Below are 108,005 nucleotides of genomic sequence, written 5' to 3' on the forward strand. Positions count from 1 at the left end.
GAAAATGTAGTCAGTAATTTTAATTGACTATCAAATCCCTTCACAGGGGAATTCTCTTTCCTGAGTTAATAATTAAATCACATGACCAGCAGGGGGAGAGAAAGGGCTGCTGGGAGCTCCGTGGCCCAGGTACAGTTCTCAAGCAGGCTGGCTACGCTTCCCACTGCCTTGAGGGCCTGTGAGAAAACAACAATGGAAATGATTCACCTACTAAGTGCCCTGCCAACACCCTACAAAGGGGTCTTTCTTGGATCACCATTTTCTCCTGGAGCCTTTTTTTATTGTCTCTTAAATAGAGATCCTATTCCAGGATCTAAACCTCTGCCCTAAGTTGCTGACCCCAAAACCTACATCTCCAGTGGCTCCTCTCTCCTGAATGGCTGCCATCTCTCCAAACAACTGTCTCTGGCCCATCACATTGGGAAATGTCAAGCCAGAAAGGCTGGCCTGCCCCACACCCAAACCAGCCCTGCCTCAGGAGGCCACAGTGGCTGACCCTTGCCCATGCCCTGCTATTTCACCCTTAGAAGGGACAAGGGGTGTTGAACAGGACCTTTGTAGGCAATTGGAGAGATGCTGACATGCATCCCCTCAGAAATTCAGGCAGAGCCCCAGCCTTCGTGGCAGGAAAAGGCTGCAGGGGTTTTGCCCCCACCCCATGCAGGCCAGTTCTTGGAGGTCTCTCCTCCAGATAAGTCCTGCACACGGCAGTGATCTGAACCACCAGTGCTGATGGGAACCCTAGAAGGGGAGATAACTCCCCTGGGGCTGTCTTCCTGGTGTTGGATGTGAAGGGAGTGTGGGAGGGAGCTGGCCAGGTTGCCAGGGCTCAGGAAAACCAGACAGGGACAGGTGAGCTAAGTGCAAAAGTGAGTGGAAATTTAAGAACTTGAGTTTGACTTTGAAGAGGGGGGAAAACTGAGGAAGGAGGAGAGGACAGATAGTGTTCTAGGTGGAGACCCAGCCCTGAGAAGGGGTAGGGCTAAGGTAAGGCAGAGGGTCAGACTGTAAAGCCTGGGTTAGGAGAAAAAGGTGGAACCATCTAGAATTGAAATCTGGACTAAGTGGCCAGCTGAATGGCCCCTTTCCTTCCTCTTGTCTCCCCACACCCTGTGGCATGGCAAATCCCAGCTGTCCCAGGACTCTAGGGGACTCTTGAGGTGGGGTGTGGAAGTGGTAAGACACTTTCTGCAGGCTGAGATTGACACAGCCCAGACAGAAGTCAACACAATGGACAACCTAGCAGGTCTCTCAGTCTGCCAGCCCCCTGTGTCCAGGACACCCCCCACCATGTAAATACTTGTGTAAGTCCTCTCTCTAGGGGCCGGATTGCTTGGTAGGTGGGGAGGCTGGGACAACAGGACGAGAGAAGCAGAGTGAAATAGAGGTGATGGAGGAATTTGGGAAGAAAACTCTACTTTGATCATCAAAGAATTAAAAAAAAAAGAGCAATATCTTTTTCTACCCAAAGTAGTACCAAAAAGAAAAGTAATGGGGCAAAAGAGGTGAAATTCCAACATAGGGGATACTGTCAAATCCCAGTTAAGGTAAATATCAGAATAGCCCGTTTTTGTTGATACAGTTGACAAGCAGTAGAACACATTTTTTTTTGTAAATGACAACATACCCATCAAGACCCACGTTCTCAATATTTAACTCAGTTTCCTCTTTGTCTGCTAATTTAGAAATATTCCAATGAGAAATCGCTCCTTATTCACTGACCACAGGCTACACAAAGGCAGGAAGATGACTTTCACCCCAGTGCTTTGCTGGAACATGGCCATGAGAGTGGGGCATTTGGGGACAATTTGGGAAATATGAGTATCAACTGGCAGTACACAATATTAAGGAATTTTTATTAATTTACTTAAGTATGATGATGGTTTTGTGATTACGTAGGATATGGCCTTTTTGGGGAAATGTATGCTAAAGTATTAAGGGACAAAATGACATGATGTCTACAAGTTATTTTGAAAAATCTTGGTGGAAAAAACAGCATGTAGCAAAAATATTAATTGTTAAGTCTAGGCAATGGAAATAAGAGTCTCCATTATAGATTTGATTTCCATTTTTCTCTCTGTTTACAAATATTTACAATACCCTGCAACGTGACATTAGAAGAAAAAAAGTAATAGCTTTTAAAACTAATAAATAAAAAAGCAAAATAGTATAAAAAGAGTATAACATAGATATAGAAAAACTGAAAATTATTGCTAGTTAGATGTTGAAATCATGGAAACTATCTTTTACTTAACTTCCTATTATGTTTTCTTATCTTTGAAAAGCATTTTTTTTTTATAAAACAATTTTATTTTATGTTACTCTGCTGTTACACAGGGCATAACACTTTCACAAGTCTTTTTGGGACTACAGTCAATGATGAGCAACACACAGTAGTGGTCCAACTCTCTAAGTAACAATCACGAGACAAAATGGACACCCTCTCACACGTGCACAAATCTGCATGGAAAAGTACTAAAGTTTTAGACTTGAACTGTGTACTTTATCTTCCCTTTCGAGTGTATTAAGAAATGACATGCACTTTACTTTGCCAAAAGCAATGCTTGTATTTTGGCAACAACATGCTACTTCTGTTACACAGTAAAGTGAATACCAGAACTACAAAGGCAGGAAGTGTAAGTGAATTTTTATTGGGAAGTGAAGTTATCAACTTCAACAGCAGCAAATGAAGAGTGAATAAGGAAATTCCCTGTTGTCACAGACACACAAGCCTCCATCACACAGGACACAGGAGGCACTTGAAATTGTGACCCCTGGCCCAGAAATGTCAATGCTTTCCCATTCAATCTGATACTTCTGGATTCCTATGAACAAGGAATACATGAAGGGCGTGGAGAAGTTGCTTGCTGAAAGGAAACCCAAAGAAGAGAGAGAGAGAGAATGCAGAAATGAGGAAGTGACGCAGAACACGCTTTAATGTAATGAGCTACATCTTCATGTCTTCACAGTAATACAAAACACGGTCACCTGCAGAACTGGTTCAGATTACCTAAATACCAGGTGCACTTTTAGTCCTCTACATAAGTGTCTGGAAGTTACTCATGTTTCTATGAAATGAAGCTATTAATACTTTTCTACAGCAGTAACTGCACACCAGGAAGGCCAGGTCAAACACAAATCAAGGAATGGAGTTTTTCCAAAGCTGCAGTGTGAAAAGACTATAAACAGTTGATTCCATACACATGAATGGGTTTCTTTAGGAAACCCTATAGGAAATCCAAATGAAATAAGGAATGGAGATGTGTAAAAAGGTTTCTCTTGAGGGGAAGAACTCTGACACCCTGTATGCATTTAGTTTTCTGCCCCTTCTGCCGCATCAGATTCTTCTCCTGCACTGTCTGATGTCCATAATGTTAGGTTGTCGCTAAGCAACTGCATGATGAGGGTGCTGTCTTTCTACGAATCTTCATTCAGTGTATCAAGTTCTGCAATGGCCTCGTTCAAAGCCGTTTTAGCCAGCGTGCAGGCAAGCTCTGGGTTATTAAAGATCTCATAGCAAAATACAGAAAAGTTAAGAGCCAGCCCCAGGCGGATGGGATGTGTGGGTTGCATCTCTTTCTTGCTTGTATCAAAAGTCTCTTGGTAAGCTCCCTGGGAATTATCTATCATTTGTTTTCGATCATCACCACATGCAACTTCGGCAAGGTACTGGAAGTAATCTCCCTTCATTTTCAGATAGAAAACCTTGCTCTCTGGATTAGTTGCATTGGCTGTTAAATACTTATCCAACAATTCCAGGACGGTGGTGCAAATGGACCTCAGCTCGGACTCCACTTTCTCCCGATAGTCCTTAATCAACTGCAACTTCTTGTCCGAGGCGTTGGTCTTCTGCTGGATGGTCGAGATGACGTGCCAGGCGGAGCGGCTGCCGCCCACCACGTTCTTGAAGGCCACGGACAGCAGGTTGTGCTCCAACCCAAATGCCCAAAAATAGATGACTGGATCAAGAAGATGTGGTACGTATACACCATGGAATATTACTCAGCATTCAAAAAAGATGAACACATGCAATTTGCAGTAACATGGATGGCGCTGGAAGGGATCATGCTCAGCGAAATAAGCCAGAAAGAAAAAGAAAAATACCAGATGGTATCACTCATAGCAGGAATCTAGAAAACTTAAATAAGGGACCAGGAAAAAGAATAACTATAAGAAAGAAAATATCAAAATCAACAAACAACCACGAACCAGAGACACTCTCTGGGGGGTGGTGGGGGGCGGGGAAAGGAGGGCTTGGGGTCAAAATAAGGGGGTTGTAATTGTATGGGGAATATAAAAATAAAATTTAAATAAAATTAAAAAAATAAAAATAAAACACAATGATCACCAAAGTTAAAAAAAATAAATAAATAAAAATAAAATAAAAGCTATTTATAATCAACAATTCACTCCCTAACTTTCTAGTCAATATATATTGTTACATATACATTTACATGTATATTTTTACATTACTAGTCTTTTATGTAAGTTGCAACTTTGTGTTTCTACTTAGTTACATTACATCAATACCATATGGGATGCAATCACACAATTAAATACCTTAGGGGAAAAAATCTATGCAAAATGTGTTACTTTAGTGATATTTTACTACTGAAGGAAAAGAACTAGCAAAACATTTTCCTTCCTTTCTTCTTTCTAAATGAACTAATTTAATGTATTGCACACCTCTTGTGCCTCTCTTCTCCTGTACCCATCAAAGGGTATCTATTTTTAAAATCTGGAAAATATAGGGGCCTCCCTGGTGGCGCAGGGAGTTAAGACGCAACACTATGAAGTTGCCCACAGTCACTGCAGCATGAGTTTGATCCCTGGCCAGAGAGCTACCCACATGGCGAAGCAGACCTCTCCTGACTCACCCACTGCTCCCCTCAGCAGTGTATTTCAGTCAGTCTGCCTGTTCTGCTCCCCACTCTGTGTCTGGTGAATCCTCTCACCCCCCACACCTCTGGCCTGTACCCCAGATGTTGTATGCATAAATAAATAAATCTTCAAGAAAAAAATCTGGAAAATATAAAAATACACAGAAAAGTTTAATAACACCACCTAAAAATAAGTACTATTTATAAAAATTTACATTTTGTGATACTTCCCCCATCTTTTTGTGTATTAATTTTTCTGTATTGATATCAGGCTATGTGTATATGCACAAAGGGTAGTGTGGAGGGGGAGAGAAGAGAAGGAGAGGGAGAGAGAGGGGGAAAATGTCACACAGTTCCATCCTATGGCTATACCATCCTTTATTTAAATCTCCTCTTTTAGGGTACTTACTGCTATAGACTGAATAACCGTGTCCCCCCAATTCTTCCACTGGAAGCTAATCCCCAATGTCAGAGTAATTAGGCGAGGTCTTTAGGTCTTGAGGGTGCAGCCCTTGTGAATGGAATGAGTGTCCTTATAAAAGAGGCCACAGAGAGCGCCTTGCTCTCTTTCTGCATGTGAGCTTGAACCAGTAAACGGGCTTTCTTTCACCAGATGCCAAATCTCCTGGAATCTTGACCTTGGACTTACCAGCTTCTGGAACTATGAGAAATGTTTTCTTTTCTGCAGTTTGTAACTCACCCAATTTGCGGTATTCTGTTATGGCAGCTGTATAGGCTATGACATTGAATTTATTTTTTTCTTCTTCTTACCCCACTGTAACTGGTATTATGAATAGCCTGTGTGAATTTTTTAGGATTTTCTTGGACCAAAGTCTGTTATTTTACTTAAGGCTTTATGTGTGTGTGTGTGTGTGTGTGTGTGTGTGGTTTTGAATCCTCACTTATATGGTGAGGATATATCCTCAAAGTGAGGATTTATATATGTGAAATAAGGAAATAAAATTTCTACTCTCTTAGGTTTATTGATTGAAGGCTTTGGAATTAAAAGACAATTAATGGGGGCCTCCCCGGTGGCGCAGCGGTTGAGCGCTGGGTTGCGAAGCTGCCCGCGGCCTCTGCGGCGCCGGTTCGATCCCTGGCTGCTCCCCGGCCACCGGAGGAGGGTCCCACATGGCGTGCAGACCTCTCCTGCCGCCCGCTGCTCCCCTCAGCAGTGTACTTCAGTCCTTCTGCCTGCTCTGCTCCCTGCTCTGGCTCTGGTGAATTCTCTCACCCTCCCGCGCTTCTGACTGTACCCAGTGCATGTATAAACAAAACAAACAAACAAACCAGCAAACAAATAAATAAAGCATGCCTCTATAAAAAAAAAAAAAAAAGACAATTAATGGGGCAGGGTAGGCTTACTTGTATGTGCTTGAGATTCAACAAAAGAAGTAACTGGCCAGTGAAATAATGAAGGGTAAAGGCATAAGTGTCTAACTTAGTAGGGGAAAGAGAGGAAAAAGCTTCTATGGAAAATACGTAGGTTTTTTTTAGGAAATACAAATTGGTTTTCAGAACAAACATGAGGATAAGAAAATTTGTGATAATGTTGTACATACAGATGTGAGTTGCCGTTGTGTCTTTTTCAGGGTCATGCTGCTCTCTCAGAGAAGGGATTTGGAGTAGGTTTTATTTGAATTCTGCCTTCCGGGAATCCATCCTGAAGAAAGAATTTATGGCAAATTTATTTCCAGGAAATTGCTGTGAGTCAGATCAAGGAAGCTGTAAGAAGGCTTCTTTCCGCATCTCTTGAAATTAAAAATGTCTTCAGCTTAAAACAATCTTATATTGATGGAGTATAGGGCAGGTCACCCCAAGATGCATCACTTCAGCAGGTGGGCTATATTTGAGCTGACATCAATCAAAGACCTAATAACCTAGGAAAATTTCAAGATGTACACATACTGTAAAGTGTTTTAGGAAATGTCCCCTACCTACCCTTGTAGATTAGTTAGTAAGACTATCTGTATAGACTTGAAGTTTGAAACAGTTATGTATAACCTGGTTCTTGTGGGTAAAATCAGTCTTTCACCCCCACGGGTGACCAAGGAACTGGATAAAGAAGATTTAACCAATGGGATCCAGCCTTGCATCCTTGCAGTTCATTCTTTAGAAAGGAAGAGATTAAATCCAGCATTGGCTTCCTCTAGCATCAGCATAGCTTCAGGCCAAGGCTACTTAGTCCACCCAGTCAAGTATTTACATTCTTGATGTCAATGATTCACTATTCCTGCTGATATAAATTAAACTCAAACTAGTGTTTGTTGGAACTGTTCTTGCAGAATAAAGACTGTGGTATTGCTTTGTACTGCTTCCTGAGTTTGAATTCTCACTTTGACTATTTAATAAACTCTTTGTCTAACTATCATTAAGAATTTTATTTCCAAGGGCCTCCCCGGTGGCGCAGCGGTTGAGCGCTGGGTTGCGAAGCTGCCCGCAGCCTCTGCGGCGCCGGTTCGATTCCCGGCTGCTCCCCGGCCACCGGAGGAGGGTCCCACATGGTGCGCAGACCTCTCCTGCCGCCCGCTGCTCCCCTCAGCAGTGTACTTCGGTCCTTCTGCCTGCTCTGCTCCCTGCTCTGGCTCTGGTGAATTCTCTCACCCTCCCGCGCTTCTGACTGTGCCCAGTGCATGTATAAACGAAACAAACGAACAAATAAATAAATAAATAAAAACATGGAAAAAAAAAAAAAAAAAAAAAAAGAATTTTATTTCCAGGCCTATCGCCATTCACTGCGGCTTGATTTCGATCCCTGGCCAGGGAGCTGGCACAGCAGACCTCTCCTGTCTCACCGTTGCTCCCCTCAGCAGTGTATTTTAGTACATCTACCTGTTCTTCTCCCCTCTCTGTCTCTGGTGAATCCTCTCACCCCCCCAGCACCTCTGGCCTACAGCCCAGTTCTTGTATGCATAAATAAATAAAAATAAATCTATTAAGAAAAGACTTTATTTCCAGTTAGCAAATAGAAGACTTTATCCAGAAAGGCAAATGTCATCCTAGATAACTACAACACAACAGGAACTAGTTGCGGTAGAATTTTTCTTTACATAAGTTGCCTTTCCACTATTCAAAGTGCTAAACCCTTACCGTCTTCTTAGTTCAGAATGACATATACCCTTATTTTGTCCAATTCACTTGGGATTTTTTTTATTCCTATGTAGCCAAACTGTAGAAAGCTGATAATTTAAAAACAAATTGACCCTGTGGATCTGCCTAATGTTAATTTGATTATTTGCTAGCCTAGAATAAACGAGAGGGGGAGGAGAAATCTCCCTCCCTTCCTCCTAGCCCAATACCAATCCTGGGAATCTAAGTGGGTCACTACATATACCATCTGATTATTTTCCAGAAAAGTCTTACTAAGTTATACCTCCACAATTTGAGCATTATTTTTTTAATCCTTAATGTTTTGTTAGCTTAAGTTGATTTAATTTTCACTTAAAAATTAAAAATAAATAAGGTTAAACCTTTTACAAGTATTAACTTTTAAAATAGATTATACTTGTATATTGTCTATTGCTACTTACTAAAAAATTTTTACTAGTGAATTAAAACCCTTCAGATTTTAAATGCTCAATTGTTGCTTTAGAATATTTATTTATTTTTGTTTTTTTGCTTTAGAATATTTAAAATGACAAATAGTGAAAAAATGTGTATTTACTTTACCAGTGTGAAGAGAAATAAGAATTCATTTAATTGTCAAATTCCTTAATAATTTTGAAAAACAGAAGGGTCAGTTCATTTCATCAGGACAATTTTGATTGTTATCCTAGCTATCTTCAAAGTGAAAGCTTGGACTAATGTCCAATACCAAGTTTTTTTTAAAAACAAAGTCTGGATATTTAAAATCAGAGGTCTAAACTCCAAGGAATGTAATCTTCTGACAGCTGTGTGTGAAGTCCCAAGTACTTTAGAAACTCTAAATTCTAAATTTTTTCCAACTTGATTATATTAAGTGCACTTTACCCCACAGCTATGACCCAAAAACAATGTTTATAAATTCCCTCAACCTCCTATATTTAACTTTCATTTTAGCATAGCCAATCAAAAGGAAATACTAAATTACTTTATGCTGCTTTCAAGTGTCATACATTAAATGTTTGTAGAGATTAAAGCCAAAGAATTTGTTCACAACTTTTCTAATTTTAAACCATCTCCTGATTTTCCCCTGAGATTTATAAATGTATTTTCCAGAATTCTACTGCAGTGTGTCTGAAAAGTCTGCTTGTCAGATTGTATTTTGCCCTTACAATCTCATGTCCTATGGTAAAAGCAAGCTGTCAGTGCCTGGCACAGTGCCTGCTGTTAACTAGTTAATAAATGTTTGTTGACTGGAGAGCGTTCAACCACCTGTAAAAGTGAAACCTCTCCTCAAGCCTGGTTGTGGTGACAATTATTTTTTTTATTTAAATATTTTTATTTTATGTAATTCTTACATCTTTTTTCATCTTTGCACAATGCATGCATTTTCATTTTGGTTATATTCCCCATACAATTGCCCCCCCCCCCTTATTTTGACACTAGTCCTTCCTTTTCCCGCCCCTCCCTCCCCACCCCACCCCCATAGTGTGTCTCTGGTTTATAGTTGCTTGTTGATTTTGATTTTTACTTTGTATTGATTAGTCTTTTTCCTGGTCTCTTATTTAGGTTTTCTAAATTCCTGCTATGAGTGAGACCATCCAGTATTTTTCTTTTTCTTTCTGACTATGGAAGCAACCCAAATGCCCAAAAATAGATGACTGGATCAAGAAGATGTGGTACATATACACCATGGAATATTACTCAGCAATCAAAAAAGATAAACACATGCAGTTTGCAGCAACATGGATGGAGCTAGAAGGGATCATGCTCAGCGAAATAAGTGACAATTATTTTAAACCTATGCTGACAGTTAGCATTGTCTGAAAGAGAGCTCCAGCAATTGGGCCTTGAGGGGAGGTTGCCTTCAGCTCCTTCTGGGTGTGGGAGCCCTCTGGGCCAAATGGCCTCCTGCAGGGTAAGTGGGTTAGTTGGGCTTTTTACACCACTGGCCTCTGCGGCTATCACCTTTGGCCTTGATCTTGTTAATGCAGAAGGCATGTGGGTGTTGGCACGCGTGCCTGATGGACACCTGAGCATGGGTTTGTGCGTGAATGTGCAAGTGTGCACACCTGAGCCTAGGAGGGAGGGGATAAAAGGTGGCGTCACCCTGGGGGAAGGGGCTCAAATTGCTGTCTCCTTGCTGCTTGTTTCCCTTGCTTACCATTAAAACCTGTGAAAACAATGCCCAGGGCTCCAAAATCCTTTTTCAAATCCCTAGAACTGACTGTGAACCTACCCTGCCTGGATGGTTGCAAAACCCCTCCCCACTCCCGCCCCTCACTGTTCTTCCTCCAGGCAGCCTTGAGAGATTCTCTTCACCAGGGCGGCCTCTGGAGACTATTCCAAGTTGGCTGGTGTGGGGAGCTGACTCCTTTGCCAACCAGATTCATTTAATCAGCCACCAAGTTCCTGCCAGGAATTTACAGCTGCAGCTGGTGCAGGCTCCTCCTATTGGGTGGCAGGATGGGGGCAAGGGTGAAGGGGACTGAAAATACAGTCTGCAGCTCCTTCCTCCCCACTACCTGCTCCTGGAGAAATTTTGTCTGCTCTCCAGGGGTGGTAGCATGAGCAGTGGGCCCGCTCCTGCTGGCATGCTCTTTTTTTTTTTTTTAATTTTTTTTTTTAATAGAGGCATGTTTTATTTATTTATTTGTTTGTTTGTTTGTTTTGTTTATACATGCACTGGGTACAGTCAGAAGCATGGGAGGGTGAGAGAATTCACCAGAGCCAGAGCGGGGAGCAGAGCAGGCAGAAGGACCGAAGTACACTGCTGAGGGGAGCAGCGGGCGGCAGGAGAGGTCTGTGCGCCATGTGGGACCCTCCTCTGGTGGCCGGGGAGCAGCCGGGGATCGAACTGGCGCCAGAGGCCGCGGGCAGTTTCGCAACCCAGCGCTCAACCGCTGTGCCACCGGGGAGGCCCCTGCTGGCATGCTCTTCAGTGCCAGCCTCTCCACAGAAATTTGGGGCCTAAGCTTGACTATGAGCCCAGTCAGCTGGGCTCCACAGGTAGAGGCTTCTTGCTGCTTGGCCTGGCTGCCCAGTATCTGGACCATGTTACACTCGGGTGCAGCTGGCCCCTCTGCTCACTCCCCCAGCCTCATACTTCCCCACTGGATCTCCAAGACCCAGTCTATAAATGGTGGTGCCTATTGCTGGTGAGGCTGAGCACTGGGGCCTGCACAGGCATTTCTGCAAGCAGAACTAGAAGACAGAAGCTGTCCATTGCACCCCATGATCCCCAGCTCTGTCCTTGCCCTTTCCACCCAACCCAGGTTCAGAGACTCGGGGCCATCACCTCTGTTTCAATCATGCAGGCCGAGGGAGGATCTGGACATGATGACAATGTTGTTTTGGAGCCATTCTCCGAGACTCCTGACCTCCCCACCTTCTCCACGCTCTCCTTCCCAGCCATCCATGGCCCCCTTCGCCACCTCTCATTCTCAACTTTTCTTGTGTACTGTAGCGCCAGGAAGGCACAGAGCAGGTTCTCTGTGGATCTGGGTACACAGGTAAAGGAAGAGTCCTGGAGCCCTCAGAGGCTTTTTCAGGCTTTAATGATCTTTCTACACCATTTACGGTGTGGCTACCAGGAGCAGGGCAGGCAGGGAGGTCTGGGGTCCAGGAAGCTTCCCAACCCCCAGTGAATCTTCACTCTCTGGTGTTTTCTCGTGGCCCCTTCGCTGATCTCTATTGCACTCCACTGCAGTCTTCTGCTCTGCCTCATCCTCTGCTGCCTCTCTTATATGCTCAGTCTCTTGGCGCATGTGTGCCCACTTACGCACGCATACCCACCCAAAAGTCGCCATCAGGCATGCATGTAAGACCATAGATGCCCATGGCGGGAGGGCAGGAAAAAACCCCGATAATTTCCATTTACCCTACATGTACCAGGGTGTAACTGCCTAACAAGTGAGATCTTAGATTTTTCTGAAAACTCCAATCCATGGGTACAGGGATTGTTTTTCCATACAGGATTGTATGACTTGTAAGCGGCTTCCAATCTCAATTGAAAAATAGTAGGTATCAGGGCTGGCCATTGGAGTGATATTGGGCTGTTAAGGGCCCCTATTCCAGGTGAACATGGGGCCTCCTAACCAAAGATATGGCTATATAGTTACAATATACCCAACAGGTTTGCTCAAACAAAAACAAGCTTCACCAACAAAATGGGTCTATTCGGAAACAACAAAAGTGTACTGGAGAGAGCAGGTTCCAGACAAGAGCTTGCACTTCCCCTATACAGCCTCCTCTTGTCTGCTCTGGTGGAGAAGCAACATTACTTCCATCAGAGATGCAAGGCAGAGTGGGCCTGTAACTTGCTGTTTGCTCTTTTCTTCTAGCCCCCAACCTCATTTAAATAGGCTTCTGTATAGTAAATTTCACATCACCAATCCAGTGAAATAGAATTCAACTATTGATAGTTTCATTAGAAAGAGGTGAAGTTCTCCTCTTACACTGTTGGTAGGGGTGTAGACTGGTTCAGCCTTTAGAGAAAACAGGATGGAGCTTCCTCAACAGATTCAGAATGGATCCACTGTATGACCCAGGAATCCCACTCCTGGGTATCAACCAAAAAGGCACAAAAATACTAATTTGAAAGGAAACATGCACTCTCATGTTCATAGTAGCACTATTTATAATAGTTAAAATATGGAAACAAACTAAATGCCCAAAAATGAATGAGTGGATCAAGAAGATGTATGTATACATAATGGAATTCTACTCTGAGATCAAAAAAGACAAACTGTGGCAAAATGGGTGGAATTGGAAGGGATTATGCTAAGCAAAATAAGTCAGAAGGAGAAAGACAAATACCGGATAGTATCACTTATAGGTGGAATATACAGAAACCAAACAAAGGAACAGATAAAGCCAAACTAAAAAACTAACCCTAGACCCTTGACTATAGAACTGAGGAATCCAGAGGAGAGAAGGGTGAGGACGAAGTGGTGAGGGAGCATAACAGACTAAAGTGGTGGGTCACGGGTGCGTTGGTCATCGGTGCACTATGGCAATAACACCTGGAAGGCGGCAGTGGTGTGTGTGTGGGGGGAGGGTGTCTTATATTTTTTAGACTATAAACAGTGATGTAAACCAACATTACTTCAATTGAAATTTTTTTTTAAAAATAGACAATTTCAAGTAATAGACAATGCACTATTGCCATTCTACCTGGACTCTCTCCAGGATGAAAGTCATACAATAAGATTTTCCCATATTTAATAGATGTGGCCTTGATGAATAATAAATGATAATGATTTTTAAAAAAGAAAAAGAAAGCTGAAATTCTGAGTTTGATAGTTTTGCCATGGTAAAACTCGAACAAGAAACTGTGGGGTAAAATGCTTGTTTTTGATGATGATGATCATGATCTGTTTTTATTTTACACTTAAAGGAAAAAGAAGACTTCTTCCAGAGGCATAACTTATTTATCATTTAAATGATTGACTTTATGTACTTTAAATGGTTTTGTTGAATATTCAACAGTAAAATATTTTCCTGATATTTGAGTTACAACTGGCCATTGGAGTGATATTGGGCTGTTAAGGGCCCCTATTCCAGGAGGTGAACATGGGGCCTCCTAACCAAAGATATGGCTATAAAGTCTTGGCACGGGAGGGGATAATGGTGCTAATTTGGAATCTTCTTACCAGTGTAGCACGCTGTTCCTGAACAGCCAGTTAGAATATTGGGGGCACATTGAACACTCTCAGAGGGTGTGAAACACACAATTTTTCTTCTTTTCTACCTTCTAAATGTTCTATGAACCTTTATCAGAAAAATTAGGACATAAAAGGGAACATAATATTATGCATGTAGCATTCTACCAATTACATATTTTAGATATCTTTAGGAGGTGACATTTTTATGGTTTTTAGTGTTTCATCTTTTCCAAGTTTTCTGTAATTATTAATAATATTTATTAATGAACATTCATTAATTATAGAATCAGAAACATTTTGAAAAAGTATGATTTTTCTTAAAAATAAAAAACACTTCAACTAATAAAAATAAATGATGGAGATTGAAAAGGAAAGATAAAATTAATACATTTGAGGAAAAATATAGAAAATGATATTTATCACTTTGTGATAGGGAAGCATTTCTAAACAAGACACAAGACATTCCTTCACATGGTATTCAAAGCAGGGAGGTAATAGAATTCAAATCATTTGGAGTAATATGGAAGCCCTGGAGAAAGACAGTCACCCCAACATTCAATCCAGCATTCAATTCAAACCTTTAAGACTCGCACAGGGGTAAACCAATGTCCAGAAATCCTAGAAACACAGTGGCCAGTTTAAGCTTTATACTCAGTAGCTGTGTTCTTGAGTTACAACTGGCCAGTCAGGTATGTCTGACTGCTACAAGCCAATAGCTTTCTTGTTGTTTGTTTTCTACCTGAGTGCAGGTGAGCAGAAGGAGGAAGAAATCCTTCTGTCCAGCAGCACCCCCACCCCCTCTCTTTTCCAGCCTGCCTTCCCTTTCCACAACCTCTCAGTTGTCTCTAACTAAAGGAGCCCTTAATCACAGGTGGGGTTCAAGTGAAGGGACTGTTCCTGGACCCAAGTGAGTGAGTGAAATTCCAAAGCAGTGTGAGTGAGTCACCCAGGAGGTAGAGAGGCAGAGGCCAGGACCAAGTCAGAATAAGAGCCGGAGGGCAGACCGCAGCAGGGGCCATGGGCTGGGCCAAGACACCAAGAACGCTCACCTGTCCAATGGAAAAGCAAGGCCTCCAGCCCCAGGTGCCTTATTTCTGGGCCCTGCACAGCCCTGGATGGGGAGGGAACTGATCAGGAGGTAGGCCTGCTGGTCCCACCCCTGGATACCATAACCATGTCCCTCACCTGGCTTCCCATAGGCTGTGCTCTGGGCCCCAGCCCTTAAAATCTGAGTTGTTTCCCCAGGCATTCCCTCCCACCCCGCCTGGCCCAGGACACAGCTTCTGGAGAAGGAACTGCGTTAGGCCAGTCAGGCCCCAGAGGAAAGGCAGCAGTTAAGTCTATGGCCCTTGCCCCACTGATCCTGAGACCAGCCCTGGGCCCTTTCTTTATGCCCAGGGAGAGAGAGGAAGCTCCAGTGAGCCCTGTTGCTCACCTGTCTTCACCTGGTCACGGCTTGCACTCTATCCAAGGTGCACTTCTCAGAATCCCATCTCTTCCAGAGGGTTAAGGAATCAGGCTAAGGAATCAGTCCCATCAAGGTGTAGCAGCCTCTCAATGGGGTGTAGCAACCTGAGGTACCAGACCCAGGATAGGAAGTGGGGGATCCCACCTGCAATGGCAGACACCCCACCAGGGCAGGCTTGGCTTCTACTGCTTTGTGAACCTGGCCAGGAAGGAAGGGGAAACTGGGGGAGCAAGTGGATGACCACCTCTCTCAACCCAGCAGCCCTTTTCATTCTTGTCAATCAGAGTGGCCACCGGCCAGGATGAAGCTCAGTGACAGCTTGGGATTCCGGGACCACCTTCTATCCCTCTCCCATCTGAAAAGCCACTGCCAATACCAGAATGCTTGCACTACCAATTCTGCCCTGCTCATTCCTGGACACTGGGCCACCCCTCCTAACCACCCCCTAACTCTGGGAGCTCCCCAATATTTTAGGCAGTTAGGATCCATTTCTCCAAAAAGAAACAGCAGCATTCTTAGCCCTAATTTTCTCCCTGACTTGCCCTGCACCAGCCCAATGTTGTTCCTCTTTCTAACTGCACTCCATAGTCTCAGCCTTGCTCTAGGAATTCCTACCAGCAGATTCCCCTGTCAGCCTGCTCTCACTTCCTTGCGAAGCAGTAGCTCAGAGACAGTGTACCTTTTGTTTTGGGAAGAGCCAAAGTTGAAATGGAGACTTCTTGGGCCTAATGGGGCTCTTGCAGAGCTGCAGAAACTAGAGGGGCCAAGGCTGAGAGGAAGACAGCCAAAGGCCTTGGGGGAGAGAGAGTACAGGCTCCCAGTATTGTCATCCTGGCTGAGATGGGGCTGTGTGACATGGCCATTTAAGGATCTGGATGTCCACACTTATAGATGACCTTTCTTCCAGTTCTAAGTTACAGTGATTCTGTCTTCCTCCTGTTGGGTATATATATAAATGTGTGTGTGTATGTGTGTGTGTGTGTGTGTGTCCCATCTACTGAGTTAAAAATCCATGCTTTGAGGCATGAAAACATTTCCACATTCTTGAGTCCCTCTGGGGGAGGATCTTGGGAGACCACTTTGAGGCTATCTCCGCTGGCCCATTCCTTCTTCAATGCTTTCTGTCTCCCTAAAGCCTTTGGGCTCCAATTGACCCTCCCTGGAGGCAGAAAACACCCTCACCTGATAACATCATACAATCAGAAGTTAAAAATGGAGGGTGATGATTCAATGGAGCTGCCTAGTTTCATGCATGTGCAAATAAACGGAAGCCCAGAGATAAAGTCTAGCAGAGGTGCCACAGCACAGGAACTGACAAGGCCACAAGCTCGCCATGTGACCTTGCACAGACTGTTTTCTGTTCTGCGCCTCAGTTTTTTCATCTGTTAGTTTTTTTTTTTTTTTTAATGAATTAAGAACAGCTTGTTAATTCTCGAAAATCAGGGCATGAGGTTGGAAGGGCCCAGGGGCTGTGCTGCCTCCTCTGGGAGGCTGTGAGCCAGCTGCTGGAGTGGAATCCTTTCTCTGTGCCTGTTTTTCAATTCTGGCAAGTCACATCCCTTCTTGAAGCTTCTTCAATTTCCTCATCTATCAAATGGTGGATAATAATAGCACCGTCTTATAAGATTGTTTCAAAGTTTAAATGAGGTACTACATGTAGTACTGGGCACATAATAAATTCGCAATACATTATTCTTTTTAAACTCAACCTCCCTGATAACAAGGATAAATGGTAAAATGGCATCATTGCCATTTTAATCCTTACAATCTCTAGCATAGTGTCTGGTAGGAGCATCACATGCATTTCATAGATGAAAGAAAGGTTAAACGGACTAATGAGCAAACAAGCCTCATTTTGTTCCAGGGGCCCAGGAGAGGCTATATGACTGGGTTGCATGGGGAGGTCATGTGCCTTCAGCTTGGCAGGGCTGTGAATGACCCTCCCCCATCCCGCCCCCGCCATCTGCCACGTCCCCCCCTCCACTGCTCAGGCCCAGGGAGGCTGCAGTCTGCACCTGGACTGACACACCCCAGCACCTTGACTCTCCAGGCCTCAGCTCTGCATGTGTGAATAGTGGGAGTCCTCGCCCCACGGTTGCATCTTCCCTTTTGCAGTGGAGGTAGAGGTAAGTACCCGAGTCTCCTCTTGTCACTGCCTCCAACCCTAGGACTCTACCCACAGCTCAGCTCAAGCTCTGACAGCTCTGGGGGATGGGGGGACATCTCCCAGAAGGAGGAGGGTAGAGAATTTTCCCAAGCACATGCCCAGACCAAGTTGAGGCATGGGGAGAGGCCCCTGAACTATGTTTCCAAGGGGCTGTGTAGATCATCCTGCCAGTCCTGCTGTTCCACCCAGGGCCCTGGCCCAAGGGTTGTCTGGTGGACTGACCTGATATTGGGGAAGTGCCCCACTTCAAGTACCTGCTGCTTCCCCCCCCCCCATGTCTTACATCAGCCCCCTGTGGTCTGGCCCACTTCCCTTTTCTGCATGCCATTCATGCCTTCCTGGGGGCAGTAAGCTGAGACTGCCCACCCGCTGCAGAGCAACACCTTGGCTGAGATACACTGAACTCCCCACACAGGCCTTTCCCTCTTCTCAGCCACTTAAAAACCATGACCCTGGGAGGGGGCTGCAATTTCTAATTTCTGGAACAGTTGAATATTCCCTTGGACAGCCCAGAGGCTGAGAAAGAGTTGTGGGGTCCAGAGGAGGCAAGAGAAAATGCAGCTGTCCTACTGGTCCCTCGCCACTGTCACCAGCTTGGGAAACTGCAGCATTCCCTGACCCCCAGGCTTCTTGGCCCCAGAGCCATCTGGGCTTGCATTGTACCATGGGGGCCCTCATGTCCTGGCTGCTCAACTCGCAGGCTGTCCTCTCTCTGACTCAGCCAGAGCCACGTGCATCTATTTTTACAGAAATCTCTGTCCAGTAGGTGGAAACAGTAGAAGAAAATCTAAGGGAGATGAAAGGGAGAGGTAAGGAGGAGAGGGGTCTGGAAGGAGTAAAGATGATGGAGTAGGTCCTTGACTTTGTGGGGAGCAGAGTGCTCTGGGGAGCTGGGGAACCCTATTCCCTGATATAAAAAGTCAGGCCCAGAGATTCCCCAGATGTCATCTAGATCAAACAGTTCCTTTTTCTGAGGACCCCGAGAGCAGAGGGACTCCATTCTAAACTCAGGCACGTTTTACTCCATTCTCTTTCTTGCGTTGTTCGAGTGCAAGTACCAGGAAAGTTCTGACCTGGCAGAGGGTGCAGGGTGACTCTAGAGCTGGCCTAGAGCCCTACAAGGGGGGCTCCAGGAGTAGCGGAGGGCCAGGCCCTTTCCTGGATAGCTGTGTGATGATCCTTTAACCTGGTCAAAATCAGCTACAGTCCCAACTTACTGGCAGGCAGCAATGGCCCTGGGGGTGTGAGTGCAGGCTGAGCTGTTCTTCACAAGAACACTGAGCCCTCCAAGTATTTACTAAAGAAATCTTGCCCCCTGCCCCAACACCACGTGGGCAGTCTAATTGAGCCAGCCTCCTTGCTATGTGATTATGTTTTAAAGACACACCGTTCTGTGCCTTACATTCTTTTATCTGGAGGCACTAAACAATAACGCACTCCTGAGGGTCAGCAAAAATCTTTCCCATCCAGGACATGGATTATTATCCCTGTGAGCTCTAGCAGAATCAGCTATCTGGGAGAAAAGTGGGTCAGAGGAGAGGTTGGGGGATCCTGGACACACACCTCCCCTGCTCTCTATTCCAGCCCTCTTCCTCCCCCAGCCTCCACCCCCCAAGAACACCATAGCCACATGGAAACCCATGGGGAACAGTTGGGGCTTTTTATAATCTTTATTTGTTAACAGTTCAGGTTATTTTTTTTCCTTGCTGCAAGAGATGCCAATGCCTCATGAAAAAGTTGTGAAAAAAAACAAGTCTATTTTGGGGTGATCAGCCTCCTCAGAGCTTCTCACTTGCAGCTCTGCGGGGCTCCAGGAACAGGCTGCCCTCTCTCCGGAGGGCTGCAGAGTGGTTAAAGTGAAGGATCCTGGGTCTGGCTGTGCTGACTGGGCTGCTTTTTCTGCCCGCCCTCTTGTATGCTTTCCTGCCTATAAAGCAGGGCAGAGATAACAACACCTAACTTCTCTCTGCCATGGGCCTGCCCGGTAGTAGCTTCCAGGCACAGCATCTCAGGGGATGTGGGGTGGACCACACATTTCCCCAAGGAGTTAGTGATGGTACCTGTAACTGATGACCTAAAGCAGCAAGCACCCAAGTTTCTCTGCTTCAGAGCTGCCGTGAATGTTTCATGGAGGCCTCAATCTTGGCTGTGGCTTCCTATAGGGAGAGCCAGGATGTAAGTGGGCCAAGGGGGCTGCTTGCTGCCTGGCCAGAACAGACTGAGGTGGAGTTCCCAGTTCTTGCTTTGAGCAGCCCCCCTGCCAGCTCCAAGGTGTGGCTGAGGGAAGGCTGCTGAGGGAAGGCCCCCGTGAGTTTTGAGGGTCCTGAACAGAAGTTTCACTCGTGTCTCTTTTACGGCCTCACCTGGTTTCTTCCTTTTCCCAGAAGACCCACAGGGCACCAGGGCCAAAGTGGGCATGCCCTCCAACACTGGCGGGTTAGGCGGTCAGAGCTCTACTCCTTCCCCCATGCCTCTCAGCTGTCTGCTCACCATAGGTAGCCCATGGGGCTTAGGCACAAATGGGAGCTGAAACCTTCCCACCCCCTTCCATAGAGGTACAGAGCATAGGTCTGTGAGAGGGGCAGGCAGAAGTGCAGGAAGAGTTAGAAGGAGCACATGATCCCTGGCCTCAGCCCTTGAAGGATTGTAAGATCAGGTAGTCATCGTGTTATCCTCAGCGGAGGACCAGAGAGACTAAGTTCCACGCCAACAGCCCACGGCCAGTTCCTGGTAGAAAGGAGACTAGAACTGAGATTGTAGAAAAAACTTCAGTTTCTGTGTTCACACTGGTGCCACACCCCCACCCACACCAAACTTGGGGGGCTGCTTCTTCTCTGGCTTTCTTCTGCTTAGTCACAACCCTGTCCTGGGAACCCTGTCCTACCTACCCTTTATTTTTTTATTTTTTTATTTAAATATTTTATTTTATATAATTCTTACCTACCCTTTAATGATGACAAAATGCCAGCTGCTTCCAGGGGTGTCCTACTGGCTTCTCTAAGCCCTTTCTTGATCATCCCTTAAATCCTGAAATTTTATTTTATTTTATTTAAAGATTTATTTCTGTGTACAAGAGCTGGGTATAGGCCAGCGATGCTGGGGGTGAGAGGATTCACCAGAGACAAAGTGGGGAGCAGAACAGGCAGACTGACTGAAATACACTGCTGAGGGGAGCAGCGGGCGAGACAGGAGAGGTCTGCTGCACCATGTGGGTTGCTCCCTGGCTGGCTGGGGATTGAACTCATGTTGCAGAGGCTGCAAATTGCTTCATAGTGTGGTGCTTAACCCCTTGCGCCACCAGGGAGGCCCAAATCCTGAAATTTTAGAACATTCTTTGGTTCAACAGATCCCAAGATTGTGATTGACCTTTGAAGGAAGTTGAAAGTGGGGATGATTCCAGAATTAGAGTCTCTCTCTATGGCTTACCCTTCCTCCTTCCCCCTCTCCCCAAAGACTTCCTTCTTCCATCCTCAGTCTTGGAGGCCATCAGCTGATCTATTGCTGAATCTCAATATGTGTCAGTTGCTGTTCCAATGGAAAGGGTGGCCAATAAAATACAGAACTTCATGTTAGGAAACTGTATCAGTTATCAGTGCTGGAATGAACCTTGGGTCACTTAACCCAGCCCCTGTACACAAGAAAGCTGACATCTACACTGGAGAACCCTCTCTTTGTCCAAGGTTACATAGCTGCATGAGGATGGAAACCAGGCTTCCTGGTGGACCACAGGCTGCTCTTCCAGATGCCAAGCTAGTTTAATGTGCAAATGCCCACAGCATGAAAAGGACCATGACCCCAGTTCTTGTGTCTCCATTAGCTTTCTGACTCTCTAGGATGGCCTCTGTCTTGGCCCCTAGACTGGGTGTCACAGCCCTCTGGGCCTGGGCCACAGAAGCCATGATTTTGCCCTGAATAGGACCCTCCCTTTGGGCTGACCGACCTCATAGTGGTGCTTTGGGTAACTCACAGTGCCTCATTATTTCTCCCACTTTCTTCTTTGCCTGCCCCATCCACTTCCATGCAGCCCAGCCAGGAGCCTGGAGAGAGCACAGAATGATAGCAGCCAGAAGGACAGGCAGGTACAGCCTATGGAAGCCCTCACTGGCCAGCATGTGAGTAGCCACTGTGTGGGATCAACTCCCCCCCCCTCCCAAGCTCTCCTCTTCATACATTCATTCATCCACCAGACACTTACTAAGCACCTACTGAGTACTTGTTGCCCGGCACTGGACAGCAGGAAGGACACTCTTGAATAAGCATAATTCCTTCCTGCAAATGTTCTCAGTAGTGAGGGAGAGAGAGCAGTAGCATTGGAATTATTAAGGGAATGCAGGGAAGAGGAGAAATCATGGAAGGCTCCCTGGAGAAAGTGGAATCAAAGCTGAGGCTTGCATTAGCCAGGATGAGGAGAGGAAGACTGTTCAGTGCTTGAGCAAAGGCTCAGAAGGGGCCTGTCTCCTTGTGGGGAACTAGTGGTGCCCCATGAACCCTGGACAAGGAGGCTGAGAGACTCTAGGATTTCTAGATTTGACTCCTGCCAGGTTTCTGCATATTGAAGTAGTCCTGCTTTTGCTCTCAGCTGGCTCTGAACTTTGCCCTAAGTTCAGGAAGGCAATGCTATGTGCCCCAGATTCTGCACTGCTGGGGAGCAGAGGGTGGAGCTCATGTCACAAGACCTGTGGGGGGAAGGGTCTGTGTAGGTTGGGTTGGTACTGGGGAGGAGCTTGCAAGCCACAGGGAGAGGAGGGCTTGCTGGCACTGGCTGTGAGCCTGCTGCGCAGGCAGCTTCCTAGAACCAGGATGGAGAGTTCTGTCCCCAGACCAGGCCTCCTGACTGTAGGCTTCAGGAAAACAACAGCATGTAGTATCCTTGGGAGGGTGTTTATGGGGCTAGATGGAGGGGACACCATTGCAGACAAGTTTAAGGATGTTATGTCACTGGGAAGGAGGAGTTACCAGGGGACTGTGGAGAGGGAAGGGGTGTTGGAAGGGGTGGGAGACTGGAGTGGAACCTGCCTCTAAACTGCTAGGAGCCCCTCAGGCTGTAGTCAGGCATTGCCCACCCCTCACCAGGGCTAGTCAGAAGTTCTGAGGCTCTCCAAAGAAGTGGGCAGAGGGTGTGTGTGTAACAGAAGAAAGGAGGGGGCATGGAAAGAAAGAGGTCAGGAACTCTTCTGAAACAAACTAGTGTGATGTAGGTGGGAGACATGCTGTGCTTTAAAAATCATCCAGAGGTAATTGACAAATGTGCAAAACCAGACTGAACTATGACTGTTGTGATGACTAGCAGTCAAGAGCATCAAAATCAAACTGGGCTTGAACATGGAGACTTCATTTGAGGACTGCTCACCTCGCAGAAGTGACCCCCTTTTGCCCTCTCTATTTTACAGAGCAGTAGAGCCCGCAGGTGCCGCCTCAGGGGCTTGTATCTTCATTTCTTCCATAGCACAGAAGATACTGGAGAACCCCAGCCAACAATAGCAGAGGGGTGGAAGGGAAGTGGGGGCCGCTGGAGAAGGGGAGGGGAGCGTCTGCATGAGAAACAGGTACAGGTGGTAGACAGTCAAGAGGCAAAGCTGTGGCTGCAGCCGGGAGGGCGGGAGGGAGGCCCTCCAGTGCCATGGAAACTCGCAGCCCGGCAGAGGGCATGCACAGAAATGCTGTCTCCCTCCCCGTGGGCGAGTGGTGGAGGCTTGGGTTGAAGCGACAAGGTAAAAATGTCGCGTTCCCTTTCACAACTGGCATTCCTTCCTTCCAGGGCGTATTATGATGCCTCTCATAGTTTCTTCTCAGCCTCTTGGAGGACAGGGGGCGACCCCGTGGGAGTCCAGCGAGGCTGTGCGCCCCGCCAGGTAGAAGGACACTCCCGGCACCGGGCGGCAGGTCGCGACCCTTTGCGCCGCGTCCCCACGGGCGGGGGAGGGGAGGGAGGTGAGGCCAGAGCGGGCGGGGCGGGGCGAGGAGGGGCGGGGCCTCCAGGGCGCCCAATCCCCTCATCTCCCCGCCCTTTCTCCGCCCCCCAGGCCCCTTTCCACCAACCGCGCGCCGCGGTGGGCGGGGCCTCCCACGGCCGCCGTCCGGAGCGCAATTTCCACCCCCTTTTTCCTCCCTTTCTTTCTTTTTTTTCCCCTTTCCTTTTTTTGTGAATGAAAAAAGGAGGTCGCGAGCGGTCCCCGGGACTGCAGCGCTCAGCGTCGTCGCGGCCGCGCCTCTGGAGCGGGCCGGGCGCGTCGCGGCGGCGGCCTCGCCCCTCTCCGGCGCCCTGCGCGCCGCCCGCAGCTCCGCAGCCGAGGCCCCGCGGCGCGCCCGCCGCCCAGGCCGGCGCCCCATGACATTGGGCGCCCGCGGCGCGGGGAGATGCTGATCCGGAAGAGGCCGTGGCTGCAGTGGCGCGCGCGCGGCCGCTCCCGGCCCGCCGTCCGGCCTGGGCTGCGCGGCCGGAGTTTCTGATCGCGCGCGCCCCGGGCCCGGAGCCTGCAGCGGCGGCCCCAGCAGCGCGGCGCCGCCGGCCGCGTCCCAACTTGCACGCGTGGAGTGACCCCCGACATTGCACTAAAATGAGCGTGCTTGGCAGGACGAGATGTGCTCCTCACACTAGAAATTACCCCGTCACATGTAGTGGTGTAAGTACATGATTGATTTCTGTGATGTCCGGATTGCAAGCAGCCTTGCAAACGCTTGGCTTTGCCCTCCTGGCCCCTGTCGGTGCGGCCCCCGGCGGCTCCCCCGGCTCCCCCGGCTCCGGCTCTTGCTGTGGCTGCAGCTTTGGCTGCTGGGGGGCTCAGGGGTCGGAGGGAATAACTCTTTTTCAGGGTTTTTCTAGGGAACGGAGGATGACTTGGTTGCCTTAGTGGGTCGCGGCCTTGCCCATTATTATTATTGTTAAATTGTGTGTGTGCAGAGCAGCGTGTCCGGGGGAAAGGTGCAGAGTGGTGCGAGTGTTTCCCTTCAAAACCAGTGGAATTTGAGTGTTTTGCTTGCCGTTCTGTGAATGTTTCTATCCACCCAACTCTAGTGCAGTCTGTACATCTGACTTTGGCGAACTGCTGGAGCAATCCTTAGCGTTGTTTGTTGATATTTGGGCATCCTAGGTCTGAGAAGGTTTATTGTGTGTTTAGGTGTGCATTGTTTGGTAATGTGGCCGTTCAAGAATCCTTTGGGCCTTGCTGTCCATTGGATCTGCGCGGGAGGATTCACCTCTCAGCCTTCTGCCATATTCCAATGTCAGTGACCCCAGTGGGAGCCTCCTTTAATTTGGAGACCAACCCCCCCCCTTCTCTTCCCTGTTCTCCCTTCTCGTCCATCCTCCTTGATTTTTACCGTCATTTTCAGGATATTCCTCCCTTTCACATTTTGTAAGATGCAGAATGTGGGATATTGGTTGCTAGGAGACAAGCCAGGCTCCCAGGGAGATTCTGTGGTTTCCTTGACAACCAGACTAGGGCAGCCACAGAAGAACAAGCCTCCTATTAGCTGTGGGAGGGAAAGGGGGGGGGCTTTTCTGGGCTCACGAAGAGTGTGTGTAGGGGTGTGGAGGTGGGACGGGGAGATGGTAAGGGCTGTAGCCAATCTGAGTACACCTGGGACTTGGCCTGGCCTGAGTACAAAATGCTGGGAGAAAAGTGGGTAGGAGGCTGGTTTGGGGGAGGGGAGCAGGGATCCTAGGTGATTATGGGATCCTGGAGGGAAAGGGGTGAATTGGGGGATTATGATACACAGGGCAGGGTGGCAAAGCAGCCTCAGTTTATGGAGGTTACTCAGGACACTCAGAAGGCATGGAGATGAGGCAATTGTACAGAAAAGTCTAGTCATTGAAAAAGAGAGTGCCAGAAGGAAAGGGGAAGTTGAGAAGCTCATTGAATGGGTTGTATCATCATGTACCAGCAATGATACAGTTATAGTGGCAATATTCTTGAGCAAAAATGACATTACTGTTGGCATTGGTACACTATCTCCTCCAGTACAGGATCCTTGTTTAAGATAGGCCTGGTTAGACTAAAAAGGAGTTCTGCTGGCTTAAATGGGCCAGTCTGTATCTTAAAGAGAGCTATAATTACATATAGATATGTAATCTAGCATTATATAATGCCATATTACATAAGAAGGCAAATACCTCTTTCTGCCCAGGCTGTCTTGGCATGAATTCATCAAGATTCAGGAGACTTTTTCCAAAGTACTCATACCCATTTTCCAGAAGGCAGACTGATGCCCAGAGAGGTGAAGTGATTATTTGCCCTTGCCTGGAGATAACAATGAAGTTTGTCAGTCAGGCAATTGGGACGGGGTGAAGTGGGTGAGAATGATAAAAATAGGGAGGAAGTCTAGGGACCTGCAGGGGAAGGCTGCAGGGACAGCTGGGAAATGGATGGGGGGCGTGGGCTGTTCAGCCAGAGCAGCACCCAGATGGTCTGGTGTCTAAACTCACAGCAGAGTGCTTGTTGATCTCCTCCGTGGTGGCTGGCTGTCCCCTGCTTAACCCCTGAGGTGCATAAGGTGTGCAAAAGTGTTTTCATCATAAAGTTGCTGATCTTGGACCAGCACTGTTCTCTTGGTGATCTGGTATCCTTCTCACCATCAAGCTGCTCCTGATTTAAGAACTGACACCCCTCCTCCATGCCCTCTCATTCCCCCTCACCCCCAACACACACCTGCCTACAGACCTACATGCTGCTGGAAATCTATATTCGAGGAAGTTCTGTTGGCTTGTAGATTTTTATCTCTCTACAGCTGTATATATTTGTATTTGGGATTCTGTTTTGTTTTTCAATTGATGAAATAGAAAGCACAACCCAGATGATTTCTCTAGAATCAACACGTCCTGACTTGAGACCAGGAACTGTGAAAATGGGGTTCCCAATCCCCAGCTCTGGAGAGCGAGCAGGGAAAAGGCAAGATGGTGGTTAGAATAACCGTTGCCTGCCGGGGAGGGCGGGGAGGTGGGGAGGAGAAGAAATGATGCAGGCAATTGCCCTGGAGACAGGGGAGGGACCTGTGTGGAGACCCCCTGTTGATTAGAGTTCAGATCCTGTAAAATTCCAAGAAGGAGGAGGCACTTGTCTCATTGAAAAGTCCTTGCTGCACTTTTTGCTTAGGTTGCTGAGATGCATCCACTCACGCAAATCCCAGTTGCCATCGTTACTTGGATATTTCAGCTCTGCATTCCTGCATGCTGGCATCCAGTTACAGACCGGCAGGAATTGAGCTTCTCAGTTGCTGCTGGTGGCTTAGCTCTTGGGCTGGATGGCTCAGCAGTGAGGGCACCTGGGCAGCCTCCAGGACTCCTCTGAGCACAACCTCTCAGGGCCTAGGAAAAATTCCTCCAGGTTGCTTCAGTTCCCACTGACTTCATGCACACAGGGGTTGTGAGAGTTGGGGTGGGGGTGGGGGGGCTGCAGGGGGAGGAGGGGGACAGCCCAATGACCCAGGCAAAACCAGGCTTCCAAAAAACTCCTTCCCTGGCCCTTCCTCCCCACCTCACATCCCTGCCAGGCAGGGTCATGCCAACTGGGAGGTTGCCAGGAAAAGCCCCCTCAAGCTGAGGCCCCCTCCTGGTGACAGCTTTTTAAGCTGACATGACATTTTGACAATAGCTGGGCCTTCTGTTTGTTCATTAGAGCCATCTCTCTCTGTGGGTGGACAAGCTACTTTCTTTTGGCCCAATACCGAAGGAAACTGAGGCTTGCCTTTGCCTGGAAATTCAGGTCTAAGTTTCCAGCCCTCTGCTTTCCCCAGTGAGCACATTACTTGTGCACCAGTTTAGCCGCTGTTCCTCTAGATTGCCAGGTGTCTGAAGGCTTCCAGATTGAGAATCTCCTTCCATGGGAGTGGGAAGTGCAGAGGGAGACTTAACTTACTCTTCCTGAGGCTGGATGCAAATACTTGGAGGGCAGTCTTGGGTAGGGGGTAGGAAGGCCCTGGTCATAGACTATATTGTCACAGGCCTGTGGTTTCCCCCACTCCCATCTCAGAACTGGGTAGGTCACACAGGTGACATGACAGACCAGGGGAGGGGTGGCGGGGTTGCTGCCCAGGTACATGCAGAAGCCTTCCTAGCTCAGAAACCAGGAGGAAAGACTTGACACCTCCATAAAGGGGGCAGGGGTGGGGCCGAAGGCTAGCTATGGTTAGGACATAGATGCCACAATCAGGGAGAGTGGAAAGGTAGAAGCCAAGAGAACTACACTTAGCTCTGACAAATCCATTAAATTTTAAAGTGGCCCTGCCCTCAGGCATGCTGGGAAGGGGTGGGGCCTGGCCCTGACTCTGCTTCTCTCAGCTGTTTGTTGTTGTGCTGCCACAGCCCTGCTGTGGGAGGAGAGCAGGTTATGAATGAGCTTCCCAGGCAGACTCTTCTCTTTCTGGGAGAGTGGGAACAGGCCCTGGGCAGGCTCTGGGGTCTCTCACAGGCCTCCCCAATCCAGAGGCCCAGTTGGAAGATGGCCGCAACAGGAGGGGGAGAGGGGGTACCTCCAGTGGAACAGCTCTTCTCAGCCTGAATGGACTCTCATCTCCTTGGGCCCCTGCAGAGCTATTGCCCAGAAAGTTGCCCACACCTTTCTCCTCCTCTCTGCTCAAATGTTTGAAGGGGGAGGCTGGGCTGAGGAGAGCTGCAGGCCCTGGCTCTCAGGAAGCTGACATGTAAAGTCATCTTGACCGCTTCTCTCCTCTCCCTCAGGTCCCAATTAATGGATTCTGACATGGATTATGAAAGGCCAAACGTAGAGACCATCAAGTGCGTTGTGGTGGGGGACAACGCTGTGGGCAAGACCAGGCTCATCTGTGCCCGGGCCTGCAATGCCACCCTCACCCAGTACCAACTGCTCGCCACCCATGTGCCCACGGTTTGGGCCATCGACCAGTATCGGGTATGCCAGGAGGTAAGGCTGCAAGCCACTTGGTGGGGGCCCAGGCTGTGCAATGGGGTCTTTCCCAAGCCCTCGCCCCATGTCTCCGAACATGGCCTGTGCTGAGCTCACGGAAGCTCTGGGGGTGGGGTGAGGGCTGCTGAAGAGGAAGGAGCTCCTGGAGAGGGGCCTGAAGTGAGTCCCACCTAAGGGGCAGGATCTTGGGCTATTTGTGTTGTGCATGGCTGAGCTGGTACCTGCACTCGAGCTTTGTCTGGGTACAGCATCTGTGCAATCATCGCCCCCGTAATGGGGAGCACAGAGGAGGGGGATTTTGGAGAGCTGAGAGAATGAAAGAAGCTGTGGGCTAATGGCAGATCAGGGGCCCATCAACACACAGCTCCCTGAAAACTCCTGTCCACAGCCATAGCAGTCTGTCCCCTTAGGGTCTCTGTGCTTCTGACAGCTTGGAGGCCGCCCTTACTACTGAGTCTTCAGAGGTAGCATCTGCATTAAAGTGTGCAGGGCACATAGTGGAAGGTACTAGAGCTGCCCTTCCAATCCCCAAGTTGCCAGGACCCTTGGGGTAAGCTGGCACCAGCCTGAACTGATACTGGGGCTCCAAGTTACTGTTGCCCTGATCCCACCTTCCTCCTTGTCCCCCGCAGGTGCTGGAACGCTCCCGAGATGTGGTAGACGATGTTAGCGTTTCCCTCCGCCTCTGGGACACCTTTGGAGACCACCACAAAGACCGTCGTTTTGCTTATGGGAGGTAAGGAATGCTTCTGACTACCAGCAGGGAGCCAGGTGGGTGGGTATCGCCCCAGTTTCCCAAGGAACAGTGCAACTTTGTCAAGTTTAAATTAGGAGGAAGAAGTAGAGAAAAGGGACCCTCACAGAGGAGGCAGGCTGGGGCAGTGGAAGGAGCCAGGGCTTAGAGTCCCAGCCCTGCTCCCTACTAGCTCTGTCACTTTGAGCGATTAACTATTCTGAGATGATAAAAATGGTAATTTCTAACTCACAAGATAGCCACAAGGTCAAAATAAGCATCTCTGAAAGCTCTAAAATGCTAAATTAGAGGTACATAAATGAGAGGTGCTATTATTATACATTTCGTATCAGATCATGTGAGCAGGTGACAGATGTGGGGTGCAGCACAGGGAGGGGGGGCGGGCTGGCTGCTCTTCCTGTTTCCAGGGGCAGGTAACCTATTGCTAGCATTCTCTGCCCTTAACCTTACTCTCCCACCCCCAGATCTGATGTGGTGGTTCTGTGCTTCTCCATCGCCAACCCCAATTCCCTCCACCATGTTAAGACCATGTGGTACCCAGAGATCAAGCACTTCTGCCCTCGAGCACCGGTCATCCTGGTGGGCTGCCAGCTGGACCTGCGCTACGCTGACCTGGAGGCTGTCAATAGGGCTAGACGACCCTTGGCGAGGTAGGGGGTGCTGTTGCTACCCAAGGAAAGGAGGAAGACTGGATGGGGGTGTCTTCATTGTGCCCTACTCAGCCCTGAGGGAACCCTGCTCATTCTTGCACCTCTCCCTTCCTTTGAAACAAGCTTATGTAGGGGGCCCACCATTCACTCATTAATTCATCTCTTGTGCCTGTGTGGGCAATACCGGGCTAAGCACCAGGAGGAGAGAAGAAGAGGAGGTTGTCTTTATGTGAAAGGGGTTATAGTCTTGCTGGGAGATGAATTAATATGTCAACAAGTAAAGACCAACATGGACCCTTCTGTTCTAATTGCCAGAGAGGCATTTAGGTGCTACCACTGTTGTGAGCAGGGACCTGGCATAGATTCAGAAGACTTCCGGAAGAAGAGGGTGTGGGAGGTGGACCTTAGAGGACTGCTAGGGTTTGGTCAGACAGGAGAAAGAGCAGAGATTCAGTGCAAATGAGCTGGGCAGGAGGGAGCCAGGGGCACATCCTGCTGTCCAGTCAATGGTCAGGCCCTGCACCGCTGCATGTCCCAGACTCCCGCCTTCCACCCCCAACACAAGTTTGGTTTTCTTTCTTGAACCTACAGGCCTATCAAGCCCAATGAGATCCTTCCCCCAGAGAAGGGTCGGGAGGTGGCCAAGGAGCTGGGCATTCCCTACTACGAGACCAGCGTGGTGGCCCAGTTTGGCATCAAGGACGTCTTTGACAACGCCATCCGGGCGGCACTCATCTCTCGCCGGCACCTGCAGTTCTGGAAGTCCCACCTCCGAAATGTGCAGCGGCCTCTGTTGCAGGCACCCTTCCTGCCTCCCAAGCCACCTCCCCCGATCATCGTGGTGCCCGACCCCCCCTCCAGCAGCGAGGAGTGCCCCGCCCACCTCCTGGAGGACCCGCTGTGTGCGGATGTCATCCTGGTGCTGCAGGAGCGGGTGCGCATCTTTGCCCACAAGATCTACCTCTCCACCTCCTCCTCCAAGTTCTATGACCTGTTCCTCATGGACCTGAGTGAGGGGGAGTTGGGGGGCCCCTCAGGGTCAGGGGGCCCCCGCCCAGAGGACCATAGGGGTCACCCTGATCACCACCACCACCACCACCACCACGGACGGGACTTCCTGCTTCGAGCAGCCAGCTTTGACGTGTGCGAGAGCGTGGAGGAGGGCGGGAGCTCCGGGCCTGCTGGGCTTCGGGCCTCGACCAGCGACGGGATCTTGCGGGGCAATGGAACAGGGTACCTGCCAGGGCGGGGTCGAGTGCTGTCTTCCTGGAGCCGAGCTTTTGTGAGCATCCAGGAAGAGATGGCAGAAGATCCTCTGACCTACAAATCCCGGCTGATGGTAGTGGTAAAAATGGACAACTCCATCCAGCCGGGGCCCTTCCGTGCTGTTCTCAAGTACCTGTACACGGGGGAGCTGGACGAGAAGGAGCGGGACCTCATGCACATCGCGCACATCGCGGAGCTGCTAGAGGTCTTTGATTTGCGCATGATGGTGGCCAACATCCTCAACAATGAGGCCTTCATGAACCAGGAGATCACCAAGGCCTTCCATGTCCGCCGGACCAACCGAGTCAAGGAGTGCTTGGCAAAAGGCACCTTCTCAGGTATAGCATGTGCTTAGGGACTGACAGCCAGAAGGCAGGGGAGTTCCCTTCCTGCAGCTTCTCAAGCTCTGGGTTGACCCAACTAGCATTCCCAATTGTCTCAGGAGGTGATGTCTGGGAGATGTGGAGACGCCACTTCTGGAGCCTCATTTCCCCTGCCGAGAGCTCAGTTGCTTAGCACTCCACAGACCATGGCTTCAGAAGGAGGCAGGCTGCCTGGGATCAGCATCTCAGGTTGGCAGTTCCACTTTCTTTCACCACATCCTCACGTGATGCCTCTTCTCCCGGACAGATGTGACCTTCATCCTGGATGATGGCACCATCAGTGCCCACAAGCCCCTATTGATTTCCAGCTGCGACTGGATGGCTGCCATGTTTGGGGGGCCGTTTGTGGAGAGTTCCACCAGGGAGGTAAGGCTGGGTGGGGCTAGTTGGAAAAGAGACTCACACCTTTTGCACCTGAGACCTGTCAGTTAATGATATTTTCTTTTGTATGGACTGTGCCAGCTGAGAGGTGGGCCCAAGAGAACTTGATGAGGTGTTTCCCTCGGCCAAGGATTTTCCAGTACACCTGGACAGGGAATTAGAGTAACATTTTAACAACAAATACGGTTTTCAGGTCTTGCACACAGCTCATACTCAGTGCAGCATTCCCACTTTATACTTAAGGAAAGCAAGACCCTGAGAAGTTAAATGACTTGCTCAAAGTTGCCTAAGTAGCAAAGGATTAGGACTTGAAATCATCACTTCTAATTCCCCAGCTCCTTACCTTGTATCTTGTTCTCTCCCTGACACTTAGGAGGCAACTAGAAAAAATTCAGTGTGTCTCAAAAAGAACCCATCACTGTTTTATGTAGGGTTTATTAATATTAAGGTATGGCAAAGCCAAGAGATCAAGAGAAAACAGCCACTGAAAAGATACATTATTACATCTCAAATCTCAATTGGAGGGGCCCATGTAGGGCAGGGAGGGGGTATACAGGGAAGCCCCAGTGTTGGTCAGGAGGCACAGGGAGCAAGATGAACCATGGACAAGAACCTTTACTGTAGTTTCCATGGGATGGAGAGCATAAGTGGGGGTAAGCAGGTTTCTGATTGACAGGCTCGAATAATTTCAGCAGACTCTGGGGTGTAGGGCTCTCCTTAGTTGTTTGGAACCTTGTTCTGTGAATTGGGACCAGTGAATGGTGACCTGGACCTTGAGAGTCTGATAGAGGAGGTGGTCGAGGGGTGTAGACTCTGGATTGAGAGGTTTGCAGATGAAAGGTGTGATAGCAGGTGACTCCTTCACTATCTCTGGGAATGGGCTAGGTCTGGGAGGGCCAGTCCCTGCAGGGTTTCAAAGCATCAAAGTGCATAAGTAAGAAGAAAGGCTTTATACAGTCACCTTTCATTCTAATGAGTATGGCTTCAGTTCACCTTCAGTTCACACTGTCACTTTCTCAGGCGCCTGATTCAAAAGGAATCTATCAACGTGTCCTGGGAAATATTCCTTAAGTTTCTCCTTTCCTTTCCATTCTTCCAGTGAATCAGAGCAGCCCAGGCCTTGGTCCGGGGTGTGCCCCGTCTTCTCCAAACTGTAACATGGGTGTCCAGCCTCAGCCTTGCAGCTAGCAAGGCTAACTTGGTGCAGATGCTTAAAGTTCTGAGTGTCACAGGCAGTTTTCCCAGCTGGTCTGTGATTTCTTTTGAGCCCAGGAGACTAGCGCTTTCACTTCAGCCTCTTCACTGCTGGTCTCTTGATTTAGACCTGGACCAATAACAACACAGCGCCACATCCTGTGACAGAGAATAGGAATTTGCCAAGATTTCTGGGAAGTCCTAATTGAAGGCACAGTGGAGGGGTTGAGATTTGAGTCTCTGATCCTTGAAGCCTCTTTTGGTTTTGGATATTCCAAGCCTGAGATTAGGAATTCTCCGAAGCCCTATGGGCCTGCCAGCCCTAGGCACTTCTCAGTACCTTAGAGCCAACTTGAAAGCTCTAGGCGATTCCCTGCGCAACCTGGAGATACTTGCCTGATGAGAAAGCAGTTTTTTGTGGCAGCACTGTTCTGACGAGATCCCAGAGGCCCCAGGCAGCAACCTTGAACAACCAGAAAGAAGCCAGCCAGTGTTTGCTTTGCTCTGGATCCCACTTCCAGGGCTCCCTGCAGGGCTGGGGTGGGGTGGGGGGTGGGGGGGGTGCAGAACTCCTCAAGCATCCGCCAAGCCAGAATAGCTTCGGAAGGATGCCAATGAGACGCTAGATCTTTTTGAAAGGTATCCGAGCCCTGCCCACTGGTGCTCTGTGCCAGTTGCCCCAGGAGACAGGCCTTTTGGGGGTCTTCACAGCAGGTTGAGTTGCACAGGAAGGGCTGTGTCTGAGGGAGACCAATTGCATGGGCCATGTGTCTCAGAATGGAGGGGCTCCCCCCCACAGGTGGTGTTTCCCTACACGAGCAAGAGCTGCATGAGGGCCGTGCTGGAGTACCTCTACACGGGCATGTTCACCTCCAGCCCCGACCTGGACGACATGAAGCTCATCATCTTGGCCAACCGCCTCTGCCTGCCGCACCTGGTTGCTCTCACAGGTAACTAACCAGAGTGCCCAGGGACCTCCCCAGGAAAGAAGGCAGGGAACCCCCCAGGCGTGATTAGATCTTCTCTCTGCCTCTCTCCTCCTAGGGGACTGGCTACAGCACCAAGGGACTAAGTTGACAAAAAGTGAAATATGGTGCGGAGGTTTGGGTGAGGACACGGATGTAAAGAAGTGAATGTGAGGGAATGCTCCATGGGGTCACCTCACAAGCTCTCTCCAAAGGTGATTTCAGCCCAGCGAAGTGGTCTCCAGTAGGTGATAGTGCCCAGTGGCTGCCCTCAAGCTGGAAAGAAGAGAACGCAATTCTGCTTCTACCCTTTGGTTCTTCTCTTCCTTCTTTCTTTTATTCCCTTCTCCTTCCCTTTTTCCCTTTCTCCCTCCTTTCTTTCCTCCTTTACCTTCAACTTCACCTGCTTTTCTTTTTTCTTTTTTTCAAAGATTTATTTATGCATACAAGAGCTGGGGTACAGGCCAGAGGTGTGAGGGGTGAGAGGATTCACCAGAGACAGAGCGGGGAACAGAACAGGCAGACCGTCCAAAATACACTGCTGAGGGGAGCAGCGGGTGAGACAGGAGAGGTCTGTGTACCATGTGGGTAGCTCCCAGGCCGGCCAGGGGATTGAACTTGTGCTGCAGAGGCTGCAGATAGCTTCACAGTGCTGTGCTTAACCCCTTGCACCAACAGGAAGGCCCTCACCTACTTTTCTTTAAAATAAAAATCAAACATTGACCTTCCACTCCTAATCTTTGAAAAGAGTGTGAGCATTTGAGCAGCAAGGACTGAGATCCAAGCCCTTGCTGGAGAGACCAGGCAGGTGGGGATTAGGGGCATCCAAGGGGCTGGAGAAGAGAACCAGAGCTGTTCAGATGCAGGGAGCCTTTCAGAAGGCTTCCACGGAAGTGGGAATTGGCATTTGTGTGATGTTGGTGTTAATACCTGTACTGGTAATTTTTTTTTAAGAGTTTTTTTTTTTAAAGATTTATTTATTTATACAAGCACTGGGATACAGGCCAGAGGCGCAGGAGGGCGAGAGAATTCACCAGAGACAGAGCAGAGAGCAGAACAGGCAGAAGAACTGAAATACACTACTGAGGGGAGCAGCGGGTGACACAGGAGAGGTCTGCTGCGCCAGTGGGTCAGCTCCCAGGCCAGGGATTGAACTCACGCTGCAGTGGCTGGCAATAGTCTGATCACAATGAGACTTTAACCCCTGTACCACCAGGGAGGCCCCAGGAGCAGAATATTAAGAGCTGAGCCTGGAGAGGCATCAAGGACCCTGGCCGGGGCCACATAGAGCTGTAGGGCCTGGAGCAAAAGACAGTGTGTCAACTACTGATGTCCTCGAAAAGTACTGCCATCATCCCAGAGCACATAAAACTGTCCAAAATTTTGGGCTCAGTAATTCAACTTTAGAAAGACTATTTCCAAAAGAAATGACCCAAAAGAAAAAAAATGCAAAGATATTTCTATAAACTTGCTTCATTGTGGCAAGCAACCACTCACGAGTCAGACAGGCAGGCCCGGGCCTTTAAAGATGCTCACCTGCACCGCCACACGGGAGGGCCGGTGGAAATAGCATTGATGACTGTCCTGTGAAAGCGCTGTGTACACTAGCAGACGCAGGGGGAAATGCACTGTGTGTGTACCTTGCTAAGGATCAGAAGATGCTGAGTAATTACTGTTGAGCGATTATAGTATAGTTGGTGATGTGTTCAGTTTGGCGAGATATGCTTTCTATGCAATTAGTGATTCAAAATTAAAGCTTTTTTAGTTGCTAAGTATAATACAAATTCACGAAACATGTTCAGCTTAATGAATTATTATAAAGCAAAATGACACCTTTTGGGAGCTAGAACCTTGCTGGCCACACAGGAAGCCTCCCCTGTACTTCCCAGTCACCCTCTGCCAGAAGATACCCTCTGCCTATTATTCTTCTGTAGGGTAATTTTTATGACCCTCCTCCCCTTACATTTTTTCATAGTTTTATCTTGCAACACTAAACCCTATAGCATAATTTTATTTTTTATATGTCATTTAAATTTCTTTGAATCTACAGATACCTTGTCTATTAAAATTTATTTCCTTTGTAATTTATTTTTGGCAGAGACCCGCTGACCTTTTGTCCTGTAGAGTTTTCCACAATCTGGATTTTTGCTGATCGCGTTTCTGTAGTACCCATGTTTCCTGTCAGCTGGTCATTGGTCTAGAGGCCAGATGAAGTTCACATTCAGTTTTCTTTGGGCAAAACTACTTCATAGATTTGACTTTTCATCAAGAGGACAGGTTGCCAGTATTTCTCTCTTTCTGTGATGCTTGTTGCCATTGATACTGCCTGGATTCAGTAATTTTTTAGGTGTTCTGAATGGTAATATTCCAATCCAATCATTCCTTCCTCTCAGAATATCTAAAAAGAGAGAAACTTCCCCCATCAACTGATTATCCAGAGGACAGTTCGTGTGGGAATGTCAGGGCTTCATTCTTTCCTTGTATTTGCCATTTTCTTTTTTTTTTTCTTTTTTTAAGATTTATTTATTTATGCATACAAGAGCCGGGGTACAGGTACAGGCCAGAGGTGTTGGGGGGTGAGAGGACCCACCAGAGACAGAGCGGGGAATAGAACAGGCAGACTGACTGAAGTACACTGCTGAGGGGAGCAGCGGGCAAGACAAGAGAGGTCTGCTGCACCATGTGGGTTGCTCCCTGGCCAGCAGGGGATCGAACTCGTGCTGCAGAGGCTGCGGATTGCTTCACAGTGTCGTGCTTAACCCCTTGTGCCACCAGGGAGGCCCTATTTACCATTTTCAAGTTAAATTTGTTTCCTATCACCATTTGAGGCTGACCAAATGTTTTTTCTTCATGAAGAACTATTATGAATCCTTCCATTTGAGCATACCTGCTTGGTCTCCATTAATTGCAGTTATTCTGTTCACGCTCAGAGACTGTATTGCACTGTTAGCTGGTAGAAGTGTCTTTGCGTGGCTCTAGCCACAGGCTGATGGAACTTTCTGGCTGTGTGGAATGACAAGGTGTTCCAGGTTCATCTTGGATATCTCCTGCCCTATTTCTATGCGAGTCCTCGTCTCTTACAGTTGGAATGTGTTCAAGGCTAGTCTGTGCACGAGGGATGCTTATGCTCTAAGTTGCCTGTTGCTTCTAGGTCTTTTCCATGGACTCAGCTGAGAAATACACATATACTTTTTTTTTTTTTAACAATTTTTTATTAACCTGTCTCTAGGTATATAGGATTTATTTTTTTTTTTGACTGTTCCTTTTTCCCTTCAGTGTTTTATTTTTTTAATTTTATTTTTATATTCCCCATGCAATTGCAACCCCCTTATTTTGACCCCAATTCCTCCTTTCCCTGCCCCCCCAGCCCCCATAGAGTGTCTCTGGTTCATAGTTGTTTGTTGATTTTGATTTTGATTTTTGATTTTTTCTTTCTTATAGTTATTCTTTTTCCTGGTCCCTTATTTAAGTTTTCTAGATTCCTGCTATGAGTGAGACCATCCGGTATTTTTCTTTTTCTTTCTGGCTTATTTCTCTGAGCATGATCCCTTCCAGCGCCATCCATGTTGCTGCAAATTGCATGTGTTTATCTTTTTTGAATGCTGAGTAATATTCCATGGAATACACATATACTTTTAAAGATAAAATGCCTCATGAGTTTATACTGAAACAGTTAAAATGTAGAACTAAGAATGTTCACGTCTTCGATATAGACACTTTAACATAAAACCCATTTTTTGTTACTAGATTTAAATTAATTCAAATAACTAGGTTTAATCCATGTTTTTCATTTTGTAGTTCTCAGCAGACCTGAGTCTTAATACTCTCTCCTAGTAGTATCTGGGTTGATTCCACTGGGGGCTCTCACCCTATGTAGATTAGGTTATTGGGGGAACATACATAACTTGAAAATTCCTCTTAGATGATTCTAACATCCCCTTTACTTTCCACCCTCTCTCCACTGGGAAAGTCTTATTCAGATCCCAGCTTCTTCGCTGGTGGGAGCACCTTTAATCTCCTGTGGCCTTTCGTGGCCTGCTGGGACTTGCCCTTGGCTCTGATCTCTCTTTGCCCTGCAGTGAGCCCTTGCCAGGGGGCTTCAGTGAGGGCATGTTTGTTTCTCGGGATTCTTCAGCTGATTCCTGGCTGTGTGTGTCACAGAGCAGTACACAGTGACCGGGCTGATGGAAGCAACCCAGATGATGGTTGACATTGATGGGGATGTCCTTGTGTTCCTGGAACTGGCTCAGGTATGAGGCGAGGGGAGGAATCTCTCCAGCATTCCCAGTGTGGGGTTCTGTCTGCCCACTGGCAGTGAATGAGGGGGATTGGGCATTGGTGGGCAGGAGGGAACCCATCATCAGACTCAGTTCCCTGGCTGGGCAGAGCCCATGTCATCCTGCATGCCAGAGCACCCACCTGATATGCCAAGGAGAAAAGCTGACAGTGGGAGGAAGGGACTGAGACTTCGGGCATGGAGGGAGCCCCAGTGTCGTGTTTAGACATGGTTGCTGCCTGTCTAAGGTCATTTAAAGGACATCGAGGACTCACCTAAAATTAACTGCCCATCTCCTTATTTACAAACAACCTAGCAAAATCTCCCACATCGACCCTCACAGCACCAGAAATCCTACCATAAAAGATTAAATTATGAAATTAAACCATGCAGTTTTGAGGCTTACAGACAGCCCTGGGAAATTCAGCTCCTTGAGTCCAGTCCTCAGCACCTTAGTGCAGACAGCTTTAGTCCCTGATGGGGAGAAGGAGGAGTGGATTCTGGGGTGGTGGGAAGGGGTTTGCGCAGGACAGAGGTGAGGTAATGGTGATGTCCCACAAAGCCAGATCCAACATTCTGTCCTCATAGTTTTGTGTAGGCTTGCCTCTGGAGGTGGGTTCTTTGTGACTACAAGGCACTTTATTCTCTGCCCCTAAACTTAGCCCTGAGGTCCGCTGTAGATGCTGTGAAGACCCCGCTCCAGGGTCTCTTCACAGACTCCCTTCTATCTGTCCCTAGTTCCACTGCGCATACCAGTTGGCCGACTGGTGTCTCCACCACATCTGCACCAACTACAACAACGTGTGCCGCAAGTTCCCCCGCGACATGAAGGCCATGTCCCCAGGTGAGCATCCCGGCAGGACCTGCCACGCCTCCCTCACTCCCAAGGAGCCTCAACCTGGGGCCACTCCAGGGCACCTGGAGCCTGCTAGTGGTCCTGGAACTTAACGTGACTTTGGGGTTGGAAAGCATCTGCAAAGGAACATCCGGCCAAGCCGAGGGGGCCCCGAGGACAAGTCCTGGCCCAGAGGGCAGGGTTGCTGGGGACTTGGGGCAACTTGCCCTACCTCTCAGGCCTCTCTTGTCATAGTTCTGAAAAGGGGTTTGAACTAGATTGAGTTGTATCTTTCAAACTTTTTTGGACAGGATTGCACAGTAGGAAATACACTTTAGATTGTGAGCCAGTACTCGAATAGAAAAATATAGAAATCATTTATAATGCTGCCCATGACCCACTACATTGAGGAACTAGGACGGGCACACATCCCAGCTTGGACAACTCAGGTTTGGTTATCTTGGAGGTCTCCCGCGATGACTTCTGCTTGATTAATGTGTCAGGTCCTGGGGCCCAACAGGAAGGTGTGGGCTCCAGGGGAAGTGTTGCTGGCTTCTCTGAGTTCCTGTCACATGTTCTTGAGGTCTCCATTCTGCTGTGACTCTCCTCCCCCTTCTAGTTTGTCACTCCACTTACCAGTTTTTCCACCTTTCATGATTATTACAACCCTTTTAGCGTTTTCTCTCTAAAGAATAGCTCCTATCATGTCACTCCTCTGACCCCAAACTTCCATGGCCTCCATACCTTCCAGAATAAGTCCAAACCCCTCAGCCTAACCATCCTGCAGTTTGACCGCTTGTCTTCCTGCAGCCCTCCCTCGGGCCCTCCCTTCAGCCACAGCTCTGCCAGAATCTTCTGCTCTTACTCCCAACCTTTCTAAGCATCTGTGACAGTGTTTCTCACCCTTTCTTCCTCTTTGGTTCTTTGTCTCAGACTTTTTCCTCCCCAGTACATATGAAACCCTCAGTTAGATCCCCCCTCTGTCTTTGGAGAACAGCATAACTGGGAGAGCGTTTCCCCAGCCTTGTCACCCCCACTTCCTGGGCATTTAACTTTCTTTCGGGAGCTCTGCAGCTACAGGGGGCCTCTGTGAAGGCAGGGACTAGTTTCCCAGGCCAGTCTCTGTTCCTTGAAGGTCTACTGTGGGTCCCTGTGGCAGTGGGGTGGGGGTTCCTCTGAGATCCTCCACAAACCACACCCCTCTGGGCCTTCTCCTGCCCCCCTCCTAACATGCCCTCTTCCACTCCACTCCAGAAAACCAGGAGTATTTTGAGAAGCACCGGTGGCCACCTGTCTGGTACCTGAAGGAGGAGGACCACTACCAGCGGGCACGGAAAGAACGGGAGAAGGAGGATTATCTCCACCTGAAGCGGCAGCCCAAGCGGCGATGGCTGTTCTGGAACAGTCCCTCCTCACCATCCTCTTCCGCTGCCTCCTCATCATCCCCATCTTCCTCCTCAGCCGTGGTCTGAGATGCTGCCACCCTCTTCTGACCCTGCTGCTGTTGTCCCTACTTGCCCCTCTGCTCTTCTGCATTGCCCCCTCACCCCCACCTTCCAGGGACAAGGGGACCCACATAACCAGGACCCTTGAGGGCAGAGCTGTTCTCATAGACAGCAAGAGAGGAGCTGGGCCTTGTCAATCAGAGCAGGCACGCCCTGCAGAGGTCTCCAGTTCCAAGGCTGGGTAGGAGAAGCTGCTGGAGGGTGGGAGCATGAAAGGGCTAAGTCTGGCACCTTATCTCTCAGTTGGTGAACCCCAGAGTCAAAGGGAAACTGCTCCTGGCCATGAGACCTGTGGTATGTGTCTCTGAGGGTCCTGCCTCTGTGGCCGTGTTTTTCCAGCAAAGGACTTGAGGGCTACACTTGTTTTGTGGGTGTTCCCACATGGCGCCTACTTAAATCCTCACTGGAGAAGCCAGGGTAGAAATTAAGCCTTTAGAGCCCAACTCAAGGCTTTTGCATCCTGGGGCACAGCTGCCAGAGGCCACAAGTGTAAAGGCCTCCACTCTGCCAGCCTCCCTATAGGGCCACATGCATCCAGGCCTGATGAAGGCTGGCAGGCTGCTCAGAATATGGGCCTAGAAGCAGTTGCTTTTGGTGCAATCAGAAGTCTCCCTCCCTGGTCCTTCACCACTCAGATTTGGAGAGGAGAGCCAACAGCAACAGCTGGGATGGGGGCAGAGAAGGAAGGTGGTGGGGGAAGGGGTCTGGGTATAGCAATCCCCTGTTCTGTGGGGCCCCTCCCCACCTCTGGTTAGCATGGCTTCTTATGGGGTGAGGCAAAAGTAGCAAAAACAAAAAACAAAACCCTAACAACAGCAAACAAAATCACCAACAAAATATCCTATCCTCTTATCTCCTTGAAGGAAGAAAAACAGAAAAAGACAACGTATAGCTTACATTTTTATAAAGCCTAACGGGCTCCTATGATGATGAGATAAAGGTTTAGGATGTAGAATTGACTCCGATGGCTTTCAGGAAAGAACTTGTCACCTGCTGTGGCTGAGGAGGTCCTGGCCCTGCTGCTGACTCTGAGGGCCACACATTTCTACCCCTTCAGCCTCCTGGGGTTGAAGTTTCAGGGGCTGGGGTAAGGGGCAGTGTCTCAGGGCTCAGACCTGGCGTGGGACCCCTGCTTTAATCCATGTCGAGAATCAAGTTACCCCTTCACCTACTGAGGATGACCCCATAGGATGTGATGGTATTGAGGGTGGGGTGGGTAGAAAGGTCAGATAAAGGGCTGAATTTGGAGAACAGGAGTCCCTGTAATGAAGGCTTATAGAACATGGTCGTTCTTAGCTGGTTTGGGATAAAAGGGGAGGAGAGAAAAAGGGAGAATTAAATTGGAGCAAAACCAAGGTCAGTCCTGAGGAGAAGATGAATGTGGAGGATTAAGACTAGCTTGCACCCCCTGGGGAAATGCTGGGCCATGCCTGACCTGTTCCCCTTTTCTAATGCTGATCCACATTTCATACCCCCCCCAAACACCCTTTATAGATTTGAAAGGATGAGCCCCTTAGTTGAAGGGTGGTGCCAGAGGGGCAATTAGGTGCCAAGCTAGAGAAAGATGCTTTAGAAAGGGGGAGTGGCTTTAGGTCCCAGCCCCCTGGGGTGGGCTGCACCATCGACAGTCTGGCTTTAAGTCAGGGCTAGAGTAAATCCCAAACAAAGGGAAACTTTGCAACAATTATGTGGAGCCACCACCTAGAGATTTGAGGTTAGTCAAGGGGTAAGACAAGAGGAGGTAGAGATCCAGTAGATCGAGAGTGCCAGCGACCCCTGTTGTCAGAGCTGGGACTGACCCCAGGCATGACTGCCTTCCCTCAAGTCCCTGGAGCGGGTGGGAGGCTGGCTTGGAAGCTGGGCATGTGCTGCCCCCTGCCGGCTTGTCAGCCTCCCTTCAGCTGAGCGCAGCCTTTGGCCTCAGGGAGGGCTGAGGAGCTGAAGGGCAGGGTGGGAGACAATGCTGGAGCAGGATGCAGCTCTACCCCCTTGCTCTGGGGGAAGGTAACAGAGGAGGGACACACCTGAGTCTTAGGGCTTCCAAGAATGCTAGGTGAGAGGGAGACCAGGGCCTCCAGAACAAGGGGAGGGGAAAGGTGTTCCTGACTTCGCAGGCTGAGGAATCTGGGCCACTGATGAGGATGCACAAAGGCCAGTGGTGAGAGAAAGTGAAGATGGCCAGGGAGTGTTCCCAGAAGTATCCCACCACCCAGGGCCAGCTCACCCCTCAGGGACCCACTGCCCTTCCCCAATGGCTCTGCCAGAGCCGGTCTGCACCAAGCAGGAGCCCAGCAGGCCCAGGTGCCTCCTGGAGACTCCACCTGGAGAGGCTGTGCTGCAGCCCCGTCCTCAGGCTGCAGGAGAGGGAGAGGAGGAGGGGCCAGTTCCAGTCCTCAGGAACCTGGTACTTGGAAATCCAGAGTTAGAACAGGGACACCCAAGCAGAGCCAGCATGAAGGGAGGGAGGGAGTCCCGTGCATGGCCTTAGAAGCTGCTGCAGGGGGGAAGGGGGGTGGGGGAGGAAAAACACCACACCTCTTTTTATATAAGGTTTCATATTTAATTTGGTCATGAATTCATAAATACATGAGTATTTTGTACCTAATGGCCTTCCTTGTATTGTTTGATTTTACTGAAAAAATTCAAAGAAGGGATTGTCCGCTGGGGGCAAGGTTGAAAGGATACCCAACCATTAAACAAAACTTAAAAAGTGTTATATTTGGGTATAAAGCAATAAAGAAGACGATCTCATGTTCTCATGAAGCTTCTCTCTGGTAAAAGCCACAACAGGCAATTGAACAAACACATAGATGAACAAACACACTCTGACAGGGTTGGCGCTTTGATGGGCCTTCAAGGAAGCGCCCTGAGAAAGCAGAGAGTGAGCTGAAACCTAAGCTTCCCATCGCCACCTGAAGACTCCAGGGGACCTCCGGCGGGGAAGGGCCTGCCCTGGGCGGAAGGGCTGAGACTCCGGAAAGGGAGGGGCAGTGGCGGCCTCTGGAGAGCCTGGGATGTAAGTGCTGAAGCCCAGGAGTTGGCCTCCCCTCTTCCAAAATCCAAGACCACCAATTCCCTGGATGTGTCTAAATGTTCTCACAACTGTAGTTTGGACCCACCACACCAGTCCTGGAAAAAGACAACACACAAAATTTGAGGTGGGAGAAACCCTGAGAATTACCCCCTCTCTGACATCTTCCTGCTCTAGGCTGGAGACAGGCTTGGTGGAAGGAGGATTGAAGTGGTTTACAAACTTTTTCATTTTAAGAGAAAATTCTAACATGCCAGTTATCCTAGGCCGTTTTCACAGAATGATAGAGAACTGGCATAATGTACAATAGCCACTGAAAAATTACTACAAATGGAAAGAAGCAAGAAAATATGACCCAAACTAAGATGAAAGCCAATGATACAGACCCAGAAATAAATGATAGAATTAGCAGAAGTAATTTTTGAAGAGCTATTATACATATACACAAGGATTTAAAGAAAAACATAAATATAATGAGAAGAATCTGTAAGGTGTGTTATATATAGCAGATGGAAGTTCCGATCTATTTAAAGAAAGGAGGTATAACAGATAAATATGTACAATATTTCATGTTTAACTTTTTAAGATAATTTACTTTTAAAAACAATAATGGGATTTATAACATATGGAATGGCAAAATATATTTTAAAAAATAGCACAAACGATGGAAGAGGACAATAGAAATAAACTTAAGGATCCTGCATTATCTACAAAATGGTATATTATTTGAAGGTATATTGTGATAAAATGTATTTTGTAAACTCAAATGAGCAAAGAAGTATAGTAGAGCCATTATACTATAACCATTAGTAGAGATCAAATGGGATCCTACAAAACATTTGATTGATCTAAAAGGAGAGTAAAAGGGAATATTTAAGACAAATAGAAAAAATAAGATGGTAGACTTAAACCCAACGATACAGATAATTACATTAACTATACATGTCCAAACAGGATTGCCAAATACGGCCCACACCTGTTTTTACAGAAAAGTCGTATTGGAACCCAGCCATGCTCACTTGTGTATGTATCCTCCATGGCTGCTTTCGCACTGCAATGGCAGAATTCAGGAGCTGAGACAGAGACTTCATGTCTTGAGAAGTTGAAAATATTTCCTAGCCCTTCACAGAAAAAGCTTTGTCAGCCCTGTCCCCCTTGTCTTGATACCCCCATCTAGAGATCACAATTTAAGAGCAAAAATTGTTAGAGACCATAAGAAATCAAACTACGAGCAGTCTATTGTAAATATTTTCTTTATTTACTTTTTTTGGAGGTAATACTGGTTTTCAACTATGTACAGCTTTGTACTTCAACAGCTTATAAAAACCATTTTACCCTCAGAGATACCTACATATAGTGCCAATTAATAAACATTCAAACAATCCATAAGCACTGTCCACTCTTCCTCCCTGAGGAGGCTAAAACAGTGCCAAGGTGGGAAACTCTCTGGGGTCTCACCCATATGCCCACAGTTGCAAGGAACCATTCAGGCTCAGGGTACAGCAACAACAGTTTATTACAAAGGGAAAAAAGGAGTTTTTTGTGTTTTGTTTTGTTTTTTGCGCAGCAGACCTCTCCTTTCTCGCCTGCTTCTCCCCTCAGTGGTGTTTCAGTCAATCTGCCTGTTCTGTTCCCCACTCTGTCTCTGGTGAATCCTCTCACCCCTGGCATCTCTGGCCTGTACCCCAGCTCTTTATGCATAAATAAATAAATCTTTAAAAAAATAAAAAAAAAATGCCTCAAGATGGGCTTCGATCATGATTCACCCCTGAGAGATTAAGTGGAAGGAAGACTTGGGAAGAGAGCTTCCCTGGGAAGAGAGCTTACTTCTTAAATGAGATAGATCTAGAAGGATTGGGGTCTTTGGTGGATTTTTGGGTGGGGATTTTTTGCTGTCATTTGGGGACAACCCCTTGAACATGTCTGGGATTGAGGTGACCCCTCAGCACCATCAGTCCTTTATTTAATGGTTCCCTGGGACAATAGCCCTTTCGTGGAAATTTGCTAGAAGAATTTGACCAACAGAGGAGACAAAGCTTATTGACTCCCTTCCCCTTTCCTCTTGTATTCACTTATCTGGCATCTTGAGTGGCTGTTCAGACAGGGGTTGAACTCGGCTGCAGAGGCTATGGATTGCTTCATAGTGCTGTGCTTAACCCCTTGCGCCACCAGGGAGGTCCTATATTTAAACTTCTTAGGGGTACAAAATATTTTATTGCATAGAAATCCCATACATTTATGTATATAACATTTATGGTGTTTGAGTTTTTGTCTTAAAATTTTTCTATGAATATCTTTTGCAGACCTTTTTTTTTTGTATTGTATTATATTTTAATTTTTTATTTTTTTACATCATTGTTCTTTTTTTTTAAATTTTTTCCTTATTTTTATTTGAAAAAAGGAGTTTTTAAGGCCACAAATGGCTGGCTGTCCCACCCCAGATAGAGTCTAGTAGTCTACAACTGGATACCGCTCATGCAATATGGCACTGTCCATTCGATGAGAGTCTGGAGCTGGTAGCACACCAGTAAGCAGTGCACCAGGATCCAATTCACAATGGCTGCTGGAGCACACAACCCATGAACCTCCCACTGTGGGGAGCACTGGGCGGGGGCAAGTTTTGTCACCAGAGTCCCAGGACTAGCTCACCTGGGGCAGGCTAAGGAGTGGGGTGTGGCAACCAAGCCACCATGCTCTATGGCTTGCACTGGGCTCTGAGGCTCCTGTTTTAAGGCTGTGGCAGACATGGGGAGTCCATCCTAAAGGTTCACTACCAAGACCTGAAACGGCACATGACCTACCCCTCTACCCCCACTGGAAGGGATTTGTGTAGGCATCCCTTTTCACTTTCTGCTCACTTGTAAACATTTCCTATAAATAATATAAATATTTATGCACATCTACAGTTATCACGTTGAAAAGACTGGGCCCATAAGAAATTGCCAGTCACAAGCTCAAACTGCATGATGGGGAACTAGAATGGACCAGGGCAACAACACACAGGTGAGCCACCCAACCCCCCCCCCGCCTTATATTTCTATATATTTTATGGTCATAGAAATATAAGCAATCAATGCAATCCAGTTGGTAAGTGCATTTAAAAAACTGTTTTTCAGTATTTATATAAATAGATAAAAATATGAAAAAGAAGTATATAAAGTAACACTAAGTAATAGAAATAAAAATGGACAATACTAACATAAAGAGAATAAAATATGTTTTACAATAAAACATGTAGAAGTAAAAAGTGCAGTTCTATTAGGATGAAAAAAATGCTATAAACATAAAAGAATGACATCCTAAAATAACTCTTAGTACTATTCAAACACCTAACTATAATCCACACGGAATCTGAAATATCTTCCAGTTTCGTCACAGTAAACATTTCATAAAAATAAAAATAGTTCCAATTGATTTGAAAAAAATTCTGGAAAATTCCAGAGCTTCTTCAAGTTTTGATCAAGTATTTGCTGTTTCTTTCAAGCTAGTGTCCAGGGAAGCTCTGGTTTCCTAAAGCAAGTCCCGTACACTCAGGACAGAGCGGAGTCCTCATCTTCGTAGGTGTACATTCCGGAGCTCACCAGCTCCTTCTCAATCTCCTCTTTGGCATGTCTTTCCTTGATCTCTTCCAAGGCATCCAGCAGGGTGTTCACTGAGGCTTCCCGCCCCTGTATGCTGTGCCACTGCAGCAGCATACAATACAGGGCTTCCCCTGGGTCTACGGCTCGACTTCTAGCCTGTTGGATCTCATTTTCCATGAGACCCACCTTCCTCATAAGCTGGTTCCAGGATGTCATGGGGACTTCCCTTGAAAAGGAATCAAAGGACTGCCTCAGGCCTGGGTGGGAGGAAAGCCACAAAGACAGCCAGGTGAGCCGGGCCTACTTCAGAAAGAGCAGAGGACCTGTCAGGCCCAGACCTGCAGAAGGAACCTAAAGCGCATTCCCTGAGGTAAGCCTCCTGTTCTGCCTCCCTCACTGCTTCCCACAGGCAGAGAACTGGTCACAGGGCCTAGGTTTCACCTGCGTCCAGGGACTGTGGGAGTCAAGGTCAATAGAAAACCCTGCCCTAAGGGAAGGCTGGTAACCCGCCTGGGAGAGACAAAGCAGCGCAGCCCTGCATTGCTCAGTGAGGGTTTGGTCACTGACAGACCACCCACGGGACAGTGGCCCATCCAGCCTAGTGTGCGGTGGCCATGTCCCCTAGGTTGGTGTGACAGCTCTGTAATGTTCGCAAAGCAATGCATCTCCTAAAGACATATTTCTCAGAATGTGTCTTTGAGCAACGCCCATCCTTAAGTAATGCAGGACGGGGGCAGGGGACAGAGTGCAGGAGGCACTGTGGGTACCACAGGCCCTCAGAGGAGAGACTGCTCAGGCTGCACCTATCACAAGGGGAAGGGCCCAGAGCTGCCCTGTGTACTGTGACCAGAGTCAGGGCCTGGCGGGAGCAAGGCCTCCTGGCATCACACCCAGCTCAGCCTCACTCACTGACTCTATGGCAGAGTTGGATGGGGACAGACAGACAGACAGATGCTGAGCAAGAATGTAACCTGTACGACAGGGCAGACAGTCCATGGGACTAAGAGGAGGAATAAATGAGATGTGTGTGGAACACTCTGCAGTGACCAACAGAGACATAAGGTAGTCCAGGAATGTTAATTCATATTTTGTAATAATTTCATTTATAAAAATAAGAGGAAGTGTTATTAATTTTAATAACATGGGACTAGCTCAGTGTATTTTTTTTTAAATGGATTTATTTTATTTTTTTAAAGATTTATTTATTTTTATTTATTTATACAAGCACTGGGTACAGTCAGAAGCGCGGGAGGGTGAGAGAATTCACCAGAGCCAGAGCAGGGAGCAGAGCAGGCAGAGGGACCGAAGTACACTGCTGAGGGGAGCAGCGGGCGGCAGGAGAGGTCTGCGCGCCATGTGGGACCCTCCTCCGGTGGCTGGGGAGCAGCTGGGGATTGAACCAGCGCTGCAGAGGCTGCGTGCAGCTTCACAACCCAGCGCTCAACCGCTGCGCCACTGGGGAGGCCCAGCTCAGTGTATTTAATGTATTATTTCAACATGATAAATACACAAAAATTATGGATGAACATTTTACATCCTTTTTGTACTAATCCTTTGAGAGTCAGTATGGAGTTAACACTACAGTTCTTTGAATTTGGCCTAGCCAGAGGTCAAGTGCCATGCAGTCTCTTCTGTGAGGGCCTGTGGGTGCCCTGCTGGACAGCACAGGCTGTCAGGAGGCAATGACCGCAGGTGACCTGGTCCTGAGCATGGGAGGAGAGGAAGGACAGGGAGGTGCCGAACGTCGTAGGGATGGGAAGGGAGGGGGTGCAGTGGGGGTGGAGGGAAATACAGGTGGACTTAGGCCCCCACATTCCAGTGACAACCAGCACGGACCCCCGACTTCCAGCATCCCCTGGACTGCCCTAACAGCTATGGGGATGGCAGTTAGGACAGGGACTCTCTTCCCCCAACTCCAGCTCCACTGCCCCCAACAAAGCACTCACTTTTAGTAGCTTCTTCAACATTCACAGGAACCAGGCGCCTACTTTTCTTCTGAGATTTTTTAGTTTCCGTTGATGGCTGTCAAATACAATGGGGAATGCCCATGGTCTGAGTTAGGGGTCCTGGATTCCAGACAAGAGCCTGACAACGGCAGCTGTGGCCTGGGGCAGCAGCTGCCCTCAGGTTCTGCAGAGATGAGCCTCCTGCCCCTGGCAGCTCAGGCTGTGTGTGCTGAGCGCACAGGGAACGGGTTCCCACAGAAACTCACTTCTTATGTATCTGTTCCCCTCCCCACTACCCACCCGACAGCTATAGAGGCCCAAGCAACCGTCACCCAGTCAAGGCAAAGAACATTCCCACCACCCCACACACTTCCTTCTGGTCCATTCCCACCCACCCCACCAAGGGACAGAAACTGCCTCCCAGCCTTTTATAGGACTCAAATGAAGACACTACGAGGGCACCTTGGAAAAATCTAAAGTAAAAGATTTTTTCAGTGAATGCAAAGGTTCTTTGATCAACAATAAAGTACCCTATCAATATTCCATATAAGGAAATGAAAGCATCAGATGGTCTCCATGGGGCTGAAAGAACATTTTATAAAATGAAACACCAATTCTGAAATATCAGAAACACCTTAGTACAGGCACATGATTCTAGAATGGCAAGATTTTCTATACAAGAGTCATCATCATTCCCAGTGGTAAAATCCTGGAGGCCTTCCCAAGAAAATCAATTCAAGAACTAGACAGATACAAAAAGCGGAAAGTGCCATGAGTTGTTTGTCTGTCCTCTGACGGTGGCCAGCTTCCTGCACAAGCAGCCCCTCCCACTTCCCCGTCAAGCTCTTCCTCCCTCACCACTCCCCTCTGGAGCCTTTCCTGGTTTCTACCACAGTTGGGCAAGCGCAGGGACTGGGCGCCACAGGTCCTACCACCCACTCACCAGCAGAGGCTCCGTTTCCCTTGGGGTCTGTACAGCAGCACCTGGCGGCTTTGTCTGCTGTTGGCCTTCCAGTACCTGCACAGAGGCCACGGTGGACAGTGAGTCCCTGTCGCTCACGATGCTGTTGAGGGCATTGTCCTCTGTCCCAGGCTCTTTTCTAGGACACCAGTGCAAGCGGCCGAAAAAGACCTTGAGAAGGAAAATAACAGCCTCAGAAGTCCACACCTGGGTTCCCCACAGGGCCTTGGAGGGTGCAGTTGGTCCTGTGTACCCCACTCCCTCCCAGACTGACAACCCCCTGGCTCCCAAGGTGGGAACAGGCCCAGCAGGTCTATAATACCGCTGCTGCTGGCCTTAGGACCCTGTTGCTGTGCTGAGGGGGGTCCTCGCCCCTGCCTGACACACCTCACCTATGCCCAGGGTGCAGGGCTGTGGGGTGAGGCTGTCTCACAAGCAGCAGGGACAGTGCTCAGAACAGCCAACTGGCCTGTGGGCTGCTCACCATGGGTCAGCTGTCCTCTGACGCTCTGCCCAGGGCCCCAGACCCCTTTGGAGAGTCAGGGCAGAATGGAGCAGTGGGGACCGTGTCCCCCCAGGGCTGGGCTGAAGGCCTGGCCTGATGCTGTCCAGTCCTGGAGAAATAACTCACCTTGTTCAGACACTTATGGTTCACTGAAGTGCCTAGAAGAGAAAAAGTATCCACCTTAGCAGTGGGGAGGGCCCTCTCCACACACCTCCCTCTCTGATGATAGGACTGAGGGCAGGTGTGGACTGAAGGCTCAGACACTGAACAAAGAACCCTGGCTTGGTGTGGCTTGGGGGGGGCATTCCATCTCTAGGGCACCCTTGGGGAGAGGGAAAAGAGGGGACAAGTGAAGTAAAATAAACATGCAAAACATCTCCGGGGGTTCTGTTCCAACCAGAGCTGTACAAGCTCCCTGGCCCTCAGCTCCTGACCAGTCCGGGCACCAACTGCCTCTCTGCCCTGGCTGGAACTGCAAGACCCAAAGAACTGGCTGCCCCCTGGGACTTGGCCAGGGAGATGAGGTGACCATCAGCCCCCACAGGAGCAGGGGCATTATGTGTGACCCCTGCCCTTGGGAGTAAGGTGAGGTGGGAGGTGGGGGGTGATCACAGGGACTAGGATCAGAGTCAGGCCAGAAAGAACAGGGGACTGGCAGATGAAGGGGAGGACACTATTGTCAGGGAACTAAGCAGGGAGGGAGGTGGCAAAATGCCAGCACCTCTTCCTTCCCTCCCCCAATCACCTTAAATCACCTTCCCACCCCCAATCACCTCCCGCTGGGCACCTCCTGTAAGATCCTCCCCAGGAGGCACACACCTTTTGTAAGGTTCTTACCGTGAGTCTTGCACCACATACGATACACTAAAACTAAAATACAGATGATCACAATAGCCACCACGAGAACAGCTGCTACCACAATCCATGTGGAGGGTCCATTGCCTGAGGAAGGAAAGGGAGGTGACCCAGAGTTGGTCAATGGCTCTCCAGGGACTGGGGTCACTCCTTTACTATCTCGAGCACCTGATTCTCGGCTGATACACTTGAGGTCACTCTGGCTGGTACAGGGCCCGTCCACAATCATCCCATCGGGGCACCTAGGTACAGACACAAAAAAATGGGCATAGAGGAAATCCGTGAGTGAAAGCTGGCAAGATGAGGAGCAAGAGGGAGTCGCCTCCCAGCCAGTGTGCCAGGGAAGAGAGAAGAGAGCTGAAGAGCAGGCCTCTGTTGCAGGGTCTGGTCCCCTCACACACTTGTGAGGCGGGAGGGGTCTGCGCATGCCTCTGGGCTCCTGCTGCGCTCAGAGCTGCAGCCTTCTAGAGCTGGGCCTTCTTTGCAAGGAAGGCCTGCACTGACTTTTCCCGGCTGCAGGAGGAGCTCCTGGAGGAACTCATTCCAGGTCAAGGGTCAGAAGGGTTTGGACACAAGTTGAGCCTCACCCTCCAGGAATCTTTAATACAAGAAACCTCTTCCCTCCACCTCTCTACTGTCCTGCCATAACCCACACTGAAGGGTCAAAGAAGAACAAATTAATTTTGCCCCGAGATCCCAATAGCTTGGAAAAGAACATCTTATGAGGGAATAGGGGCCTGGGAGAAGGCAGGCTGTGTCGGCTCGTGGTATGGGAAACTCTCCACACTGTGGCTGTGGTTAAGTTTGTCTTCATCGGCCACTGCTGCCTAGAAACATAAACTACATCTTATGATTGAATTATTATAAAGATGAGTGTAAGTCTGGCTGCTCAAAAAAAATTCTACTCAATTCTTTCCTTCTGTTTTCAAAAGAAATCTTTCATGAATCACTAAAATAGTCTAAAATGGGCTGAGGTAGTGGCCTACTGTCCAATGCACCTGAGTGAGGGGAAATGTGCTGGGGGCTGGGGTGGAGAAGGGGATACTGAGGGAGCAGTGTGGGGAAATGCAGATAGAGGAGGAAGGGCCAGATCAGGCTCAGAAGACCCAAGAGGCGCAGGGAAGACCCTGGGGAGTGGGGGTTGCATGAAAGGGGTCCAAGGGAAATCAGGTTTTCTGTGGATCAGAGTCCCTTGACTCCTGTTGTCTCACCTAGTGCTGCAGGTCTCGCAGGCCTCAGGAGAATTTTCTCCACTGAAAGTACCATTTTTGCACTCACACTTCCTGTTGGTGGTTGTGGTGCATGGAGCCAATTCTTTCTGATCTGGAAACCAAGGATACACCTTTGCAGACGGCTTCCTGCATGAGTCCCTTCCCCACTCTTCGCCACCCAAACACCCCCTCCCCCACAGCCTCAGCTCCACTTAGCTCTCCATAGCTTTGGATTCAGTTTCTGCAGCAGCACACCTAGGGTGCACAGAGGCAATGCTGTTCACTTCAGAAGTACAGGGAAAGGAGCCTTATTTAACACATCAGTTTAGAGGGGAAACATCTTTTACAACTCAGGGTCATAGGAAGGGTGGGGATAATCTGAGAGACCCTGGAGAGAGGAAACTTGGGCGACTTTTTAAAATTTGTGAAGGGTCCTTAGGTGGGGAGACTGAGAGAGGGGGAGCACCCACCAGGAGCACAGAGCACAGGGCCTGGCCCAGACCTGTCACAGCTCACCCTTGGGATGGTCTCCCTTGGTCATACCTCTGCCGTGGGTATACATCCTCCCCATCAAGGGACAGGTTATATTCCCATCACTTCCACCTCACAATTCAGTAGATTTCCCTACCCTGTGTCAAACTTTATAAAATTTCCAAAGTTTTAAATATAAAAGTTCTGGGCCTCCCTGGTGGCACATGCGGTTGAGTGCAGCGCTGTGGAGCTGTCCACAGCCTCTGCAGTGCGGGTTCGATCCTGGCCGGCCAGAGAGATACCCACATGGCACGGCAGACCTCTCCTGTCTCGCCCGCTGCTCCCCTCGGCAGTGTATTTCAGTCAGTCTGCCTGTTCTGTTCCCCGCTCTGTCTCTGGTGAATCCTCTCACTCCGCTGCGCATCTGGCCTGTACCCCGTTCCTTGTATAAATAAATAAATCTTTAAAAAAAATAAAAGTTCTAATTAATTTTATTGACCTAAGACGTAAGCACGACACAGAGTATGATGTGGGTCAATGTAAGACTAGAATCCAGGTTTCCTGGATGTGTCCTATTGGATACAGTCCCACTCATCACCCCTGCACTTGGCTTGGGTGCCCCATGTCTGTACCTGAGCGGCACACTGTGCATGGTATGCAGGACTGCTCTGTGTTCAAGTGCTCTGTGTAGTCCTGTCCTCTTGTACATGGTACACAACTTTTACTGTCTTCTGACAAATGGAACCCTAGGAGGAAAAAGAAAACCTGGTGAATGAATCTGTGGGATTCTCAGTGACTGGCAGTGGTGCTCGGGGATTCCTCTTCAGTCAACAGTAGGATGCAAATTGGGAAACACACTGAAACTAGCCCTGGCCACTTCATCAGTTCTGTATGTCCTATAAGCACTTGACTGAAATTGAAATAAAAAATACTACATGGGGGCCTCCCCGGTGGCGCAGCGGTTGAGCGCTGGGTTGCAAAGCTGCCTGCAGCCTCTGCAGTGCCGGTTCAATCCCCGGCTGCTCCCCGGCCACCGGAGGAGGGTCCCACATGGCGCGCAGACCTCTCCTGCCGCCCGCTGCTCCCCTCAGCAGTGTACTTCGGTCCTTCTGTCTGCTCTGCTCCCCGCTCTGGCTCTGGTGAATTCTCTCACCCTCCCCGCGCTTCTGACTGTACCCAGTGCTTGTCTAAATAAATAAATAAATAAATAAATCTTTAAAAAAAAAAACAAACTACATGGCAACATGAAATTCAAATATCGGAGCCACATTAAAAGAGTAGAAGGAAAGAGGTCAAATTCATTTTAATAATGTTTTTTAATCAATAAATTCAAGAGAGTACTGGGATGTCCTTGTGCAGGAGAAGATTAATTCCTAACTGAACCCCAGCTGGGAAAGAAGTAAATGTGTGAGATAAAAATCCCATCACTTCGGTGTGGATCCCGCTGCCTTTGTGGGTGGTAGAGAACCACATGGCACACGACACTCCACCAGACAGAACATGAGGCGTGTGCTTCAGACATGTGCTGGGTATGCTTCAAGCCTTGCCCCCTTTCAGTCCAATTGTGGACAATTAAAATACAAATCAGGGCCTCCCCTGGTGGCGCAGCGGTTGAGCGCTGGGTTACGAGGCTGCCCGCAGCCTATGCGGCGCCAGTTCGATCCCTGGCCACCGGCGAGGGTCCCACAAAAAATAAATAAATAAATAAAATAAAATACAAATCCGATCGCTCCCTCCTCTGCCTAAAATTTCTCAGGGAGGTCCCACATTCACCACGTAAGACGCATGTAAGATACATTCACCACTTCTGGGGTGTGTGATCTGCTCCATCTGTCCTGTGACCTCTTTATGCGCCACTCACCCAGCTGCCTCCTAATTTTTTGCTCAAGCAAGCCCTGCCCCCTTCCCTTGGGAGTATTCTCAGGAGCACTCTCCCTGCACCAACGAAAGGGACTCTGCATGAAAGTCACCAGGTTTGGGAGGCCACACCACTCCAGCTCTGTCCCACCCATCTCCCCATTCTCCTTCAGGTATTCTCCTATGCTTCTCTGACTGTCACCTTCATCCCTCTGTGTGCACATCACCCCAGGAGAGCCCCATGAGGGCCTCAGCCTTGTGCCTTCCATCAGCACAATACTGGACACACAGAGGCATCCAGAAAATGCCTGTACATGAAGAGCCAGCATCTGCAGGAGTCAGAGGCTGGAAGGACATGAAGACAAGGTGGGGTAAGGGCTGGAGATCAGTCTTAGAAAATACCTGCTAAGCACCGAATCTTTTGGGGAGTGTACTTCTGTCCCTGCCAGGGAGATGACTGCTCATGAACTCTGTCATTCCTAATGTTCACAGGCGAGGAAGACGAGACCTGTGGGGACAAAGCAAGGATGGGCATGAGTGGCTTCCAGACTCATCTATGTTTCCCCCACCCCAGTAGCTAAAACACAAATCCAATTCCAGCTCTAAACTCTTAAATATTCTTTTGTATTTATGCTTACCCCTTCATGATTTGGGGTTAGCTAAGTAACATACACTTGAAATACTCTTCTTTATCCTTTTCTCCTACTTTAACAGAAAACACGTTTATTCCAGAAAATATGAGCAAATAGTTTTGTAAGAATACAAAAAGCACATGTGATCCCTTTCATAGACAGTTTATCAGATAGTTCCACAATTTTACCACATGTGTGAATACTCACTGACTTTTTCTTATACACACACACACACACACACACACAGATGTTTTTATGAATGGGGGTTATATAATATGTACACTTAAGAATAAACTTAAGAATATCAAGATATAGGATCAAGCATTAAATATGAGCTTCTATTTTAAAAAGTTGCCTGAGACATGTAGACCAATGGAATTGCACAGACAGCTCAGGATAAATGGCTGTATATATGGACAAATAATTTTTGACAGGGCTCCCCAGTGGCGCAGCGGGTTGAGCACAGCTGTGAAGCTGTCCGCGACGCTGTCCGCAGTCTCTGCAGGGCGTGTTCGATTCCCGGCTGGCCAGGGAGATTCCCACATGGCACAGCAGACTTCTCCTGTCGTGCCCGCTGCTCCTGTCAGCAGTGCTTTCGGTCCGTCTGCCTGTTCTGCTCCCCACTCTGTCTCTGGTGAACCTTCTCACCCTCCAGTGCCTCTGGCCTGTATTTTTTTTTTTGTCAAAAAAATTTTTTGACAAAGAGTACCAAATCCATTTAATTGGGAAAGGTCGATCTTTTCATTAAGCAGTCTTGGGAAAATTGAATATCCATATGTTCACACATGCACACACAAAAAACAAACTTGGACTCTCACCTGACACCATGCACAAAAATTAACTCAAAATGGAACAAAGCTCTAAACCTCACAGTGAACACTATAAAACTCTTAGAAAACAAAGGGTAATTCTTCCTGATCTTGGATTTAGCAATGATTTTTTAATATGATACCAAAAGTACATGCAACCTATGAAAACATGGGCAAATTAGCTCATATAAAAATTAAATACATCTGTGCATCAAAGAACATAATCAACAGGTTATTCGCATGTTGTATATCTGATAAGGGATTAATGTCCAGACTATATAAAGAATTCCTATAACAACAGTAGCAGACCAGGGCCTCCCCGGTGGCGCAGCGGTTGAGCGCTGGGTTGCGAAGCTGCCCGCGGCCTCTGCGGCGCCGGTTCGATCCCCGGCTGCTCCCCAGCCACCAGAGGAGGGTCCCACATGGCGAGCAGACCTCTCCTGCCGCCCGCTGCTCCCCTCAGCAGTGTGCTTCGGTCCTTCTGCCTGCTCTGCTCCCCGCTCTGGCTCTGGTGAATTCTCTCACCCTCCCGCGCTTCTGACTGTACCCAGTGCATGTATAAACGAAAACAAACAAACAAATAAATAATAAATAAATAAAAACATGCCTCTATAAAAAAAAAAAAAAAAACAGTAGCAGACCAATAAAACAAGCCAATTTTTTAAAAATTGGGCAAATGATTTGAATAAACATTTCTTCCAAAGAATTAAAACATGCTCACCAGCCCTAAACATTAGGAAAATATAAAGACCATACTGAGATCCACCTCATACCCATTAATGTGGTCACTGTAAACATTAATTCATTAATCTATTTAGTAAAACTCATTAAAATATGTGGGACACAGGACTTAGAGTAAAATGTGTAGGTTTTAATGCTTATATTAAAAGACTAGGGAGGTAGGAGAAATGGAGGGCTGTTAGATGATATGACTTGACATTTCATTTAGGGGTAATAAAAATGTTCTAAAATTATTATAGTGATGACTGCATGATTCTAAGAATATATTAAAAGGGGCTGAAATGTGCAATTAAAATGGGTGAGTTATATGAATTTTTATGATGATTTATTATGTGAATTGTACCTCACTAAAGCTATTAAATATATATATATATAAATTTAGTGACCTGAATGTCCACATTAAAGAACCATAAAATGTAAGTATAAATTTAAACCAAATGAAGTAACAAGGAGAAATGAATGAAATAGAATACAAATAATAGAAAGAAGAGGATCAAAGGTTGGTCCTCTAAAAGTATTAAGACAATCAATAACCCTTAACTAGACTAATAGTGAATAAAAAGGAGAAACAAAGTATCAGTATAAAGTATTAATAAAACAGGGGTGGTAAATGGTGCTAGAATGTTGGCAGTGGGTGCAGTGTGGTATATTCATTTTTGGGGGTGTGAAACTATTCTCCTGAAACTTATGTAGTGTTTTAAAGCAACACAAATCAATTAAATAAAAAGAGTATCGGCAGTTTTCTTAGACTATTATTTGAATTTGTATCTTTTCCCATAAATTTATTTATCTTCAGTATAGCTCTCACTGTCAACTTTCAAGTTGCATCTTTCAATACAATATATAGTTGGGATCTGCTTCTTCATTTCTGACCATTCTGGTCAGTGGATTTAGAATTTATGTAATTACTGATAAGGCTGAAACGGATCTACAATTTTTCCATTTATTTGTTTGTCCAGTCTATTTTCTTTTAGGATTCTCCTTCCTTGCAGACTTTATTTCTGTTTTCAATTTAACAGATACTATGTATACTCAGATCATAATGGGAATACAGAAGAGAAATTTTAGGGGCCTCCCTGATGGTGCAAGGGGTTGAGTGCAGCACTATGGGGCATTCTGCTGCCTCTGCAGCATGAGTTTGATCCCCTGCAGGCCAGGGAGCAACCCACATGGCGAGGCAGACCTCTCCAGTCTCGCCCGCTGCTCCCCTCAGCAGTGTATTTCAGTCTGCCTGTTTTGTTCCCCACTCTATCTCTGGTATATCCTCTCACCCCTTCCATCTCTGGTCTGTACTCCAGTGCTTGTATGCATAAATAAATAAATCTTACCCCCAAAAGAAGAGAAATTTTAAAAATAGCCTTGTTTCTTGCTGTAAATAAAGAAGTTGATGAGGAAGAAATTAGGGTGTAAAAATCACTTGCTTTTCTGAAACAAGCAGTCTTTTCATAGATCTGGAGATCTGTTGCTGTTTCTTATTAGCTCTCGTCTAGGAAAAACTAGAGGAATATTTTTTTCTTTCTTTTTTCTGTGTAGATTTCTACTGCTTACTTATTATCTGTCTTTTTCTGATAGTTTCTTTCTTGTTTGTTTGTTTGTGTGTGTGTTTACCACTCATCTTTGCTCTCTCTTTGGAAAACCCATCTTCCCATTCGTTCATTGGGGGGTTATTTATTAAACATGTTTATCCATATTGTTTTCATTACTGTTGCTTTAGAGAATAATTTAAATTCAGGTAACAGGATGCCTTGGTTTCCTTCTTTTTTCTCAAGATTGCTTTTTGCTATTCAAGGCCTCCTATGGTTTATATAAATGTTAACATTTTCATTAAATATTTCATATTTTCATATTTCTTGTTCAATTTTTTGAAGAATATTTTTGGTGTTCTGATGGGAACTGTGATAAATTTATATATCACTTTTGGTAGAATAGTCATTTTGACAGTAATGATTCTCCCCATCCATGAGCATTAAATGTCTTCCCTTATGTCATGATCCAAGTCCTTTAATATTATCTTATAGATTTCATTGTATAAGTCATTCACCTCCCTTGTTAAATTAATTCCTAGGTATTTGATTCTTTTTGAAACAATAGTGAATAGAATTGTTTTCTTAATTTCTATTTCTTTTCATTCATTATTTGTATGTAAAAATACAACTGATTTTTGCATGTTGATTTTGTAAATTGCCACACTGCTGTATTCATTTACTGTTTCTAACAGTTTTCGGTGTTTCTATATATTTGGGGTTTTCTATATATTGAATTGTTTGCAAGTAATGATAGTTTCACTTCTTCTTGTTCCTACCTGGATTCCTTTTATTTCCTGTTTGTGACTGTTCTAACCAAAACCTCTAATACTGAACTAAATGAAAGGTAATAGAGAATATCCTTCCATTGTTCCTGACCACAGAAAAAAGGGTAGTAGCAGAGGCCCAAAGTTGCTGAGTCCTATGCTCCCAGGCCCTTAGTGTTGTGCCACCAGGCCTCCCACACCTCAATGCAATGCCTGTCGGTGGCAGGAGACAGCAGGCTGTAACACTTCAGTACGGTGACCTGGTTGCCAGGAGGGTCTCCTGGGCTGTCCCAAGTCACTTTCCTGCCAGGACCTTTCTCTCCTCTTACAAATACATCTCATCCACCTCCAGTGTTCTCACGTCACCTCCCTCTTTCAACCTAACCCTTGAGACATACAAAATGCTGCTCAGGTCACGTGTGAGTGTACTATCGAGTCCACTATCCACTGGGAAAATTATTATCTTTAAAAGGGGTAGTTTGGGGCCTCCCTGGTAGCCAGGGGTTAAAGTCTCAGCGCTATCAAGCTATCTGCAGCCACTGACAAAATGAATTTGATCCCCAGCCAGGGAGCTACCCACATGGCACAGCAGACCTCTCCTCTCTCTCTCCCACAGCTGCCCTCAGCAGTGTATTTCAGCAGATCTGCTCCCCACTCTGTTTCTGTTGAATTCTCTCCTCTCTCCCCGCCTTGCCCCAGCACCTCTGGCTTACACCTCAGTTCTGGTATGCATAAATAAATAAAAATAAATCTAAAATAAAATAAGTAAAAGTGCTAGTTTGATCAGGGTCCACCCAGTGAACACTTGGGAAAATCCTCAGCAAGACATCAGTTACCTCTGTTGTGTCCTTAGTTGCCTGTCCCACGTCCCACATTACACACGCTCTACAGCAGGATGGGAAAGCCCCATCAGCGTAAGCCCAGGCATCTTAGAACCCAAGTTATCCACTCATTCAGGGAGGCAGGCACATCTGCAGCCTGGTGGGCAGCACTGTGAAGGGTCTATGGAGCATTAGGGACAGGACAGGCCCCTCCTTTCTTAGGCCACAACGGGGTGACTAGGAGCTGAGGCACAGACATGTTCACTTCCAGGCCCACAGAAGTGAAAAGGGCCTGGAGGGGCTGCTTAGTCAGCAAGAAAAAATGCCATGGGTGGTAGGGGCACCAGTGACATAGAGGAAAAATTCCACACTGACAGGATCATAGACGAGGATGATGGGAAAGGAGTAGGGGAGGGGGCAGAAACCAAGTGCAGGGGTGAGGCTTTCTAAGGTACAGTCATTTATGTTTGAAGAAGACCAGATCTGAGGTTGTATCACCACAAAGATGAGAGAGCAAGAGACAGAGAGAGAGAGAGAGAGAAAGACATGTGAGCCTCTACCACCTGAGCCCTGTGATCAAAGGAGAGGAGATAAGGGAGCCAGGAGGAGGCTTCCCTTCAAATTCTTGCCGGCATAAACTCTGCTGCCTGCTTGACATGAATCATTAACGGGGATTTCCACTCCTGCTCCTCCCCACACTTGATGCACCAGTTACATTGTTTCCTACAAGTGAAATGATCTCCTGGTCAAAAATTAACTCAAGCAAGCTCCACTTTCTGCCCCAGGTTAAAACATCCTAGAATAATACATCAGCAACAGTCTTGTTACAACGGTCTTTATGGGGCCTGAGATCTGCTTCTGAGTTTGATTTGTTTGTTTTTTCTGTTTTAACTGTGTTAAAATGGAATCAAAGCTAGATCATGTGGCTTCTAGTCTAGGACCACCCATTGCATAGCTGCTCGACCTGGAGAAATCATTTCCCTCCTGTTGAAACCACAGGTTTTACTTCCTGAAAAGCGGTGGCACTAGATCAGGGGCCAGCCAGTGGTCACCAACTCATGTGCTTCTCACATGCTCAGCAGAGCAAGGAGGTCCTAGTTCTGCACAGTAGGGGTGTCCTAATTGTGACCTGGTGAACAGTGCTATACAGGGCTGAGAAGAGAACATGGCACATGGTAAGTACAGTATTGAAACATGTGCTGTGGTTGGTAAACACTACCCACAATGTTGACTTTAGTCAAAACCACACCCTCCAGCAATCCCTTAACCTGCAGCCTCACCTCTGTCAGAGTCCACATAAGAAGGCCTGACATTCCTGGAGCCCCCCCGCCCCCCCCCCACCTCCCTGGAGCTGGCCTGTGGGACAGGGTCTCATGCCCCTTTGTTTCAGTTGGGTCCCAAGTCTCATCTCCTCCATGAGACCATGAGTTCCCAGGAGCAGGGTGAATGTTCAGGGCAGAGCTGGGGAGCAGGCCCCCAACGCCTTCCCCTGCTGCTAATGAGTCTCCTGCTCAATACTCCCAGTCTCAGAAATCTCATGGGTCCTTGAAAATCTCTACCAATAGTGAGGAATCAAATCAGAAACATGTGGTGCACCATTTAAAAAAAAAATTAATGACATACCATTATAACATCATTATTTGTTTTTTCACAGTATAAGATTTTATCCCCTCAGGTGTGGTCACCATAATTTTCCCAGCACCAAGCACCCATAGTCCTCCACCATAGTCCATTGTGCTCTCTTTTGGTTTATCCATCAATAAAATACTGCACTGCTATGAAGAATAATAAGATAAATCGGCATGTACTGGCATAAAACATTTAATGGAATTTGTTACTAGTTTCAGAATCTCAAAAAAGTGACTATGACTGCAAATGCATTAAAACAGGCAAAACTTGAGAAGGGATAAAAGGGAAGTTTGGAAAGTCAGAAGGTTTGGGTCTCAAATTTCCCAAATTTCACCTCAAATTTTCCTCAAATTTCACCAAATTCAGGGGCCTCCTGGTGGCACAAGGGTTAAGAAGCAACCTATGAAGCTGTCAGCAGCCACTGCAGCACAAGTTGATTCCCAGTCAGCCAGGGAGCAACCCACATGGAGCAGCAGACCTCTCCTGACTTGCCCAATGCTCCCCTCAGCAGTGTACTTTGGTCAATCTGCCTGTTTTGTTCCCCCCACCCCCACCCCCCAGCTCTTGTATGCATAAATAAATAAATCTTTAAAAAAAAAAAACAAATTTCCCAAATTCAGATTTATGATATTGCCTACACAGATTGCCTGACATTCCCAGAAACATACTGGGCTGACTACAGTCATTCATTCACGAAGCAGCATTAAACATGGATCCCACTAATATACAGCAATATTTTTAAAGTAAGCTATGTTATGATATGTTTATGAATTTATTATTCTCTAAATTTTTAATTAATTTATTAAATAAAGGCATTTAAAATTTCATGATGCAATGTTGGTCAGCATGTAATTTTTTTTTTAACTTATAAGGCACCTGAAAAGCACCACTGGCTGGAGTCTCCTCTGCCTAGAAAAACATCAGAAATTCAGTTTTCCACAAGGACTTCTATCAACGTGATCACTTCCTGTTCCTGTTTAAGAAGGAAATCTCCTGCTGCAGGAAAGGGCGTATTTCTGGCTCTTGGGGAATTGGTGGCAGTTTACACCACCTTTTATGTACTGCTGCGCAGAAAACTGACAGGAAGGATTTTAGGATAGTGTTGCCAAGTTGTGGGCCAAGAAAAGGAAATTCTACTTTTGTTCTGTCAGAATATGTTTACCTCTGCCTTGCCAGGGCCAAGGCCCAGAGGCTAAAGTCCTCTTTGCTCCCTAGCTGTGAAAAAAATGGGGTGTGAGTGCCAAAGGACACCTAGGGGAAAATTCTGAAACTCAGGAAAGTACCTAAACCCAGGCCCTGCCATATTTTCGAGGAGCATGAATGATAGACCTAACTGTGCCCCAGGTGGGTAAGGGTACTTTCAAGATAAGAGATTCAAGTGACCTTTGCTGCTTACATCTTCCCTAACATAACTGACTGGTGAACAGAGCTATACAAGGCTGAGAAGAGAACTTAGCACATGGTAAGAACAGTATTGAAACTTGTAAATTAGCTGCACCCCAGCTCTGCCCTGAACATTCATCCTGCTCCTGGGAGCTTACAGTCTAGTGGAGGAGATAAGACCTGGGACCCAAATGAAAGACAGTTAACCAGTTAACTCTGGCTGCATTAGCTCTATTGTAAGATGAAGGTAATACTTTGATTTTATGGAGTGTTCCTCCTTTACCAATGAACTGCTAGAAATCAACCCCCTGGAGTTAACTGAAGATGTTAGGCATTGGCTAGACGCTTTCTCCTTCAAAGAAGAAACACTCGTTTATTCTCTTTCTGTGTATACAATTCACCTATAAAAACAGAGGCCGAACGTTTTGGGGGCAGGAAAAATCAGATATTGCTTCCAATAGCAGAGCAATCTGGAATTGCTTCTCAGAGTCGGGTCCTCAGTTTAGCGCTAATTAACCTCTTTAACACATTTCTCTTTTGTGAAACTTCGAGTTCTTTTAAAGCTGTGATTATTTCAGTCGCCAGCGGGCACATTCCCAGGTCAGAACAGAAAGAAAGTCACTCCTCACTGGCTACTACTTAACTGATTTGTGACCAGTAAGTTTTTTTTTTTTTTAATTTTATAGAGGCATGTTTTATTTATTTATTTTATTTGTTTGTTTGTTTTGTTTTTACATGCACTGGGTACAGTCAGAAGCGCGGGAGGGTGAGAGAATTCCCCAGAGCCAGAGCGGGGAGCAGAGCAGGCAGAAGGACCGAAGTACACTGCTGAGGGGAGCAGCGGGCGGCAGGAGAGGTCTGCGCGCCATGCGGGACCCTCCTCCGGTGGCCGGGGAGCAGCCGGGGATCGAACCGGCGCCGCAGCAGGTTCGCAACCCAGCGCTCAACCGCTGCGCCACCGGGGAGGCCCTGTGGCCAGTAAGTTTTACGATTTAAACATAAATGTAAAAAGCAGCGAGAACAGAAGTCGCTGCTCCGGGGCTGGCGTGGAGCGGACTCCGCCCGGCGCCTCCACCGAGTCTGGAATGGAGCCCCGGGGCCGCCCCGGGGCCGCCCCGGGGCCAGTTCCTCGAAGGCCCCGGTCGGCTCTTCCAGCCCTAAACCCGCTCTTCGCCCCTATTTCGCTTGGGAACTTCCCTCCCGCGCGTGCTCGGCGGCAGGTAAGCCGGCCCAGGTAAGCCGGCCCAGGTAGCCCGAGTTCCGCACGCGCCTTCCCGCCCCCGCTCGCAGCGCGCTTCCCCCGCAGGAGCCGCGGCCGCCACTCACCGACAGCAGGACCCCGAACAGCACCAAGATTAGGATTCCGGGGCTCGGGGGTCGGAGCCTGGTTCCCCGCGCCGCCCTTCCGGCCGGGGCACTGCCCGTCGCCGCTCCCGAGGCGGCCAGCGCGCTCCCTCCCCGCGGCGCCATGCAGGGAGCCGACGAGAACCGCTGCGGACTCCCGGGGGCGCAGGGTGAGCGCCGCGAGCCGGGGAGGTGCCGGCGGGTTTTATTCCCGCCGCTCTCTGGGAGGCGGGCTCGGCGGTCCCGTCAGTCAGCTGGGCGGGGCGGCCCGACACTCCGCCGTCCGGGAAGGGTGGTCGAGGGGGAGCCAAAGGCCCTTCCTCGGCTGCCCTGGGAGTGCAGTTTTAGGAAAGGGAACGAGGAGCAGGGGGTTGGGGAGCTGGGGAGGAGCGTCCCAGACACTGGGTCCTCTGCTGTGACCAGAGATCACAGATTGGTATTGGGGGCTTGTTCTGACCCTGCTCCTTTTGTAACAGGGTGTTCCCCAGGAAAGGGGGAGGTAGTTTAACAGGGTGGTGTCCAGGAAAGGGGGAGGTTCCAGGTTCCCTGTCCCACCCAAACGGAGGGTGGAGCTGAGCAGGCAGAGAAGAGGCTGCAGAGGAGACTGAGGAAGGAAGGAAGTAGGATGGAGCCAGAAGGAGACCTGGAGGAGGCGCGTGGAGCCTAGAGACACGTGAAGAAACTGCGCTTGTCTTTTGGTCGTGGACGGGGTGACACAGATGTGGGTGAGACCCGAGGGGAGGAGACAATGGCAGCTTTTATCTTGATGTTGATTTTGCTCTTTTCCTTCTGGGCTTGTCTGGTTGTTTCTGGCCCTTTTCTGTGGGTCCCCACTGGAAGATGCTTTAGACTTGTGGCAGGCTTTGGGGCCTTGCTCTGGGCCAATCCCATATGGATGGAGTTTTACCCACGAGGGGACGGGTAACTTTGGGTGCTTGATTTAGGAACTAGATTCTTTGCCTTTCCTGTATTGTTTCCTAATTGTATGAAAGTTCCTTCTCATTAAAGTCTCATATGTTTTGTGTTGATGCAGCGGATGGCAGAACCCATTTAGAGCAGGCAGGTTTTGGGGGGATCTGGGGTGCACCTCTCCCTGCCCTTTAACACTTTCCAGGGCAAGGAGCCTCATGCTTAACCCTGAACTACCCCAGCCCTAACCATGGCCTTCTGCTGTCCACTCTCAGCTTCTACTCCTGTCACTCCAAGGGCTTCTTTGATAAGGCAGGATGGCGTGGTGCCCAGAGTCACTGCAACTGAGTCCCAGCCAGGGGGTTCTCAGCTAAAGACTTCATCTTATCACCAAGACTGGGGAATTTAAATCCAGGGTCCCCAGTATGCTGCCACATCTCCGAGGCCACTGCCTTTCATCTTTTGATCTTAGGTTTTCATGCTATCTTTTTTTTTTTTAAAGATTTATTTATTTATGCATACAAGAGCTCAGGTACAGGCCAAAGATGCAGGGGTGTGTGTGTGTGTGTGTGAGAGAGAGAGAGAGAGAGAGAGAGAGAGAGAGAGAGAGAGAGAGAGAGAGAGAGAAAGAGAGAGAGAGGATTCACCAGAAACAGAGTGGGGAACAGAACAGGCAGACTGAGATACACTGCTGAGGGAAGCAGAGGGCGGTCGAGTCAGGAGAGATCTGCTGCACCATGTGGGTGCTCCCTGGCCGGCCCAGAATCAAACTTGTGCTGCAGAGGCTGCAGATTGCCTCACAGTGCAGTGCTTAACATCCTTGCTCCTCCAGGGAGGCCCATGGTTTCCATGCTATCTTATCTTACCCCTACCATTCCTTGTTGGGCAAGACCCAGAAACTCACTTCAGCTTCTCTTCTGGATTTTCCTTCCCTGGTAGATTCTTTAAAGCCCTTGGAAAACAGAAGCCCCCAGAGACTACTTAACCCACGAAACTTGATGGGCCTAGAGGGAGAGCCCCCACCGGGACCTGGGTCTTCCTGTTCTCCACCATGGATGTCTGTGTGTGGCAACGGGGCACAGATCTCACCACCTGGAGTCTCACTGGGCAGTGCCACATTCATATCTCTAAGCTCAGAGACACAAGTTCAAGTCCCTCTGACCATTCTAGTTTGTCAGGACCAAGCAGTTACCAAGCTCTGTCCACCCTCTCCTCACAGTTGTGGGCATCTTCTTCTATTCTCCATTTCCTCTTCTAGTGTCTGGATGTGGCCTGGTATCTGCTGGCAGTTGCCATAGCCGCCAAGTCTCTGTTCCCAATCCTGAGTTCCTTTCCTCTCCCTTCTTGGGGGAAGAAGCTTAGAGGGGCACTGAGAGGGGGGAAGGGTAGCCGCCCTGGGTAATGCTGGTGCTGGGCTGTCTCACCAGATGTGTGAACATGCGTGGCAGGCAGGGACAAGTGCTTTGTTTAAAGAGCTTTAAGGAAAGTCTGTTACTGTGGGCAGTTTTCGTTCAGGCAGGGAAGTGGTGTGCACTGGACTCTCTTCTTTACAACCTAGGACTAATTTCTGTTCTCTCTAATCCTAGGTTGTCCTGTCATAAATGGATATGGTGATATTCCCAGAAATGTTTTCTGTTTCAGAGCTAGAGTAGGAGTAGGCCCTGGCATATATGAAATCCTGGACACTCAAAGGTTCTAGCTTTCTTCTGTGCCCATATTTCCAGAGAGAGTCTTGATGGCCATTCCACTGCCTTGCTTCTTCCTTAACATGGGTTTACTGCTGGGGCACCAAGGGGTCCACTGAGGCAGTAACCACACAGGTTCCTGTTGGGATGAGAAGTGGAAATGGGGACCTTTTTTCAACTGTCTGCAGCAATAGGGTGATTGAACTCCCCCTTGCTCCTTTCCTTCCCCACATTCCTTCTCTCTTTCCCTCCTTCCTGCCTTTCTTTTTTAAATTGCATTTTTATATATACCAAAAGTAGAAAAATATACCATAAACTTTAATGTCCTCATAATCTTGCCTAAAAAATAGAATAAAAGAATTATAAGTGCAGTCAAGGGCCCTCCCAAAAAGCTCATCAATCACCTTTCCCTCCATGCAGTAAATTCTTTCAATGACAGTATCTCTACTTTCAGGAGGACCAAAGGAATCCTTCCCTGATCAAAGCTGGCAGAGAGTTGAAGCTACAAAGTAATTTATTAATGTCACATTATGACTGAGTAAAGCCTTGGCTTACTGGCCTCACTTATAAGGCCCTCCTATGACCTGACCTCTTACCAGCTTCTCCATCTGTTATCTTTTACTCTCCTTTTCATGAAGATCATTTCCCCGACCTACAATCAAGTTAGTGGTTATTGTTTCTGCTCATCCCATTGAATGTGTCATTACCACATATTCCTTGTGTCCCAGGCCCTCACTCTGTTGTCTTCTCTATCCTTATTGCAATTACCTTAAGGTTCATTGTTTATTCCATTCATCTAAAAGATTTCTCCTTTTCTGGAATACAGTCGCCATTATCTCTACTATTCACTTGACACAAGCATGTTATCTTCTATCTTCCTTTTGTAGATGCATGTTCTGACTCAACAATTCTGTTAACATAAATTTTTTCTTATTCCCCCCTTTTTTTTAACATCAAATACCTTTGTTTTCCACATTGTACCTTATATACGTTGTCACATAAAACAGAGGATTTGCTCAGTAAATGTTCATAATCTTGATCTTAAGGAGATGGACACTTGACCCAAAACTTTTTTCTTTACTAAGAATATTTAAACATCCCACATGCCTGTTATTTCTAACTTAGATGAAGGCAGTCATTGCTTAACCTGGTGACCCAAGGGTGACCAACAAGGGCTATTCTCAGCCTTTCCCTTTCAGCCACACTTGGTTTGTATCAGGTAGAATACAAAGAAATGCATTTCCTTTTATACACGGAAATAATATAAAGTGCCTTCACAAACAGGAACTGAAGGATTTGGAAAATTCAGAGTTTGCTTTGCTGTTGCCGTCAGAGAACTTGAAAGCAGGAAGATAAAAGTGACTGGTCACTGTTGGGCCCAAAGACAAGCTGCCCCAGATGTGCCTAAGTGGCTGGTTATTTTATATTGAAAGAAAGTAAAAGACAGGAGACCCAAGAATGATGTTTTTTGTCTAATTATCTATCTCCCTAAAAGCAGGACATCTCTGTGGTGGCCCAGGAGGTAGGAGGCAGATTTACAGTCTCATCATCCCAAAGGTTCAAAGTCTGTTTTTTTAATCTATATGTATAATAAGCCCTGAAAAGTTATTTATCCTTTAGGGGCCTACCTGGTGGCACAAGGGGTTAAGATACAGCACTATGAAGCAATCTGCAGCCACTGCAGCACCATTTCGATCCCCAGCCAGGAAGCTGCTCACATGGCACAGCAGACCTCTCCTGTCTTGCCTGCTGCTCCCCTCAGTATATTTCAGTGGATCTGTCTGTTGTGCTCACCACTCTGTCTCTGGTGAACACTCTCACCCCCCCGTATCTTTAGCCTGCACCCCAGCTCTTGTATGATAAATAAATCTTTAAAAAAATTATTTATCCTGGGCCTCCCTGGTGGCGCAGTGGTTGAGCGCTGGGTTGCGAAGCTGCCCGCAGCCTCTGCAGTGCCAGTTTGATTCCCAGCCACCTGGCGAGGGTCCCACTTGGCGCACAGACCTCTCCTGCCGCCCACTGCTCCCCTCAGCAGTGTACTTTGGTCCTTCTGCCTGCTCTGCTCCCTGCTCTGGCTCTGGTGAATTCTCTCACCCTCCTGCGCTTCTGACTGTACCCAGTGCTTGCATAAATAAATAAAAATAAATCTTAAAAAAAATTATTTATCCTTTAAGTTGCAAAATTTTTTGCTTCTGTTTTTCACTCCTAAATTTATTGCCCTCTTTCTAGGGAGGATTTGAATAACCATAGACTACATTAGTCTATGTATGGGCCTGGAAGTGCACGTAATGAAAGTTTGCCTTTTCTCTTATTAATCTCTATTGTGCTAATTTCATTACTTTCTATCCTACAGAAAGAGGAAGATTAGCTTTTTCCATACATCACCTACATGGTTCTGCAATAAGATTATTAGTAGACTTTTTAGTAGAAGACTTGGAGACTAGAAGACAGTGGATGATATATTTTAAACTGCTGGAAGAAAAAGCAATCTACTAAGAATCCTAATCATTCAAAAATGAGGGAGAAATTTAGACACAGATAAACAAAAAACGAAGAAGTTCATCAGCACTAGACTTGCCCTACAGGAAATGCTAAAGGGATTTTTTTTTTCAAGTGGAAGGAAAATAAGCTAGACAGTAAGTTGAAGTCATGCAAAAATACAAGATTCTCAAATAAGATTATTTGTACATAATACAAATATAAATCTGTATTATGTAATGGGTTCATATTTCCACTTTTAAAAATTATTTTAATTTTTTAAATGATAAAAGCATAAGCATAATTTTAAGTCTATGTTAATGGTACACAATATATAAATGTAATTTATATATTACATATTATATTATCTATTATATTATCTATTATATATTAATGGTAATTTATACCATTAATGACAAAATAGAGGGAGTAAAGTTGTTAAGGAAGAGAATTTTTTTGTGATTGAAATTGCTGTCAACTTAGAATAAATTGTTACAACTTTAGAAAGTTATATGCAATTCTTTTAGATCATGAGACACAAATATTTATGAAAGGGGAATTCCACTAGACTCTTAAAGGGGCAACTATTTACTGAGAGCAATTAATTAATAATTGTGATTATTAGGCATTCAAATATATGTAACTTTTATTTTCAACATACTTTAGAAATAATTGGTAAGAAACTATTGCCATTTTTACTATCCCCTGAATGTACCTTGCTTTGCTTTAGAAAAAGGAAAAATAATATCCAGGCTTTCTATTTTCACTTACTAGAAGAATTGCAGCATGCCATCTCGCAGCATGCCAGCCAAGAAATTCAGGCTGGCCTAGGTATCAGGACAAAAGCTGGGGTTTAAGGATGAAGTGGTAAGGTGGGGCTCTGCAGAGTCCCTAAGTGCTGGGGGCTTTACAGAATAAGGTCACAGGGTTTGAGCAGGCTTGCCTTTAGGCCAAAGAAAATATAATGTTGTCACTGATTAAAGGGAAGTAGTAGGAAAAGTCTTCTACTACATCCTGTAAACATTTTTCAAGTTGGAATTTCTTCATCATGTGGAGACATTTTCCAAACACCCTCAGTGCATAGGAAGGAAATGTTTTTGTTTCCCTTCTCCCATTTGGAGGCTAGAACTTAGATATACAGTGCTTAGCAGGTCCCACAGTGACTGTAAAAGTGAGCGTAAAAGCTATGCTCCTCTGCTCCACAGGGCAGGCTACTCCATCATTTTGACCCAGGCACTCTAGCAGGATACCCTAATAAATTCTTCTCCTTATCTTTATGCTGTCCTTGGTGAATTCTTTCACCCCTACAGGCCACCCGTTGCCCTCAGTACTTCCTGCACTGTCAATACTTGGCCCCATTGAGGGGTGCTAGGCGCAGTGTGCCTCTGGCCCCACTGAGGCTGACTCTGGCTGTTGCTCCTCCAGCTCACATGCTATGGGATGCAGAGGGGAGGAACCACCCTTTCCTGTCTGCCCTGCTGCCAGCAGCTGTAGGCGCAGCCTTGGAGCTATCCTCAGGCAGCACCCTTGGATGGTGTGCCAAGCCCAGCTGCTGGAGCTCAACGGGGTTGCTTGAGTTGGGGGCTGCCTGCTGCTTTCACAGTGGCCTGCAGGGGCTGGTAGACTGCCCTCCCAACCCCGAGGGAGCATGGGAGGAGGGCTACGGAGAGGTGGGGGGATGAGGCCACAAGCCTCAGAGCAAACAAACTGGTCATGTTCAGGGGCCTCTAGACCCATTTTCAGTTGCATTTAATTTTAACTTCTCCATCTATCTCCTGATTGTTGATTTTTAACTTCAAGTATGTGTTTTAAAGCATTTGTGTATTAATTTAATTATCTTTGTCATTTCCTCCAGTTTCAATTGTCTGAATGTTTTCCTGCTCCAAGTGATATTTTCCTGCTTTTCATGTCTTGTAATTTTTTTATTCAATGCTAGCTGGTAAATTTTACTCTCTTGGATATTCATTTTTACTGTATTTTCTTTAATAAGGTTGGGGATTGTCTGATCACAGCGAAGAAAATTAAATATAAGTTTAATCTGCCAATGCTTAAATGTTCCATTGTTTAAAATATATGCCTTGGCTACTTTTGTCTTATATTGGGGCTAAATTTCTTAGCCTGCCTCCCTGGTGGCACAAGGGGTTAAGCACCGCACTATGAAGCAATCTGCAGCCTCTGCAGCACAGTTCCAGAGTTCCATCCTGGGCCAGCCAGGGAGCAACCCACATGGCGAAGCAGACCTCTCCTGTCTCACCCGCTGCTCCCCTCAGCAGTGTATTTCAGTCAGTCTGACTGTTCTGCTCCCCACTCTGTCTCCAGTGGGTCCTCTCACCCTCCCGCACATCTGACCTGTACCCCAGCTCTTGTATGCATAAATAAATCTTTTAAAATAAATAAATAAATAAATAAATAAATAAATAAATTTCTTAACCACGGAGGAATTAGTATTTAAGTTCTGATAAGTAGCCAGCACCCTTTTATAAGTGTGTCCTCCATGGGTTGGCAACACGAGCAATGGCCAGCCCCAGCTGAGCCTCCATCCTGGTCCACCTGCTGACTTCTGATGTTCTCCCACAGCCTGGGGAGGGTCCCTCTCGCGCTGCACCGATCAGCACTCACCAGGCACTGGAGGGATCCCCCTCCCCATACACACCCACCTTCCCTTTCCGTCCTCCTCCCCCCTTCTCCAGCATAATCCCTGTAGAGCAGCTCCTTCTCCAGTCTCTGCCTGCCCTTGGCCTCATGGAATCCCGTGTGTCTCCCCAGTGGAAGCCACAGGACCCTCTGTGGGTCGCTTCCTGAGCTGCAGCCTAGAAACTGTCCTCAGACAGGGTCTGAAGCCATCACCGGGGACCCCTCGAGCGTCCTGGGAGTCCCACGCTTCCCAGGAGTTCCTCTGGGGTTACACCAGCTCCGCTTCAGCTCTCAGAGCCCAGGCAGGGCCCCACACCCGCCCCCCGAGGAGGAGCCGAGGGCGAGGCTCCTTCCTCACCGCGCTCAAGGTACGGCGCCCGGAGGCGGGAAGGTGGAGAAATTCCTAGCGGCCATTCCGGGGAGCTGCGCCTCTGAGTAGCGCGAGGCGGTCGAGGAACGGGTGAGGAAGGCGGTGGCGGGAAAGTTACTTTGCACGAGTTGCACGTTTAAAGGGCACATTTTAGAATTTAAACATCAGGCAAAGTCAAAAAGGGGGGGGCCTGGAGGGGGAGAAGGGGAAAGGAAGGAAAGGAAAGATGGGGGTGCAGGGGCGCGCAAGCAGGGAGACGACGGCGCACCCCACTGTCCCTCAGAGGCGGGCTGGGCCCTGCTCACGCGCTCCGGGGGCGCGCGCGCGTTCTGGGGCGTCCCGTCTCCCCTTCCCCCAACTCCGCCGGCGACTCATGCCCGGACAAGCCCCGGGCACAGGTGAGCCGGCGAGCACCCCCGCTGTGTTCCCCGCACTTCCACCCTCCCCCTCCCCCCAGGGCAGCGGCCGCGGCGGGGACTCACGCGGAGCAGGACCCCGAGGAGGATGAAGACGGGGGTCCTGGCGATCCAAGGTCGAAGCCTGGCTCCTCGCGCCGGATTCTCCCTGCGCGGGCCGGGGAGGCGGCCAGGTGGCGGGGTCCGCTGTCCCATGGCGCTACGGAGCTCGCAACCCAGAGATCAGGAATCAATGGCGTCCGGGCGCGCAGGAAGGTCCGCCGCCCACGCCCCGACCCGCCGCGAGTTCCCGCGGGGCCGCGGCGGTGCCCGTGTGGTTGGCGGTGTGAACCCGCCGCGGTGATTCAGTGGCTGCGCCTCCTTTTACTCAGAATGGTGCTGGGCGCCTCCTTTCACTCACAGTGGTATTGGGCAACCAGAGAGTGAAAAATCGGACGTGCGCCGTCTGCCGGAGTTTATTTTCTAGGTCCCTTTCAAGGCCAATTCTGGTTCTTAAGCCCGTAGCCACCTGCAGGTCTTCTTTTTTTTTTTTTTTTTTTCAAAAATTTTTTGAAGACTTATTTATTTATACAAGCACTAGGTACAGTCAGAAGAGAGTGGGGAACAGAACAGGCAGACTGATGAAATACACTGCTGAGGGGAGCAGCGGGTGCTGCAGAGGCCGTGGGCAGCTTCACAGCCCAGTGCTCAATCGCTGCGCCACTAGGGGAGGCCCCACCTGCAGGTCTTCTGGCTGCCTCCTTTTGCCCACTCACAGGTCTGTCCTCCGCCTCCTTCACTGACCGTGCGCATGGATGTCATTGCATCCAAAGTCACTTCTCCACCGGCCCAGTGGGAGTTCCTCAGCCTGGGGGTTGATCTTTAGCATTTCAGTATCAGAGCGCGTGGCACACTCTCAGTGAACAGATGGGTGACCCCAATGGAGGACACGGAGACCATGAGGGCAGATCTGAACCCAGGTCCCCAGCAGGCATCTTCTCTTCCATTGCTACCTTGTGTGCTCTGGTAATTCCGGGCTCATCGGTTTGGGCTCAAGTTTTGATGGACGGTAAATGTCAGCTCAGCTATACTGCTCCTGCTGTTAGGTAAGCCCAAAGAACCCAGTCCTGCCTTTCCTCTGGATTTTCCTTCTTTGTTAGATTCTTTAAAACCCGTAGGAAACAGAAATACTGGAAACTTCTTGGCCCATGAAAATGGATGAGCCGGTAGGGAGTTTGCACAAGGGACAGGCCCTTCTCGCTGTTAATATGCACCCAGCACTGTGCTGTGTCCAGTATTCCAAAGACAGGCAAGTTGAGGTCCTCCCTTTGTGGTGTTCCCAGGGCTATTTAAGGGGTGGTGTGAGAGTAGAAGGGAAGGGAATCCCAGGGAGCCTCTAGCTCCATGCCTTGTCCTGGCCAGAGACCGTAAGATTTGAAATTTGTTTTTCTCCATACATACAATTTTCCTAGTTGTTACATCTTTTTTTAAATTAATGTTTCCCTTACATAGTTGTAGTCCCCATAGCTCTCCCACCACCACATCACCCCTGAACCATCAACATATTCCCTTGTGTTCTTCTTTCCCCTGTTTTGACCCCCTCCTTTGCTGTATGCAAAGATCTATTGTCAGCTTGCTAGTTTTGACTTTTTCTTTTTTTTTAAAAAACCCACTAAATTTTAATAAAGACACCATCCAATGAATTACGATATAATTAAAAGTTTGCTTTAAATATTTTTTAGAGAGGGGACACCACACTTCTACTCAATTAGGTGAAACATTTTTGTAGTCCAGAGCTCTTTTATTTCTTTTTGCACACCTATCATGCCATGAATTCATAGGGAATAGGTTCTAGCAGCTCAGGCTCCTTCCCATTGGTTCTCACAAAGTGTGCTTCTCTAGGTGGAGCAGGCTGGCGCTTCAGCTGAACCCAAGTACCCTTCTCTTTGGCTTCCTTTTTCTTCTGATCATTTTCTTTCACACGTTTCAGGAAGCTATCTCGGCTCTTAGAGTGCTTAATGTGCTCAATACGAACATTAATTCTCTTTGCAAGAATTCTCTTTGCCCTTTACTTGCTTGTTTACAACAATGCCAACTGCATGCTGGGTAACATTATAGACTCTTCCAGTTTTGCCATGGTAACATTTGTGGGGCATTCCTTTTTGAACAGTGCCCATCCCCTTGATGTCAACAATATCACCTTTCTTATAGATTCGCATGTATGTGGCCAAAGGAACAACTCCATGTTTTCTAAAAGGCCTAGAGAACATATAGCGGGTCCCTCTTCTCTTTCCCTTTGTGTTAGTCATTTTGGCGACTTACTGGAAGATGGCGGTTCCGGCCGAAAGGGTTTTGACTTTTTCTTGACCTTTTGTTTGGTTTCTCTATAGTCCACATATAAGTGAGACCATCCAATATTTATCTTTTTCCTTCTGGCTTATTTTGGCTAACATAATCCATCCATGCTACTTAAATGGCATGAGTTTGTCTTTATGACTGCTGGATAATATTCCATTGTGTAAATATACCACAACTTTTTCATCCATTTGTCTATTTTGGGGCATTTGGCTTGTTTCCATATCTTGGCTATTGTAAATAGTGCTGCAATAAACAGAGGCGTGCAGGTTTCCTTTCTAATTAGTGTTCCTGTGTCCTTTCAGTAGATTCCTAGGAGTAGAATTGCTGGATCACATGGTAGATCCATTTTTAGTATTCTGAGGAGCCGCCACACAACTTTCCATAGTGACTGGAACAGTTTACATTCCCACCAGCATTGTAAGAGAGTGTGTTTGTCTCCACATCCTCTCAGCATTTGTACAACATCATTTTTGGAAAAGATTCTTTTTCCTATCCAATTGTCTTACCACCTTTGTTGAAACTCAATGGAACACACATATGGCCCATTTCTGAACTCCATTTCATTTGCCATCCTCATGTCAATACCATGTTGTTTTAATTATTGTAGTTTTATAAATCAGTCTTGACATCAGATAGTTTAAGTTCTCTAACTGACTTTTCCCTAAAGTTATCTATATTTCCATATAAATTTTATGTTAAAAATTTTCCAGTTAAAGAAATTCTGTTGGAATTAAATGTAGAGATCAATGAGAATTGACATCTAATAATACTGAGTCTTCCAATCCATGAAATGGTTTCATTTTATATATTTCTTACTTGACCTTCACAATATTTTATAAATATTCTCTGCACACATTGCACACAGATTTTATAAATGTGCCCCAAATATATTTGATAATATTATCAATGGAATTAGTTTAGATTATTTTATTTTCAAATTGTTTGTTGCTGCTATATAAAAACACATTAATTTTTGTGCATTGAACTTATGTCCTATTGTAACAGGGTGGTCCCTAGGAAAGGGGGAGGTTCCCTGCCCCACCCAAGGGAGGAGAAGGGAGAGGAGAAGAGAGGAGGGAGAGGAGAAGCTGCAGAGGAGACTGAGGAAGGAAGCAGGATGGAGCCAGAAGGAGACCTGGAGGAGGCGCATGGAGCCTAGAGACACATGAAGAAACTGCGCTTGTCTTTTGGTTGTGGACTGGGTGACACAGATGTGGGTGAGACCCATGGGGAGGTGACAATGGCAGCTTTTATCTTGATGTTGATTTTGCTCTTTTCCTTCCAGGTTTGTCTGGTAGTTTCTGACCCTTTTCTGTGGGTCCCCACTGGAAGATGCTTTAGACTTGTGGCAGGCTTTGGGCCCTTGCTCTGGGCCAATCCCATTTGGACAGAGTTTTACCCACGAGGGGACGGGTAACTTTGGGTGTTTCATTTAGAAATTAGACTCTTTGCCTTACCTGTATTGTTTCCTAGTTTTATTAAAGTTCCTTCCCATTAAAGTCTCATATGTTTTGTGTTGATGTGGTGGATGGCAGAACCCATTTAGAATAGGCAGGTTTGCGGGGTTTGGGCTGCCCCTCTCCCTGCCCTATAACAGATTTGGCGCCCAATGTGATTTAGGACAGAGCCATCCGTGGTTAGTCAGCCCCATGGGGAAATTGGGCTTCCCTATGGCACTGGCTACCATAAGCGCAAATGTGATTTTTGGTTTCTCCAGTGTGTTTGTTTCATTATATGTTCCTAGTTGGTCTGTAGATTACTTAGGATTTTCTGCACAGGTAATAGTATTGTCTGTAACTAAAAGAAGTTGGGAGCGGGGAAGGAAGGAGAAGAAAAATTAACAGGGGAAAAAATGTTTCAGACCTAATTTACAAATAAATCTTCAGAAAAACACAGAGACAACAGAATATAGAAAAATAAGAACAAAGGAAATGTTAGCTTCCAACACCAAAGCTGTAACAGACAGTAAACACATTCTAACTTCTTGCCAGATAAAAATAAAACCTGATTTAGAAGTTAGCTCAGTCCCTTTTACCTAAAATATGCTGTCCATATATATTTCAACACAAAAGTTACTTGGCATACTAAAAAACAAAATAAATAAAATTTGAAGAAATGAAACTATCACCAGAATGTAAAATAGATTTGGCAGAGCTGTTGGAATTATGAAATCATTAATTTAAAACAACTATGAATAATACTTCATGATTATAATAAAAAAGTGGACAATGTTCAAGAACAGATGGGGAGTATAAACAGAAAAACTTCAAGAAAAAGTCAAGAACATATTCTAGTAATAAAAATCATGGTAACAGAAGTGGAAAATTTCTTAGATGGGTATATGACCAGACTGGACATAGCCAAGGAAAGAATGTGAATTTGAAGAAATGTCAATAGAAACTTCTAAAGCCAAATCCCCAAGAGAAAAAATATGAAAAGATAGAACAAAATATTTAAGAACTATAAGACAATTTTAAAGGTGTAACTATATAATGGAAATACTAAAAGAGGATGGAACAGAAGAAATATTTGAAGCAATAATGACTGCTAATTTCCCCCAAATTAATAATGGACACCAAAGCACATATCTAGGAAACTCAAAGAACACCACGTAGGATAATTAAAAAAATATACACATAGTATACTCAATCTTCAGAGTATCAAGGAAAAAAAGAGGAAATCTTAAAAGAAAAATGAGGAAAAATATACCTGACCTATCGAAGAGGAAGGATAGGAATTATATTGAGCTTCTTTCTCTTCAGTAACCATGCAAGCAAGAAGAAACTGGATTAAAATATGAAAGGAAAAAACCCAAACTATCTAGGAAGTCTGTTTCCAGTAAAATTATCCTTGAAAAGTAAAAGAGAAAATAAAAATAAAGTAAAATAAATTATTGAAATAGTTTCTAGTAGGCATGCCTTCCAAAATATGTTTAAAATTTTTTTTGCAAAGACAGAAAATTATATGAATCAGAAATTCAGATGTGCATAAAGAAAAGAAGAGCATTAGAGATGGAATAAAGGTAAATCAAAATATTTTATTTTAGTTATTCTTATTTGATTGAACAGATAACCGCTTGTTCAAAATAGTAATAGTAAAGATGTATGCAGTGGTATAACACGTGAAATGAGTGAAAACAGTGTCATAAGGGATGGGAGAGAGGAGTGAGGACCACACTGCTATCAGGTACCTGTACTACCCTTTTTGGTATAACATTTGAAAAAGAACTTGGATTAGTTTTAAATATATTCTGTAATCTCAATAAAGTACTGAAAAGGACTTTTAAAAAGAAGTAAAACAGGGCCTCTCTGGTGGCGCAAGCGGTTAAGTCTCAGCATTATGAAGCTGTCCTCAGCCACTGCAGCACGAGTTTGATCCCCAGCCAGGGAGCTGACCCACATGGCACAGCAGACCTCTCCTATCTTGCCTGCTGCTCTCCTCAGCAGTGTATTTCAGTCAGTCTGCCTGTTCTGCTCCCCACTCTGTCTCTGGTGAATCTTCTCATCCCCCCTGCACCTCTGGCCTGTACCCCAGTTCTTGCATGCATAAATAAATAAATCTTAAAAAAAAAAAAAGGCTTACTTCTTCCCAACTGCCAGTTCTTCCCAACATGATGTAATCATTAAACACAATCCTGCTGTTGACAAAATGAAAAGAAAAGTCACAGAACGGGAGAGAAACCTTGCATAAAACATACCTGATAAGGGACTAGAATCCAAAATACATTAAAGTCTCTTAAAACTCAACAATAAGAAAACGAACAACTCAATTTCAAAAAGGTAAAATATCCGAGACACCTCAACAAAGAAGATATACTAGTTGCAGATAAGCATCATGTGTAATCTGGGAATTAGAATTTAAAACAACAATGAGGCAGCACTACGTACCAGTTAGAATGGCAAAATTCCAAAACATTAAATGCGGGCAAAGATATGGAGCAACTGTAATTCTCATTCACCATTGGTGGAAATGCAAAATAACATACCACCTTGGCAGATGATTTGGCAGTTTCGGACAAGACTATATATACTCTTACTCTACAATCCAGCAATTTTGATCCATAGCATTTACTCAGTTCATTGAAAGTATATGTTCACAACAAACCTGCACATAACGTTTCATGGCATCTTTATTCATAATTACCAAAACTTGCAAGCAACCAAGTTGTTTTTCATAGGTGAATGAATAAATAAGCTGTGGTACATAAAAACAGTAGAATATTCTTCATTGCTAAAAAGAAATGAGCTGTAGAGCTGTAACAGGGGGGTCCCCAGGAAAAGGGGAGGTTCCAAGTTCCCTGTCCCACCCAAAGGAGGGTGGAGCTAAAGAGAAGAAGCCGCAGAGGAGACTAAGAAGGAAGGAAGCAGGATGGAGAGCCAGAAAGAGACCAGGAGGAGGCACATGGAGCAGAGACATGTAAAGAAATCGCACTTGCCTTTTGGTCGTGGACTGGGTGACACAGATGTGGGTGAGAGACCCGTGGGGAAGTGACAATGGAGATTTTTGTCTTGATTTTGATTTTGCTCTTTTCCTCCCACACTTGTCTGGTTGTTTCTAATCCTTTTCTGTGGGTCCCCACTGGGAGATGCTTTAGGCTTGTGACAGGCTTTGGGGCCTTGCTCTGGGCCAATCCTGCTTGGGTGGACTTTTACCCATAAGGGAATGGGTAACTTTGGGTGCTTGATTTAGAAACTATTCTTTGCCTTTCCTGTATTGTTTACTAATTGTATTAAAGTTCCTTTTCATTAAAGTCTCATATGTTTTGTGTTGATGTGGTGGATGGCAGAACCTATTTAGAGCAGGCAGATTTGTGGGGCTGAGGTGCCCCTCTTCCTGCCCTGTAACAGAGCCATGAAAAGATATGGTAGAAATTTAAATATATGTTGTTAAGTGAAAGAAGTCAATTAGAACAGGATATACATTGAATGAGCCCCTGAAGAAACACAAATATCAGATATTCTAGACCATGATTTTATTTTTTTTTAAGATTTGTTAATTTATGCATGCAAGAACTGGGGTACAGGCCAGAGATGCTGGGAGTGAGAGGATTCACTAGAGACAGAGTGGGGAGCAGAACAGGCAGACTGAAATACACTGCTGAGGGGAGCAGCGGGCAAGACAGGAGAGGTCTGCTGCATCATGTGGGTTGCTCCCTGGCCTGCAGAGGATCCAACTCTTGCTGCAGAGGCTGTGGATAGCTTCACAGTGCTGTGCTTAACCCCTTGAGCCACCAGGGAGGCCCTAGATCATGATTTTAAATTATCTTTAATATGCTGAAAGAGCTAGAAGAAAACTCAAAGAACTGAAAGAAATCAGGAAACAGTATATGAACAAAATGAGATTAATAGGGATAGTAATTTTTTAAATAAACCAAACAGAAATTATGGCATTGAAAAATAACTGAATTGAAAAATTCAGTAGAAAGCTTCAAAAGCAGACTTGATCAGGCAGGAGAAAGCATCAGTTGAAGATAGGATATTTAAAATTAACAATTGTAAGGAACAGGAAGAAAACTGAAAATTTAACACAGCCTAATGATACACCATCAATTGTACCAATATTTGAGAAGCAAAGAAGAAAACAAATGGGAAGAAAAATTATTTAAATAAATATGACTTAAAACTTGCAAAATTTTAGGGAAAGAGAAGCTAAAAATCCTTGAAGTTTAATGAATTCCAAGTAGAATAAACCTAAACAGAACTGCACTGAAGCACATTATAATCAAACTATCCAAAGGCAAGGAGGAATCTCTAGAACAGCAAGAGAAAAACATTTATAACATGCAAGGAATTTCTATTTCTTAGCAGAGACCTTGCAGTCTAGAAGGGATGATATAATTAAAATGCCCAAAGAAAATAATTCTCAACTGAGAATTCTGGCAAAACTTTCTTCAAAATGATTGAGACTCACAAAAATTAATTTGAAATGGATGAAAAACTTACACATAAAACCTGACACCACAAAACTCCTTGAAGAAAACATAGAGAAGAAACTCCTTGACTTTACAGTGGGCAATATTTTTTGGCTATGATACCAAAAACATGAGCATCAAAAGCAAAAATCAACAAGCAGGACCGTATGAAACTAAAAACCTGCACATTGAGAGAAACCATCAAAAAACCAAAAAGGCAACCTATGAAATGGGAGACAATATCTGCAAGCCATTTATAGGATAATAAGTTAATATCCAAAATATACAAAGAGCTCATACAACTCAGTAACAAAAGAAAATCTAATTTAAAAATGGGCAGAGGAACTAAATAGATGATTTTCCAAAGATATCCAAATGTACATGAAAAGATGTTCATGCCCAACATTGTAATAATAGTCAACAACCCTGTATTATAAAGTTTAAAGTTGCTAAAAGATTAGCTCTTAGTTGTTCCTACCACACAAAAAAGAAATTAACATTATGTAACAAGAGAGATGTTAGCTAGCACAACTGTGGTAATCATACTGCTATATACAGTAGATGCACAGTAAATACCGTTTTCTCTCCCTCTTCCTCCCCCTTGTTTCTCATTTATTATCCTCTTAAAGGTTAATTTTTTCACTTCTCAATGGATTAGTGTGGACCAAATAGGGAGAACTCACTGGCAATTTCAGGTTTGAGGCCAAAAGTTCCTCTGGGTGTATGTGTTGGGTGGGTGTCTTTGTTGCTGGGTGATAACGTTCGGTAATGTATCATAAGACTTTATGGTACTGGCTCATTCTAATTCCACATGGCAATGAATCATACTGGATGTTTTTAGCCATGGGTGAGTTCCAGGATGATGAAAGTTCAGAGAAATTTAAAAAGGTGTAGGGAGGAAAGGGGTGGGACCAAGATCTGCTGCAGTAGGATGTACTCTGAAAGGGCGAGTATTGTTTGCTTTTCCTCACTTGGACCAGGGCCAATCTCTTTCTGGTCCACTGCTGCACCTAATACTCCACCAGAGGTGGACCATTTCACAGCCTTTGATTTTAATTTCCACCTTTTAGGAAACGATAATCCTACATTTTGGGTACTAGCATGGGGTCTACAAGAATCAAGATCTTAAAAAATATCAAGAATGGATGTGGATTTTCTATGATGTAGAGGTTAATAAAATGAGTTAGGAGGCTTCCTTCCCTCTTCAAAGAAGGCTTTTTCCTTAGAAGAAATTCAGACAAAGAAGGAAAAAAAAAGATGTGGAAGAAAGAAAAAGATCCCACAAGGTCTTGAAGCTTGATGAAAAGGGGAACACGAGCATGAGAAAGAAGTGTTTCAGAAAGTAATAGAAGAGTGGGCCTCCCTGATGGTGCAGGGGGTTAAGTCTCAGCACTGCGAAGCAATCCACAGCCACTGCGGCAGGAGTTCAGTGCCCAGCCAAAGAGCTAACGCACATGGTGCAGCAGACCTCTCCTGTCTCACCTGCTGCTTCCCTCAGCAGTGTATTTCACTCATTCTGCCTGTTCTGCTCCCTACTCTGTCTCTGGTGAATCCTTCACCCCCAGCACCTCTGGCCTATACCCCAGTTCTTGTACTCATAAATTAATCTTTTAAAAAAAGTAATAGAAAAGAACAACAATTACAGTAAAATGGCAGAAGAGAAACTAACCCACAAAATAGAAGCCAACAATGAGAACCAAGAGGAACAAATGGCTGCCAAACTGGAGTGTTTGAGAAAGGATAAGTTCAGGGAAGAAGCACAGAAGAACAGAGACTCTAGAGATCCTGCTGATAAGTCAGAAGTTGGCTAATTTGTTCTAACTGACTTTCTTCTTCCCCTTCTAAATATCCAAAGACATCACTCATGGTTCAACGAATTAAATTCATTTATTTATTCAGCAAAAGAAGTCTTAAGGCTGTGTGAGGCACACAGAACACAGTCCCTGCCAGTAAGGAACTTAAGGTAGTCAGGGTGTTAAAGGACAGGGAGAGAGGCACCTCAGAGCCCCCAAATCTGCCTGCTCTAAATAGGTTCTGCCATCTGCCGCATTAAGACAAAACATACTCTAGTGTGTAAGACCTTCAATGGAAAGGAACTTTAATACAATTAGTTTGCAATACAGAGAAGGGGAAGAATGGAGAAGAATATAGTTTCCAAGTCAGGGGCCTCCCGGGTGGCGCAGCGGTTGAGCGCTGGGTTGCGAAGCTGCCCGCGGCCTCTGTGGTGCCGGTTCGATCCCCGGCTGCTCCCCGGCCACCGGAGGAGGGTCCCACATGGCGCGCAGACCTCTCCTGCCGCCCGCTGCTCCCCTCAGCAGTGTACTTCGGTCCTTCTGCCTGTTCTGCTCCCCGCTCTGGCTCTGGTGAATTCTCTCACCCTCCCGCACTTCTGACTGTACCCAGTGCATGTATAAACAAAACAAAACAAATAAATAAATAAAAAAATACAGGCCTCTTAAAAAAAAAAAAAAAATATAGTTTCCAAGTCAAGCACTGAAAGTTACCCATCCCCTTGTGAGTTAATGCCCAGCCGAACAAGGCTGGCCCAAAGCAAGGCCTCTGAGGCTTGAAAACCTGCCACAAGTCTAAGGCACCTCCTGGTGGGGATATATAAAATGGGTCAGAAACAGCCAGACAAGTCTGGAAGGGAAAAAAAAAACAATATCAAGATCAAACTGCCATTATTAATCTCCCCACATCTGTTTCAACCAGTCCAGGACCAAGAAGCAAGTGCAGCTTTTTCACATGTCTCTCTGCTCCATCTGCCTCCTCCAGGTCTCCTTCTTGCTCTCCATCCTTCTTCCTTCCTTCCCCAATCTCCTCTCCAGCTTCTTTTCCTCCCTGCTCAGCTCCACTCTCCTTTGGGTTGAGCAGGAAAACTGGAACCTCCCTTTTCCCTCTTGACCACCCTGTTACAAGGGGGAGAGACACATAAACAGAGACTTACAAAACAATGAGAAACATAAAGTGATGGAGAAATGTAGATGGTTACAGAAAGATAAGGAGGGACACCTATCCAGCCTGGAGCAGGAAGGAAAGAAGAAAGAAAGACATCAGGAAAGGCTTCCAGAACATAGTGATGTCTGAACAGAGTATAAACAAGTCTGGCTTCTTCCCTATACATCTCAGATTACGAACAATACATTTTTATGATTGCTTTTTTAGTCAAGTAATAACAGCTGTGAATCCAAGGATAAGTTTTAGAAATAATTGGATAATACATCATATTTCTACAAAATGATGAGACATCCCCAACAAAATAGGCAGGAGAGATGGCACAGAGGATGATGTGGCATTACACGGGTGTTGCAATGTATGAATGCTCTGTGATGTTTGTAAATTATGGCGGCAGTGAGGCTGCATAGGTATCTGACCAAAAACGTATGGGGGCATTGGTAAATAAACAGTTCTGCCACAACATGTGATGTTTAGGTGATACTTTTTTCTTCCTAGAACTGAAGAGCTTCTGCCATCACTCATACATAGCACAGTAGATATTACATTTGGGATCAGGGTGAGTGCTAGGAAAAAAACCCTCAAGATCATAGTATTTAATTGAAAGAGGAAGAATTTGGAAAAAAAACCCAGCTTGTTTGAAGCTATTTACTAACAGAGATGAATCAGAATGCAGGTCTACACCACTTATTCATTAAAAAAATGGGGTGATATCTAAGTGCCAGGCTCTGTGCTGGGGACAGAAAATAAAATGTAAACTCATTCAATGATACTTCCTTACTAACCCCCAATGCAATCTACTGCCGCAAATAATGGAGTTTCACTCAAAAATACTTCAGATGCATCTTCAAATGTTACATAACGACTTGTATGTAACATTGCCCTCAAAATAACTTACTAATATCAAAGATACCGCTGGTTATTAACTAATTTTGAAAGTATATAATATCACAGATGAGTTTTTAATGATTGTTTGTGCAAACTGGATCCCAAAATATGGCACATTAAAAGTCTCTTTGTTACCATTATTTGTTTAGGAAATGAAGTTACTGTCTAGCCAAATTTCTAGTCTGGACTTTGCTGATTACAATGCCAGCTTTCACTTAACATGTTCCTCTGTTTTCTGATTTTATCTTTTGCCACCATAAACTAGTATTTAAGTCTAGTGCTTGATAAGATTCAGGTTCAACTTTTTTTAGAAAAATACTTCATAGGTGGCTCTGTTTATTTCTTATTGCATTACTTCAGGAGGTAGATAATATCTGGTTGTTTTTCTTTTTGTGGTGTTAAGATTAATTAGCAGGTGTTGTCACTAATTCATCTATTCTAAAAAGTTAAGGGTGCTATGTTAGTGTTCAGAAAAGACCTTTAAAGGAAGTGCTTTTGAAGCTGTGACCTAAGGATAAAAAAAAGAGTGTTGGAAGAGTAGAAGCATGTAGCAGGTAGAAGTGCTGAGGTCAGAAAGAGCTTGCCATGCATTCAATCACCCTTCTCAGCTTTTCATTCCATTCTCCACTACTCCCAGTAGTTTTCCAGTCTCCAAAAGGTGAAAGTGGAAAGCCCTCTCCCTAGAAGTGTCAGGAACCCAGTGGCACTTTCTGGTACAGGTCACCATAGGTGTATAATTTTGCTCTCCTGGAAATGCTTAGGAGAAGTATTTTTACTTAGACTCAGAGACCTAGGTAAGAGGACAACTGGTTGTCTCTCATGACAGAAACCACATGACAGCATGGCAGAAATGTACTGATTAGGGTATAATTTGTTCAAATCACAAAAATTCACATTTTACAAATTTACTTTTTAAAATTTACAAATTATATGTAATTCTTTTCTGGAATGTTCTCCACTAGACTAAAATAGTAGTGGTTCTACTTTCTCTTTTAAAATTGTGATGTACCAAAACTTACCTCACAGGATTCTGTCAAAGTGTATCTTGGTTTACAAGCCAGACATTAGTTAAATTAGGAAGGACAGGGGCCTCCCTGGTGGCACAAGGGGTTAAGAACAACACTATGAAGCAATCTGCAACCTCTGCAGCACGAGTTCAATCCCTGGCTGACCAGGGAGCAACCCAAATGGCGCAGCAGACCTCTCCTGTCTTGCCCACTGCTCCCCTCAGCAGTGTATTTCAGTCAATCTGCCTGTTCTGTTCCCCACTCTCTCTCTGGTGAATCCTCTCATCCCCTGCACCTCTGGCCTGTACCCCAGCTCTTCTAATGCATAAAAATAAATAAATCTTCAAAGCAGGAAGGACAGCTTTGAATCAGCAATGTGCTAGCACAATAGAGAAAAAAGTTCAGTTTAAACTTAATTCAAATTCCATGTTTACAGCGGTGACTGGGCTTTTTAAAAGGTGAATAAAGGAATAGGATTAGGGTGAGGGGGTGCAGTAGAGCCAGGTAGTAAAAATGACAAAAAGCAGAAGGGGGAATTGGTCCCCATGAAACTCACTGTTTGCTAACTGGCACTTCTAAATTAGGCTCCTTCTTTTCCACAGAGGTTAGGAGACCAGTGCTATCTTCAGGCTTTGGTTGCAACAAATGGTAAATTTTTTGGACAACCTTGAGTTTTCTTCCACAGATACTTTAAGGGAAGTAGGGTCATCCTAGGGGAGAGGCTTTGCTCTACTAGAAACTATGCGTTTGTTCAAGTCTTTCTAGGCTAAAGTTGACAGACCCAGTCAAGAAGAGCACTCAGAGGACCCTGTCTAGAGTATCCTCAATTGTTAAGAGCAGCAAATGAGATAATGACTGTGAAAGTGCTTTGAGGAATTAACACAAGACATCAGACCATCAGTTGTTACAATCACTCATAAAATCAATCACATCCCTTCTCTTCCTTCAAAATGCTTATTATAATTCTCCCTTACATTGAGTTATAACTACTAAACAAACTGTCACCAGGATAATCTACACTACACTAGGTAATCTACATCCAACATAGTATTGTATTTCCTTCAAACAACCCTATTAGGAAACATTAGTTTACAGAAGAGGAAACAGGCTCAGAAAGGTTAGATACATGATCAAGGTCATACAATGAGTGAGGCCATATTTATAGTCAATGCAGGTAATTGTTACCTGGTTCCATTAAACAAGAAACTCCTTTCAATTTATAAAAGGTTAGATTAAAAGGGAAACAACTTATTCCTACTACACTGGACATGTTCATTACATAAAATTTTTTGTGAGAAAAAAATTTTTTGTGATAATCTTATCGCATATAGGCCCTCTCAATCTAACAAGATAGGAAGGGCACAGGTCAAGTTATGTCCCTTCAGTTTGTGAAATGTCAGCCCTTGTACCAGCCCTCGGAGAAGTAAGGAACAAGACACAGAATAGTTGATACTAAACTCTGCTTTCCAAGAAAGAGTTCAACGACGATTCAGCAGATCCACAATGAGTCAAGACAAGCTGGGGTCTCAGGGAAGAATAGAATTGAGCTAGATCTTAGGATACTGGTGCTGAGAAGGAAACTGAGAACACCCTTTTAGATAGGAAGGTGGGAAGCAAGAATTTAATCTCTCTCTCAAAATCGCTATATACGCTTGAGCGACCAACAGTTCTATTCGCTGGCATTATCCTGAAAGGCAGCAACGTTCAAAGTTAGGTCTGAAGGGCCCCCCCTCCCTGGTGGCGCAAGGGGTTAAGGCCCAACCTATGAAGCTGTTCGCAGCCACTGCAGGAGTTCGATCCCCGGCCAGGGAGGTGACCCACGTGGCGCAGCACACCTCTCCCGTCTGGCCCGCTGTTCCCCTCAGCAGTGTGTTTCAGTCAGTCTGCCTGTTCTGCTCCCCACTCTGTCTCTGGTGAATCCTCTCGTCCCCCGCACCTCTGGCCTGTGCCCCAGTTCTTGTATGCATAAATAAATAAATCTTAAAAAAAAAAAAAAAAGAAAGTTAGGTCTGACATAAGAACCCCTGGGCTAGGAGCGGTTTACTGCGATGGTTGCGGGAGTCCCTGCGCCCCTAGCGGGACTCTGCATTTCCACCATCTGAAATCACCACAAATCAGGGGCGTCATCGCCTGCCTCTCTATACTGTTCCGTCAAACTCTATGATTGCTGGGGGCGCGCCGCGCACCTACCGCCGCGCAAGACCGACTGGTCTTTCCGCACAAAGACTGCGGGAAGAGGAGTCGGCGCAGGCGCTCTGAGGCTCCCAGAAAATCGGGTCATCGTCCCGCCCCCTGGCTAGGGGAGCACCGCTTGGCACATGCTCCGTGAGGCCGCCCAGGACTTATTTCACGCTGGCGACGGTGGTGACGTAATGACCGAGGAGGCGGTGGTCAAGGAACGGAAGCCGGGAAGGAACTAGGGCGGAAGGGGACCAGGGCCGGGGTTGTGTTCGGTCCTTGGCGGGGCTGGGGTTCCGATGTGGTCCCCGGAGCGGGAGGCCGAGATCCCGGCCGGGAGAGACCCCGCGGGCCTACTGCCCCCCGAGTGGGAGGAGGATGAGGAGCGCATGTCCTTCTTGTTCTCCGCCTTCAAAAGAAGCCGCGAGGTGAACAGCACCGACTGGGACAGCAAGATGGGCTTCTGGGCGCCGTTGGTGCTGAGCCACAGTCGCCGCCAGGGGGTGGTGCGCCTGCGTCTGCGGGACTTGCAGGAGGCCTTTCAGCGCAAGGGCAGCGTCCCGCTGGGGCTGGCCACCGTGCTGCAGGACCTGCTGCGGTGAGGGCGGGCCCGGGCCCGGGCGGGCCGGGGTGGGGGCGGCGCCCTGAGGGCAGGGACCCGGGCCTGTTCTGACCCCGCACCGCGCCTGGTCGCGGTGCCCAGATGAGCAGGTCTGTTTCTAGGAAACCAAGACGACCCGGAGGCTGGGTTAGGGGGTAGAAAAGGAGAGGGGACACAGGATATGGGAGATACTGGGGGCATAGTCCTATTAGATGAGGCTCAGATGGTAAGAGAAGCCAGCCTGGCACAGGTGACAGCGATTTATCTGGGCTGGAATCCTGTTATGTAGTTATTTTGTAGGGGTTAGAAATTTGAATTACCCCAGGAACAGCTGGTTCATGAAATGGGATTTATTGAACTAAGGGAATGAGAGCTAAGAGGTCAGTCCTGGGGAAGAGGCCTTTAGGGGTCTTGGCAATAGCTTCTAGCACAAGTCCTGTGTCTTGTGCCTATGTTGGCTTGTTGGTGGCACAAGCTGTTTGCATCAGATAAGAGCCCAGGAAGAGGGGTGAGGTCTTTAATGCATCTTTTGGTGCTTGAGAAGGTCCTGTAGGTGCGATGTGTGCAACAGGTGTGTTTTGGAGGTACCTGAGGCTGCACACACCATTTTATCTAACCCATCGGCAGGATCTCTGTCTGCAGTGTCTGTCAACATACTTGGGGTTACAAAACTAGTTAGAGGTAATGGCAGGGCTGGACCCCTGGTCTTCTGATTCTAAATCATTTTCATTTCAGGTTGTCTGTAATACTGAGGGCAGCCTAGTGAGCATGTGCCTCCCTCCTATGGGACAACGAAGTCAACTTTGTTGCATTTCTTCAAGTTTGCTTCTCTTCCAGTACTTGGCATTGGCTGATATGCTGGATACCCCTTTTGGAAGTTTCTTTTTTCTCAGAAAATGTGCTGTGGAGAAAGTTGTAGTTCATGCCTGAAGTGGAGATCATGGGAGACGGTAGCTGAAGAAATCAGTGAGGGAGAAAAACAGCCTGGGCTTTCTTACTGCAGCAGGACCACCTACCACTGCAATCTAGGAACCTTGATAATCTCCATTTCTCCTCTCCTCCCTGCTGGCACTACTGACTATCCCTGGTGCTTGATTGGGTCTGACACCTGAAAAATTTCTGAGGGAGATATTTCTCTGGAGATGCAGCATAGCTATTACTTAGCAGCTTTGGGGGCAAATCCTGGCTATGCCACTTGATCTTGGGCAAATTATGTGCTCTTTAAACCTTAGTTTGACCAGTTATAAGATGATGAGTGTAACTAGATTTATTGTGAGGTTTTGAAGAGATATTTCTTTTTTTTTTTTTTTTTAATATTAAATTTTATTTTTATATTCCCCCATACAATTGCAAACGCCCCATTCTGACCCCAATCCTTCCCCTCCCGCCCCCCACCCCCCAAAAAGTGTCTCTGGTTCATAGTTTTTTGTTGATTTTGATTTTCACTTTCTTATATTCATTTTCCTGGTCCCTTATTTAAGTTTTCTAGATTCCTGCTATGAGTGAGACCATCCGGTATTTTTCTTTTTCTTTTTGGCTTATTTCGCTGAGCATGATCCCTTCCAGTGCCATCCATGTTGCTGCAAATTGCATGTGTTTATCTTTTTTGAATGCTGAGTAATATTCCATGGTATATATGTACCACATCTTCTTGATCCAGTCATCTATTTTTGGGCATTTGGGTTGTTTCCAAAGCTTAGCTATTGTAAACAGTGCTGCTATAAACATAGGAGTGCAGGTGCTCTTTGGAATTGATGTTTCTGTGTCCTTTGGGTAAATACCTAGGAGTGGAATTGCTGGATCATATGGAAGCTCTATGTTTAGTAGGTCCAGAAATCTCCACACAGCTCTCCATAGTGGTTGGACCAGTTTGCACTCCCACCAACAGTGCACAAGAGTTCCTTTTTCTCCACATCCTCGCCAACATTTGTTGTTGCTAGTTTTTTTAATATGTGCCATTCTCACTGGTGTGAGATGGTATCTCATGGTAGTTTTGATTTGCATTTCCCTGATTACAAGTGATGTTGAACATTTTTTCATATGTCTGTTGGCCATTTGCATTTCCTTTGAAGAGATATTTCTTATAGCCCTTAGCATAGTGACTGGTAAGCATTTAGTACATTTCACCAGTACCATGAAAGGATTATATCTTGTGTCCACCCTAAGTAGGAATAGCAGAAAGCCCTTTCTTTGAACATCTTTCTGTTCTTCCTTATGTCTTGTACTTGACAGTGATCTATTACCATTATATTCATTTTATCATTTGGAACTCCACATATAAGAGGAAATCTCAACATAGGCCCTGTAGCTTCATGTGCCTCTGTAGTATTAGGGGAGAACTTGTGTTTTGGAGCCAGCCAGTTCAGACTTAGCCTCTCTCCTTACCCTCTCGGTGTTCTCATTAGCTAACCCCCGAACTCTGATGACACATCTGTCTTTCCGAGAGGTGAGGCTTAGGGCTGGAACATCAATAATGCTGCTTATAGTAGCTGGCGCAGGTAGGTACCTATTAAATGCTGTCTGTGATGATGGTGGTCAAATCCCTCTTTGGGGGTAAGGAGGCAGGTGGGAACTAGAATAGGACATTGAGTTAAACCTACCACATACCCTTCTCTTTGTTTGCCTGCAGTCGAGGGGAGCTGCAGCGGGAGTCAGACTTCATGGCCAGTGTAGATAGCAGCTGGATCTCCTGGGGAGTTGGAGTTTTCCTGCTGAAGCCCCTCAAGTGGACTCTCTCCAACATGCTGGGGGATAATAAGGTTCCTGCGGAGGAGGTGCTTGTGGCTGTGGAGCTGCTTAAGGTAGGTGCTGAGAGGGGAGAGGTCTGGATGTCATCTGGCGTGATGACAGCATCCTCCATGTTCCTGTGTGAGTTTATCTGACTACTTCTGTACATTGTTTAGTTGTTTGTTAGTTGGGCTTTGACACATTAAGAGTAACCCTTTTTTTAACAATTGTCAGTAACATTCAGTTGATTATTTTCAATATTTATAGGAATTAATGAGAAACTAAAGTTTAGAAAATGCTTTGCCTTCTGTGGTTTACTGACAAAATTTCTCAGGATTTCTGAGGACCATGTGACTTTGAGCTTTGTCTTCTCTTAAATCAGCAGACTTGGCTCTGATCTCCTCTATTCTTACTTACTTCCATCACTTACTTCCATGATATTGCAGGCCCTTGGTACCATCATGCTCTCCTGGTCAGCTTCCTCTTGACCTGTGTTCCCACCCAGCCTAGTGTGTACAACTGGTACTGCCTGCCTCCCTCGCTGGTAACTTCAGCTCTTGTGTAGCTCACTTAGTCCGCACCAGCGACGCCATTAAATCAGTACCTTAGATCAGTGTGAGGTCTGCCATCCCTGTTGGAGAAAATCACCCTGTCATCAAGACTGGAGTCCCTCTTAGGATCCCCAACTTTAGGAGGACCTTCAGAATCATACCACAGCCCAGTCTTGTCCCCTCCCAGCCCCTCATACCTGCCTTCCATGCTCCCTTCCTTCTGCTCTCTGCGGTAGAATCTCCTAAATTAATGCCTTCAATTTTCTGTTGTTGCATCTCTGACTTAACCTTCTCTGAGCCCTTCCTCCTCAACAAGTTCAGAGGATGAAATGTCTTTCCTCTAAACCACTTGTACTCTGGAATCTGTCCTTACCCTGCTTGTCCTCTTAGTTAGCCTCTTGATCTGTATAGTCCCTCCTCCTCCCTTGATGCTCTCCCCCCTCAGCCGCTAACCCACTTGGAGTATGACTCCTTTCACAGTATGACTCCTTTGTGGGCCCTGGGTCCCTGCTTAGTTACTGCTCTGTCTCTCTCTCTCAACCCTGTTGTCACCACATACTCTTTATCCAATACAAACCTGCTTCAGCCCTAACACACTTATGTATATGTTTACAAAATTGACTGAACACCAGGTAGCAGAAGTATGCTGCAGACAGTAGGTATTTTTGAAACTTGCAGGCCAAGTCCAATCTCAGGACCCTTGCATAGCCCTGGAAGTTTCACACAGGTAGAGCCAGCTCAGAATCCTTATTCCCCCATGCCAAGAGGAGCTCTACTTTCTCCTCACCTCATCAGAGCCCTACACACACTCTGCCTCAGACTGTGGAGAAAGTCTCCAGAATCTACCAACTTTTCCCTTTCCCCCAGGAGTTTTGACTCAGCAGCACACATTTCCTTCCTCCTCTCCCCTCATGCCCTCTCTCTCCTCCCCATAATACAGTTATTTCCCCCACCCAACACCCTTACTCCCTAGGCTCAACCACGGTCCCCTAGAGACTCCAGAATATTTGCTTGGTTCTGGGCCAAGGGCCATTCCTCTTCGCAGTCTTTGACCTCATGTGTTCCCCACCTGGAGCAAAGGGAGGTAGATCCTTGTGTCCCCACAGATCACCTTTGGACTCACAATCTTTTGCGAGCAAAGGTAGAAAGAATGTGAGTAGGGAGGAATTACTTCGACCTTCCAAGAACCAACAATAAATTCTGACAGCAGTGTAGTCTAATTCTATTTAGGTGGAAAAATAAATCTAGCTCTGCAGGGGCACTGTACTGTTAAATATATACCTAGTTTACATCACTCAACAGAACACTTAACAATCTCATTCAGTGACATCTGCTTTCAAGTACTTGGTGACTTCACCGTGTTCTTCTGGTATGAGGACATGTTTATATGCATGAAACTAATGGGATATTTTTACAAAATGAAGAAAGCCTGCTTCTTAGGTAAATTGATTTTCCCAAGTCTAGAGTCAGAAAGCAATCAGTAACTTTTTACTTTATTTGAAAAGATGCAAAAAGATTAAAATTGCCCATTATTTTGCTACTTAAAAAAATATATACAGGGCCTCCCCTGGTGGTGTAGGCCGTTGAGTGCAGCGCTGTGAAGCTGTCTGCAGTCTCTGCAGCACAGGTTTGATACCCAGGGAGATAACCACATGGCGTGGCAGACCTCCCCTGTCTTGCCTGCTGCTCCCCTCAGCTGTGTATTTCAGTCAGTCTGCCTGTTCTGTTCCCGTTCTGTCTCTGGTGAATGCTCTCATCCTCCCGCACATTTGGCCTATACCCCGGTTTATTTATTGTATGCATAAATAAATAAATCTTTTTTAAAAAATTAAAAAAATATATACAATGAAATGAAATTTCCCTTCTGCTCACCATTTCCATCTCTGTGGATATGTTCCATTCCTGTTTGCACCAGTGTGTGTGTGTGTGTGTGTGTGTGTGTGTGTGTGTGTGTGTGTGTAGGTAGATGTATATTTTGTTATTGATCCTGTCCCACTCCCTATCATGTTATTTTCTATTTTATTTTCTTATAACTAATACTTTCTGAAAATCTTCTTTGTTTACTTGTTTTTATTTGTCCTACTTAGAAGGAAGACTTTCCTTAGGCTCTGGAACACTGGGAACAGTGCCAGATACATAGTATACAGCCAATAGATATTTTTTAAGCAAATAAATGAATATACAAACGTATATATACATATATACTCCTTTTTTTTTTTTTTTAAAGATTTATTTATTTATCCATATAAGAACCAGGGTACAGGCCAAATTCACGGGAGGGTGAGAGGATTCACCAGAGACAAAGCAGGGAACAGAACAGGCAGACTGACTAAATACACTGCTGAGGGGAGCAGTGGTGAGACAGGAGAGGTCTGCTGTGCCATGTGGAACCCTCGCCGGCCAGCCAGGATCACACCGGCGCTGCAGAGGCTGTGGACAGCTTCACAGCGCTGCGCTCAACTGCCTGCGCCACCAGGGGAGGCCCTATACGCCTTTGTTTTCCAGGAATGGAATCTTACTTACTTGTTAGTCTGCAGCCTGATTTTTTTTCTTTCCATTTTTTAAACTATATCATGACCAGTGTCGATCGATTTCATTCTTTTGGATGGTTACCAAATAATCTATAGATACGCCATAATTTACAAAATAGTTGCCACATAGATGGGCATTTATGTCTTTCCAATATTTGTTAAGAAGAAAAATTCTGGGCCTCCCTGGTGGCCCTGGTAGTCTCAGCACTATGAAGCCATCCTCAGCCACTGCAGCAGGAGTTCAACCCCCAACCAGGGAGCTAACCCACATAGCACAGCAGACCTCTCCCGTCTTGCCCGCTGCTCCCCTCAGCAGTGTATTTCAGTCAATCCACCTGTTCTGCTCCCTACTCTGTCTATGGTGAGTCCTCTCACCCTCTCGCACCTCTGGCCTACACCCCAGTTCTTGTATGCATAAATAAATGAAATAAAAATCTTTAAAAAAAAGAAGAAAAATGCTACAATGAAAGTCATGTTCATATATCCGTGTACTTCTTTTATTTTTATGCAGTTATTTCCAGAAATGCATATGGACATTTTAAATTTTAACAGAAATTACCAAATTACACTTTGATCAAGACTACATTAAAGTGGCCAATCCCCCCATATCCTTACCGATATTGTCTTAAATTCTGCCAATTTGATGCATCAGAATAATACGTCCTACTTTCACCCATCTATTGGCTCTTCCGTATACTGAGTACTCTCAGAGTTTTCTCTGCTGTCCTAGTGTCTCCTTTGAGTTTCAGATTTGTATATCCAGTTACCTATGGTATGGATCTTCTTGGGTGTACCTTAGGCAGCAAACAACATGTTCAAAATAGGGACTGTTTTCTCCTTCCTTTAAAATAATGTTTTTCCTTTTGTTTCCTGCTGTTAATTAATAACATCACACACACCCACAGTTACTCAAGGCAGGTCCCAGGAGTCACCTAGACTCTCCTCTCTCCTTCTCCCCATACCTAGTTACCATGAGCTGCCAGTTTCACCTTCTAAATTTTACTTGAATCCATCCCCACTCTGTCCCTGTTACTATTACCTCTTTTACTTCCTTATAGTCTCTTGCATATATGGTCTCCCCACCTCTGAGCCTCACTCTTACAATCCATCCTTTCACAGTTGACAGCTAGATCTCTCTTTAAAAAAAAAAAAAAAAGATTTATTTATTTATTTATACAAACATTGGGTACAGTTAGAAGCACGGAGGGTGAGAGAATTCACCAGAGCCAGAGCGGGGAGCAGAACAGGCAGACCAACGAAGTACACTGCCGAGGGGATCAGCGGGCGTAGCAGGAGAGGTCTGCGTGCCATGTGGGACCCTCGCTGGTGGCCGGGGATCGAACCAGCACTGCAGAGGCTGTGGGCAGCCTCGCAGCCCAGCGCTCAACCGCTGCGCCACCAGGGGAGGCCCTAGATCTCTCTTGATCTAGCCGTGTCATCTCCCTTCAGTAACTGCCCACCATGTGCAGAATAAAGAAGAAAATACAGGTTGTCTGCACCCATGAACACCGTATTGACTCACACTTACGCTGCTGCTCATGATTGTCCCTCTTCCCAGGATTCCCTTCCGTCCCACTTCACTTGGTAACTTACTTACCCTTCAGAATATTGCCTCGCAACCCCTTTTTTTGCAAGCAACCTCTGAACTCCTTGGTATTCCTTCCCTATATTTTCATAGCTTTCTGTGTAAAAGCTTTTTAATATGAGGTAATCCCAGTTGTTTATTTTTGCTTCTGTTTTCCTTTCTGTAGGTTTGAGGCTCCAACGATACCATTATCACCGATGTCATGAAACATATCGCTGTTTTCTTCCATATATTTTGTGGTTGCAGGTCTTATATCCAAGTCTGTTAGCCACTTTGAATTTATTTTTGTGCATGGAGTTAGAGAGGGATCCAATCTCATTTTATTACATGTGTCCATCCAGCTTTACCAGGACCATTTTGTTAAAGAGACTTTCCTTTTTCCATTGCATGGCTGTGGCTCCTTTTTCATGAATTAAATATTGGTGTATATGTGGGTTTATTTCTGGAATCTCAGGTCTGTTTCAGTGGTCTACTTTTATTCCAATATCATATGTTTTAATTACTATTGCTTCGTAGTATGATTTAAAACTCAAGAAATTTCCATTTCTCTCCTTTTTTCTCAGGATTGCTTTAGCTATTCCAGGTCTTTATTCCTATTCCAGGTCTATATATCCTATTTCCTTAAATAATACCATTGGTATTTTATGGTCATTGTATTACGTTTATATATCATTTTTGGTTGAAGAGTCATTTTGACCAAATTGTTCTCCCCATCCATAAAATGTCTTTCCAACTCTTTATGTCTTGTTCTATATCCTATAGTAGAGTCTTGTAGTTTTTATTGTCTAAGTTCTTCACCTCCTTGGTTAGGTTAATTAGGTATTTAATGCTTTTTGATGGAATTTTCTTTATTTCTTTTTCTTGTTCTTCTTGTTATTTATATAGAAAAATGCAACAAATTCTTGTATGTTAATTTTGTCACCTGCCACTTTGCTGTTTTCATTTATTGTGTCTCATAGTTTTTTGGTGGCATCTTCAGAGCTTTCTACAGACAGTAACATATCGTCTGCAAATCGTGTTAGTTACACTTCTTTATCAACTTGGGATTCCTTATTTCCTGTTGCTGTCGGATTGCTATAACTAAAACCTCTAATAATAAATTAAATAGAAGTGGTGATGGTAGATACTTGTTCCTAATCTTAAAGGGAAAGTTTTCAGGTTTTCACCATTAAGTATTATATTTTCTGTAGGTTTGTTATGTGAGGCCTTTACTATGCTGAGGTCAGTTCCTTTTTTTCTCATGTTGTTTAGAGTTTTTATCGTAAATGGATACTGAATCTTATCAAATGCTTTCTTTCCATTTATGATATTATCATACAATCTTTACTTTTATTGATGTGATGTATTATGTTGGTTGATTTACATATATTAATCCATGATTTACATATATTAACCTATTTACATATATTAACCATTGATAATGATGTATATTCTTCATTATGTATTGCTGAATTCAATGTGCTGGTGTTTTGTTAAAGATTTTTGCATCAATATTCATCAGGGGTATTGGTCAGTCTGTAGTTTCTTATGTTGTTTTAGTCTGATTTTTATGTTAGGGTAGTATTGGCATCATAAAATGTTTTAGGGACTGTTCCCTCTTCTTGGATTTTTAGAAATAAATTTGAGCAAGAAGGACATTAGTTCTTCTTTAATGGTTTGATAAAATTTACTTATAAAGTTGCCTGGCATTGGGCTTTTGTTTTGGGGGGAGATTTCTGGTTACAAGTTCTAGTTTCATGATTGTAATCAGTTTATTCCCCTTTTCTGTTTTACACTACTTTAATCTTTGTAAAGTATATTGTTCTAGAAATTTGTCCATTTCTTCAAGGTTATCAAATTTATTAGAATAGTTATTCATAGTAATCTCTTGTGACCCTTTGTATTTCTATGCTATCTGTGGTAATTTCTCTGCTTTCATTTTTAATTCTGTTTATTAGTGTTTCCTCTTTTCCTTCCTTTGTTAGTGTAGTTAGAGGTTTATCGATTTTATCTTCTCAAAGAACCATCTCTTATGGTCCTTAGATTTCTGTTTCATTTGTCTCCACCTTGTTATTTCTTTCCTTCTGTTAACTTTGGATCATGTTTCTTCCTCTTCTGCAAGTTGCTTTAGGTGTGATATTAAGTTGTTCATTTGTCTTGAGATTCTACGGATTCAGTAATATTCCTTTTTATAGCACTGCCAGTGGCATAAAAATGGAGAGATTAGGTTTGGTAGGGAATTTAGATGTAATGTCATTCCCCCACCTCAGCTTGGTGATACTGGCCCAGGGTCATACAGCCTGGGCTGAAAACCAGGCCCTAGGCCTTGTCCCTGGGCCTTTCTGCCTCACCATGCAGCCTCATTCTGCCCTCAGGAACCATGTCTGGGGCAACAGCCCAGATGAGAGGGCACACTCAGAGCTGGCTCCTAGTAATATCACGTACCTCATTTCATCCATCGTCTCCAACCTCTCCTCCAAGTTTTAAAAAACACAAATCCTTTTTCCTTTTCCAGAGCTGCTACTTTAGGGAAGATGAGGTCAGTACCCCCTGCCTTAGCTTTTGTGTGGTCGTAGTTTTGAAGCACTGGCAGTGGGCAGCGGTCAGAGCTGAAAGCACATTCTGCTTCCCTGCAGGAGAAGGCTGAGGAGGTGTATCGTCTGTATCAGAACTCCCCTCTCTCTTCCCACCCTGTGGTGGCCCTGTCGGAGCTGAGCAACCTCTGTGCAGGCTCCTTCCCAGATGAGAGGACCTTCTACTTGGTGTTGCTGCAGCTGCAGAAGGAGAAGAGAGTCACAGTCCTCGAGCAGAACGGGGAAAAGGTATGGCGGTTGAGCTGTTCACTCCTTGACTCGTGATGATTTATTAAGTATACACTGACATGCCCGCCGGCACCTGGGCCTGGGGATTTCTCAGCATTGGTGGTAGGGGCAGCAGTAATTTCTCCCTGTCCCTCAGATTGTGAAGTTTGCCCGGGGGCCACATGCCAAGGTCTCACCTGTCAACGACGTAGATGTTGGGGTGTACCAGCTGATGCAGAGTGAACAGCTGCTCTCGCGCAAAGTGGAGTCCTTGTCCCAGGAAGCAGAGAGGTAACTACCCTTGAGCTGAATGTCCCCTGCGCTCACCCTGGCTGGTCCTCAGAGCCAGCAAAGCGTTGGTGTCTGTGGGCTTTTTTTTTTAAATATTATTATGATTATTTTTTTTTTTTTACTAATTATTAAAATACTAATTACTCAGTGTAGCAATCATGGAAAGCACAGACTATCACAAAGGAGAAAAACTGAACTGTAGTTCTTCCCCCAAAGATTACAGTTATCGATCGGCATTATGAACACTTCTGTGCCATTATCCATTTAGCTGGTATTTATTGAGCCAGGCCTTGTGTTGGGGACTTAGGGATACAGTAGTGATCAAGACAAGTCTCTGCCTTCCAGAGGCCTTTCTGAAGTATTCCTGTTCTTCCCCTGATGACCGTGCAACGTGTCTCTGCTAAAGACATATCAACTTTTCTGAGAAGTAAGATATAGGACATTGAAGTAGAATGTGCTTGTTGAGTCCATCTTATCGTGGGAGAAATCCTCCATTGTTGGAAGGCAAAGGGATATATCTGAAGTCATTGCTGGTATTAGGAACTGGCTCCCTATTTCCTGGCTCCCAAAGTGACACTGTGTTTTAAAGGTGCCTCCTTGGCATGTTCTCGCCTTGTGGGCAGTTTATCATTAGTTAGGTTGCCTTTCCCAATGTAGCTGCCCAGGCTGTGTCTCAGCTCACTGCAGAAGTTTGTAAGTGGAGGGTTGGGAATCTTTTTTTTCCCATTGGGTGGACAGGATGTAATCCTCCAATTTCAGTGACTCTTTAGGTCCCTGACACCACCCCACCCCCCACTCCATCCGATGGCATAGTCATCTTGATCGCTGTTTCTTTGTTACATAGGTGTAAAGAAGAAGCCCGCCGGGCGTGCAGAGCAGGAAAGAAGCAGCTGGTGAGTCCTCTCTGTTCCACTCAGGTGTGTGCCTGTGCCAGGCTGGCAGGGAGAGGTGCCCCAGCAGCTCTGAGAGCAGCCTTCTTGGAACTCATGGGGAATAATCTGCAGGTGGCTGAGGCACTGTGGCTTGGCACTGAGGCCTGGGACTGGCTTGTCATCTAGGGAGGGCTGTCTTCCTTGTTCCTTCAGCCTACCTCGTCTGACCCTGACCTCCTCTCCATGCTCCCTTAGGCACTGAGGTCTCTCAAGGCCAAACAACGGACGGAAAAGCGCATTGAGGCCCTGCATGCCAAGCTGGACACTGTTCAAGGCATCCTGGACCGAATCTATGCCTCCCAGACAGATCAGATGGTAGCCACTGCCCCTCTGCCCCTTTTCTTGGCCAATATCCCCAGCATGCTCTGCTTATCCCCACTGCTGAGGCTTTGTTGTTTGAAGGAGGCCAGGTTCTTTCAGGATGTGCTTGGGATTACCTTCGCCTCTTCTATTGGGAAGTTTTGGCCCCAGTGGGCATGGAATGAATCATGTGTGGGTGGCAAAGGATACCCCAAAGCTGTCTTTTGAAGGTGAAACAGTATTGTGTTGCCAGACGTTCTTCATGCCAAATGTTCTTATAATTCTGAAATTCTTCAGGATGATTCTGCTTTCTCTTTAGGTTTTCAATGCCTATCAGGCTGGGGTAGGAGCACTAAAACTCTCCATGAAGGATGTCACAGTGGAGAAGGCAGAGAGTCTTGTGGATCAGATCCAAGAGGTACAGAAAGGGGCAGGGGAGGGAAACCTATAGAGGAAGGCATTTGGGGACAGATGTGACCAGGTTTACGTCCTCTTTCCTCAAACTTGACTTTTTAACCATGTGAACTTGAGGAATCTTTCTGTGATTCTTCGATCCTGGCACATTACTTTGTAACCCTGAACATTGGGACCCAGAGTCTTTGAGTTCCACAGAAACACCATTCTGAGTTCAAGGCTCTGTGCTTTTCTTTTACAGCTGTGTGACACCCAGGATGAAGTTTCTCAGACTCTGGCTGGTGGGGTAACTAATGGCTTAGGTGAGTCCACAAAGTTACTGTCTCTTCCTAAGCGGACGTTGTTCCTGTACGTGATAGGTTTGATTCGGGTCTGCTTTTCCTGGTGCGGGCTGTGCTTTCCTTCTCCCTCCCCTCCTGGGCTTACCAAACGCCATCATTGGAGGAACCTGCCATCTCCCTGCAAGACTGTATCGATGACCCCTCGATGCTCCAGCACGCCTTACTCAGGCTTCCGACTGGAAGATCTTTCTTCAAGGGCGAGGGAAAGCAGGGGCCATTCCAGGGGTTAGCAAAATGCCTCCCTGATGACTGAGCTCTGAGAGTGGAAGCAGAGCACCTGCTTGAAGCCACCCTTTCCCTCCCAGCCAAGTGATTTTGTTATAACCTGCCAGAGGTCTGGGCATATTTTGTAAAGTTGAACAGGGTTTTATTAACCTCAGTCCTGGGCTTATGTGTCCTTATGTCATCTTTTCTTTCCAGATTTCGACAATGAGGAACTGGAGAAGGAATTGGACATCCTTCTTCAGGATACCACCAAAGAACCTTTGGATCTGCCTGATAACCCCCCTGAGACGTTTCATACCAACAGTGTGCCTAACCCTAGGATCTCGGACGCTGAACTTGAAGCTGAACTTGAGAAACTGTCCTTATCAGAGGGAGGTACGAGCTGTGTTCCCAGGGCTGCTGCTGGCCATGTGACCCTCTGGGTGAGAGTGGCTGGCACAGGGCTGATGGGCCCCAGCCCAGTTACTCAATGTGCCAGGGTACCGAAACCCTGTAAGGGGTTTGAGGATTTATTATTTATATTAAGACTCACTCCCTTAAACATTGGGATGCTTTCATCTGAAAGACTTTCCTGGTGTGCAGTGCTTGTCATTTCTTCTCCTTGCAGGTTTGGCCCCAAGCAGTAAATCTCCGAAAAGGCAATTGGAACCGACTCTCTAAAGCCATTGTAGGACCCTCAATTGAAGGACCCTCATGTAAAAGAGAGACCAGGCTTGTGTTTGTGTACATAGTTATTTAAATGAGAAACTTTCAAAACTTGTTGAAGAGGAGGAAGGAGAACCACTCTGATTTATCTGGATGCTACCACTATCAGCAGGACAGATACAACTTTCTGGAAGCGTGCTCCTCAGGCTTGCTCCCAGCTGGTATCATGGACCTGCCTTCTCATCTTTATAGTGCCACAATTTATACAGTCCTGTGTGTGACCCGTCGTCTCTCATAGCCTGCAGTTCTTGCCATTGGCTCAGTTAGGTTTGTCTTCACCCACCAGCTTTGTTCCAGCCAATGAAGGTGAAAGATTTGCAGCTTTGCCAAATCAAAGTCAGTCCTCCTCCCTTAGCCCCACTGGTTTTTAGAGACATTTATTCTGTCTGTGAGGTCAGTTAGACAACTTGTTCCGGTCCTACTCTAGTTGCATTGGTAAAAAAGAAGAATGAAAATTAAACAGCTGCCACTTTATGGAGAAACACACAACATAAGCTCTAGGGTCATTCTCAAATTCTCCAGGTATTCAGAAAAAGAGGTCGCCCCTAGGTGTCTGGGAGTCCTCACAACTGGTGGCGGGGCTTGTGTGGTTGCTGGATGCTACAGTCTCTTCCATCTTATGCAGAAGAAGACCTGACTGGAAAAAGAGTTATTCCTGATCTTTTGAACTTGAACGGAAAAGCCCAGGTGACGTCAGGGCCCCAAGTGTCAGAACCCCGTATGATTTTTTAGAAAGGCACAATCTTTGCCTTGCCCCCATCATGGAATAACTTAAATCTTTGTATCAAAACAAGCCACACAACAACACACCTCCCCTTGAGCCTGGCACACAACAATGGCTTCCTTGTTTGAATTTCAAAAGCATTTTACTTTTTCAGTGTCGCCCACTGACAGGGCAGGGAACCAAGCCAGGCTGTGCAATAGAAGCAGAAGAGGTGGCCTTCTGCCATGTCTGCTGTGTGCTTCCCTGTCCTGCTCTCACCTGTCCTGCCTCCTGAGCCCTGCCTCCCTGCCCCCTTTGGTGAACTGGGGAGGGTGGCATGGGGGACAGACAGAAATGGGTCTGAATGCTCTGGCAATGGGGAGAAGCAAAGGCATCAGCCACGCTGCACCTCTGCTGCCCCAGTACAAATGTTCCAGCCTGGGGCCCCTGTCCTTCCTGCTTGAGGGGGTGTAGAGCAGAGGAGGAATTTGCTCCAGGACAGGAGCATGAATCACTGTTCAACAAATCTCTCTCCCGCTTTCCCTTGGTAAACTGAAATATTGGGGTGAAGAGAAACAATCACTATTTTTTCTTTTTTATCTGGTAAAAGAATTAAAAGAAAAAAACCAAGTGCTGGTCCCTGTCTCTTCTTAGATTGTACACAGTTTCTAATTCCATCGTGGCTGCCCCCCTCGCGCCCAACGTGTGCACCTGGGTCCTTTGGCTAGAGGCCTCGGGACAGTGTTGAGTAGCTTCACAGTGTGACTTCTGAGCTGCTGAGGAAAAAGAGCTAACTGAGTGCTCTTGTGCCGATGCTGCTCTGGGGGAGGCTGTGTTCTTTGAAAGGCCTTGATTTTTGGAGTGTACTATTGGTTTTATTCTTTTTCATAGTCTGTTGTTTTTAAGTGACACAATTTCCTCTGCCCATATGAAAGTACCATGTCTTAGTCTGGCACCAGCATTTACTCAGCACCTGCTACTTACCTGCTGTTTACCACGTCCTGAGGGGAGGCCAGCTCAGGCTGAATGTACTTAGCAGCAGACTACCTACCTGCGCTGGGTAAGTCACCAGGTGAACCACCAGGATAGGACACCACAGGCCACACAGAGCAGAGACAGTTTGAACAAAGTGGAGAGAGGCCAGGTTCTCTGAGGAAGGCATGTTGTTGGGAACCCCACTCCCAAAAATAAGCCTCTTGCTTGCTTTTACTCTCACTGTCCTGAGCTGCTGAAGAGTCCTTGCCTAAATGTTTCCGCCTAGTTTTTTGCTGTGCTACAGGAAATGCCAAGATGTTGAGTCTGAGCTTGGATCAGAGTGAGAACAAGGAGCTGCTCTCTGGCTGTATTTTCATCACAAGATCCCCACGTGGGGTCGAGCCAAGCTTCAGGAGTCTCCTCTGGAAGAACCAGACTTAGTTTATTAAGGAGCTGGAGGGTTTTCAGATATGTTAAGCTACATTAGGACCAGATGAATCCGGACACTGCTCTCTGGAAAGTGAAGTGCCCTACAGGTTGCAGATAAAGAGCTAAGAAGTTCAGAAAATAGATAGTGAGGTTGGTGGGCTCAGGAAGAGGCTCACTGTAGGGATGACACCCAAGTTTTCATTTCCCTTGACTATCTCTTGGGTATTAAGAATCTTGTAAAGCAACCTAACAATTTCAGAAATATGCATGATTTTGTGGGGAGCAAGTAGGGAAAGCATCTGAGGTCACATAGAGAATCAGGAACTAGTTCTGTCTGGGAACCTAGCTTGGTTCTAGTTCTCACCACTAAGCGGTATATGACTTTGGAAACGCACCTCATTTTTCATCTGTAAAATGGAGCAAACAGATAAGATGACTCCTGAGATTCTGATGGCCTTAGTGCATTTATGTGCGACCCACTTCTCAAATCCCTGTGGCTCTTGATGAGTCAGAGCAGAGCCACAGCAACGTCAAGCCTGGAAGGGCGGCTGGTTACTGCTAGCCAGGGACAGCGTGCTGTTTGCAGAGAGCAGGGGTGGGAAGAGTGAATTTTGGGAGGGGAGGAGAAAGGTACCGTCTCGGAATGGCCCAGTGGAAACCTCTGAAAGGGTCTCCTAACCTGGGACCCAGGACCTGAGTCAGCACTGAAGTGACACCATTGTGAGAGGGATGAGGAAGGTTAGACTGCAGTGACAGCATTGCCTGCTTGAAGGGGTGAAAGCGAAGCCTGAACAGGCCTGGGGAAGAGATCAAAATATTCTGGTTCAATCTGCTGGGCAATCAGATTGTTGATCTGCTGGCATCTAGGCAATCCAAAAGAGAGAGAAACACCAAGCTGTCAAAAAATATGAGGCCATACCTCCCCGGTGGCGCAGCTGTTGAGTGCTGGGTTGGGAGGCTGCCGCGGCCTCCCTGCCGCCCACTGCTCCCCTCAGCAGTGTACTTCGGTCCTTCTGCTTGCTCTGCTCCCCGCTCTGGCTCTGGTGAATTCTCTCACCCTCCCGCGCTTCTGACTTTACCCAGTGCTTGTATAAATCAATCAATCAATCAATCTTTAAAAAAAAAAAAAAAGACTACTAAAAAACTAGAAACAATAAATCAGTACAACAAAGTGGCAGGCTACAAAATCAATATACAAAATCTGTTGCAATCCTATATGCAAATGATGAATTAGAAGAGAAAGAAATGAATTAAATGATCCCATTTAATTGCATCAAAAAGAAATACTAAGAAAGAACAACACATGAGTGAAAAACCTATGCAATGAAAGACATTATTAAAAGAAATAGAAGACACAGGAAATGGAAAGGTATCTGTTGCTCATGGATTGGAAGAATTAGCATTGTCATCATGGCTGTCTTACCCAATGCAACATACAGACTCAGAGGCATCAAGGCTAGGAATGCAGGTATTGCAAATAAATGTAAAATTATGGCTGGTGGAGGGGGTGGAAATGGGTTCTTGGCTGCAACACCCTCCAGACACTGGCTGGACACCAAGTCTCATTTAGGGGGAGCAACTTTTCCCATGAAGTCTGCCAGGCAGAGCCTTTGTAATTGCCTATCGTCAGGCCTGAAAGATCACACTTGGGATTTTGGGTTCTAGCCAGACTCCTCACTGGTTGTGACCTATATGTGGGCATCTTGCTGAGGGGTTGAATGAGGCCGAAATTCAATCAGGCTTCGCTGCCAAGCTGTGCACCCAGGCACGGAGCTCTGTCCACCTGGAGGATGGAGCACCTTCTTCTTATTCACACAAAGGTACCATATGGGCTGATGATGGCTCTGATCACATTAACAGATTAAAGAATTAATACTTCACAAAGTATTCAATAGATGCAGTCGAAGAATGTGACAAAATTGACATTCATTTATGATTTAATAAAACTAATAAGCTAAAATTAGAAAGAAATTCCCTTAACCTAATGAAGTATATTTAATACAAAACCACAGAAAACATCATATGTAAAGGTATAATCTTGGAAGCATAATTTCAAATTAGAAACAAGACAAGAATACTACTGCACTAACACTAAGAACAAAGTAGAAAAGTCACTGATAATACCATCCACAACAAAGAGTGTGCAGAGAAAAAGAAATAACAGCAGATGAGCAAAACATTTGTAAATAAAAAACACACAAGACCAAAATCAGGCAACGTGAATGATTATGACAAGTAAAATAAGCTGGGATGCAGACGGGTAAATGCCACAGGATCCCATCATAGGGTGAATCTAAGATAGCCAAATTATAGATCGGGAAGGTGGTAGCCAGAGGCTAGAGGGAGGGTGAAAAAGGAGGTTTTAGTTGAAGACTACAGAGCTTTGGTTAAGCACAATAAATCCTAGAGATCTGCACAGGCTAGCGCCTATAGCTGACAATATTGTGTACTTAAAATTTTGCTAAAACAATAGGTCTTCTGCATGAAATAATAGTAATTATAATAATAAAAATATAAGATGGCAGGGAGAAGCCTTTGGAGGTGATCTCATTTTAACTTAATCACCTTTTTAAAGGCCCTGTCTCCAAATACAGCCGCATTCTGACCTTCTGGGGTGAGGACTTCAACATATAAATTTGAAAGACACAACTCAGCCCATAACAAAGGTTTAACTGCATATAAAGACAGGAAGCTGGCATCAGAAGAAATCTGTTTCCACATTTACGTTGTAGATGGAGCCACACATTCCTAAAGGTTTAGGGTGAGCCAGGAAGAAAAGGGAGCAATAAAAGTGACTTATACATGAATGTGTGGATGTCAGTGCCACCTACCAAGATGGTGAAAATTAGGGTGGAAGAAACTTGAAGCTTGACTCAGGATGGAGCCTCAGGGCTTTTCAGATTTCAGGCTCTGCATAAGAAATGAAGCCCCCGAAACCAAGACAATAACTAGTGAGGAAACAGAAGCCACAAACTTGTAGTATCTTGGAAACTGAAAGAACCAGCATCAAGATGTATTGATTCTCGCCATCTCACATTTCTCAGATTCATCCCGATCTTCACTCTAAGCTGGACACCCAGCCACCCTGCTGCTGTCTGATGGGAAGCAGGCATGGGAGCTCTCCACCCCACCTGCAGGCGCAAAGGGATACATCATCTGCAGGAGTATAAAAACAATAATAAAACCAGTTTGCTTTTTATTATCACCATGTGCTGACTCTTCTAACTCTTCTAGACAATATGAGTGGCAAAAAACTTGTCTGTGAAAAAAAATTATTATTTCAAGTTCTGAATAATTCGTGTGGTTATGTAAGCCTCAAATGACACATTACTACTTATCCTTTAATAAACCTTGTGCTTGGAAGTTAATTCTAGAAACTTACAGTGATCTATTAGGCTCACAAATTCATATTCAAAGTAAGTTCTTAATGGTTTGGAATCATTAAAGTTTATTTTAGGTGTAACTCCTGTTTCAACCACTTTGATAATACATATTCTTATGTTTAAACAGTAGATTAAAAATCAGCCAGAATAGCATAGTAATTGCAAAGCAGAGTTACAGTAATTATGTCATTCTATATAATAAGTTGGAATTTTATTTATGTTCAAAATTTAATACTGTGAAAGAGTACAAGCTGGGTGGTACAATATTTTTGTTTGGTAAGTGCAAATTTTAGTTCAAATGTGGAATACGAATTTATTTAAGTTGAAATTTAATTTTGAAGTGTTA

The 108,005-nt window shown here is 46.2% G+C and overlaps 4 protein-coding genes and 1 pseudogene across 8 annotated transcripts; 2 read left to right on the forward strand and 3 right to left on the reverse strand.

The window, feature by feature from the left end:
* Positions 1–3,312: 3,312 nt before the first annotated feature.
* Positions 3,313–11,801, reverse strand: LOC119234735 (14-3-3 protein theta-like). The gene is given in 3 exon segments (XM_054690688.1): positions 3,313–3,991; positions 11,342–11,461; positions 11,743–11,801. Coding segments are annotated over 3 exon segments (858 nt in total).
* Positions 11,802–23,741: 11,940 nt separating this feature from the next.
* RHOBTB2 (Rho related BTB domain containing 2) lies at positions 23,742–43,165 on the forward strand. The gene is made up of 10 exons (XM_037496092.2): positions 23,742–23,885; positions 27,938–28,139; positions 28,775–28,878; positions 29,361–29,546; positions 30,138–31,150; positions 31,443–31,561; positions 33,570–33,720; positions 37,897–37,985; positions 38,750–38,855; positions 40,101–43,165. The coding sequence occupies exons 2-10, from the start codon at positions 27,948–27,950 to the stop codon at positions 40,316–40,318; spliced, it is 2,178 nt and encodes a 725-aa protein (XP_037351989.1). The 5' UTR covers positions 23,742–23,885; positions 27,938–27,947; the 3' UTR covers positions 40,319–43,165.
* Positions 43,166–44,639: 1,474 nt separating this feature from the next.
* Positions 44,640–73,187, reverse strand: TNFRSF10A (TNF receptor superfamily member 10a). 3 transcript variants are annotated; one of them, XM_037496718.2, is made up of 10 exons: positions 72,977–73,178; positions 55,172–55,277; positions 53,545–53,658; positions 52,442–52,553; positions 51,399–51,472; positions 51,213–51,317; positions 50,502–50,533; positions 49,853–50,041; positions 48,910–48,985; positions 44,640–47,220 (listed from the first exon to the last, which is right to left on the reverse strand). In XM_037496718.2, the coding sequence occupies exons 1-10, from the start codon at positions 73,103–73,105 to the stop codon at positions 46,913–46,915; spliced, it is 1,245 nt and encodes a 414-aa protein (XP_037352615.1). In that variant the 5' UTR covers positions 73,106–73,178; the 3' UTR covers positions 44,640–46,912. The 3 variants fall into 3 exon arrangements, with proteins under 3 accessions (XP_037352615.1, XP_037352614.1, XP_037352616.1); XM_037496717.2 differs by having other exon boundaries at positions 51,213–51,472; positions 72,977–73,179; XM_037496719.2 differs by lacking the exon at positions 44,640–47,220 and adding an exon at positions 48,422–48,666 and having other exon boundaries at positions 51,213–51,472; positions 72,977–73,187.
* Positions 73,188–74,603: 1,416 nt separating this feature from the next.
* Positions 74,604–75,232, reverse strand: LOC119233915 (60S ribosomal protein L21-like; annotated as a pseudogene). The gene has a single exon (XR_005122500.2). The product of XR_005122500.2 is annotated as a 60S ribosomal protein L21-like (transcript).
* A 13,170-nt stretch (positions 75,233–88,402) lies between these two features.
* CHMP7 (charged multivesicular body protein 7) lies at positions 88,403–103,500 on the forward strand. 2 transcript variants are annotated; one of them, XM_037496676.2, is made up of 10 exons: positions 88,403–88,784; positions 91,417–91,588; positions 98,797–98,982; positions 99,119–99,252; positions 100,097–100,145; positions 100,380–100,499; positions 100,804–100,902; positions 101,140–101,200; positions 101,660–101,839; positions 102,072–102,169. In XM_037496676.2, the coding sequence occupies exons 1-10, from the start codon at positions 88,486–88,488 to the stop codon at positions 102,122–102,124; spliced, it is 1,353 nt and encodes a 450-aa protein (XP_037352573.1). In that variant the 5' UTR covers positions 88,403–88,485; the 3' UTR covers positions 102,125–102,169. The 2 variants fall into 2 exon arrangements, with proteins under 2 accessions (XP_037352573.1, XP_037352574.1); XM_037496677.2 differs by lacking the exon at positions 101,140–101,200 and having other exon boundaries at positions 102,072–103,500.
* The last annotated feature ends 4,505 nt before the right edge of the window (positions 103,501–108,005 follow it).

The sequence above is a fragment of the Talpa occidentalis genome, unplaced genomic scaffold, assembly GCF_014898055.3.
Source record: "Talpa occidentalis isolate TD23 unplaced genomic scaffold, MPIMG_talOcc4v2.1 talOcc4.8, whole genome shotgun sequence".
NCBI lineage: Eukaryota > Metazoa > Chordata > Mammalia > Eulipotyphla > Talpidae > Talpa > Talpa occidentalis.

Coding starts and splice junctions, on each gene's coding strand:
- RHOBTB2 (XM_037496092.2), top strand. CDS start 27,948: ATGGATTCTGACATGGATTATGAAAGGCCAAACGTAGAGACCATCAAG. Junction 37,986..38,749: donor TGTTCCTGGAACTGGCTCAG/GTATGAGGCGAG, acceptor ATCTGTCCCTAG/TTCCACTGCGCATACCAGTT. Junction 38,856..40,100: donor CATGAAGGCCATGTCCCCAG/GTGAGCATCCCG, acceptor ACTCCACTCCAG/AAAACCAGGAGTATTTTGAG.
- TNFRSF10A (XM_037496717.2), bottom strand. CDS start 73,105: ATGGGACAGCGGACCCCGCCACCTGGCCGCCTCCCCGGCCCGCGCAGG. Junction 55,278..72,976: donor TCCTCGGGGTCCTGCTCCGC/GTGAGTCCCCGC, acceptor TTGTCCCCACAG/GTCTCGTCTTCCTCGCCTGT. Junction 50,042..50,501: donor ACCATAAGTGTCTGAACAAG/GTGAGTTATTTC, acceptor TTCCTTCTCAAG/GTCTTTTTCGGCCGCTTGCA.
- CHMP7 (XM_037496677.2), top strand. CDS start 88,486: ATGTGGTCCCCGGAGCGGGAGGCCGAGATCCCGGCCGGGAGAGACCCC. Junction 100,903..101,659: donor TTGTGGATCAGATCCAAGAG/GTACAGAAAGGG, acceptor TTTTCTTTCCAG/ATTTCGACAATGAGGAACTG. Junction 101,840..102,071: donor ACTGTCCTTATCAGAGGGAG/GTACGAGCTGTG, acceptor TTCTCCTTGCAG/GTTTGGCCCCAAGCAGTAAA.